The sequence below is a fragment of the Triplophysa rosa genome, linkage group LG2 (genome assembly GCF_024868665.1).
Source record: "Triplophysa rosa linkage group LG2, Trosa_1v2, whole genome shotgun sequence".
Lineage (NCBI taxonomy): Eukaryota > Metazoa > Chordata > Actinopteri > Cypriniformes > Nemacheilidae > Triplophysa > Triplophysa rosa.
This window is the reverse complement of record NC_079891.1, coordinates 6198823-6339660: the sequence shown is the minus strand read 5'-3', so window position 1 is coordinate 6339660 and position 140838 is coordinate 6198823. Positions and strand designations below refer to the sequence as shown.

Genomic DNA, 140838 nt, shown 5'->3' with positions numbered 1-140838 from the left:
TGGCAAGGTACACATTTCCTTTGTGTTGTCCCGTTCACGTGTAGCACCTAAAAAACAAATGTCAATACCACGACTAGAACTGAGTGCAGCACTCACTGGAGCACAGATAGCTAAACTCCTCCAAACAGAGCTCACAATTGCTATCAGGCAAGTCACACTCTGGTGAGATTCCACCACAGTCCTTCACTGGCTTCAGTCTGACTCTTGCAGGTATAAAGTCTTTGTAGGAACTAGAGTTGCTGAAATTCAGTCCCTCACAGATATTCATTCTTGGAGATATGTTGATTCTGGCAACAACCCAGCTGATGACATAACCCGAGGCAAATCCTTGAGGGAGTTAACGTCACCATGCCGTTGGATTCATGGACCAGATTTCCTGCATCAGTCCGAAGCATTCTGGCCAACCATGCCAGTTGCTAAACCTGACCCAGATACGGAATTAAAGAAATCAACACTCTGCTTACACCTGTGCACACGTTCTGATACAAACCTCCCGGACATTAATCAATTTTCTACCTGGAAAGACCTGGTTAAGGCCACAGTGGTGTACCTACACGGGGCGGCTCAGCCTTCTGCACCAGAATCAGACGAAGCTTCAATTCAATTCAATTCAATTTTATTTTATTTATATAGCGCTTTTCACAATGTGCATTGTTCCAAAGCAGCTTTACAGGAGCAAATAAGAAAAACACAGAAACGTAAAACACAGCACAGTGCATGGTGTTTATAGACCAAGCAAGATTATTATAATAAATAATATCTAATAAATAAATGAATAAATAAATAAATAAATGCAGTCTCCCGGTGAGCAAGCCAACACTGCACTGCTCTGCTGTGGCGAGGAACCCAAACTCCAATGATGAATAAATGGAGAAAAAAAAACCTCGGGAGAAACCAGGCTCAGCCGGGAGGGCCAGATCTCCTCTGACGTGTCATAGCTGCACTCAGTGACCCCGACCAAAGCCACCGAGCAACGTCCACGAAGAACAGGGAGACCCCACGAGCCGCGACCCAGGAAGCCCCACCCGCCGAAACCGTGCAGGTCCAACCCGGTCCCATTCCGCGATCAACAACAGACAACAGAGGAACAACCAGGGAACCAGCTGACTAAACTCCTCATTAAGGAATACGATGCCAATTTCCTTCATCCTGGGCCAGAAAGAGTTCTGGCAGAGTTCAGACGTCAGTATTGGATTTTGCGGGGCAGAGCAGCCATAAAAAAGCATCAAATAACCTGCATGGACTGTCAAAAGTGGCGTGCACAACCTACCATCCCGAAGATGGCAGATCTCCCACCAGCTCGTCTAAGGCTTTGTAAACCCCCCTTCTATTCTACAGGAATGGACTGCTTTGGCCCATTTACTGTAAAATTAGGACGACGAACCGAAAAGAGATGGGGTATACTCTTCAAATGTATGACCACCTGATGCCTCCATCTGGAGCTACTTGAGAGTCTTGACACTGATGCTTTCTTGATGTCTCTCCGGAGATTTATAGCCAGACGAGGCAAGCCTTTCGAGTTCTTCTCAAATAATGGCACAAACTTTGTTGGAGGAAGTAGAGAGTTGAAAGAGGCCTATGGAGCTATGGCACCCAAATTGAAGGAACATCTAGCTCAGTGGTCACCAACCTTTTTGAGCCTAAGATCTCCGACGTCAGAATTGTTGAAAGGCAAGAACTACCATTCAAAAAGTTGAAAATAAAAACAGCCCAGATTGAACCTCCTGCTTGAGGCCTTTTATTTAGTCTATAATTGTGGGTCTATTTGAATTACCTGAAATTCTTTGTTCCACTTTTCAGATGCAACTAAGCAAACTCTGTAACATGTAGAGTTGCCACTTTCAGTGTGCCATAATGAGGTGAAAAACACCAATTTAAACACCAGTTCAAGGACTTTAATTCATACATGACAGCTTGACATTAAAACAAGGTTTAGAATAAGTTTAACAAGACCCTAATTATTTAGGTATTTACTGTATAAAGATTTGTTCTTTATGATGCATTTATTTAGTTTACTTTTATTAAGTAAATACATCATATAGATGGAAATGTTATAAATAGGCCCTAATAATAACAACAACATTAATTATTTATTTTAAATCATTTATCTATTTACTTTTACCCGTCTAATAATGTCTTGGTAATAAGTATCTGTTTCATAAAATAGCTAAAGGTAGTAGTATGGAATGGGCTATCATATTAGGCTAATTGAAAACATAAATAGGATATCAGCAGATACGCGGACAGTATGAAACCGCGGCGCTTGCTTGCTCATCCAGTGTAAAAGCACAAAAACGCCAACAAACAGACATTTTTATGTCATATGAATAAACTGTTTTTAAGCGTAATGCACCGCAACAGTATAGTGACCTCCAAATGACAGTTACGCCAGTGCATGCGCGAGTCTCATTTTGCGTTTGATCACTGACCACCGACATTAGAAACACTGAAGAGCGATCACGCGCAGTCGCGCATCACAATGAAATGTGATTAATGATAACAGTCGCATTAAAAACTCACGCAGGCCAGGGAATCATTATTTATACAGCCATGAAAAGATTAATGCAGAACTTAAAAACATACAACCACTGAATGAAGAGAAAGAGAGATGCGCTTGCAAAACTGGACATTGATCAGGCACAATATATTTGTCTCTCCATTTTCGTATTAGCCTACTTTTGGGGGATCGACAAGTAGGCCTAACGTCTCAAAGATCGACCAGTCGATCGCGATCGACGGGTTGGCGACCACTGATCTAGCTGAACAGAAAATATCTTTCAGATTTAACCCTCGTAGTGCTCCGCACTTTGGCGGTATTTGGGAAAGGGAAGTGAAATCGGTGAAACAAGCCCTGAAAGTCATTCTAAAGGAACGCACAGTCCCTGAAACTGTCCTCCGCACGGTCCTCATTGAGGTAGAGGGCATTATGAATGCTAAACCTTTGGGATATGTGTCATCCGATATTGCCGATCCTGACCCAATCACACCCAGCATCTTGTTACTGGGTCGCCATGACTCATCTCTACCACAAGTCATATATGACTCCAGCAATCTCTTAGGAACTAGGAGGTGGAGATATAGCCAAATACTTGCAGATCAATTTTGGACTAGGTTTATCCATTACTATCTTCCAAATCTTCAGGAAAGACAAAAATGGCAAAAGGACAGCAACAACCTAAGTATCGAACAGGCCGTGCTCATCGTGGACCCCCAACTTCCAAGAGCACTTTGGCCAGTTGGCAAGGTGACACGCATATTTCCTGGACCCGACGGACTTATAAGGACAGTTGAAGTTCAGGTCCAGAATCAGACATATAGAAGACCTGTGGCTCGACTAATCCCACTTCCCAAACTCATTGATGAAAGCAGCACAAGTTCAGCCGTTTAGTACGAGCTTTCTTCCAGGATCAAATGTCTGTCGACATTTGGGGCGGCTATGTACGAAAGCCCAATAATGCCCCCTACTGGCACATGTATTTATGTTGCCTTTACGAGGTGAGGAGTCCAGACATGCCCGGGCAGGTAGGCGGGGCTAACTTATTCCAACTGGAACCCACAGAATTCGCTGTGGTAAAACAAGCTGGACCGCTGCGTGTGAGTGATTGATTAAAAAGTAAGTTCTATGTTTACATTTCAACTACCTTTAGTAAATCTTGTGTATTATTGACAGTCGCTTACAGATTGTAGCAATCATATTGTTTAAACTTTAGCATTGTAGCGGGTCCGATGCTAACTCACTGTTGCATTTTCTGTAGTGACATTTAGATGTGCAAGTAATATTTATGTCCTTATATTGTAATGCTACTGTTTAAATACAAACCTGAGTGAGTTTATAATTTAGGCTGATGCTAGCTGTAGCATGCAGCAGTTAAATTGTTCAACATCTAGCAACCCGGTTTGTTGTTATTACTTATTGTAAACGGCATAATTTCCTTGTATCATTGTAATACTTTATAAAGCTGGTTTATATCGTTTATAATAGATAACTTAATGTTGTGTTCTGTTTTTTCTGTTTATTGTAGACCACACATATGCAAGCAAATACTTTACGCCTTCAGTAATAATCCCAATAAAGCCTTCGACTGGGAAATCTCTCGTTCTCGTTTCTCTAATCGGAAACCCCTCTCACCATTTCTACTAGTACACCACTGAACCCCCCTGAGCATCACATACGCTCGTATAATGAACAACAGACCGCTGATACCTGTATCAACCGACCCAGCAAACCCTTTCATTTTAACACCTGCCACGCTACTAACCCAAAAGACTGGAGCTAGCTCCATTCCACCCGGGGACTTTGGGAAGCCTGACCTGTACAAGCAGCAATGGCGTATGGTGCAAAGCCTTGCAAATACTTTCTGGTACATATGTTAACATATGCGCACTGTTGCTAGTACTTTCAGATGTCAATGAGTGAAGAGAGCCGCGACAGACTCGCTGCACAGCGCGCAGACAGATGTAACTCTCCGTGACTGAAAAACAATGTCCTTTTCAAAAGTTAGAAAAGTTGATGCTGAAAACCATGTTTTCCGAGATGAATTTATTCTTCCTGCATCGACATGCACGAGGCCGGTTTGTCTCATTTGCTCGGAGTCTGTTGCGGTTATCAAAAGTGGAAACCTTAAACGGCATTATAAAACTAGACGTAGACACTTTGAAGAAACTTGCCCGCAGCAGTCCGAGGTAAGGACACAGAAAATAGATTAGCTCAAAGCCCAGTAGGAGCGATCTACACGGGTCCTCCCTCACTCACTTACCGCCCAACAACGAGCATATGAATGTTCCCTAAGAATACAGTGGATCTTAGGAAAACATAACAAGCCCTTTACTGATGGGAAAATAGTAAAAGATTGCATGGAGGCTGCGTGTGAAACACTTGTAGAAGGAAAATAAAGACATGAAGTAAAAGAAAATATTAAACAAACCCCCCAGCTGCAACAGCCACAAGAAGAGCTGAAATGTTATCAGAGGATGTTCAGTCACAACTTGATGCTGCTATTTTTTAATCTCAGTTCAGCAGAAAACAACACTTTAGTTTTCTTTTAAAGTTGTTAATGTTGAAATGAATGTATGTTCAGTGCAGGTTTAGAGATTAGGGCATTTTGCATATTTTCCTTCATTATATTGTTGTCAGACATTGTTATGCCGTCGTATAGTATAGATATGAAAAGACGTTTATTTCTTTAGTCTGCCAAAAAACATCAATTCATGTTTTAGGTATTTAATTGTCCGGGCCTCGGCTGGTAAGGAGGGTTCGTTTACTGGACCTCAAGCAATTTTAGTTGAAGACTCCTGATCTAGAACATCTGCAGTGCTCTCTTAAATGAAATACACATTTTTGAACAAAGCTCATGTTTTCTCTTTTTGTGTCACGTGTGTGTTGTGAAATGCTCTTACTTGTAAACAAACAGTAAACAGTGAAACACACGCCCATCAACAAGTTTTCTTCCTTCTGTTCTTCAAATGTACATTTCTGCAAGCCCACGTCTCTGTGTCTGACAGGTAACGCGCATGTTGCTGTGTCTGACTAATAGGTCGCGCGCGTGCGCGCATATGGCGGGCATTTATCATTGCTAGCAAACAATATGACACATTTGCAGTTTTGATTGTATAGATATAGATTAATATCCACTTCATCCAACGCTCTTTGTGTTCTGCGTTTCGCGCTACGAGTGAGTAATCCGCCGCTTCAGATGATTCAGATCGTGCTGCGAACTGAACAAATCATTTGAACTGATTCATTAGCCTATTCAAATGGTTTTGCCCATTGTTCAATTAATGCTTTCAAAAGAATCGACTCAAAAGAATCGATCACTCGGGAATGCCCGTAAAAAGAGACGACAACCTTGAAATAAACAACGCGTTTTAAGAACGTCACGTAATGTAACGAAGTAAAAGTACAGATTTTCTATTAGAAATTTACTCAAGTAAGAGTAAAAGTACACACTTTTAATTTTACTTAAAAAGTACATATTTTACAAAATGTTACTCAAGTAAATGTAAGGACGTAAATGTAGCTCGTTACTACCCACCTCTGCCTAGACAACATTGTGGCCATTAACTGTCACACACATCAAAATACAGCTCTTCTGTCCATTTACGTATTTATTCATTCATTGTTGCATATGTAATATTAACTCTGTGCTTATATTTATTAATTTAGTGACGCATCAATTATTTAATTTTATTAATGCAGTGGAGCATCACTTAACTCCGCCTACTCGCGGTGAGTTGTGGGTAATATTAGCCGTTAGAGTGTGCATCATTCTGCACTTCGAATTTCTACCGGAAGTAGTAGATCATCCGGGAATCTTTGGAATAGTCGTTTCAACATACTACGATTTGGGACATACTAATTCTATTTTCGAATACTATTTAGGACGGATAGTATGCAAATTGGGACACAGTAAGTGTTCCTGTAGCTCAATTGGCGGGACATTAGCCGCACTAAGATTGTGGGAAACACAGATAAAATGTGTGCTTTGAAGACATTGGGAGTCGCTGCAGATTTAAGCATCTGTGAAGTGGATAAAAGGAAATGATCAAAATGAGGGGTATAAGATTTGAAAAAACAAGCCAGGCTGAATAAAGCTATAGCAATTTTAGACATTTGACCTTTTTGTCAGTTGTGTTCTTTGTAGATAAAACATGCTGGGGCCTGTTATCAGTTACTACCGCACACTACAAAAATCTGTAAAAAAATAGGGCACAGCTATACTGTATTAATATGAAGGAATTTTCCGTATTGATTTTTACAGTTGTTTTACCTGTATTTTACATTTTCCACTGCATTAAATTGCATTTTAAGCATTAACGGAAATGTCCGTAAAATAAGGGTAATACTGGTAATTTTTTGCCAGTAATTTATCCGTTTTTTTACGGTGTGTGCTTTCTGAGGAAGAACATAAATATGCAGATTATAGCACTTCAGAAGTACTTGATTGCATGGGGAAAATCTCGGCCCATTAAGCATTACCATTAAAAACACCTGCTGGTTATCTTTGGCACAATTTAAGTGGATTCCTTTCCCCCTAAAAGCAGGAGGCGAACAACTCGTATAGAAGACCATGTCTTTCTGACATCAGACCATGCCTAGGCCCATCTGTTTGATGGTCATGATTATTTATCTCACTCTTTCCTACTTATGATATGACTTGCTACCATCATAAAGGGCATTTACTCTATCATTTGAGCAGATTTCCCTCCGTTGCTGTACATCTTTACAGCTGACATCACTACACAATATTGCATTCTTACAGTAGGTGGATTACTCAAAAGCGTATCTTTATCATCATAATATGTTAACAGACTAAGAAAATAATTCTCCCAGCAACAGGTACAGTATTAGACCCGATAACTCCACCTTGCATGACTCATAGCGTCTAATAAAGCTCATTTTCACTGATTGGTTCTGTAGTGTTTTTTGCTGAAAAGCTTATTACCACAACATGTCTGGCTATGTTTGAGTGCATGATATGTAATTAATAACAGAGTAAAATTAAAATATTATAAAAATAACTGGATATTCTACTAGAATAAAGAAACACTGACAAAATATAATAAAAAGGAATTTGTGGGAAAAAAAAGAAGTGTCCAAGACTGATATTCTCATCCTCCGTGATAATTTAAAAGACTGTTTACATTAAGGTTGATTTTGTTAAAAGTAACACATCTGCCAGTACCTTCCATATGGCAACCTGCTTCTCTAATGTTGCCTAATGTCTAGACTGACATTTTCAAAAGCTACTGGTCAAGTTTTTGGTCAAGTGGAATACATTCTTATCAAAAAGGTGTAGTAAGCATACATGCCATTAAGGACTTTGCAACATGGTTACTATCAAAAAAGGGGACATTTACACTGGTAAAACATCACACAAGAATAATCGTCTGTCAACAAAAGTTTAGAATTGTGTAAAACCAATCATTTTCTGTTGAAGTTTGAAAAATAGCTGTTAGAGACAAAGTAATTACTATTAAAAACAGAAGCAGTTAATCAGTCAAGAGTTTTGAGACAGTGATGACCAAATAAAATTCAAGGGATCTCTAAAGAAAAGGTGGCCTGAACACTTCCTGATGGGCAATGAGAATTCATTAAGCCCCATCATTACGCAACTGTAAATCTCCAAAATCTGTTTAGCCATTCCTTATATGAAACTCTTTGTCTTTCTCAACAATGATACATTTTTTGAGTTCTGTTTAATACATTTCATACATCTGGAACTGAACAGCATTAAACATCTTTGTAAACACAGTTTACACAACAGTTCTGCTATATTATGTGGAGTGAAATGTAAATGTGTGGCATGTTACCATATTACTCTACAACAGCTGATTCACAAGACTGCAAAAAGCAAACAAAAGCTGGGTTTAGGCCCTCAAGTACCTCTGGAGCTGTAGGAGTCCAGTTTGTCGGTGCCTTTTAACCAAGTGTAGCAGGTGGAGAGACGACACATACACAAAGAGTAGGTTTTTTTAGCCCCGGAGGGGTGTTTTTATTCAAACAGTGAGTGCCGGGTGTCTCGTGTAAAGTTCGGAGGTATTGGTGGCTGCCCGGCGGGGGAGTGTCTCTGAACTATTTCCTTCAGTTCACCGTGATCTCNGGCCGCGATCGCCTCTCTCATCTGATCCATAGCTGCATCCGCACGGTTTTGCCTCTGGGTCAGTTGCTCGGTAAGCTGTTGCTGGCGGACTGTAATCTCAGCGAGCCGGCGGACGATCTCCTCCATCTTGCTATGCCGCTGGCAGGGAGAGAGGGAGAGAGAGGATCTGAAAGGGTAGAGAAAAAAAAACTCGTTGGAAAGGCCCTGTGTATGTGCCAAATCTCTCTAGGCTGCCCGCATTCTCCACCAAATGTAGCAGGTGGAGAGACGACACATACACAAAGAGTAGGTTTTTTTAGCCCCGGAGGGGTGTTTTTATTCAAACAGTGAGTGCCGGGTGTCTCGTGTAAAGTTCGGAGGTATTGGTGGCTGCCCGGCGGGGGAGTGTCTCTGAACTATTTCCTTCAGTTCACCGTGATCTCTGTGCCCAAGTGCGTGTCCATCCACCGTGTAAGTATCCCTTCCGTGCGTGCTCCTGAGTGCGCTGTCGATCATCAATCGTCCGAGCCTGCGAGACAGAAGATATAAGAGTTAACCCTGACTTGTATGGGAGTCCTAGCTCCCCGTGTCCTCTGCTCCGCTGGCTTTTATGCCCAGTTGATTGGTGAGTTGACAATCGGCAGCTGTGTCTCATCCGTTTCCCTGGCGATGCTGATTGCACAAGGGGTGACTCGTCACACAAGCTTTCAACTATTGATAAATATTCCAAATCTTACATTCTTATAAAATTTAAGGTGCTTTAGGAACTATTGTAACTGTCAGAACATGGCTTTTTTTGACAAATACAGCCATTAAACCGGTTGAATAGTTCTGTTGTGGAACAAAGTTTAAATGTTGTTCCCCTCCCCTTTCCTGGGTGTTTTTTCTCTCTAACTGACAGCAGTACACCACTCTATTTAAGGCCGTGCCACTGTAAAAAGCCCACATTATAAACTGAATCTACAGTTTAGAAACTTGGAAGACATTTATTGAGCTTGAAAAGATGGCTGGACTCTCAGATCAACGAACTTATCTTGCTTGGTCCATCTTCAACACTTTATTTTGCTGTTTTCCACTTGGACTTGCAGCTATTATATACTCATGCAGAGTAAGTCACCTTCTGTTCCATTTCTTTACAATGTAAATGAACGTCTAAAAGAAAGAGAAGCAATCTGAAATAATAAGGCAAAGTTTTACGTTTTTTAATTCATATTATTGCAATTGTATAGGCAGACAAGGCTAATATATCTGGAGATGCCGCAAAAGCTCATGATTCCTCCAGGACAGCCAGGAACCTGAATATTGCTGGAGTGGTGATCGGGATTATTTGCATCATTATTATTATTGTGGCCTGTGTGCTACAAAAGTGAATATGATCAGAGCAACATTATCGTGTGACTTGAGATTTTGTTTTTTATATATCAAACAAACTTTTTTGTCGAACTCCAAGGATGATGAAGCCCGGTTGTTCTCCGACATCAGGCTGGAAATCATAGCCACATGTTGCTTAGATTTAGGAAGAAACTGTTTAAAATGTGTTCAGCAAATGTGATGAAAATCTAAAAAGTTGCCATCATATTCAAGACTGTAATTTGAAATATATAAACTTCATTCATTAAACTGAATCTATTAAAACGTCACAATTAATTAATTAAACTGAATCTATTAAAAGGTCACTTTGTCTAAAGTGTTTCATCTCTTGCTGTAAAAGCATCATGGGTATTTCGCTAATTTAACATAGGTCATTATTTGATAGAAATGGGGAAGTGTCTCTATGTCACAAATGTCAGCTGGAATGCCAATGATAGCCTCTAGAGGGCACTCCACCTGGCTCCTTGATCGTATCAACAATTCCAACAGCTTTATGTCATTTGTGTTTGCCTATATTTAAGACTGTATATTTTGTTGGCTTTTATGATGACTTAGTGAATGTTAGGATTATTCTGCAGTTATGGGAGTTAATAGTGATTTGTGGCATCTTGAGTATGCTTGTCTCCTTAAAGCCACAATATGGAATAAATTTTATGAAATATCCAAAAATCACTTGCACAGTGTGATATATTTCATGCAGTTGTGTACTTACATTATCCCAAATGTTCCCAAGAATGTGCAAATCCAGAGAAATTCCTATTTAAAATAATGGCCCGTCCCTTGTCTCCCTTGTATTTGTCGCATATCAGTGACTTAATATCCGGTGATCCGCACTACCCTCAGTTTCCGGTTGTAGAAACTATGGCAACACGCAAATGCGGAAGTGGTTATACATCTGTTGTTCTGTTATTATGGATCACGATTATTCATGATTATTCTTTGGCGAGGAAACCCAAAAAAGCGTAAACGTAGGCCAAATGAGGCAAGCAGTCTTATGGACAAACGAAGAAATAAAACAAGGATTAATATCGGCGTGGCATTTTCTAAATGGAGAGAGCTTCGCGACCAACTTGGACTCGACAGAGACTCCGCTCTCGCATGTGTTTTAATAGACAGGTAAGCAATTTTTTTTATTGTACACGAAATACTCATACACAGATTATTTGAATAGTTATGAATGCAGTTACCCTATGTATACCCAATACAGTATACGTCGCACAAAAATATGTAGCCAGTAACGTTACTTGTAAATACTGTGGGTTCGTTCAAATTTACTTTTTAAACGACGACTGTATGACTGTTCAAACACATAAAACTGTGTAGCATTACGCTACCAAATCAATTGACAAAGTACAATATCAGTCGCGGGCTAACGTAGCATTACATTCCACGTTTCTTGCAAGCTAATTCATTACGATGACATAAAATTCATTCATTACCTCGTCCGTGAACATGATGGGCGACCTCCATACGCCTCTGGATGGTGAAAACGATATGTCCCATAATTCCACTCTCCTACACAACGTCATTTAGCTTCGCCTTTTGTTGTTGTTTCGAAAGTGCACCATCTAGTGGTCCAAATATTCCATATTGTGGCTTTAATTGGATTTACCTGCAAAATGTCATTAAGTAGACAGGACTTGGGTGCAGTTGCATAAACTTAGCCACTAAATTAAGACTGTGTCTTAACCGCTATTCTCGCAGACTAGGAATTAGTTAGGATTAGTTAGCCCAATCTACCTTTTTATGTAACTGATTTAAAGTTATGACCAGTTTTGAAGGAAAAAATTAGATGATGACCTAGTCTTAGATCTAAAACTAGCCTAAGCAGTTTATGCAACCAGTTCTTGGTCTTGTAACACTAAATATAGCTGCAAGAAGGCATTTTGTGTCTGGCCATCAAGAGCAAGGATTTGGTAATGCACACAGAATATTTCACGTTGTCTGCACATGTGTTTCTTATAAAACTGTTTGTCAAAGTAGCATTTTTATTTAAGCAGTTTTTTAAGCTTTTTTTAACAGATTAAAAACATAAACCAACCAAAAGTACAGCAGACTAGAGCATGCTTGTTTTAATTACAGCTTTTTGAAGTCAACTTTGGCCATGTCTGAACCTGAGAAAGTTGGAGGAACGTTTTAGTATTATCTCCAGTAATATGGATTTGATAAAAAATACTTTGTACTCTGCAGTGTCATGTAAGAAATGAAAAAACTGATAACTCTGTTTTTTGGGTTTTTTTTTTTAAGTAATATCAATCAAACTACACTTGGGTTGTTTTAAGTAATACTAATCATTAAAATAATACTAAATGTAATAAAATAATAAATATAATAAAACATAACACAATATAAAACATTGAGGCAGGGTTAGGGGTGGTACTTTATTTTCTTTTATAATCATATAATTTTTACAATTCACTCCACACAAATGTATGAAATAGCCACCTCATAAAAATAGTTATGAATTCCTTTTTTAAGAGCAAAAAGAAGTTGACTGCACAGATAGCAAAAAAAGAAATAACCATTTATGTAGCACATTCCAGCACAGATTCTTATATGCACTAAAGAGGCAGTATTTTTACTCTATTGTCTAGACTTGTGTGTTAATTAAAATAAAATATAATTATAAATATAATTATAATGAAATGTACAAGTGGAGCATGAAAAAGGTGTGATAAGCATACAGTGAAATGCCATTAAGAACTTTGCAACATGGTAACTATCAAAAAAGGGGACATTTACATTTACGTCTTAAAGGGCTAGTGGTCCAAAAATAGAGGCATAGGAAGAACCAACCTGATCTCATGGGAATTCGTAACTATTTAACGTGGCATATTTTATGTTGATTAGTTGTTCTTCAGCTGATAACTTTTGGGTCTCAGTCATGGTTATCAATTTACAATCATCTAAAGAATATGACATTTTTATTGATTTTGTTCATTGGTTCTTCTGTGGAAAATGTAAACATTATGTCTATTTGTTATTGTCTAAAAGGTCATTAATGAGATTGGTTGGAAAGAACATTCGGACATCTTTTAAACCAAACAGCATATATCACTTGTCTTTACAATTGTGTGAAAAAGATATTCTACATTTGTGTAAGATGCCAGAGACTATATTTATTATATTGTGATAATCTTTAAAATCCAGTGTTACACTGAGTGGTACAATCTGTGAGAAAGAATTGTTATTTCTAAACATTCATGACCTAGTTGAGTTGAGATCTGCCAGCTTGCACACCAGCATGACTCTATCTCTACATTGAAATAGGTTGTGTCCCAAAGGACATTATATGCACTATTACACACTGCACTAGTACACAATGCACTGTGAATTCTACCATCCAGTGTATGAATTTTAGAAGGGTACTGGATCTGTCTATATTCTATAAATCGGTATATAGATCCTAACACAGCTGGCATGCTGCAACATATGTGTACTATTTAGTTCTGCAAAACCCACTGACAAAAATTCGGCCACAGCATGAATCATCTGACAGCAGTATACTGTGCAGTACATACATGTTATTTTTTGTTAGAAACAAAGTAGTATATATATATATACACATATTATAGTATACATAGTATATGTATTATTATTATTAATTATTATTATTATTTTCTGTGACAATCCTATTCTAAATTAATCTTAAAATTAATATTTTAATCACCTACATTTTTTAATTAAATTGTATTCACCTCAACATTCCAATCCCTTTTGTGAAATGTGTAGTGTACTTTTCTTTTTTAGTGTGCATTTTAATTAAGGTCTTCTTACTGTATGCTAGTAAAGATGTTTTGTGACATTAGGTTTGGTCTTGACAATTTTCCACATTTTCTCTGACCCTTAGAATTAAAAAAGCCATTTAAACTTGTCTAAAATAGTTAGCAAAATAATTTTGACAGACTCGTTAAACAGTCCAACAAACTGTGCTGCACAAACCATCGTCAGACCAAATGGTTCCGATTACGAACATAGACATGTGACCCCGAATGTCTCAAACTCAAAATGAAGCGGCCCTTTTATTTATATTCCACTTTATTTTCTGAGTTGTGTCGGTGATAAATGATTTAATAGGATGTGGGCCCCTGATTAGTTCCAAAAAGTTACTATAAAAACAAGCAACTAATACTGTAAAATATTTGTATTTTATTTTTACATGAAACATTTCAGAATTATGACTGCTACAATATGTTTTTCTGTGCTTTGAATCACTGTGCACTGTAAAAAGTGCTACAGTACGACCTGACCACATTTATGCATTTGGTTCTGTATGCACTTTAATTGAAAGCATCTTAATGCATTCACCATGTAGACTTTCTATCAGCATAAGTGTTTCTTTAAAATCAAAGTGTTTACAGGAAACGTCAAATGAACATTCCATCCTTCCTGTAACTTAATCCTTTCCCAGTCATAAGCTGTCCATCCCAGTCAGAGCTGTTTATGTCTGAAAGGGGTAATTCACTTTCTTTGTGGATATGTTAACACTAATACCCTGATTCAGGCACTGCGAGCAAGAAAGGCAAACCTCCCCCTTTTCATCAATACCACAATATACAGACGAACGACTAAGACCATTCTTATAATTTTCACAATCTTGATGGGAAATTGCAACGCTTCATACCTCAAGGCCCTGCAATGTGGAAAAAAAAGCCAAAAATGTGTGGACTTCGACTCCCTCCCATCACAGACTGGTGATAAACATAGATTGGCGGTAAACTCCTCCCACGCTTCCCACAAACACTTTGTCCATACTCGGAAGGAGGGAGGCGTTTCAAATTCAAAGCTGCATTACGTCATCAAGTTAACTTACGTTTCATGGTAAGAATGACACTACAATGACTACAACTTTCGAGAAATAAATGTTAATTTTATAATGTTTTTAACTTAAATGAGACGACATCGATGAGATATACCGCCAACAAATGCGCTATATCTTCGAATAGATTCAGACGCAGTCACAATCCGCAACATTACGAACACAGTTCTGGAGAGGGGCGGGGCTAGGTTGAGGGCGGTTGGCTTTTGGGGAATGGGAAGTTATTTGGGGAGTTTTTGGTGGGGATCGATGTATGGACAGAACAGTGACCCTGGTTTAATTGTTTAAGTGCTAATAAAAACGCTGAACGGAGGACCGCCTGGTCGTTTTCTACGGATAAGGCTACAGTACAGTTGTCACCAGACTTTGTTGCGCAAAGAATTTCCATCATAGTTTATGCGCATCTTTTCGGACAAAATAAACGCAAGTTTTAGGATTCATGCTTATTTAAAGGAGGGATGAATAAGTTGAACAATAACGAAAATTCCAATGTGCACTTGAAGTTAACAAACAGGCCTAAACTTTAGTTTCAAGTTAAAGAATGTTTCATATTTATTGTTAGCCGTAAACAATGTACTGTATCAGCAACATGCTTGTAGTCGAAAATCTTCGCACACTCTGAATTCAAGGGATAGTTCAACCAAAAAAGAAAATTCGGTCATGATTTTCTCACTCTAGTTGTTCCAAACCAAATTTGGACAGCTTGTAACCAAACAGTTCTTGGACCCTATGGACTACCATATAGGAAAAATAACAATGGTACTCAAGTGCCCCATGACTGTTTGCTGTCAGACATTATTCAAAATTTGCGTTCAACAGAACAAAATTATATTTAAAAATGTATATATAAACTGCTATGGTAGTCAATGGGGTCCAAGAACGGGGTCCAATTTAGGTTAAAATCATTTTCAAATATCTGTGTAGACAAAAGTATACAGATTTGGAACAACTCGAAGGCGAGTAAATGACAGAATTCTTATTTTTGGGTGAACTATTCCTTTAAGATTATGTAAAATTAGAAGTGAAATATGCATGACAAAAAAAAGCCCAACACACAATTGAAGAAACCGCTCACAGACTTCAACATTTAAAGTAATCCTCTAAAATAATTCATTAGAAATAAGCAACTATCCGTGCAAAGAGAATATCCTTGCGAGTACAGTCAAAATCGTGTATTCTGCTGCCATCTAGCGGATAACAAAATGAATGTCCCAACTAGCGGTTTCTATAAAAAAAAACACTTTTATTTAGAATGTTTCTCCCACTCCACAAATAAAGCATTAAAACAAGACGTTAAAATTGCCTTCACGGCATCTCAAATAATTTATTAAAGCATTACTTTTTAAATTAACCTGTATTAAAATGACACCAACATATGCCTGCATAGCTGAACAGCAAAAAGATGACACATTCTAGTTTTAAAAGTCTAAGAGCGGTTCTTGCTGACCCAGTGATATCGGTCCACCCTTGGCCCAGAGAAGGCATAGGAAAGCCGGTAACCCTTGAAGCTCTTATGGGGTGGGTATGGCCCACCTGAAGAATGCTGCTGGTAGCCCTCATTCGGATACGGCTTTCTTTTGGGGTACGGACCCCAATTCTGTGGGGGTTGGGGTGGTCCAAACTCACTGAGCTGAAAACAGAATGACAACAGGTAAGTGAAAGGAAGAGATGCGGTACCTTGAAGACATTAAAGCCAAATAATTCTGCACAATGAAAAGTTAATTTTGGGCCGTACCTGGTAGACACTGTTGGGGTTTGAGACCGTGGGAATGCACTTGGGTTCTGGAACTGAAAGATTGCTGCTGGTAGTGCTGATGCTGCTGCTCATGCTGGTGTTGCTGCTTTCCTCATCAGAGGATGTTCCAGAGTGATAGTCAGATGATGCCCTTTCCACTGCGTTATTGATCCTACGAGAGAACTCTACATCTCTTTTCTGACCCTCCAGCTGGGTCACACAAAACGGGGTTGACTTCTCACCATACCTTTAAGAAACAAAGCACCACATCTAAATTCTTTTTGCAGGGATCATGAAGTGAGCATTAGTAGTGGTGATTATCAACTAGAAGGCATACGGTATATTCGGTGCATGACAAAAGTACATATGCAAGGTCCAGCAACATTTTTACCGGCATGACACCTCTCCAGGATCCACCCAAATGGTAATTTCCTTTGGTAGGCAAAGATCTTCATAAATAATACCACTTCGACAACATGCACGCGCAATAACTGGGTCCTTCAGTTGAGCCTTGTTCATCCTTAGACACCTAATGGGGGAAAAAACAGCCCACACACATGCACTTGAGTTTCTTTGGTAAGACTATTGAAATTTTCTGCATCCAAACCCAAGGCTACTCACCGAAAACCTTGGCCTTTGGGTGGGTTCTCTGGGTACCAATGGCTTTTGTAATTTTCAAAGAGTACTGAAGTTAGTTCCACAGCAAACATCTCTCTGCGAACACGATCCAGTTTGCCATGCTTCTTTGCCAACCTCGCAATGAAAAACACAGTGGCTGCAATCTCTTCTTTCATTTCAAACGCTGAAAAGACTTAAGAGACAAGCTGTACAATTGCTTCTTTTAAAAAAAAAGACTTTAAAAGTATAATAAAACTACAATAACTGCACTAAAGAAGCAAATAAACATGCTCCAGCATCACCTCTCCTTGATCATGAAATATTTTTGTGCTGTTTTTTTTCAAAATCCCACAACTAACAATTTCATTTGCATTGACAGCCAGTCAGCTTTTAAATATCTGTAGACATGCTAATTAGTAATTAGCTTAAGCAGGTGTTTTCAATTGTAGAACATGGTGGGACAACTAACGTGAATACGGAATATTGCACAAAATTAAGTCTTCAATCAATAGTTTATACAAGAAAAGTGAAATGTCCTTCTCTTCATTATCATGTTTGGTGAGGTGAGCACGCAAAGAAAAACAAAATGTTAGAAGTGATATGTTGAGTTAATGATGATTATTATCATCAGTGTGTTACATTTTTACAATAAGCCTATTGCACTGCGCAGGCCCTATATAAATGATGAAGCTCGTTCTTTATTTATTCATTGTTTCGTCAACTTTTTGCTACACTCTTTGGGCAAGCCTAGACATGTCTTTGAATGAATTAAATAGGTTTCTTTGGTAACTCAAGTCCAGAGAACCATTGTCCGCTATAATCACCATTTATATTATTGCCTGCCAACAGTTAACAACATAACCATTTTTTCAGTGTTGACATAATAAGGCGGTTTGCTGTCTCCTAGGTTCGATACGCGTGACTTTTGTTTAGTTACCCAATGATAACAGTTACCAGCAGAGCAGGGTTTATTTCTATTTTTATATATAAATGAAAAATAAATCTGATTCTAAATTCTAAAGTGATGAGGAGCATTCGACGACTTCTGCGCATAAACTGCGCAAGGCACGTTCTAGTGCGTCAAGTTTCTATGTTGCTTGGCAACCATAAATCGCCTAAAGGTAGACGAGATTACTTAGAAGAATATTAGAATAGAACAGAATGTAAAAGATATGTTAATAAATTTAACTATTTATTGAATACTGCTGTCTCTTATTATGTTTTTGCTGCTCCTTTATAAAAGCAATACGTGACTGGATAATTTACAATTATTTCATGGTTACTGGGTTTTGAAAAAACAGACATTTACAATTCATCTATTAAATAATTTTACTGTTGCATGTGAAAACGTTTTTCTTAAGAATTTAGTGTTTTTATTAAGTACATTTCGTTACCTTAACGCCTCTACATATGCATTCTTTAACCGCGCTCATCCCTGATCTTCCAGTTTTGAGAAATAGCGCCAGTATCTGGTGGTTCGCGCTCATGTGCCTCCCGCCTCAGATGGCGCTGAATTTAAACATAGGCTACGACTATAAATACAGATGGCATGTGCTGGAATCCGACGCAGAGGGACCTTGAAAGATGAAGACACGCAGAGCTCCTGTCTTCAGGTGAGACCTTTATTGTTTGGTTGTTTTTCTTGTTGTAAAAATAATATTTGGAAGCCTTATTATAACTTACAAAGTCACCTTAATTTTATGAAAGTGTATTTGCTTAAACCCCACCTGGATATGACGTCAGCATGGTCATAACAACTGGAGATGAATACAAACTTTAGAGACTCGTGTCGTCAGATATCGCCAGTCTCTTAAACACTTTTAAAATGTTTGCCTTTACTATTTGTTATGCAGGTGTAATCAGAGGGACTACAACTTCGGTTTTATTATATTGGTATGTATATTGTATAGCCTATTATATTTAATATTATAAATTATATTTTGCGAGTTGTATTTTTGTGTTACATTTGTTAAGACATCAGCATTAAACAGATGTGTTTGCCTAAAACCTGTTGGGGTTGGTTTGTAGGCAGTGTTGTTAGCTGATTGTTTTACGTGAGTTACAATCACTAACCTACTGCCAACACAACGACCTCCAAGGAAGCACAATAATAAAATAAAATTATATGTTGTTTTCATTATGACACTGACCGCTAAAACTGCCAGGGTGCTGATCTATTTGTGGGATAAACCAGCTTTCTCAAGTCAAGAATTCACGTGCGTGCTTTGGGAGTAAACTCGAAAATGGGATTCTGTCAGAAAATGCTGTGTGGTCGCCAGGCAGTGTAGTTAGTTGATTACGATATTTATAGTAATCACTAACCTCACTACCGGGTGAAGACCAGTTGTAAAACAACAACAATCTTTGCTTCCATTTATTTTTTTGTGCTTTTATTTGTGAACTTTATAATGACATACAGTTCCTTTTGAACAAAAATGTTTTCCATAAAAATATTAATTTGTGAAACGGAAACGGTTTTTGATTAAAAAAAATTATAAAGATGATTTTTATTTGTTGCGACTAAACATATTTACATTTCTTCCAAAAAATGTTAGCGATCCCAATGACATTATACCTTCAGACAATTCTTTAGTAGGCTAAGCAGGCTACTTCCGTTTACTATTTGGTCGCCTTGACAACCGTCACACATCCCACAGGCAGTGGCTGTTTAGCTTTTGGTAGGCTTTTGAAGCGAGCACGCTAACTATGACTGAAGAAGTAGACGAAAACGTTTTAGACTCTCTTTCAGACATCGAAAAGCATTATACGATTTTTGCCGGATCTTCAGAAGACGATGTGGCATATGCAAAGGTATTCTGGAGCTCCCTCTTCTTACAGCCACCGCTAGAGTCCCGCCTCGTTTCTGCTGATATAAGACAGCGCTTGAAAGTCGCGAAGGCGCCTCAATGTAAGTGTGACAGGCTCAGCAATCCTAAAAGTGATCATGAAACACATCACAACGTTTTCTGTTATTTAATTATTTGTGAAACGCACAGTACAACATCTAGTATATCTTAAATATTGTGTTCTTTTGGTAACTTCGAAGGGATATCTATTTTCATTTACAGAAAGTAAGAAATAATAAAATCAAATATTTGAATAAGAAATTATTTTCTTTTAAGCCACAAATGCAGCCTGTAAACTGGCATCTTGGCCAGGTGAGTGAACTTTAGTGTATTGATTTCTTCATATAAGCAGCAGGTTTATGAAATATAATCTGCTTTGGCCTGTATGTTTGCTTGTCAGAGACAGATGATATTCAACACAATGCTTACTTGAAGCAAAAGCAAGAGGAGAAGCACAGATACATGGAGATGGTAAGGCCTGCCCATAAGTTTCATATGGGGGAAAATGAAAGTTTAATGGTATTAAATGTAAGGTTAAAGTGTATGATTAAATATCACATGCATATAAGATGGTAATGTGGTTAAATGCATTATATGTGATCTTCAAATTGGATCTAATTAGATGTGTTGTGCCTTTTGTGCACGGCCTCAAAGTTCCTTTTTACTCAACTTATTTTTTTTCACTTCTATCATAAAGTTACATAAAATACAGCCATTTACCTAAATAATTATTGATGAAAACAAAGAAAATTAAGTTCTTATAAACTCAGATACCAACAGGACACTGTATTCACTTGTGAGTGTTTCACAAAGTTTTACAATAAACCCTTTCAAAAAATCTGCACTGTACAAAGATCATTTTGAATCAATATCTGGCTAGGTTTTTTAAATATTTGTTCAGTTTCGTGGAGAATATCCATACAGAAAATGAAAAAACCCAATAGTCGATTTTTAACAAAAGCTAAGAAATATGCCTTTGGCAACTCTAAAGGAGCCAAAATCTTTAACAGAAAGATAATACTAAACATAAAATAGATACTAAACATAAAATAACAACAGCTTTATAAATATGACATGTGTGGAAGAAAGGTGAGAAGAAAAAGTTCTCAACCAGGGTTTACTCAGGGTATTTATTTTACTTCATTTTTAAATAACAAATCAGTAATGTTCAGTATAATGGTCCCAGCTTCTGTCACTACTTTCCTTTTAATGGGATGCTCATTTGCAACCGTGTTGCTGCATTAAGAGATAAAGAGCCAGCCTATGGTGTGCATTTATAGATCGCTTATGAAAGATGACTTGGAATGGGGGGTTCTGAGTGGATCTGGCCAGTTTTAGTATAGTACTCAGCATGCTGTGCTAGCAAAAGAAGTCTCCAAGGAGCATTACAGATAATTTAAGATCAACATGAAATGAAACTCTGCCATATACTGCCATTAGATGGCTTGGCAGTTTAAAAATCGCTTTCTTTAGGAGGGACTTTTTAGTGGTGTAGAGCATACCTGAGTGTTAAAGCTGGTTAACATTTAACACAATTCAACTAAGTACATGAAAAATCAGTGTACAAAATGTTATCCTAATTCATAATGATAAACCTAAAATTAGGATTTAAAGTTTTACCTGTCCGGTCCAATTTAACGGTTATGTCCGTTTGACCTCATCAACTCATTCAACCTTAGCAGTTGCATAGCAATGCCCTGTCCTCCTGGCAACTAGTGTTGGCAAACACCACTATCTTGTTTAAATGTGAAAATGTAGTTTTAAAGGATGTTATAATTTAAAGTTCAAAAATGAAATCAGTAGATTTCCCTCCACTTATTCCATGACACTATCACTTTAATCAGTTACACTTCTGGCTTCAGATCTCTTTGAGAATACTTCACTGTACTGTAGCTCCACAATGTGTAAAAACATGTGAAATGTTTATGCGTCACATTACCAGGGAATGAAATCATGCTGATTGATTGTCCACTTTAGGTGCACACCTCAATGCTTTCAAACAGATCTCCCTGATGAGCCTGTAGATTTCATTTAAAAGCTTCTGTTGCTGTCTGACTCGTGTAAATTTTCTCACAGAGGAGCCCGTTGTAATGCTATCTAGCTGGCTGGCATACTTAAAAGCCTTTAGCCTTTCTTAAGCGCTACATTTGTGCAGTGATGAATCTTTTCGCAGAGCTACTTTATCTCCCGACGCTGCACTAACTAATCGGATTAGCAGGAAATCACTGGTCTTGCAGATCAATTCATTTGAGTATGAGAATAAGGAACTATTGATTTATCTTTTTTGCAGGGTACATGCTGAGGCAAAAACCAGAAGCAGTAGCTTTTGTCACCAAACCTGAGGACTGAGCATGTTTTATTTTTCTACATTTTTCTATTTTTCTACGTTACATTTTGCAATTTTTTTAATATGACTCCGATTGGGAAAAGGCTTAGGTCATTGTAATGATATAAAGCTTAAAGGGACAGCTCACCCTAAAAAAAATTCTGTTATCATTTACTTGATTGTGTCATCCTAGCTACTCAATAAAAGTGATATCATTTTTACAAATTGCTTCTTTAATACAGTACTACATCTTCATGTGCTCGTGTACTGTACCAACTGGATGCAGGCAAATCCATGCCAATTTCAACCTTAAGATAAAAAAATCTAGTTTTTACCAAACGTTTTCACCTAACTGATCAGTCAGATGTCAGTATTCAGTGATTCATCCTCCATGTGAAATTTTAAAAGCACAGAACTGTTTTTAAAGTATTGTTTTCTTTAGACAGTTAAGTGAATTGTCATCTCCATAATGGTCAATGTTCCACATAAATAGGCCAATGAAAATTAAAATTAAACAACCATTTTTGGGGTCTATGAAGAGACATCCCTTCTCCATTTTTTGGGTATTATTGCTTCTAGTTTGTACATTTTAATTCACAGAAATCCTACATAGAAATTCATGCGTTCTTTTTTGTAACATCCACAAAGTGTGATTTTTGTCCTCTCTTTCAAAATGGATAGACTTTTTTTATGTATGGACTCTATCATCAGGGGTTTAGTAAAATATAAACAATATATTGGTAATAAATACATTCTCTGAAAATGTATATTTCAAGTTTTGACAGAAAAATGTAACATCCACAACTCTGGAATTGCCCATATGTGTTCCACGCAACTTATGTATCTGTTTGCTTCTGAAGAGAGTACAGAGTGGTCTAAGAGGGCAGTGGGCAGTGGCATTTCTGTAACATTTCTGCATTCCCACTTTGAGTAATCAAGATGGAAACCCCTAGATGGACTGCTCTCTGGAGGACAGATCTATTTTATGGGATTACTCTCAGCTAATTAACCTCCTCCTTAAACCTTCTGAATCTGAGTTCACTTTCAGTACATCGACAGCGAAAGGCTGTTTTTTTGAAAACCTACAACAAAGAAGCATTTGAGACTGTCTGTCTGTTTTCTTGGTTGAATACAAAAAACGTTGTTTTGCCTAATTGCGCCGTTCCCCACAGTGTGTCAAAATGTAATCAGATTTAATGCAGTTGTCATGTTCTGTGTTGCGATACCATTTAAGCAGAATGCAGCATGACAGGTGCACATATGGTTATGATAATCAAGAAAGGCATTACATTACATTGTTATAACTGATCAACCTACCATAAAATGACATTGGCTTGAAATATGGTTACAGTGTACAAGCATGTAATGGATTTAATGAAATCCCATTAAGTGCGGCCAGTCCTGTAGCCAGAAACTATGGGTGCTAAATCAAAATTATGAGGTTTGTTTAGTAAATTCAGCTGTCTCGCTGTGTGTACAGCACTGTGTACTGTTGCTGTGTGTAAGTGTAGGGAAGGTTTTACAGATGGGCATTGATAAGCGCCAATAGAGCTGTCCAGCATTCCACTTTAATAACTGTTATGCAATATCCTGATTGCACATTTATTTATATTTGTTTGTGTTTGTGTTTAGGCCAAGAAACGAGACCAGATTATTGACCTTCTGAAAAGGCAAAGAAATCAGCGAATCAAGGTAAGAAAAATCAAGCGTACTGGTTTGGCCCCCGTCACATTAAGTTTAAAGAAACACCGTCCACTCGGTTGTTTGCAGGATTCAGTCTGTATTAGCCTAATTCTCATCTGAGGTCTTTTGCTAGCACAGCCTTTGCCTATTTGGATGCTGCAGGACAGGGTTTCTGAGACAGCCAAGTGTTTTATTTCTCTCCCATTCATTAGAGTGCTCTCTCTCCCTTCCTCAGCACTTTTTCCCCAGAGCCTCAGCGTTTCTTAGGGCATCCTCCCCTGTGGAGGTGGAGAGTAAATGAAGGGGTGGGCTTCCTCCACATGTTAATGGCTCTCTGGGGAGCAGCCTGATGATTGTGTGGTCATGGTGCTTTATCCTGCTCCTGTTGAGAGCCGTTTGCTAATACAGGTTGCACTGAACTCACTTGTTTTTTTAATGGCCACCTTGCGATTGTTGTGGAAACTTAAAGGAATTAAAATTAGTAAAAAGTCTTATAAGTGTATTTTCTGTTCTTGTTGTTTTTGACTCATTTGAGAATTGAAAAGGTTTACTTCTATTTAATATTTTTACAGAAGGAGATGATTTCCCTCCAGCACAAATCACGAAAGGGTTACCCATTAGAAAGGTACAGTATGTGTCTATAAAAGGTTATTTCTTGACCATAAGTATGTATGACCTGTATGACTTTCTTTCGCAAAACACAAAAAGCTATTTTGAAGAAAGTTGGTAACCAAACAGCAGTGTCAGCCATTCACTTCTATTGTATAGACACAAAACCAATGCAAGTGAATAGGGGCCAGTTAATTACATTCTTCAAAATATCTTTTTTTGGTGTTCTGCGGAAGAAAGAAAGTCAGACAAGTTTGAAATGACAAGAGGGTGAGTAAATGATGACAGAATTTTCATTTTTGGGTGAACTATCAGCAATTTGCTGCTACAGGCCAGGGGAGAGATTTTGCTGATATTGCAACTATACAGTAAATCACGTCTGATCATTAAAGGGGAAAACACAACGCCTCAAACAAAGTATTATTTACTCTTTATAGTTAAACGGTTTTGAAGAATTTTTTTCTGCAGGTTGTAACAATTTCCTCATTAGTTGCATGCATAGTCCATAAAAATGGACCTATTGAGCAAATAATGGTGGCTTAGTGGAAAATCAACTAATTTAAGATTATATTGATCTGAAATGTCCGATCTTTTCTGCGCTGTCCGCACGGCTCAAACCTGCATTGATTAGCTGTCCTATTATACAAAACAATTCCTTTGCTGGCAAATGCTTCATTGCAAAATCCTTTAATTAACGTCATAGGAAGACTTTCATTAGCCTGTATGGTACATTGGCTTTACAAGCTAAATCTGCACTTATTACATTTATGCCAAATATTTCTTATATGACACATCTTCTGACACATACATTCATCATTACTGTAATTGAACATGTTTGACTAGATTTTTGTTGCATGTAAACACAATAAAATTATTTTTAGACTATCATGCATTTTAAAGATGATATGCATTCTGAAAAAAGTGAACAAAAAACATATATCATTTATATTATTTTGTGTGTGTTGTGTGTATAGACTTGCTCCAAAGACCCTTTCGTCACCTCTGGATGAAGACCAGAAAGATGTTATGAAGCTCCAGTAACATACTGTGTAAAGACTTACACAGATTGACCTACAATGCATCTGTACAAAACGAAAACGTTTTAAAGTACTTTATTAATAACAAGTTATTTTACTAAGAGCTTAATAATAATAACAACCCATATTTTATTAGACACAAATATTAATAAAATATGAATTGGGAAAAAATAATAGCCTACGTGAAAAACTTACATATTGTAAAATATGCGATTTGTTTTCATATCTACAAATAAAAAGCTTTTGGCCTGTTAGATGCTGGCAGCTGATGACGTGTTATGATCTCCTGTCTGTTCAGTCACCCACCCATGTCTCATTCTAACCTCTCTCTCTCTCTCTCTGGATGCGCACTAAGAGCGCGCAGTGGATAACGGGATAAGTGGGCGCTTTTTCTACTGGACATAGCCTTCCGGGCATCGGATCATCCTTTTGATGTCTTGGTCAGCTTGAAATTGTTATGTTTAGAAGTTTGAATAAGAGCGCTATAATGGATTTGATGAAAATATCAGGCTGCGCTTTGGTGATGTACGGCGTCTCCGTGTTCGCGGCAAGGCTTCTGGATGGTGAGTTAGACATTTGAAAAAGAAAATGATGCATTTAACTGCGACAAATATTAAATTAGATATGTTGTTTCGAATTAACACGTTGAACACGTTAGGCTTGAGAAATATGTTATGATTATTGAAATGTGACTTCTTAATCTTGTTTTCTTTTAGTGGACCATTTAAAATAACATTTATGATATAGAAACTGCTCTTTATGAGTGTTTTTATTATTATTATTATATTTATTTTGAAATGGTAAAGTTTTTGTATGTGCGTGTCTCGTGCGATATTTTCTTTCCTGTCTGTTTCCAGTTTAAATCGTTTTTAATTATCAGATTTTGTCATTTTTGTAATTTAAATAATCCGTTGCTTGAATTTCTTTGGACCATAATATGACACTTTTTTCTCTTCACTGCCTATAAACCCAATGTCTTGTCCCTCCCTGTGGTGCAGACATTTACGAGCCCAGAGGTATGTAATGGTTTTCTCTAAATTAAATAATAGCTCCGCCTCCCAAATATTCAATATCTAAGCAAGACCACAAAATGAAACGTCAGTTTAAAAGCAGTCAAATTCAAGCATTGTTTGCTTTTTAAGTGTCTTTGCCAAATGTTTTCTGGGACAGACCATTTTCACATTTACACTATAACTTCATTTAGATAAAGAAGCATATTATGCTGATTTGTAAAGGATTTGTGCCATGTTGGAACAAAATTACAAAAATTTTGTATTTTTTAATAAGCGCCTTGCAGGGAACACTGGTTCAAAGATCATGTACACATTAAAATGAAGTTAAGCATTATATCTTCAAGCAAACACAACAATTGCAATGCTGACAAAAATTTTAATGATTCCCAAATACACACAAAATAGTACCATTTTGGTTTTGGGTGCTTTAAAAGAAAAGAGGGTGTTGCTGTCTTTGTGTCTGATACATGACTGTGATACATCTTCCGAATTTGTAGGTCCACTGAAATGCTCTTGTGAAATGTTTTCAGGAAATTATGGTGTCATTAATTAAATTCCATTGTTTTTCCAAATATTTAACCAAACCCCTATAATGTTTCTCTGAAGGCCAACAGATATGCAAGCGTGGCACTGAGAAACCCTGCTATAAAATCGCGTACTTTCAGGATAACCGACGTAAACTCAACTTCGAAGATGCTAGTCGTGCATGCAGGAGTGATGGTGGAGATCTTCTCAGTATAGAGTCAAAGGCTGAGCAGGAGCTTATACAAGCTTTAATGGAGGAACTTAAAGCGTCTGATGGTGACTTTTGGATCGGTCTTCGAAGGGATCAAGGCTATGAGGAAATAACTGGATACTGTCCATCTCAGTACTACTGGCTGGATGGATGCCAGGCAACCTTCAGGTGACAACAACTATAGAGGCTTTTCATTTTCATGGTTGTTTTGGGGCTACAAATGTACTTAGTCCTACTGAACACATCTATGGATTCAAACCACACTTTTCTTCAGATACAGACAGTATAGTACTCCTATTTCTGCTCATGAGTACCATAGAATTTTGTGTGTCTTTGAATATATGAATTTGTCATGAACATGTGTTTGTGTGACAGGAACTGGCACTGGGATGAACCTTCTTGCGGGTTCGAGGTGTGTGTAGTGATGTATCATCAGCCGTCAGCTCCTCCAGGCCAGGGTGGTCCTTACATGTTCCAGTGGAACGATGACAATTGTGAAACCAAGAACAACTTTATCTGCAAGTACACCAAAGGTTGGAAAAGCGTGCTTTTCTCAGATCTCTCATTCATGTCAAATGATACCTCAAATAATGCAGCTTGTTGTTTTTTAAGCAATCAAATTCATGAATTTATGTTCACCTAACAAAAAAATAGAGATTCAGAAAGGGACTCAAAACATTTGAACACTAAGAGAACTACAAAAAAACATTTAGCATAGAATAACATCGTCATAATGTGATGTTTCAGATAAACCTCAGGCACGTGTTCCTGCAGAAAATGGAACATTAGAAGGTAGACTGTGCAGATATTCACGGCTTTACAAACTAAATAAAAATTTTGAAATGCTTTATATAATGTTGATCTTATATCCCTTTACAGATGTGCTTCCAACACCCAGAATATCCAGATACCCCTCCGTCACAGTAAAGGATGATGCCGTGAGGGGGGTTGTTACTGAACCGGCAGGTGAATGTTTTTAGCTTTGTACAGACCTCTGAAACTTAATAATATAGTGCAGTATATCTGGCCTTTTTTCCAGAATATTTTCTTTTTTCTAGAATATCTGGAACACGCAGAATATACAATTTGTATTAAAACTCACATGGACTCATTTGACACTCTTGATAATTGAATTTAGATATTGTGTTTAAAAAAACAACGTAAAGGTTGAACACATATTTTTTATGTTTTTCTGATTACTTTTCATTAAGTTCATTATCCTTTTTTATGTCTTTTAGACAATGCACTCAATATTGTCTACATTGTACTACCTACCATACCTCTTCTACTGCTGTTGATTGTGGCTACAGGAGTTTTCTGCTTCAAGCTTTTCACAAAGAGGTGTGATCACTGTTCACGTCCTTCATCAAACACAACATTTTTTAATTTGATAATTCTGATACCACGTGATCATTTTATCTATGCAAGCAGGAAGAAACCACAGACTGAGATCTGCCAAAAGGAACCAGGATACTGGGCAGCCGGAGAAAGATGCAACAGCCCGAGCCCTGACGTCTACAACGTCATTCGAAGGCAGCGCGAGTCGGACCTCGCTGACACTCGGCCTGATATCAAGAACACTTCTTTCCTTGGTTCTTCTCCAGACACGCCACCGGGAGATTATGACAACCTGGCAGGCAGAGACACGGAAAGTGGTTTTGTGACACTAGCCAGCACTGAAAGTGGCTTTGTGACCACTGATATGTATGACACAATGCAAGGCCATGAAAGTGGAAGATACTTGAGAGATCATGGATGGATGGATGAATTATATTACTACTGATATGCAAGAGGAAAGTTAGCTTGAGCATTCTCCCTTTGTATCTTTCTCTGAGTTTTTTTATATTAAAGATTACCAGGTGTAGTGTTACCATTATTAGTGATTCTGTTATGAGGCTGCCATGATACATGCTTTAAATTTGAACAGTCTTTCAAACTTATCTGTAAGCCAACTTCTGGCCACTATGTAAGTGAAAACACTTGCTATAAAATGCTATAAAAATGAAATATGATCATGAAAATGGTTTGCATGACCCTGTTATGCTGCTTTTATTGGATGTGCTGTGTCTGCCTCAGTAATCACACTTTGACAATCTCTTGCAGAATATTTTCCTATGAAACACCAAATAATAAAAAAGTACTGTTTCTCACATGCAAAATATTGGAATGTGTATGCCGTGATGTTAATGAAGCCTTAATAAACAAAATAAAATAAATGTCATTTAAATAGTTTCTTATACATTTCAAAAGGTCTTGGAAACATTTTTATCATTAGTAAAGTGCATGAGAAGTGACGAGAAGGCACCCTTTTGACAGCAGGGGTCGCTGTTTGACATCATGCTCGAGCGTACCCAACCTTTCTTTAATCGTAAAAATAATATTTTTATTTTAAAAAAACACTACACGCTATGTTTTTCAAACTAAATAATTATACAGTTATAGGCCTATGTTTTTTTCTGTATGTGCATGCGTAATGCTACTAAAATGAATATCGATCTGCTTTTCATAACCCGGTTCCTTGTATTAGCCTACCCTGTCGGAGCACTGATGTTCATCGCAATAAATAATCAAATAAATCTAAAAAAAAAAAAAAAGAAGTGTTGTAATGATGTCACTACGACGTGCCTTTCAGAACAGACAGATTTTTTCACAAGAGATTATCTAAGCACAAATGCTTTGCAGCACGTATTGAAATCAGTGCTTCCGTATACATATTTGGTTGTTGTGTTTGCAAAATAATATATCGCATAGATGTCAAATGTAACCTGCGCAGCCATGAGGACAGAGTTGCCCGTGTTTGCAGAGTAACCGTCCAACTGCAGATTGCAATAGCAGCAGCTGATTGACGTACGCAGCGGATAAGGTTGTCTTGGTGACACACTGGTCGCGGACATTCAAGCCGCTTTGTTAGATCCGCCCCCTTTATAAAAATCCCTTCTGCACTGACGTCAATGCATGTCGAGCGCCAGAACATCATTCCTCATGCCGAGCATCAGATTGGAATGCGCTCTCGTTTCACACTCATGTAGAGACCTTATCTGGAAAAGAAGTAATGTGCAGGAACCCATGGCACCCGTGCGCCCCGTTTGCCATCTAGATTTGGCACTAGAAACATAATCATACCCCGCCACTTGAATTGTTTGTAAGGAACAGGTGAGGGTGCCCAAATCATCCACATACCTCTTTATTCCACTAAAAAAAACTATGGTCATGGCCGCCCAAGAGCAAACGCAGTCGCAGCGGGCTCCGGTTCGAGTCGGATTCTATGATATTGAGCGCACGCTGGGAAAAGGCAATTTTGCAGTTGTGAAGCTGGCGAGACATCGTATCACAAAATCAGAGGTGAGTAAACGAGCACTAATTGTAGTGTTTGAAGTGTGCTTGTCTGCAGTCGAAGCAAGTTACATCTTTACTTTTATCTTGCATGAAAGAAAAATCATTTCAAACCTTTGTTAGCTATATCTGATATAATTGTTGCTATGTAGTTGTATTTTTACGCGTAAGTTGCGCGGCGCAAGAGACGGTCACCTTTGATCTCGAGGGCATAGTGGCAACTGTATCACAGCTTGAAACGTTTTCGCATGTCCTTCCAAATTTTGCATTGCGTAATGTGGTGTGTTTCATTTAGATAGCTGGCCGTAGTAGTGTTTGCCATTGTGTGCGTAACAGTTATATTAGTTTTTGCCTGTTATTATTAAAATAGTCAACTTACTCTTTAAACTGTTGAGCGACAGAGACTAATGATCAGGGCAGATAAAAGTTTTACAGCTTCATTTCACATTCAGAAGGAACGTGTAACAGTTTTATATTACGTTTTCAACTGAAGAAGTGCTGTTAAGTATGACATTATGTGGTCTGCAAACAGTTATTTTATGCTCATTTGCATGTCTACCAGAAAAAAACACGTATATACAAAAATCAAGTGTAAGGTCTTTTTCAAACTCAGGAAGGAAGAGACAAACAGGACAGGAACATCTGATGCATCTGACTTATTTTTATATATCCATCAGGGATCCAGATACATTTGCTTTATACATCAGCAGGTCACAGACAGCACAGAAATTAAAAGATGAACTAACATCCGCATCTAAACTGCAGGTGGCCATTAAGATCATAGACAAGACCCAGCTGGATGCTGTGAACCTGGAGAAGATCTACAGAGAGGTAGAAATCATGAAGTTGCTGGACCATCCGCACATCATCAAGCTTTACCAGGTACCGGCTTCATTATTCACATGTGCTTGGAATTTTTCAATTGTCATACCTCTATCATTATGTATCCTACGGGACTGTCGTGTTCCTAGAAAATGAGATCTTTTGAACCAGTCCCCATTCCAGTTGTTGAAGCTTTATATGGTTAGCCTGTTACATTATGTAAGATTTTTAGGTCACTCTGGGCCTGAATTCTGGCAGTATCAACAGCTGCCTGCACTGTTACACAACACCGCGGCAGCAGTCAAATCATGACGTCTACAAACAGCACTAGTCATATTGTCTGGCTGACATCATGCATAGAGCTTGCTTCCTAAAAAATGGCCCACTGTGTTAGAAATATCAGTAACTTATGAAAATCTAAAAGAAATGTCTGCATTGTTATTAGTCTGACACCAAGCCTGCAACGTAACACTGAAATAAAAACATTCTGTTGCTGTACCAGTACAGTACTGCAAGACACACCTGTTCATACTTTGTTATTACGTCTTCTTTTTTGAATAATATTAATTTTATTAAAACTAAAATACATTGCCATTTAATGGGACAGTTCACCCAAAAATTCTGTCATCATTTATTCACCCTCAAGTTGTTCCAAATCTGTATACATTTCTTTGTTTTGATGAACACAGAGAAAGATATTTGGAAGAATGCTTGTAATCAAACAGTTCTTGGCCACCATTGACTACCATAGTAGGAAAAATGACAATGGTAGTCGAAAGTGCCCCAGAACTGTGTGCTTTCCTACATTCTTCAAAATATCTTCTTTTGTGTTCAAAATAATCTATTTATCTAGATAAATGGATGGGTTACTGAAATATTACACCAATGCATATAAAATAATAGTCATATTTGTGACTCAGTGTGAATCTACCTGTCAAAGTCACGATGGTTGTTGTTCTCATTCGTCTCGCACAAAATAAGATGAAGGACTGTTTTCTCACTTGAAGGCGTGTGAACACTTGTGGCAGGTGGAAGTGCCGTCAAGTCTGTTGTGTTCTTGAGCTTTCAGGTTTTGTGCTGGTAATTTGTGATCTTAATTGCATTGTTATCCTCGCATGAATCTCAAGTGATGAAACTTACCTCTTCTTTCTTTTAATAGGTAATGGAGACCAAAAACATGCTCTATCTAGTCACAGAATATGCCAGGAATGGCGAGATATTCGGTGAGTGTCTGTTTTCTTGTATTAGCAGATAGATCAGTGCAAAATTTCTCATTTCATTCGAAATAATATTCACTCACTTTATAGACCTCATTCAGTATTGAGGCCGTTATGTAAAAAAATCACGGTTTTTATCTCAAGCAATTTAAAGTTCTTTTAAGGTATCAGTTTGTGTGTTGCTCTGGTATCAAACCCATGACAAGAACCTATATGTTGGATGCTTTATCAATAAAATACCACATTTTTGTATGTTTTATCTGCACATCAATTTAAATCCTAATGGGTAATCTAAGCAAAAGATTTGTTTTTAATACATGATAATCATCTGTGTCACCTGTATTTTACACGAAAGCTACGTGACCAAGGAAAACAATCATCTCATCCATAATAGGCCCATGCAGTACTTCTTGAAAGAGTCATTCTTGAAAGAGAGTAAATGGGATTTACAGCCTCATTAAGGGGCAAAAGGTTGCATATGACATGACAACTGCTGCCAAAAAACAAGATAATAATTTACAGAGAAATTTGTGTGATTTTTATTGGTGAGTCACTTTTAGTTGTCGTCACTTATTTAAGATGTGCATTTCCTGGACATCAAAGTACAGTTGTTCACATTCTTGGAACACATCACATTGAGTGTCAGGTAGCAGTAAGATGTGTTTGGAAGAGCTTACTACCGTACTACTTGTAATATTTCTGCAGTGTACAGATTGCATACTGTGTATTATGTGAATCTTCTTTATACAGGTAACTGAATGACCTACGATTGACCTTCATTTGCCAAAATGCAATATGCAACAGATGCTGTGTCCCACAGTGGCATGCTTGCATTCCAGTCTGACAAATAAACTGAAAATTAACAAGGTCATGTGACATGTACTGTACCATACTTTTTCACAATTGCATTAGTCAGTTATGTGCAGTATGTAGATAATACATGTAGTATTTCATTTTAGCACAGCCAGTGCTTCGAAACAGGATGTTATGGATGTTTTAGATCAGAGGTGTCATACCCTGATTCTGGAGGATGACCTTTGTGCAGACTTTAGCTTCAACCCTTAAACACACATAATCAAAATTTTGAGGATTGTTTGAAAAATACAGGTATGAGTGTTGAAGTATGGTTTAAATGATCACTGGAGGATGATGGAGATTTACTAGTTTAAAGTGTGAATTCGTGTTGCAATGCTAAGGTTTGCGGGAAGTGTTTGCGATGTGATTTGCTGGTCTGTTTGGCTGTGAATGTTACATATTAACTAAACTTCAGGAAAAAACGGGATTGTTTTGGGCTTTTGGAATTAGATATATAGATTTATGTAGTAATTTAGCATTAATGCTCTGTATTATATTTCATTATCTGAAAGGGGCTGTAAAAATTGCTATTGTAGATCCACAATGTGAAATTATATGGACGTTATCCTTCGGTACAAACATTGCAGGTTTAGTTGCATCTTGGTTTAAATAATTGTTTTGGCCCATTTTGCTGTCCATAATGTTCGATGAAATATTTGTTGACATCAGACACGTTATTTAACGTCGAAGGGCATCATTCATCATTTAGGGCATCATCATATCTTTGAGCAAGACTAATATGTCTTCCTCTCAGAAACTTAAAAATGGTTTGCTCACTAATCACATTTTCTTATATACTGTATTTCCCTCCTATCTAGAGAAATACATTTTTTGTGGTGTTATCATCATAAAGATTAGACCTATTGCGTGCAAATGATGCTTTTGTATACTTCATCTATGGGGAGGTCAAGCCATCTGTCAATTCAATATAATACCATCCCACTTGCGCTTGCATCACACTGCCACGCATAGCGTTTGCATGAACAGCATCTCCTACATGTCACTGACACATGGGCTGCGTGACGCATACATGCATACGCATGCAGGTGCTATCTCCATGCCCTTGTCAGCTGATTAAGTTGGAGGACTGCTGTTTTATCAGCACTCCACTCGCATCTGAACCGGGCGGGACTGACAGTCGGCTCCCTTTTTGAATGTGTGGTCAGCTGAGGATGACAGGTTGGCCTTTTCGTGCCATGTTTTGATGGGGAATGAATATATTACGCTTGCTAAGGTTGTTTTTGTTGGATTTAAATTCATGAAATGCTGGCGGTTGCATATTCACTACAGTCTGCCATAGCAAAGGGTATTAGGCAAACACCATGGAAGGGCACATGAGTGTTCTGGATCGTCTTATCTTTTGAGAAAATATTAAAGTAACAGTAAAAAAATTCCACATTTAGTATAATTTAAGTATTTATAAGTATATATATATATATATATATATATATTAATATCACTATATATTTTTGTTTTTGTTTTTAGGGCTGTCAAACGATTAATCGTGATTAATCGCATCCAGAATAAAAGTTTGTGTTTACATAATATATGCTGGTGTTCTGTGCATATTAATTTTGTATTTATAAACACATACACATAAATGCATATATTTAAGAAAAATATAAAATATAACTATTAATAAACTTTTATTTACAATTTCAATTATTGGTAAATATAAATTAATACATTTAAAATTTATTATAAAATTTAAGTATGTGTATGTTTTGTCTTTATAAATACAAAATTAATATGCACAGTACACAGATATATATTATGTAAACACAAACCTTTATTCTGGATGCGATTAATCGCGATTAATCGTTTGACAGCCCTAAAATATATATATTATATATATATATATACACTGAACAAAATTATAAACGCAACACTTTTGTTTTTGCCCCCATTTTTCATGAGCTGAACTCAAAGATCTAAGACTTTTTCTATGTACACAAAAGGCCTATTTCTCTCAAATATTGTTCACAAATCTGTCTAAATCTGTGTTAGTGAGCACTTCTCCTTTGCCAAAATAATCCATCCACCTCACAGGTGTGGCATATCAAGATGCTGATTAGACAGCATGATTATTGCACAGGTGTGCTTCGGGGGGGTCCGAAAACCAGTCAGTATCTGGTGTGACCACCATTTGCCTCACGCAGTACAACACATCTCCTTCGCATAGAGTTAATCAGGTTGTTGATTGTGGCCTGTGGAATGTTGGTCCATTCCTCTTCAATGGCTGGGTTAGGGTTAGGGTTATGGCTCACCCAAACGACGCCATACACGCTGTCTGCCATCTGCCCTGTACAGTTAAATCCGGGATTCATCCGTGAAGAGAATACCTCTCCAAAGTGCCAGACGCCATAGAATGTGAGCATTTGCCCACTCAAGTTGGTTTACGAAGACGAACTGCAGTCATGTCGAGACCCCGATGAGGACGACGAGCATGCAGATGAGCTTCCCTGAGACGGTTTCTGACAGTTTGTGCAGAAATTCTTTGGTTATGCAAACCGATTGTTGCAGCAGCTGTCCGGGTGGCTGGTCTCAGACGATCTTGGAGGTGAAGATGCTGGATGTTAGGGTCCTGGGCTGGTGTGGTTACACGTGGTCTGTGGTTGTGAGGTCGGTTGGATGTACTGCCAAATTCTCTGAAACGCCTTTGGAGACGGCTTACGGTAGAGAAATTAACATTCAATTCACGGGCAACAGCTGAGGTGGATATTCCTGCAGTCAGCTTCCTCAAAACAACGACATCTGTGGCATTGTGCTGTGTGATAAAACTTCACATTTTAGAGTGGCCTTTTATTGTGGCCAGCCTAAGGCACACCTGTGCAATAATCATGCTGTCTAATCAGCAGGGCTCGACATTAACGCTTGTCCGCTTGTCCGGGACAAGTGAATGTTTTGTATGGGCAAGTGAGAGAGAATTTTACTTGCCTGACCAGACAAGTAACATTAACTTGAAAAAAAAAAAAGAATAACAACAGTGCGACATATATGTCGGATAATAAGAATATGTGCATTAGACAGAGCTGCGTGGTTGTGCTTGTTTGTGTTTGACAATAATCAATGGCGCACCACACAGAGTTCATGTAACTTGTTACGGACACAGAATCCTGTTATTTTAATGTCATCTGGCTGTTCTGCGTGTCTGAGGGAATTATGTGCACAGTTTAACATACAACACGAGGATTTATCTGCGTCTGCACTGTATGAGGATATGAACACATGAACTTTATCTCCAGAGTTGCTCTGAGAGTTTATTTTACGAGCGTTTTACTGTTTGAGTGAAGCTATTGGCAAACACACAAAAGCTTGAGTCTTCCCGAAGACCCGTCAAAATAAAAGTCCCGTTAAATTGAACACTCAGACAAAAAAATACTGTAGTGTACTATAATATTTGCTTTTGAAAATTGTAGTGCCCTTGTAGTAAATTGATAAACACTCTATACTATAGTAAAGTTCAAAAGCACTATAGTATCTAAGAATTTTACTGCAGTTTACTATAGTAAATACTATAGTATACTACAGTAATTTATGTGGACAAATATACCACTATTATATAGTAAAAAAAGAAAAACACAGAAAACACATAGAAAAACACAGAACTTAGAAAAATGAAAACAAATTTAGGTTATCTAAAAATGATATGGCCCTAATTTATCCATCTGTATGTAACATTAATGTCTTTTGTCAGTTACCTGTCTATTCATGATGAACTGCACTTGCATATTTTTTTTTAATGATGACAACAGATGATTTATACTTGTGCTATACTGTTTGGCCTGTGCTACCAAACTTTAAACCTCTCTAGCACCAGTGCTATGTGCAAGAAAAGTTAACTTACAGCCTTAACAGTTAATACTAATAATAATTACTGCTTGCTTTTGGTTTATAGCAGTCACGGAGAGTAGGCCTATAACCACATTCAGGCGGCCAAAGTGGACACTAGTTAAAATGCTTAGAAGCAAACTTGACCAGTTTAAGTTATCCGAAACTAGGGCTTGACCGAAACAATTATATTGATTATATTATATTATTCAAATGAAATATATATTTTTTTATCTTTGGACAAGTAATTTTTGTACTCGGACAAGTGAATGACAAATTTCAATGCTTAATGTCAAGCCCTGAATCAGCATCTTGATATGCCACACCTGTCAGGTGGATGGATTATATCGGCAAAGTGCTCACTAACACAGATTTAGACAGATTTGTGAACAATATTTGAGAGAAATAGGACTTTTGTGTACATAGAAAAAGTCTGAAAAATGGGGGCAAAAACAAAAGTGTTGCGTTTATAATTTTGTTCAGTGTATGTAGTATATGTATATGTATTTATATCATTGCTTTTGTAATTGACTGCTGAAAACGAGAAAGGTTGTGTTGTGTTCAAACTGTGTAAAGCCATCAGTTTATTCACAATTGTCTCAATAGTTTGACTTTGTGAAGCTTAATGACACACCAGATGTTAAAGTGATACAATAACTTGAAATGTTACCATGAAATGTTAAGCTGTAAATCCAGCCACCGCTCAGGAAAGCAGTAATAGAAGGTAGGTTTACATAAGAGATTTACAATAATACCAGAATTGAATGACTTGAAATTGTAAGAAATGAAAAGCATATATTGTTCAGTTGAGGAAAAGTATTCGGTACTAGTAAAAGTATTCAGCTTTAATAGAACTTGAGTGAAGTAAAACTTCTACAAAATAATTTCAAATTCAATTACTCAAGTATTTACACCCACCAAAAACTTTTTGACACTTTACTAGGATGGTGATGAGTCTGCGTACAGACATGAGGTTGAGCAACTGGCTGTCTGGTGCAGTCATAACAACTTGGAGCTGAACACGCTTAAAAGGAGAGAAACCCAACTTAAGTGCAGGGCACTCCCCCCTCTCACCATCATGAACAGCACTGTGGCAGCAGTGGAGTCATTCAGGTTCCTGGGCACCACCATCTCTCAGAACCTGAAGTGGGACAATCACATTGGCTCCATTGCTAAAAAGCCCAGCAGAGGTTGTACTTCTTACATCAGCTGAAGAAGTTCAACCTACCACAAACTCTGTTTAAACAGTTTTACTCAGCAGTCATAGAGTCTGTCCTCTGCACATCCATCACTGTCTGGTTTGGCTCAGCCACAAAGTCAGACATCAGAAGACTACAGAGGACGGTTCGGACTGCTGAGAAGATCATTGGTGCTCCCCTGCCCACCCTCCAAGAACTGTATACATCCAGAGTGAGGAAAAGGGTTCAGAAAATCACCCTGGACCTCTCACATCCAAGCCATCATCTCTTCACGATGCTGCCGTCTGGTCGGCTCTACAGAGCACTGAGCACCAAAACAACCAGACACAAAAACAGCTTCTTCCCTCAGGCCATCTACCTCTTGAACAGTTAAATGTTTTTTTTATTGTGCAATAATAATTAAGTGCAATATTAATTATATCCTCCAGATAATACACTATCTATTTTTATACAACTTTTTCTGTCAATTATATTTCATTCTGCTGTATATAGCACATACCTTGTACATACAATAGTCTATTCTTATTTTTTACTTGTACATATTTACATACACACATAGCTTTACTCTCAATATCTTTATCTTATGTTTATTGTATTGTATTTCTTTTTATACCCATAGGCCCTTATTTAAATCATCTGTGTACTGTATTCTATTGTGTTATGGTCTCTGTGTACTGTTGTTGCTGTTTCTGTGTACTGGATGCTCCTGTCACCAAAACAAATTCCTTATATGTGCAAACATACTTGGCAATAAAGCTCTTTCTGATTCTGATTCTACTAACATATCATCTCTTTTATAATCACTGCGTAAGAAAAATGATTAAATGTGGCATCATTCAATTGAGCTAAAGCACAGATAGTAAACTTCAGATTTATTTTTCTGCTTTTTTTATTATAAAAGTTTTTACATCTGAGGGACAAAGTCTAACAAAGCACTTAATCGGGAGTTACTGTATATGACAGTTACTGTGAAGTGTTTCCTTCCAGCTCCCTGCTGGTTTTCACAACCTTCAAACCACAAAAAATTCATGACTATAACTGTCGCCTGGATGTGCAGATGACGACCCACTAACACCTGATCCCTGTCTGGCAACACAGACTACCTGGCCAGCCGCGGGCGGCTCAGCGAGATGGACGCGAGGAGGAAGTTTTGGCAGATCCTCTCAGCGGTGGAGTTCTGCCACCAGCGCAACATTGTTCACAGGGACCTGAAGGCTGAGAACTTGTTACTGGATGCTCACATGAATATCAAGATAGCAGGTAAGAGAAGGTCCATCTTTAATTTTAGCTCTTGAGGTCGGGGATTCTGAGCCAGACATGGTGCCTTGAAGGACAGATACGTTGTAGATTGAAAGATGAGGTGACACTGGCATGATCTAAAAGGGATGTATTTCGATGTATTTCAGTGTTTATTTGAGTGGCTTATGTCAACTTCGGGCCAACTTTGTCAACCAATGTCATCAGTTTGGAGCAGAACTTCCTTTAAAATGTTGTTTAGTGGGAAATGTTCTAATTTGTTTTGGTCATTATACAGTACGTGACATTATACGTGAGAATCTACAAAATTACAGTGTTGCTATTTTCTTCTAAAGTGACTTTCTACAGTGCATTCTACATTTTATGTATTCTCTGAGGAGAAAGAGCAGTAGGAGTGTTTTGAAAATAAAATTATTCCTTCAACTTTGTTGAATGCCTTTAGTGGCTAATTTTTATCCAAAGCAACTTACAGAGAGTTCAGGGAGCAATAAGCGATATGTCATACAGGAGCAATAATACAATAGGTGCTAATACAAAGTTACTAGTTTCAACAAAAGCCAGACCAATACCTGTTGAGAGAAAGAGAGAGTGTTAGTTCTTTTTTCTTTCCCATTTGTCTGTCAAGTATTCACAGAAGAGATGGGTTTTAAGTAGTTTTTTGAATGTTGCGAGAGATGTGGTTGACCGGACCGAGTTAGGAAGAATGTTCCACCCGGGAAGGAGTTGTGAAGGAGAATGAGCGGGAAAGCGATTTACTGCCCTTATGAGAAGGCAATACAAGACACCGCTGGTTTGCTGAATGCAGGGTTCTTGATGGGGTGTAGGAGTGTGTGAAAGTTTGCCGGTGCAGATCCAGTGATAGTCCTGTAGGCAAGAATTAGTGACTTGAATCTGATACGGGCTTCAACCGGTAGCCAGTGGAGAGAGATGAAAAGGGGTGTCACATGAGCCCTTTTGGGCTGTTGGAAGACGAGGCGTGCTGCTGCGTTCTGAACCAGCTGGAGTAGTTTGATAGCCTTTGCAGGAAGACCAGCAAGAAGAGAATTGCAGTAGTCCAACCTTGAGATTACCAGGGCCTGGACAAGGAGTTGTGCCGAATGCTCAGTGAGTTAGGGTCTAATCTTTCTAATGTTGAATAAGGCATATCGGCATGACCGTGTTGTCTTTGCAATGTGATCATTGAAGGACAGCTGTTCATCAAATATGACTCAGAGGTTCCTGGCTGTTTTGGAAGGAGTGATTGTGGTATTGCCAAGTTGGATGGTGAGATCGTGTTGCACCATAGGTGAATCACCGTAGAAATTTATTTTCTAAAATAACGAAAAGTATCATCCACATTAAAAAATTCCTTAAAGCAGGTAATTTCCAGTAGCGGAGGCGCCCGAAATATATCGTAAAATAACATTTTTCCTGTAAAAAAATTACATGCTTTCCATGTTTTTCTTTTAACTTTGTAGTCTTTATTGTAATTTGATGTTTTTTGTAAAAAAACAGTAAAATTACAGTTTTTGGACATTGTATGTGAAATTCTGTAAAATTACAGTTCCTATTTTCTTCTAAAGTGACTTCTACAGTGCATTTTACATTTGATTTACATTTTTGTTTCTGTTAGATTCTTTTAATCTCACGCAGTCTGTAGTTGGTGCTACGCATAGGCAGGGCCACACCCTTGAATTTGGTGCTGTCGAGGGGTGTCCCGGTGGCCGGGCTGACAATTGAGAATCTAGGGTTTTCTGATCATTTTGCAATTGAGTTTAATGCTACTTTATCAGGGCTTCCTTTGAGACCCATGTCAGTCGGCCATTGCTCTCGGGGAATAAATTCCTTATCGGCCACAAAGTTTTCCAAACAATATAATGCCCTCATGGCAGTTAGGCCCGGTTTCACAGACAAGGCTTAAGACTAGTCCTAGACTAAAATGAATGTATGACCTGTCTTAACTGATACTTAGAGACTGTATGATGTCTTATCAACAGTTTGTTAAAGTGGCTAAGGCACAGTATTTCTCTGATTTGATCTCTAAGAATCGGCATTGTCCTAAAGTGTTATTTCGGGTGATTAATACAGCTACAAATTGTGTTTGTCCTTTTGTTTTTGATCAACCGGTGAGAGCTTGTGAAAATAAAAATAAAAATGTTCATGGATAAGGTCACCACAATTAGAGCTAGTATTTCTAGTTCTGTTTGTGTGCAAAGTAATTTCCAGTTCCCTCCTGATTCGTTTACTTCAGGTCAGCTAAGTACATTTGAGCCAGTTTCATTTTTGGACTTGTCAGCAATTGCTCAACATCTCAAGTTAACTTATTGCTCACTTGATATCATGCCACCTCGTTTGTTAATTCAGGTCTGGGATACGGTGGGCCCTACGATACTCTGTATAGTGAATCGGAGTCTACCAGCGGGGCGGGTGCCATCGTTTTTTTAAGCATGCATTAGTATAGCCTCTTTTAAAAAAATGAGCTCAGACCCGGCTGTACAGACCTATTTCTAAGGTTCCTTTTGTAGCGAAAATGTTGGAGAAGGCGGTTCTCAACCAATTATCTACTCATTTGAACAAGTATGACATCTTTGATGCTTTTCAGTCAGGTTTTAGAGGGCAGCATAGTACAGAAACTGCCCTTCTTAAGGTGACTAATGACTTGCTGCTGTCGGTGGATTCCGGGGATTGTATGGCGTTAGTGCTGCTTGATCTGAGCGCGTCTTTCGACACGGTGGATCGTGGGATTCTTCTCGATAGCTTGAGTAGGTGAGTGGGTATAAGGGTTAATGCACTGAAGTGGTTTGCATCTTATTTACAGGCGAGAACCTTTGCGGTGGAAATAGGGAGCACTGTTCCCCAAGGTTCGTGTCTTGGCCCTGTTTTATTTTCTCTGTATTTGCTCCCTCTGGGTTTAATCTGTCAAAAACATGGTGTGGCTTATCATTGTTATGCTGACGATAGCCAGCTGTATTTTCCTTTGAATTGTAGTGATGCTTCAAAACAATCAGTTCTGCTTGACTGCCTTGACGAAATAAAGATCTGGATGGCTTCAAATTTTTTACAACTGATTGAGTCCAAATTTGAAGTAGTTATCTTTGACCCACCAAGGTTAGCCGAACAGCTTTCACTTGATTTGGGCCCTTTAGCCTCTAAAGCTAATACTCAGGTAAGGAACCTCAGTGTAATCTTTGATTCCGACCTGAAATTTGACAAACAGATCAATGCCGTGGTAAAGTGCAGCTTTTTTCAGTTAAGGGGGATTTCCAGATTGAAGGGTTTACTATCTTTTTCAGATTTGGAAATTGTGATCCATGCATTTATCTCATCTAGGTCGGATTATTGTAATTTATTTGGGTTTATCTAAGAACCTTCTTTCACAGAATGCAGAATGCAGCAGCTAGGCTGCTGACTGGAACTAGGAAATACTCCAGCATCACTTCGGTGCTGGCTGCTCTGCACTGGCTCCCTGTCGAGTACAGGGTCAAATACAAGGTTCTTTTATTGGTGTTTAAAGGTCTTCATGGGCTTGCCCCAGTGTACATCTCCAATCTTTTACAGTATCATAGTGCTGCGAGACCTCTAAGTTCTTCTCAAAGTTTCTTGTTACAAGTCCCAAAGTCTCGGTTAAAATCTAAGGGAGACCTTGCTTTTGCGGTGGCTGCACCGCATCTCTGGAACAGCCTACCTCTACATGTTAAACGCTGCGATTCCATCGAGCACTTTAAATCCCTATTGAAGACTCATCTTTTCACTGCTGCTTTTAACCATTAGTAGTTATGTGGGCGTGTTTGTATCTTGTTTTACGTTGTGTTTTTATGTTTTATTTGTAATTTTGTGTCTGTAAAGAACTTTGGCCAACGTGTGTTGTTTTTAAATGTGCTATACAAATAAAATGATTGATTGATTGATGTATTCTCTGAGGAGAAAGAGCGGTAGGAGTCGTTTTAAAATTTGTATTATTCCTGTAATTCTGTTGAATGCCTTTAGTGGCACACAAATGGGACACTTCATTCAGGAATCACAAGAATTTCAAGGACAGACATTAAGAACATAGTTGAATTTGAATTTCTCCTAACAAAATAGCTTAAACGATTTTGACTGTTATAAAATATGCTTTCCATGTCCAATACATGTCTATTTTACATTTCCAGTTATTTTACTTCCAATTTAGACACATTATCCACCTTATTTTTGGCGTAAATATGTGCGCCGCCATCTTTGAGCTGTTTGTGTTTAGACTTCCGGTGAGCCTCTATAGCTAATGACAGTCGTTTTGCGAGTGAGACAAGTGTGCTGTTTTGACTGGCTAGTTAATATTTATTATGGAACCCAAAGGTACAAGCTTAATGTGTGCAGTTAGAGGTTGCCATAATAGCCGGTACAAACGCAAAAAAATGTCTATAAAACATTTGTTTTGACCTTAATCCACGTTCCAGAGCTGAATATGGATGTCGCGCACCGTATAATCTGCATTCATTATTCATTATTTTAGCCTACTGGATGCCCTTTCTCCTGGACAATTTACCTTTTTGACTACAATAACTAATAAACATCGTTCAAACGCAGGCATTTATGGCGAGAGTGACAATAAATGTAGAAAAATATCATTATTATATATCATAGATTATATATAAACAAAATGCATTTAGCACAACTAAAAAACAATATGCAAATAGTGGTATAATAATATTAGCAGCAGTTAAAATTTAGCTGTTAGCATTTTTATATGTATTTAGCAGTTTAAAACTTAACAGGCTAAATCAAACCTTTCTGCCAGCGGATCGCAGCTGCATGACTAAGTTAACAGTTACAGGCAGACGATAATTTAATAATTTGGCAGACGCTTTTATCCAAATCACATTTATCATTGTCAACACGCTTCCCTGTTGAAAAAAACAGCATATGCTGGTTTGGTATGTTTTGATGCTGGTTTACTGGTTTGTGCTGGTTTAAGCTGGTCATGTGCTGGTCCTAAGATGGTCATGTGCTGGTCCTTAGCTGGTTTAAACTGGTCAAACCAGCATCAAAACATACCTAACCCAGCATATGCTGTTAGGGGTTAACAGTACTGATAACCTAGTTTACCAGGCCACGTAACTATGAGGATTAAAGCTTTAGTCTTTATTTAAGAGACATAAAAATAGACAGTTATTGGTTAGTATGTTTTAAGTTGTTTTTATAAAGTTGTGATGGATGCTGCAGCTCGGTGGAGACCCGCGATACAGTAGAAACCAGCCGTCTCCATTCTTCCGTTATTAGTTGTAAGGATCTAGGAATGTTTGCTCCACTTTGACTGGGATTCACATCTGCTTTTAAAAACACAAATTCATGGTCTCTAGGTCTATGTACTCTATGTACAAATTTCGACCGACTTTCCCACTGTGCATGTATGTTACTGGTAACTTTATAGTTATAGTTATAGTTTATATTCTGTGCTTTTATAGTTGCGTATCGAAGACCCGTCAACTCCGAGAGAAAATACGAAATAATTGAATATATCTTCATATGATATATCAGGCCACTTCATCCTCCCACTGTGCATACATCGCGGGTGTGAAAAATATTCACCAGAGCTGTTTTTAATAGTGTTTTGAGAGTGCTCCCGTGACACCACTTCCATTGTTTTCCACCAGCCGGCAAATAAAACGGAAGTCTCAAGACAAAAAGGAAGTACGTCACATCGTTTATTTACTAATAAGGTGGATATCTACCAATAATAAGGTCTAGCGCTCCGACCTGCATTGTCTCCTGTACATATCACAAGTCAGATCAGATCATTTTCTTTCACACACACGCACACAAAATGCCATTGTGTTGTCACGTAAAATAATGACAGTGGTACAAAGACACTAGTTGTAATGGCGGGTGACAGAGAGACTTCTAACGTGCTGTGTTTCATAAGTACCAGTCACTGAGCGGAGAATAGAGCTCTGTGCCAGACAGTTTGTCTTTATTTATGTCATAGCAAGCTGCGAGAGAGGCACTAAAGCTGCATTGTAGGGCGTCTATTGTGTCACTCATGCACACAGATAACAGATGTGAAGCGCTTGCTATCACCGCACAGCCTTCACAAAGTACATCTCTGTATTTCAGTGAGTTTTTGTAGTTGTGTCAAAAACTATGGGGTATTATTTTGCAAAGGACAGTTTAAAGGCAGATGCAGCTTCTGATGGACTTTTGAGATGTTTCTCTTATAATTTAGAAACAAAACCGAAACAACTGTGACCTCTGTAGACGGTAGGCGTAAAGAGCTCCAAAATAGATATTGAATTCTGCCTTTGCATTGGAGTCTTGGTATCTTGTTGAAGAAAAAGTTTGAGACGTTTTTGAAATCCTTCTGAAACTTTAGAATAATTACACGAGAAGCAGAATGCTTGAGCAAAAGTGCCCATCTGCTCTTTGTTGAACCCCATCATTGTCCAATATTGAAGAAATCTCATTTGCGATCTTTCCTATGGGCTCTCTGCACAGACCATCCATAATGTTACATTAATGTGATTGATAACCGTGCGGGTTAGTCAGGCAAACCTATTCGCATCATGCAGCCTGCGAGTTCACTTCACATTCTAGCCCCCAAACAATCATTCATGTACGTCAATTATCGGAGACGCAGATCAATTAATCCACAAATTATATGGTTCACGTTACACAATTCCATTTACGTCATTGGCGCTGACGGTCTGTGAGTACAGACGCAGTGTACAGTCAGCCAGTGAAAACCACCTGTTTCAGAACTGTCACAACATCCAGCGCCGTCTCACTCACCTCCTGCTGCTGACACGCAGCCAGAATCTATTTAGCCATCTGGACAGTTTATACGTACAATTACTGGTGTTGTATATGAATGTGCACCAGTGACCAGATCTATCAGATTAGCTGTAATTACTTTTCCATATTGAGTACATAACACTGAATTCGATATAAGTGGTGCTTGCTAAGGCAGATATATTACGGACTTAGCCCCGTAACATTGCTTACAAACAGCTAATATGAAGTATTCCAGTGCAGTAACTCATCCCACATCTTTTATGCTTTCGACATGAAAATAAAACATGCATAAAATATCACTTACGTTGAAGGGAGGACCAGGGGTCTTGGGATTTTCGGATCCGTACTTGGCCCAGTAAGCAACATGCTACCAACCCAGAATACATTTAAAGGAACAATATATAAGACTTTTGCATTGAAATATCCAAAAACCACTAGGGTAGTGTTATATATTTTGTTCACTTGTGTACTTACTTTTTCCCAAATGTTTCCAATGATGTTTGAATCCAAAGAAATTTACAGTTTTATCAAGTGTAACATCACTCGTCATTGCGTGAAGAAGGATAATGGTTGTAAAACTATGCTGTAAGTCTCATCTGATGGATTTCCATCAGGCGTGGAGGTAAAGACAACAACTCTCATCATTCCACACTCCACACTCCTTTGTGTCATCAAGCTACGTCTTTGTTATTGTTTTGTGACCTCTAGCTGTGAAAACGAATATATTTAAAATTTTGCAAGAACCGCTCCTTAGTAAATGTAAAAAAGCTTGTTTGAAAATGGTGTTCTTTTAAAATGTTATATATCGCTGCATTCCTTTTGAAACCTCGTATCTCTATATTTTGTAATCATTACTATTAGTCACTCTTTATGTTTGTCACTGGGGTTTTGCAAATATCTAAATAAAAAGTATTAAAAAGTGTTTAATTATTCAATAAGTAAAGTGTTTTTCCATTTCCTGAAAAACACGAATTTGGATATCCGAGGTTTTGGAAGCACGGCGACAATATCAAAAGTTTCAATACATAAAGTAGGTGTTATTTTAGTTTAAATAAGCTTCAAATAGCTTTAGTAGAATTTAATAGAAATCAGTATGCTCTTTATGAAAGCTGGTAATGACATTTTTTAAATCTGGTGCAGATTTTGGCTTTGGTAATTTCTTCCGTCCCGGGGAGCCTCTGACCACCTGGTGTGGCAGCCCCCCGTATGCAGCTCCAGAAGTGTTCGAGGGTCAGCAGTATGAGGGTCCACAACTGGACATCTGGGTAAGAGCTCAGTATAGACTGTGTTTGGTACACATGGATTTTGTGACTCTCATAAAGCATTGTAAAATACTCTTTTGTTTTACCCTTACAAAAGAGTACTATGATGGGACCATTTTGCTAATGGCATCAAATCATTATGAAACGTAGATGACTGACAAAATCCTTGCCATGTTTTGATTTGTCCCCAGTCTAGAGGGGATTGCGTCAACAGCTAATGATTGTTCAATTGATTGAAAACAATTATTATTTCCTGTTTAGTGTGGGGGTGGTCCTGTATGTGAGGTCCTAGGCAGAGTTTTATATGTTATTATTGATTTTTCTATGTGTGTGTGTGATACAGAGCATGGGGGTGGTTTTGTACGTGTTAGTCTGTGGCGCTCTTCCATTTGACGGCCCCAGTCTTCCAGTCCTCAGACAGAGGGTCCTGGAGGGCCGTTTCCGCATCCCCTACTTCATGAGCGAAGGTATGTAAAATGACAGTTTTTTACAGTTTATATATTTTTTCTGGATTATAATATCAGATTTTCAGATCAATCCACCAATACACATCCAAAAGCCCTCTTTCTATCCCTGTATCCCAATTTCAGACTGTGAGCACCTGATCAGGAAGATGTTAGTTCTAGATCCGTCCAGGCGCTTGTCCCTGAGTCAGATCAAAGAGCACCGCTGGATGGTGCAGGAGGTCCCGTCCCAGCGCCCCGTGCTTTACAGACAGGGCCTGCCCAGCGACAGTAAAACAGGATTGGGTGAGCACAGCGAGCAGGTGCTCAGACTCATGCACAGCCTCGGCATTGACCAGCAGAAAACCATAGAGGTCAGTTGATCATTTTTAAAAGGTGGATTGTGCACAAGTCAGAATTGCACTAAAAATTCATTTGAACCGAATTTGAGTTGAGGTTGCAAACAGGAGATAGCATGACATTCAAAGAAATACATATTACTGCTGCAAGTACAGTTTTTGATTTGAAAATATAATTCAGTAAATGTCTTGTCCTCTCATAAACTGAAAAGGCATTTTTATTAGTTATGAATTTTGCACAGACCCGGTGGTGGCTTTGATATTTTGTCTGAAGCCAATATTAATTTCTTTCCTTTGAATTGCAAATGTGATTTTCCCAAAGAACAGCCTGTCTGAACACAACAACATTTCACGTAGTGTTCTTGTTCTCGTTCCGAGTTGCTCATCAAAAACTCTCGCTCTTCCTGTCACAGTCTCTCCAGAACAAAAGCTATAACCACTTTGCTGCTATCTACTACCTGCTTGTGGAGCGCTTGAAAGCGCATCGCAGCAGTTTCCCTGTGGAACAGCGTTTGCACGCCAGCCAGCGCCGCCCTAGCACCGTCGCTGAGCAGACTGTTGTCAAGGTAACCCCGTCTGTGAAGTCTACCCAGACATATTGAAATGGCAATGGCATAAAAATGTAAATATTGGAACAAAAACTGTAATCCAGACATTCTTCCCTTGGTTAAACTGCTGGGATCAGTAGTACTATTATGGCACATACTGTAGTGGGGCTTTATAAGACCTCATTGTAAATCTGGGATCATTTAAGCCTGTGAATAGATTTAATATTTTGAAAATTTGCATTGTTAACATTCCAGTGTTTGAAAAAACAAAATGTTTAAGATTTAGGATCCTACGATATCTATGCTTATGCAACGTGTGCAGTGCGTGCCAGCTTCATGTTGTCATTACAGTAAAAGGGGACATACTACTGTAAATACTTAATCAATTATGAAAAAAATGAACATTCGGTCATCATGTACTCTAAAGATATTCTAAAGAATGCTGGTAACCGAACAACGGCGGGACCCATTGACTTGCATTGGTTTTTTGTCCGTTCAATAGAAGTGAATGGCTACTGCCGTTGTTCGGTCACCAACATTCTTCAAAATATCTTCTTTTGTGTTCTGCAGAAGAAAGAAAGTCATACAGGTTTGAAATGACGAGAGTGAGTAGATGATGACAGAATTTTCAGTTTATGGGTGAACTGTCCCTTTACAATGGTCATTGTATTTTAGTTTTCTGTACAAATGTTGTAATCTTTCCACAGACCAATGCAGTTCCATCCCAAGTAGGCACCCTTCCACAGGCGGCACGTCACCTGCGTTCTCCTGTTCTCCTGCAGTCCACCATAGATACGTTTACCTTCCCACAAACCCCTGCTTCACCAGACCAGACACTCATAGAGGAAGATGTGGCCACTCCCAAGGTCAGATATATTTTACTTGAAGCAATAACCGAAGAGAAATGGTGTTATGCAGATTCTGATTACGCAGACGGAGATATCTCTTTCTCCAAGGCTTGAGGCTGTGTTTTATAAGCTGCATGTTTTAAATAGCAGCGTTACTCATTGGCGCTGCTGTATGACGACAGTGGGAGCTTTTGTTTATAGCGTGTGAAGTTCCTCAGCCTGCGTGTCAGCCTGATCTCCTCCTCATTACTCACCGGCAATATCTCAGCACTGCTTCAGTCTCCTAAAATATCACCTGCGTAGATATTAAATAAAAAACCCTTCTAAATGATTTCAGTGCAGTCCACCGGGGCTTTGCGTCAGTGTGGGTATGTCTCAGTTATTGCTACTCATTCTTAAGTGACTCAGACAGCACTAAGGGAATGTACAGTATATGATGCGTAGGGCTCGGCCATATGACGGTATATACTGTGTGATGTAGATATGTGTCAACTGACAGAGATTTGCTATAGGGAGATGCTTATACCGCAGAAGATTTGTGATTTGTGAGACATCAGTGGGTGGGATTCCTTAAAGGGATAGTTCACCCAAAAATGAAATTTGTTTCAAAGTCTGAACTATCCACCTTCTAATAATAGTTTACAGTTTAATCCGTTGTTTAGAAGTGTTACTTAATCTTTCTGGATTTTGCCAGGTTTATTCTGTTTTTAGTTTTTTGGTTAATAATAAACAAAAAATCTGTTATTGCGCAAGTACAAAAATTGTTCAGAACTGCTTCTTTACCTTACCCTGATTCACAACGATAAGCTTGTAATAATTATTTATAAGTTGAGCTTTCAGGTTCTATTACCTGATTATTTATTGTAAAGATAAATATGTAAAGTAACCTGCATTTTATGTTTTGACCAGAGATGGCGATAAAGAGGCAAATAACATATTTTTAGACCATCAATTTTCAAATAGTGCGAAAAGACAATCATATAAAGTAAAAAGACCTTTACAAAGTAACAAAGTTATTCCAAATGATTTACAAAGTAATTTAATTTTCTGGATTATCCAAGCATCATTAAAGATGGGGTAACACACTCAGTTTCTGTTAATCTCATATTAATCTTGAGTACCTATACAGTAGTATTGCATACGTCGTATCTTTGAAGAGTGTTTAGTTTGATCAGATTTATAAAAGAGAGATACAGCTGTACGATTATTTCCGGAAAAAGATGAGCTGCTGGAGGCGGGCAGTGGGACGGAACTACAGCACGTGCACACAACATCATTGCATTAATCCCTTCGTGTTTTTTACATTATGCACATATGCGCCGATTTCCAACAAAACACAGACATATGACTTAGTTTCACTTGGATTTGCACATCACTCTTTTTGCAGTCTTTTGTTACTGTAACATCAACATGTCAGGTTTGCTGCCTGTGGTTACACAACATCCCCATCTTTGTAATTGCCCTTGACGTGCCAGTGATCTGCCAGCCATGTGATTGATGCCGGGTGTCATCTCACAATTAGTGTGATGCGTGACTACAATATTTGCCACCTTGACTGTGGCAAAGCAATTTCCATAGCTACTGTTCCTTTAATTGACATTCAGCGTTAACACATCCCCTCTGGGTCTCCACATGCATGTTTGCCCTTCAACAGGTCTTTCCTCTGTATGTTCATATTCCTCATCTGCTATAGTGGCACTTGCACCATCAGGATCAAGGGTTTAATTCCAAATGAAAACACATCTCAAATGTATACATTGAATGTAATGTAAGTCACTTTGAAAGGGATCTGCCAGAGGAGTTAATGAATAAAAGTCAGTCGTTTTAGCCTAATAAAGAGAACAGATGGCAAGCTTGGGACCTTTTTAGACAAGCTGAGGTCACACGGTCACAAACGCATTTCAGCTGGCTTATTGTAATTCAGGCGAGTTGCTGGTAGCCGGTGGGCATTTGACAGAGCAGCATTACATAATTCCGAAAAATGATGACACAGTCATGGCTTTGCAGTCTTGCGCAAACAAAAAAAGAGAGTAAATGTTACAAGCAAAAAGCCTAGCGTTCATTATCATGCTGATACCAACCTTGTTTATATTTTCTATGTTTTTATTCAAAATACTGACATTTATGTTTGAGGACTTTTACGTAAATGTTTCAAGCATTTTGTCTCTCTTTGAGAATAACAAACAGTTATATTATGAATCAGATTTGATTCACTTGTCAGTTCTGGAAACAGTGAAGTAAAATTGCTGAGCTTGTTTCAGCCCGAAATAACTCAACAGTGTGTATTTGTATATCAGGTGAATGGCTACTTACTGGACCCGCTCCCTCCAGTCGCCGCCCGCAAAGTCAGCGGCTCTCTGCCTGGCAACGTTATGGAGACGTCCATCGACGAGGGTATTGAGGCTGAGGAGGAGCACGCTGTCCCTCTCGCCGCCTTTCATACTGCTCGCTTTAGTCAGCGACGACATACTCTGTCTGAGGTCACCAATCAACCTCCTGTGCTGCCCATCACAGGTTAGTACTGCACTTCTGACATCTCACACTGCATATTATGTATTTATCAATACAACACAATCTGGTTAAATTGAATTTTTTTTACATTGAAGTGAACCTTATAAATTTATTGAACAGTCACTGAGTCACAATAAATTAAACTATGGTTTCTTGAAAATTAATCAAACAACGTCATTTTAGAATTTTCAATGTAGTTATCTAGATTTTGCAAAAATGTACTCTTGGCATTTTTTCAACCAGCTTCTTGAGGTTTCACCCTGGGATGGTTTTTAAACAGCATTGAAGGGTTGTCCATCTATTCTGGACTCTTATTGGCTGCTTTCTCTTCATTATTCTGTCCAAGTCATCTAAGATTTTAAAACAAAATGTTACATTTGAAATGAAAAGAAAGGAAAGAAAGGAATATTTTGGTGCAATTATATTTTTTGTATATAAAACTAACCCTGTTACACATAGAGAGCAATATAGTGGCCAGCTACAATATCTCTTAAAGGGACACTCCACCCAAAAATGAACTTTCTGTCATCATTTAATCACCCTCGAGTTGTTTCAAAACTGTGTAAATTTCTTTGTTCTGACCAACACAGAGAAAGATATTTGGAAGAATGCTTGTAACCAGACAGTTCTTGGCTACCATTGACTACCATAATAGGAAAAATGACAACGGTAGTCAAAAGTGCCCCAGAACTGTTTGCTTTGCTACATTCTTCAAAATATCTTCTTTTGTGTTCAACAGAATAAAGAAATTTCTTACTATGGTACTCAATACTGGCAATACTGTGTGGTTGCAGGCAGAACAAAGACATTTATACAGATTTGGACTTGAGGGTGAGTATATGATGACAGAATTTTCAGTTTTGGGTGAACTGTCCCTTTAAGAAATACACAGATTCTAGAGTAAACAGATTCTTTTATCTGGACTTTTACAATATGAACATCTAACCAGAAACTCTCTTTAAATTTACTCACCACAGATCTGAACCCATCTCTGGGTAGTATGGACTCAGAATACAGCATGGGTTCTACTCAAAGTGACTTCAGTCTGCCTGAAGAGAATCCAGTTCTGAAAGATATATTAAGCACTACACCTGCCAGCTCCACCGCACCGGTCTTCCTCAACATGAAGCCTCCTGACCCAACGCTACAGACCATCAACCCAGAAGGACGGGATGCTCACAACCATTCCCTTGTCATGTTCAGAGAGGGGAGGCGGGCGTCTGATACGTCTCTCACACAAGGTCAAACAACTGATATACTTAACACCATTCACCTTATTTTCTTAATCGGCATGGTTTCTTTTAAACTTGTATGATATTGATTAGGATTATGCAAAATAGCGAGTATTAGCCAAAAGGTCAATGCCTCTTCCCCTTTAAATGCGCATTTACCCAGGTTTTTATGCATATGAATGAAACATCCCTTTGGTCTATCCTGGTCATTGTAGGCATCTCTTACATCCGTCCGTACCACACAAAATGCTCGCTGTTTCTGATATCTGACCTTCCATGAATAACGTCTACTTGCTACAAGTTGAAAATAATCTGGGTGATTCAGTTCTGAACTAATTATAGCAGTAGTCCAAACTATGAGTCAGACCACCTCTGCAGCAGACACAGAAATAACTACACTAGTTGATCTGTCTCCAAAGGCTTTTGTATTTATTGCACCTGTGGTTGTATAGGTTTAGGTACATTCAGGCAGCATCTACAGAACCTGGCCAGGACCAAAGGCTTCCTGGAGCTGAACAAAGCACAGTTAGTGTTTGGAGATGCTGGAGGAAATGCAAACCTCGCCATCAACACGCAGGAGCTCTCAGACCCTCATCATCCATATGGTCACCAGGTAACCAATTATACTGTAGTCTGGTTATAAAATGTCATATGACTCATTTTTTTCATTGATATGTTGATTTGTATTTCCTTATTAACATCAGGGAGATGGCCGCCAGTATCCAAGTGGAAAAGATACAATGGTTTTTACTGGTAAAATGCACCCCTATCTGCTGTCTAGAAGACAGAGTTTGGAGACACAGTACCTCACTCAGAGACAACAGGTATGACATAACAGAGTATTACAAAATAAAACATTACTAGTGCTGCTTTACACAATAATCTTCATGTGTCAGTGGACATTGGTGCCAACACAAAATTGGGTCACACTTTATATTAAGTGACCTTTACTACATACTGTACTACTAACATTATATACCTGCAAGACTATACATTTACTGTGTAACTATATGTTGTTCTACAAATTTTCTACATTTACTCTTGATACAATTAAGGGTTATATGTTGTAACTACATGTTTACTAAGGGCAGGTTCTTTAAATGTAATTACAACGCACCAACATGTATGCACATAATAACAACATTGTATCAAATGGAAAAGTAGATGGTAGGTAAGGTAACCTAATATAAAGTGTGACCCGACATTGCATAATATTGCTAACCTTGTGTTAGAAAATGAAGATTATTAAAGTCTGTTAATAGAGCAGTCCAAAAAACCTGTACTTCGTTTTATTATCACTAACTTGTATAATCACTTGTTTTTAAGTTGAAGTCAAACAGCTGAAGATATTTTTGAGTCTAATAAAAGAGAAGTGCAAAAAAGTTGTAATCTTATGTTTTTATCAAATATGTTTAAAATTACTTGTGGTTATTGTAACAAAAAGTTGTACTTAATTTTTATAAAATGTGTTTAAAAATTACTTGTAATAATTGTAATTTATTTAGACTTGAGTTTAAGAGGGTCAGTCAGTAAAAGATTTTTGAGTCTGATAATAAAGAAGTGCAAAAAAGTAGTTGTAATTGTAAAAAAAAGTTGTACTTAATTCATTTTTTATAAAATGTTTAAAATTACTTAATTGTAAAAGTTGTACTTAAAAATTACTTGTAGTAATTGTAAAGTATTATGACTTGGTTTTAAGAGGGCAGTCAGTTGAAGAATTTGAGTCTGATAATAGAGAAGTGCAAAAAAGCTGTACTTAATATATCACAATTAATAAAGGTAATTTTTAAACATATATATATATATATATAAATTATGTCTTGTTTTTTAGAGGGCCAGTCAGTTGGCGAGTGGTCTTGGAAGTGGTCAGGTGTTTTGTAAAGAGGCTGCACCACGCACTTTGGAGCAACAGCTACAGGAGCACAGGTCAGGAATGACTGCGTTTACAGGCTTATTGAATGTTCCCTGAACTCTTGATGGTATCCTGAAGAACAAGTCTGAAGTTCTCACACATTCCTGTTCATTTGTGACCCCACGAGCAGACTGCAGCAGAAACGGCTCTATCTCCAGAAGCAGTCTCAGGTACAGGCTTATTTCCATCAGATGCAGCTGGCAGAAGACCCCCAGCAGGGCAGCAGTCCCCTTTCTAGCCCTCCTTTCACAAGAACCCAAACCCTAACCCCTTTTCTGGAGCCCAGGACTTCATCCAACCCGTACAGCCCCAAATCAACCATCTATCCAGAATGGCCTTCGACACCTCCATCTATATCTTCAGACAGCCACACAAACTACACACCATCCCTCCCCACGGAGCCTCTCTACGCGTGGATTCCTGCCCAGTCTGGCTTCCCTTCAGGTAAAGCGGAGTCTCCTTCAGCCCAGCCCGCACCTGAGACGCCCTTCCTGGACTGCGATATGGAGACCGCGGAGGCCCCGCAAGGCTGTGTACTGGTCAACTAAAGGTTTCCGGGTGAAATAAGCCACACTGAGGCTGGATCTCAGGCATGACTCGTTTTAAAGATGTTTCGAGGGAAGAAAACCCTCAGGGTCAAACAGGATGGGTTGGTTTGTGTCCAGCTACATATAAACCCACAGACCTTACCATCTCGTGCACTTGGTCCTGTTGTAGACCATTACAGACCTTTTTCCAGAGTATTTGAGATGTGGTAGTGTCTTGAAAATGTGTTCGGTAAGCACAAATAATAGTGCAGCTACCTTAGAGTTTCGATCAGTATTAAAGCAATATTCCTTTTTCCCACAATACTTTCAAGCTCAACAAGTTTCAGTGTTTTTATAAGTAGTTTTATTCGTATTATCCATAAATTATCAGTAGCTACTCAAGTTTTACTGTTAGTATTGTGTACTTTTAAATAATATTTAATTAATAGGGAAAATACTGTATGTAAATATTAGGATTTAAAAAATTATTAGAAATAATGTTAACCTCAATATTAAAGAACATTAGCTCCCGGTTTAACTTCCGTAATGTGACAAAATTCTAAACCAGGACCATGTATTAAGTAGTTAAACAATTTTGTCAGTGTTGTTTTTTTGTTGATTTTAAAATAACAATACGTTGGACACTTTAATAAATAGGAAAGAACAAGGTTACAGTACATGGTAAACATTCAGACTTGAGTTACATAAATTGAATCGGTTTGAACCAAAAATTATTGGCTATCATGGTCATAACTGAGCAGTATTAACTTCTCAAAGTCTGCACTGATACACAGACTGGTTAAACAAGTTTTTCTTAGAAAAGTTAAGTGTTGTGCCTTTCGATTCTTGTTCCTTTTGAAGGATGATTGATTTTAGATTCATTTATGAAAGGTACCTTACAGTTGGAAATGCAGTATGTAATACCCTCTTTGACAGACATCTTGAACCAAAGTCTCTGTTTAGGTTCTGTTTTGAAGTCCACTGTGTGGATTTTGTTTAGAACCATTCAGCTACATGATACAGTTGTCATGTTCCAATAGTATATGTCATTCACAGTATAGCAATATCTAGAGTAATAGTTCTGATGTTCAACATATGGGTGTTGATAGTAAACGTGTCGTCATCTTATGCCTTTGAAGATAACAGATCCTATTGTAACAAATTAAAACTTGCAGTCAGGTCTTTCTTGACTATTGTTGATATTACTTTGAAAATTGAAAAGTAAACTGTTTTGTTATGGTTGTTTTTCAGTGCTATAATGTTTCCCAATATGTAATCACGAAATACACTTTGTTATATTCAGTTGAAAATGCTGAGTTCCTTGCACAAAGAGGGAAATAAAGGTCACGCTCCTTGAGTGAAATGTTTCGCAGTAATTTCAGTAATCTTTTTCTGTTATACCTATGTCATAGATTACCTCAGGTGTTAAAACTAGCTATGAATTTAAACGTGACATGCTTTATTGCTTAAAAAAACTGACTTTTGCGGATTAGGATAGAATTGTACACAAGTCAGAGGCAACAGTAGAGCCCTTAAAAAAATAAGTGTACTTCAAATTGATTTTATTAAGCATATATACTTCATGTAAAGCGCAGAGTCCAGTATACCATTTATGTTACGTTTAAGGGTTGTAATGGAGATTGTTGAGAAATGTTACTATTTTGTATTAAGGTACTAGTACTAGTAGTATACTTGTAAGTGTACTGTACTATTTCGATACTACTTAGGACTAAATTGGCTCACTTATAAGTATACTTTAGGTGTAACAGTAGTAAACTTTGATTACCACAAATCTACAACTACATTTAATGTTTGAACTGTAACTTTACTACAAGTAAACTAAGGTACTAATAGTTTACTAGTTCAATACTTGTATCACATTTTTTATTTCAAGTACACTTTTAAGTTTATGTGACAGTATGTACAAAAATTTAGAAAAGAATCGAATAAGCAACTCAATCAAGAGAGCAAACACAACTACAAGCCAAGGATACATGCAAGTATATGAAAGAGTGACTACAAGTATAGGCCAAATACAGTATGTATTTGTATACTTAAGTATATTTTCAAGTATTTCTGAGAAAAGTAGATTGAAAGTATACATAACTTTAAGTTTAAAAGAAACAAATGCATAGTATTGCAATGTAAGCAATGAAAATTGTAAAAAGCGCTATATAAATAATGTTGAGTTGAGTTGAGTAAGTCGCTTTGGATAAAAACGTCTGCCAAATGCATAAATGTAAATGTAAAAGTATACTAATAGCGCACTTCTTTTTTGTAAGGGTGCTTTACGGAGACAAGACAAAATATAAATATACAAACATGACTACAGGTACACAACCGTGATTCTACTTACAGAACCAGACACACAGAACAGATTAACAGTGTGCAAACAATACTGTAGACAATAACTACAATGTAAACTAAGTAATTGCTAATGTAACACTAAATGGCCATGTACACCATGCATTGTATTTCATGCATTTTAGCTTCATCTGAATGTACTCCTACAGACTGGCAATAACTTTCAAATTTATAGTCGTTCTGCCCTCAATAAATTTTCACTAAAGTAAGACTGTCTGTCCCTCTACCATCAACCTCTGACTATACGAAATAGCAAATTAAGTTTAAAGTTGTGATGTGAAGTCTTTCCATCCTAACTTTTTGTGTCATAAGAAATGTCCACACAGCAAAGAAAAGTTAATGGTTTAATCAGGACTCTTGTCAGAGGAAGACAGCCGGGAACATTGTTTCAGGCACTGTGATAAGGGGGGGCATGCTAAAGTTCTTATGATAAAGCGACTCACACATGTGTGGAGTCACAAATAAATACTGTCTCAGACACTGCGCTTCAGAGTGGGACACTATATTAGCACACTGTTAATTATAGAAAATTATTTTATTTATGTATTTGAAAGGGGACAATGCACATTAATTTACATGGGACTTAAGTCATTTAAACGTAAATCATGTAAATATGCCAGATTTAGATATTAGATTATCTAATAACCACCATTATCCGTAGAAAAAGATGTCATGTTTCTAACCCCTATAGATATGGTATTCCATATATGCACTGCTCTATAAGAAAAGCTGACTGCCCAAAAGTAGTTTTTATACAATCGCCTCAGAATCTTGCAGATGAATTTTGACTTTGTTTCATAAACTCTAAGTGGCCATGCCATGCAATGCAAAATGTGATAAACAAATAAAATATCTGCATAATCAATCATATTTCCCAGTCACATTTGTTATTTACAAACAGAATTAATTTACTAGTAGTATTTACAGTATGTATAGTATTATTTACAGTATTTACAGTAGTTTATTACATTTGTAATAAACTGTAATGATTTCAATTATTAACGATCATCTATTATTATTATTTGATGAATGTACAAATATATGAAAAATGTAAAAACTACAAACTACACACAAGGATAATATATTAATATGCAGCAAACAGGCAGGCTTAAAATGCAACCTTCAATACTAAATTTAACAGGAGCTTGCAATCTGTTAGTCACTGGTTTGTATACTGTAAGAAAATATTGCAAAAATTGTGTACACCTCAAAACAGACATTATTTAATAGTAAATAAAACGTAGTTCCCAGAGGACCAGATGGTAAGTAGATATATCAGCATGTTTTGTCTCAATAGCATAAAGACATAACAACAGAGCTGTTATAGAGGAGTGTTGCATGCCGTTAAGAGCCAGTTAATTTCCCCTGATGATTAGAACGAGTTAGAAAAGCACAAACACTCAAAAGGTGAGTCGTGATGTTCCAGCTGTTAACTGTTCAACGACAGGCACAACAGCAGCATCTATACAATTCAGACTCCACGAATAACAACCTTGATAGAACAAATGCTCAAAGCCACGACCATGCTCTTGCAACCTGTTAGACCTAGTTGTAGGAAGTTCAAGGGTGTAGAATTTTGATCAAATCACACAAATCTACTTAATTTTAATACACTAAAAAATGGTGTGCAAAAATGTAAGCAAATCCTACTATTTTTTCAAAGTAAATTTTGCTTAAAATGTTTTGGTGGTCAAGTAAATCTAAACCTGTGTGCAAAAACTTGAAACAATTTTATGAACATTTTAATCTAAAAAACGGTGTGCAAAAATTATACAAATGAATATAACAAAATTGTGACCCTGGATCACAAAACCAGTCTTAAGTAGCACGGGAACATTTTTAGTAAAAGACAAAAATACATTGTGTGGGTCAAAATTATTGATTTTTCTTTTATGCCAAAAATCATTAGGATATTAAGTAAAGATCATGTTCCATGAAGATATTTTGTAAATTTCCTACCTTAAATATATCAAAACTTTATTTTTGTGAGTGGATGGTCTGCCACAGTGCCCCTGATTAACAACATCAAAGGCAATTTTCTCAATATTTTGATTTTTTTGCTCTCTCAGATTCCAGAGTTTTAAACGGTAGTATCTCAGCCAGATATTGTCCTATTCTAACAACTCATATATCTATAGAAAGTTTATTTATTCAGCTTTCAGATTATGTAAAAATCTCAATTTCGAAAAATTGACCCATAAAACTGGTTTTGTTGTCCAGGGTCACAATTAAGTAAACCCTGCTAGTTGGTTCTTTTCAATGTAATTGGAATTAAATGCATTTATTTATTAAACAAAACTACCCAACATGGTAATCAAATTATTCTCAATTTGTGCATTAAAACAAAAATATATATACTTCATGACTTCATGTCTAAAATGACTTCAATATTTAACTGGCTAACCATTCCTACACTCTAAAAAAAATCTGTAAAAATAGGGCACAATATACTGTATTAATATGAAGGAATTTTCCATATTCATTTTTACAGTCGTTTTACCTGTATTTTACATTTTAGCATTAACGGAAATGTCCGTAAAATAAAGTAAAATGTACTGGTAATTTTCTCCCAGTACTTTATCCGTTTTTTTACAGTGTATACAAACGGTTTAAGTGCGAGTCAGTAACATTTATATTTGGTGGCAAACAGATTATCTGGGAGACGAGGCACCCTCAGTGTACATTTTCTGTGACTAGTCCAGAAATACATCACCTATACGACCATAAGATCAGCAACCTGCTTTCATTTTGGCTGCTATCTGTGACATTATAGGATAAGCAATTCGACCATGCAAGAGGACCAAAAAAATGTGCCAGATGTGGGTCATAATGGCACTGCACAGGTTAGTACCTAAAATAAGTCCTCACCAACATATATAAGTCAGGAGTGCCACAGATTCAAACTTTAGAAAAGAGCATCAAGCATATTTTTAACAATGTTCCTGATCATTCCAGTCTGATTTTAACAGTTTGTGTCACACATTTCAGCATGGACTGTTCGGTGACAGTCACAGTGCAATATAGCTGTGAAGAGGCTGGTGGGAGTTTAGAGCAGTGTAAACTCTATTCAGCCCTAACCCAAGTCAAGATGCTCTAACCTTACCCATTAGCATTCATATTTTTCAGCAGATACATTGCATTTCCCGTTCTGTATACGACTTGATGGATGACATAAGGTCCACACAGTGAAATGGGGTTATATAATGTTCTTTATTGAGTTTCCTTTTCTATCAAGGGCAATGTGACCATATTCATATAAAACTCAAAGCACATTCTAATGACACTCATAACACAGAATATACTACTTTACTGACTGCACTATGAAGCTGAAGAGGAATTGGACAGTCAACATCACAGACAGAGCAAATGGGTTAATTGGGAACATGGGAGAACGTTCGTAAACGTCCCCTGTGGTCAATGAGACTCAAAATATACTGATGGCATATGTAACCTGTGCGCAAGAGGCCTGCAGATGTGTTCATATAAATGACAAGTTTAAAAAAAAAAAAAAAATTTCACAAAAAAAAGCGTGCAACATGGTCAAATGGCACAGAAAGTTAAAAGGGCCATTTATGAGTGCCTATCCTGTTATTACAGTTACAGGAAGGATGTAAGATTTGTCATGGTCCCTTTAAGAAGATAAGCATTGTTAAGAATTGGAGAAAAGTATCGAAGCATGCCACTAAATAACAGACATGCGTCTAGTGCTTTCAGTGCTCCTAGTTCAACAACAGTCAGTGTAAGATACAGGATACAGAATTAAAAGATAGTTGCCGTAGTGATTTTCACCATGCTTTATGCATGCATGGGTCAAAACTCAAGCCATACTTAAAAGCAGTACTAAAAGCAATATGGTTCAGATGAAATGGACGACTGAATTTACAACATCCAATAAAATATTGTCCCTAAATGAAGCAATAATGGCCAAGTAGTCATTATATTGTTACACGAATAGTAAAACACCATCGAATTGCGTGACCCCATGCTGATGATGAGGAAGTTGAAGACACAGCAAGAGGGGAACAGCAGCATTATTGCGGGGTATGAAGCAAGACTGTATTGTCGTGATATTTCATTCACGGCTGAGGATTAAGTGTTACAGTCGAACAAAACACTGAGAAGCCAAGTTTCCCGAAAACATTTCCACTGAGAAGGAACAAAACACATTGATTCTCCACATATGGTCCAGTAGATGATTCTGGACGTCAATAAATACAATGGAGGTCAGCTTGAGGTGGATCTCACATTCAGCAAGAAGGTACATTAGGCCAGGGCCAGAACTGCATGAAGGAAGCAAAAAGGTTTAAGCAAAGGCAAGTGTATTGTGAGGTTTAATTGAAGGTAGGGAGTTGTTTTTTAGCAGCATGATGTAAAATAGCGTTTTCAAACATACAGAATCCTACAGAGGCCAGGCATCATTTCAGATATCTCTTTAATAACGTTTGGAAAGTTTTTAGAGGTTCTCAAGGTGCTTAATCTCAAAGTTAGGGATACACTATAGAGGTAGATTGCAGTAAGGAATCAGAAAATAATGGAAACGGTGCTTTTATTGCTCTATTTTTATTTAACAACAGATGCCACACTCACCACTGATGGCCTCTTGAGCAAAGTATTTGACATCTATGTCCAGATCTGATGCCAATTTCTCTAGCACCGGTTTCACTTCTGTTTGCAGACAGCTGTAAAAACAAAACCCATTAGCAACGTGAAGCTACATTAGTGAAAAAGATACAACTGATACAGGATTGAATCAAAGTGCTTGCATATTTTAAGCATCACATCACATACTTGCTGTCCAAGACAGGTCCAATCTTCTGTAGAGACTTGGCCACGTTGAAGCGTACATTAGCCACCTGGTCATTGGACATCTTCAAAACTACAGGAAGCATGTGTTTGGTGGTAATCTCCTGGCCACACGCCTCAGACAAAGCCTAAAAATTGAGGAATTTATTAACCAAGGTGTTACTGTGTCCTAAAACAGCACTGCAGTACTAATATCAAACAAACGTTTTATAGCCATAAATGCCATGTCATGGATTTCTTGCAGTCTACAAAAATTATATAATGTAAAACATGTTTCTCAGCAGCTGTTTGAGTAGGTTAAAATCAATGACTCACATTAATGCAGAAAAGGGTAGTCATCCTGTGCAGGTAGTTCGGGTCATTGGCCATGCCCAGTACTTTGGGTACTATGGTATTCTGTGCCCACTCTGCTCCGAATTTCTCCACCAGCTTCATCAGGTTACATGTGGCGGCCTCTCTGATGGCATATACTGAGGATTACAAAATCCAACAAGTAAGTGTACAGACAGATGCCATCATAGACATACAGGAGGTTTAGATTCATTAAATGATGTACATGCTGATTTATACTCAATTGATATTTAAAGGATATGTGGATGCATTTTATAACGCTAATATTATCTTTCATATTACTTTTGATATTTATCTTGTTCTTTGAGTCACCACTTCCGTTAAAGACACCAATCAATCAAATTTGGAGGTTGGCACATTCAAGTCCATGTCTAAAACTTGAGGCAATCTATATACTACTACAAAAAGGTAACTTCAAATTGTGTTTAAAGACCCCATGAAATGGCTTGATGAGCACAATATTAAGTAATAAAGCAGCACAGGAAGCCCAGATCTGCATCAAATTATTGTCATACACATACATTCGAGTTGCTCATATGTAACATACCATGATCAACGAGCCACGCCATACACAGAGAATTTAGCTTCTCATCGAAGAACTCTACACCCTGGAAACAGCAGAAAAGACACAGAAAACCTCATGTTACACCACTCAACACTCGACATGAGTGCAATAAGCTAACAGGATAATCAGTTAAAATGCTTTAAGTGTTAAGAGAGACTGAAGAGTAAGGCTTGACCAATGGAACTTTCCATTCTATGTTTTAGGATCAAGCCTTCTGGGACATTGAGGGTCGGGACTCACCAGCTGTCCGGCCAGAAGGGGCATGTACTCGATGATGGCCAGTCTAACACGCCACTTGGCATCCTCGGCCAGTTCGACGATAGCAGGCAGCAGTGATTGGGAAAGCTGGCGGATTCCAATGACCTCATTCACACAGTCCAAGTTGGAGATGATGTTAAGGCGAACCTCAGGACACTAAAGGAAATGGACATAATTTAACATAACAGTAACCAAATGTTTTTTCTTCTTCCAATATTTCACTTTAAACACAACTTCAAAAAGTTCAAGAAGTTTATTTCCTGAACAATGGTGCAGGAAACAACAAGAAACATGAAACTACTTCTTTACTTCAAACAGAAATGTATTTTTGGAGCTACAGAGCCCCTAGTTACTACGAGCTACAATTGTAAATGCTTCCAAAATATCTACTTTTGTTCTTTTGTGGAACTCAAATTGAGCAAATAATGACAGAATTTTCATTTTTAGGTGAACTTTTCTTTTAAAACAGATCAATGCAAGCAGCAGTCCAAGAGCTTGCTTTGTTCTATTTATTTCGTTTAGTCAACGTAACTGACAGATGTTCAAAGACTTCTCGCTAACAGCTTGAAAAAGAGACGGATCACAATTCAGATGGCAGAGCGCAAAAAAAAGAGCCACTAAATAAAGAGATGAGACGAAAGATAGTGTGCTGCACTCGTCCATTCATCTCTCACTTCAATGCTTCCTGCTTTCCACTAAAAGGCTAGCATTAGCAAAGTCTCACCTTGCTGGGATCAAAGTGGCCAGTCGCACAGACATCTCATCTGTGACTGGAACATGACGCAAATTACTTCAGCCAGACCTGTCTCACACAAACACACACGCAGAAGGCTTACCTCATCTTTTAGCTGGGCCAGGAAAAGAGGAAGCAGATGCTCGATGGTGTTGTCTTTGCCTAAGATGGTTGAAAGGCCCATGATGACTGAAGCCAGAGCAGATTTCACGTGCTGATTTGTGTCGGAGACAAGTTCCTATTTACAAAAATAAACCATGCAATCTTTTAATTTTGATCAAAGCCGTTCTTGATATGAAGCAAACTGATTTATGTATGCCAGTACAAACAAACTTAGCAATTTTGAACAATTTTAATACAAACTAGGGATGCCTGAAAAAATTACACAGAAAGTGACCTGATGGCATTTAAAGTATCTCAGTTAGTAGGTCAGAGTTAAGACTAGTGGTCGACCGATATGGGTTTTTTAATGTCCGATGCCGATATTGAGAAAGCAATGTGGCTGATAGGCCGATATAAGAAATGTAATTATAGTAAATGTGAAACATACAAAAAATTAGTGAAACAAAATGAACATTCATTTTGCATAATATTTATGCAATATTTCTTAATTTCTTTAATGAGGTAACACTTCAATACTGACAATTAGTGCATCTTTTTTGTTGAACTGTTTTACTGCTTCTTTAATCCAATTGAAGATTATAGATAAAGTGCATAATGACAAAAACAGAATGTAATTCCTTAATATTAATATGTAGTTACGGTACAAATAAATCATTTCACAAATAAAAAGTTATTTTACTCAGACCTAATTTAAGAAAGTGAAACGTACTAAGTTAAACAAAAATAATACTTAGGGTTTATGTCTGTTTTTGATTTATGTCTGTTTGGAGCATTTTTAAACGTACACTCCAGTCCACACATGAAGTTATCGTGGACAGTTAAATGCGGTGGATATTAAATAAAAATATATAGGAATGCTAACGTATTATTACTTAACATACAGTGTACGTGTCTCGGTCTCGTTCACCTCACACACGACATAACCACACAGCTCTCATGCTGGGATTAGAGTGACAGGTTCCAGAGTGCTGGGGGAAACAGCGTCTTGTTTGTAAGTGTTTGATTTAGTTCGGTGCCATGTAGGCCGGACAGCGTGGCACCGGCGTGCTGGGGGAGCATTTTTAAAGCATATGAAGCAGTCTGCTCTCAGGTTGTGATTTGGTGTCGTGCGCCAACCGGTCTGTGGGGAGCCGCGTGGGGTCGAGTGTAGCCATCTTCCTAACAAAATGCACTATAAAATAAATAATGCGCTAACGTGACCAAACCGGAGAATCTACCGGCCAAACGGAAAGATTTCGGCCCCTGCAATATATCGGTCGACCACTAGTAAAGACACAATGACACTATGTTAATGTGATCTTGTTTAAGTCTTAGGTGCTTAGAGAACAGCTGCTGAGTTATCAGCCTGTAACTGATCCAGGATTGGCACTGTACAACAATTCATTGTGATGTGTGCTGTGACAATGTGGATCAGGGGTACGTGTTCAACACTCTGTTTGATACGTGACTGCAGAGATGTTGTTGTTTGACACAAACAACAACCCTTAAGAAATGCTTCTTACCTTAACACAGGGGAGAATGTGTGTCATGATGATGGTCTCTCTGCTGTCCTCTGGTAAATTTTCACAGAATTCTGATGACGAGAAAAATAAAATGAGAGATGTCTCAATACCAAAATTTCAGCAGCTGATACCAATAGTTTTAGGATTTCAATACTAATTTTGATACCATTTTAAAGTCTTATATGCTATTGAAGAGCACAACAGCTATCTGCGTTTAACACACAAAAGCCAAGCTCTCATTTATAAATGTCTTTTAATCATTCTCAGGATATGAATTTTTTATATCAACAATTCAATTTTTACTAGTAAAAATTATAATTCTTGATATCAAGAATGGAATTTCTACTAGTAACAATTGCTATTTTTGATATCAGTAATTACATTTTCACTAGTAAAAATGTGAATTCTTGATATCAACAATGACGTCATCACTCGCAGAAATGTGCATTCTTGATATCAAAAATTGAATTTCAACTAGTAAAAAACGTCATTCTTGATATCTGTAATTGCATTTTTACTAGTTAAATATCACAATAGGCTGCCATTCAAATTCAATTTCAGATATCAGTAATTCGTTTCTTACGTGTTAAAAATCTTATTTCAGATATCAGAAATGCAATTCTTACTAGTAAAAAACATAATTTTTGATATCAACAATTGTGTGGTTACTAGTGGCAATGTCTATTCTTGATATGAACAATTGAATTACTACATGTAAAAATGCCAATTTCTGATATCAATAATTACATTTTCACTAGTGACAATGTTAATTCTTGATATCAACAATGTGATTGTTACTAGTAAGAAAGCCATTTTAGATATCTACAATTACTCTCAGATTTATTGATGTCTGAAATATATTTCCTGATATCAGAAATACCAAATTCAACATGTTAAAATTCATTTACAGATATCAAGAATGAACATTTCAACTAGTAAAAATTGAATTCTTGATATCAGAAATTGGCATTTTTACATGTAAGAAAGTAATTATTGATATCAAAAATTATGTTTTTACTATAAGAACTGCATTTCTGATATCTGAAATAAGATTTTTAACATGTAAGAAATGAATTATTGATATCTGAAATTGAATTTGAATGGCAGCCTATTGTGATATTTAACTAGTAAAAATACAATTACAGATATCAAGAATTACGTTTGTTACTAGTTGAAATTCAATTTTTGATATCAAGAATACACATTTCTGCGAGTGATGACGTCATTGTTGATATCAAGAATTCACATTTTTACTAGTGAAAATGCAATTACTGATATCAAAAATAGCAATTGTTACTAGTAGAAATTCAATTCTTGATATCAAGAATGATAACTTTTACTAGTAAAAATTGAATTGTTGATATCAAAAACGCATATCCTGAGAATCATTAAAAGCTAATTCGGCTTGCCATAAAGCTCTCATTTATAAATGTCTTTTAAAATGAACTCCAGATTTGCCTTTGCAATGTGCAAAAAATTGTAATTGTGTTTTGAGCAACCCTGATTAACAGTGGTGATGTTCTTAAATTTAAAACTGCTTTGGGGCCTTAGCTCACCTTTAACCTTGTTCGCAGCAGCTGCTCGAACCTCAGCCTCACAATCCTTCAGAAGGTTCTGGAAGGCTGGCACCAAGTCATTCTTCGTGATTTCTGGACCCACTGCCTTCTGCAGCTACAAATTTAAAGACAAGCGTGACATTTTACATTTCTAATTTCCATTTCAAAGCAACACTGCAGTATTTTCTGCAGACTGCACATTACAAAGAGACAAAGGTACTTCTGACGCATGCTAGAATGCAGTCAGGGCTGTTCTAACACTAAGTGGGATGTACCCTTTACCCAGGCTTTTTCTACGGATTTGCATCAAAGCATTTAACATTAAGGCCGCATCCACACGAAGCCTTTACCCCTTTCAAAGGAAATTTTCTGTAATTCTGCCAGAGATACACTAAAAATGGAGAAGATTTGCAGCATGCGCATAAACTTTGCGCGCTGGGGTGATGACATCATCGTTTTAGAAAATATACGGATCGGCTGTACACACGAAAACGCAAGCGTACCGTTTTCAGATTTATCCACTCTGGGACCTGGTTTCAAGAAATAGCCGTTTCAGGCTCCGAAAACGGCAGATCCGTGTGGACGAAAAAGGCCAATACGATATAAAATCTTTACGTATACAGCTAACCGCGTCTCCGTGTGGATGGCCTTTAAGTTTGCCACAAAATATCCAACATTTCATGCGGCTCAGGATAATCCACAACCACCTGATGACATTACTAACTAACTAATATGAAAGACAGCTGGATTTAGGTCAAATTGCAAATTGAGTAAACTGTTCTCATCCTCCGTAACTGTCCCATGCATGTTAATTAACCCTAAATAACTGAAATTACTGACAAACTGTTGACAAGAATTATTTAACTACTAAGATTCATCGTGTAATTGTCTGATGTGACAAACTGTGCCGTTCCTATTAGGCCAAAACACATTGTATAACAAATATTGTTGGTCGTAAAACAAGTCATTGCTAAAATTGATTAAATCTGCAAATAATTAAACATAACACAAGATTTCTTTTCTTACATCAGAAAATTTGTCTGCAACCATGTAGCGAACCCTCCAGGACTTGTCTTCTGCTGCCTGGCGTAAGGTGGGCATAACCAGAGCTTCCAGATCTTCTTGGGGCAACAGGGTGGCAATGCTGACGCCGGCCTCAACAGCCAGGAGGCGAACAGAGTCCTGCAGCAGGAGAGATGAAACAAAACATTCAGACACATGATATCTTGGCAGAAATCATGATGTAAATGTTTGCATTCAGAGACCAGCAAAAAACATTTTCCATACATTTCTCCTGTAGCACTGGGTTACATAAACACCATGGAAACCTTTTCAAATCAAATCACTTTTATTGTCACATCACAACAGCACAAGTGCCTTAGTGAGTGAAATTCTTGAGAGCGTGCTCCAGAAAAGTGCAGAAACAATTTACATATAGACAGTAACATACTTATACAGATGGCAATGTGCAATATACACATACATGTACTCAGTACACACTAGGGATGCCACAATACTCAATATAATATTGAACCGTTCGGTACGACCTCCAAGGTTCAATACATGTAAGTGAATTGCGGTTTTCCGGTTCTGCGTTTAAAATTTTCTGTGCGCTTAATTACACTGTGAACTGGCTCTGTCCGTGTTTGTCTGTATGCTGAGATAGATACAGTGCTCAGCGTAAATGAGTACACCCCCTTTGAAAAGTAAAATTTTAAACAATATCTCAATGAACACAAATAAAAAATCCAAAATGTTGACAAGACTAAGTTTAATATAACATCTGTTTAGCTTCTAACATGAAAGTAAGGTTAATTATATAACTTAGATTACACATTTTTCAGTTTTACTCAAATTATGGTGATGCAAAAATGAGTACACCCCACAACAAAAAAACTACATCTAGTACTTTGTATGGCCTCCATGATTTTTAATGACAGCACCAAGTCTTCTAGGCATAGAATAAACAAGTTGGCGACATTTTGCAACATCTATATTTTTCCATTCTTCAAGAATGACCTCTTTTAGAGACTGGATGCTGGTTGGAGAGTGATGCTCAACTTGTCTCTTCAGAATTCCCCATAGGTGTTCGATTGGGTTCAGATCAGGAGACATACTTGGCCACTGAATCACTTTCACCCTGTTCTTCTTCAGAAATCCAACAGTGGCCTTAGATGTGTGTTTAGGATCATTGTCATGTTGGAAAAGTGCACGACGACCAAGGGCACGGAGCATCTTCTCTTTCAATATAGAGCAGTACATCTGTGAATTCATGATGCCATCAATGAAATGCAGCTCCCCGACACCAGCAGCACTCATGCAGCCCCACATAAGGACACTGCCACCACCATGTTTCACTGTAGGCACCATGCATTTTTCTTTGTATTCCTCACCTTTGCGACGCCATACAGTTTTGAAGCCATCAGTTCCAAAAACATTTATCTTGGTCTCATCACTCCAGAGTACAGAGTCCCAGGAGTCTTCATCTTTGTCAGCATGGGCCCTGGCAAACTCTAGGCGGGCTTTTTTGTGCCTGGGCTTCAGGAGAGGCTTCTTTCGTGGACGGCACCCATGCATACCATTTCTCTGCAGTGTACGCCGTATTGTGTCGCGGGAAATAGTCGACCCAGTTTGGCTTTCTACTTCTTTAGATAACTGCAGTGAACTTGCATGCCGGTTTTCTTCAACCCTTCTCATCAGAAGACGCTCCTGTCGAGGTGTTAACTTCCGTGGACGACCTGGACGTCTCTGTGAGATGGTTGCAGTTCCATCTTTTTTAAATTTTTGTACTACTTTTGCAACAGTATTCTGACTGATAAGTAAAGCTTTGCTGATTTTCTTGTAGCCTTCACCTTTCTGGTGTAAAGAAATGATTTTCTTTCTCAGGTCTTGTGACATTTCTCTTCCATGTGGTGCCATTGCTGACAGCATGAAATGGGAAGGGGTTTAACACCCTTTTATAGTCAGCTGTCTGCTGGACACTTGTGTAATGAATAATTAGACTCACATGTGGTTGAATTCTTGTTAAATTAGACATATGTAGTCTAAAATTTAGCTTTGCTCCAGAGACTTTCAGTGGGGTGTACTCATTTTTGCATCACCCTAATTTGAGTAAAACTGAAAATTATGTTATATTATATTATATTATAAACCTTACTTATGTTATAAGTTAAACAGATTATATATAAAACTTAGTCTTGTCAACATTTTGGAAATTGATTTTGTGTTCATTGAGATATTGTTTAAAATGTTACTTCTCAAAGGGGGTGTACTCATTTACGCTGAGCACTGTAAATGCATCCCCACGAGTAATATCTAATAGCGAGTAGTGATCGGGCGGTGAAGCGAGACTGCCTGCAACACGAGAAGCAATGTGCTGTTGTCGAGTATAATGCTGACGAACAGACGCGGGCTGGCTTTATTGTATGCCCGTTGTACTAAAGTGATAATGTTATATATGTTATAATAATTAATATTTTTACACTGCATATGAAAGCAGCACGTTTGCGTTGCTCTCAGCACATGCAGAAAGAGCATCTACAGCATCATGCCAAAGTCCGTTTAACGAAAGTCATGCCACTCGGTGGCCTTTCGGACAGCTATTTACGACATAGTAAGAGCGCCTCCAAGCAGCTATTTAGCATTGCATTTCTTCCAATTTATTGCAATGGCAGTGGCGCACCTTGTTAATCTATTATCTTTGGCCTTTCCCATTGAGCGCATGTTTACTTCCATTACAGCAATCGCAAGTTTTGCATTACATCATCTTAAATAATCTGATCCTCAAAACCTCTTCAAGAAGCTTATTTTACTGGCATGTTGATGAACAGTAAACAAAAACCGGTGTCAGCTGTATAAATTGAATAAATGTAAATCTTTACATTTATTCAATACACTAGGAATTTGTAGAAGTTGAGTTTTGCTTAAAAATAAGTCAAGTAAAATAAAGACTATAGTAAAATATCAGTAAAATAGTTATTTTTTTCTTCATACGTTTTTACTGTTCCTGTCACGTAAGCATAAAACAATGAAAAAACACTTTAATGTGCCGAAGCCATCAGAACCAAACCGAACCAAAAACCTTGGGCGAAAAACCGTATTGAACCGTGGGTGAGCTGTATTGTTGCATCCCTAGTACACACAGTGTACTATTAGACATACTTACAGTTATCAATATACATTATACACCGTATGTACACATTCTACATTATGTACACATATATACACACAATAATGTGTGAAGGTGCAGCAGATTATACAGGCCGCGTCCGAAATCGCATACTGTGACACTACGTAGTGAATTTGAGTAAGTACCTACCTATCGGCCGTCAAAACAGTACGTACTATATAGTATGAGTGGGAGTGGTATGAATACATTTCGGACATACTGCGTCCGCCATGTTTTATGGTCATGTGACCCGTATGCTCTTTGACCTATGACGTATTAACAACAACCTACACTTGAGAGTTGATAAAAACATAATTCAGTCACGAGAAATTCATTTATTGCCACTTACATTAAAAACGGACGTGCGCCTTAAAGTTTTCCGCTATATTTATTTGATTTACTTTTGAAATTTGACCGTTGCTCAGCTCCCGTGGCATCATGGGATAGAGAAGTGTCTATCCCATCCACACTCACGAATCTCGGCGGAAGTAGTAGACCATCCGGGTATTTCTCGCCTACTGTTTTTTGCATACTGAGATTTCGGACATACTATTCAAGACTCATACTCATTTTCGCCTACTATATAGTATGGAAGCAGGCGATTTCAGACGCAGCCACAGTCTTTTCAAGACTGCAGTGGTCCCACAACATTCACACTGCGCTTTTAAGATGTGGTTTCAGTAATGATGGCAATAGATTTTGTAAAATTTAGAAAGTATTATTGAAACCAGACCTGTTCATCAGATGCCAATGCAGTGAAGAGAGAAATGATGTCACTCTTAACATATTCCAACTCCAACACTTTGGCAAATTCTCCCAGCTTGGAGGCGGCTGCACGGCGCACCATGGGAGTGTCATCTGAGCACAGGGTGCGGAAGTGCCTGAGGAGAGATGGTACGTGTGTTAACATGTTTCCAATTAAACAGCACATGAGGAAGACAAGGTAAAGTCCTCACTTACTGGCGGATCTCAGCTTTGACAGTGCTGGAAACTCGAGGGTAGCAGACACTGAAGAGCCCACAGGCAGAGGTACGTGATGTGAACCAGTCACCGCTGGCCAAACGCTTCACCAGAGGCTCAAAGTGAACTTCCAGGTCCACTGGAGAATGCTCGTGGGAAATCTTACGGAGGGACTCCACTGCCTTGTCCCGAACAACCGTCTCTTCAACGGTTGCCAAACTCTCCAAAGGGGGCTGAAAACACAGGAGACCAGTCAGTGACCAGATAAATCATTACGTCTTTGTGTATTTCTTAATGAAATTACACTGTGAAGCTTACCAGGAGGCAGTGCACATACTCAGGACCTCCAACCAGCATGGTGAAGTTTCCCAGTTGTTCAGCAAGCGCAAGCAGGACTTCATCCTCATCATAGATTGTATCTGTTCAAGACAGCATGACAAAAATCAAATCAAATAAGTATTATGATGAATAATCCAATGTTGAATGTCAAATATTTTGCATGAAATAGAACTAGAACTCATTCACACAAAAAAGTGTCTCCTATACGAAAAACAAACACCGGTGTTCCTGAAACTTACCTGTGAGGAAAGGCAAAAGTTCTGTACGTGTCCTCTCAACCCCCAAGGCCAGGGCAATGGTGGACAGTTTCTTAATGCTGTTCAACCGTAACTGTGGTGAGAAAAGCAACGAGAAACAAGTGATAAGCGATTGTTTAGTGAGTGACAAATGTTTTGTTGGGGCAAAACAAACTGCTGTGTTGACAGCTTATCAAAAGTACTCGACAAGCAAAGTGATGCTGCGTTGTTGCTCAAATTAAAATACTTTTTTGTGATATTAACTTATGAGTACTCAAATCATTTTTAAAAAGAACAGTTGAAGAAGAAAATCACTGTTCTTTCTCAGGCGCACTTGCTGAACTTGCTATAAATCTAGCTTGACGTCAGAAGTGTATAAAAATGTTGTTTTGGGGTAAATAGAAACTTGACAGTGATGTTGTATGTAACCTTGCCTAGGTTCAATGCATTTTAAAAGTCCTGTAATACTGCCAATTTTCTATTTGAGTAACTTAGTAAATAACAGAACAGCTAAAGGTATTAAGCCAAACAAACTGCGCTGCGCAAAAATGGCGTTACGTCTCATTGTAATTTCCACAGGAGAAATGTTTTTTTACTTATATGATACAATGTAATTAGTTATACGAAACTTCACCTTAAATGCTGTTAGTGAATTTAACACATAGCATGCAGTGTGTCGTAATCGCCGAAACGCCTTCTCACCGGTAACTAACCGGTTGGCTAATCTAGGACAGGCCCACATTACGGGTTGTTCGTGTCAAGACAAATGTAGCTAATAAATCTCGAGTCAATTTCTCCGAAGTTAAATTAACATTAAAATACATATTCCGTTTACCTGAACATCTTCATTCCTTAATTCATCTATTAGCACGGCAATAGGGTAAAGAGAGTCGTCGCTGTCTGCTCCCGCCATCTTGGATGCTAAAGGCTGTTAGCGGCTAGTTCCTGCTACGGGGTTTCTCACAGCTGCTTGGGGAAACTGCGCTCTCGAGCTGAAATACAAAAAAGTGGTTTAATGTGTACATTTTTATGGTCTTTTTGTTGAAAATGTAACATCACACAATGAAGTGTAAATAAAAACCGTGCAATATAAAAAAGGAATATATCATATTTAAAAAACGGACTGTGAATGTCATTCTTAAACGAAACAAATTGCTCTAAATTTAGGAAACACACACAGAATAGCCAAATAAAGTCTGGGGGAAATATAGAACTGGTAAAATCATTATTTAAAATGCACAGGATGTGTTGTGTTATTAAATAGATCTGTCTGTACCATCTGCTTTTCATTCAGTTGCTAATTTGTTTTCAATCAAAACATCCATTATTCATACTAGGCCTGCTTTTGTTGGTTCATGTTTTGAAATAGGATGGACTTCACATAACCAATGACTGCACTGAACTGATGCCCTATTAAAGTGACTTGAAATAAAGCTTGTTTTGTTGTTCAGGTTTGGCAAAAGGTAGGTGACACCAAACAAGATCAGCATAAAAGGACATCTGGATAACAAGACCATCTTCATGCCATGGAGCATTTTCAGCAACATTTTACAGCTTTACAATCTAGCATGTCTGTAGTGAGACTGTATAGACAGCCATATGCAGGGCCCCATTAATACACTGCATAAAAACAGGCTTACTCTTTTAATAGGCTGGATAATTCCAGTGTTGGTTGTTTTGTGTCATCTGCTGACACGAAGTGCCAGGTGGCTGATCCTTCCAGCACAAAGAAGCAAATAGCAGGACAAAACACTTACCTACTTTCATCATCTCTGTGGCTTTGCAGATAGTGGATCATTGACCTACATGTGGACTTGCACATAAAGAGGAAAGTAGACATTGGCTTTTGAATGCCAGTGCCTTGTCTAATAGAGGTTACATGAGTCATATACAGGAATGTAGGAAATGTATATTCAGTTTGATTTAAGTAGAGTGCACTATCCACAAATATGAAATACTGTAGATGTGATGTATTACTTCTATGTCTGCCTTAAGAATAAGCGAAATCAAAAATGAGGGTCCTATAGTTTACAGTCCTATAGGATAAATGCTGGCTTTTTATCGATATCTGATGGCTTGAAAATTAAAAGGCAAACAACAACCGTCCAAGGGTAGGTTTTAAAGGGATAGTTCACCCAAATATATAAAAAAAATTGTGTCATGAATTACTCACTCTCTAGTTGTTCCAAACCTGTATAAATTTGACAAATGAACACAGAAAAAGATATTTGGATGAATGCTTGCAAGTTCTTGGACACCATAGTAGGAAAAGTTATAATGGTAGTCAAAAGTGCCCCAGAACTGTTTGCTGTTCTACATTCTTCAAAACATCTTCTGTTAGGTTTAACAGAACAAAAAAAGATATAAGTAATTTATCCAACTATGGTAGTCAACGGTGTCCAAGTTACAAGCGTTCATCAGAACAAAGACATTTATACCGATTTGGAATCACTCGAAGGTGAATAAATGACAGAATTTGTATTTTTGGGTGAACTATCCCTTTAATGCACTGATTCAAGAAACTGTAAACATTTGTTGTTCTGGATTTTTGCTCCACTTACTGCTTAATTACTTTGCAGTGCATGGAAAAGTATGTCTCATCTATGTTTCAAAGGGTTTTCCGCATCACAGGGTATAGCGTCAATGGCAGGATTTAAAAAGGATCAGTTCCCTGTAGTATTGTGGGGCTTAATATGTCGTCACTGTAGACATTTAATAATCCCACAAGCCACACATTCATTGCCCTGAGCATGTTTACATACACCCACCACCTATCAGGCATAGCATACCTATTTCCTCTCCTACAGAACCAACTATGACACACAGGGTATATGATGCATGTTTCGAAGTGATGCTGTTTGGTGATACATCTGAGTTTCTACAGAGACTAGAGCTTCATCACCTAACTTTATAACACACATCACAAAAATTGGCATCTTTTAACTTTTAGACTAATATTATCTGCCTTGTGGGCTAGTTTTACTCTATAGACATTTATACAAAAAAACAATATATAGCTTGTATAACACATCATAGTAGAGTCACATCAAGTCAAGGAAATTTTTACTACTATTTCCTTCCCAACCCTTTATAAAGACAACTGATACTGTATTATACATCTATTTCTGAAATAAACTCTCTGAAATGGTACACTTAAATCAGCCTTTTATTTAATTCGATCACAGTTAACGCTGATATGATCAATATGACGAACATGATTTGGAATGTAAACACTCAACCGTCCTGCTCTGTGACCTCACAATGTCCACTTTTACAAAACACAGAAAAGTTTTTTTGGTGCATCTTTCTTCCTGAGATGCCGCAGCTGGACCTTCAACAGGACCAATAAAGTTCATGCCTACAGATGAACATCTGACGAATGATGCAACATGAGATCGCGTTTGGGCCTGCATTCATGGAGTACAGTTCAACGTCCCAGATCAGATGAGAGATTTCACATGTGAGGGTTGTTAAAAAGAACTCTTCTTTTAGAAGGATGCAAAGGCGGCATTTGTGTTGAGCTATGCAGAATAAAGGTAAAGAGAAGGCATGGGATGGAATGGAGCGGAGGTGATCAGGTCACTATTGGTAAAATAGGTAAGGCATCCATGCTCTGTGCTGGAACTGTCCAAGGATGGGCAGCAGATGTCTACATACAGGTCGAAACAGCCCACTTGGTCGAAAAATAAACTCTGGCATGGGTACATCCTTACACACACACACACCCACAAGCAGACACATGTATGCACAGAGTTTGTGATGAGGAATATTTTAGGGCTTTATGATGAAGCACTACATGAGATGATGAGGAACAGCACGTCACAGTTGAGTTCTTTTTCGGGTGTGTTTGGGTCGCCGTGGTTTCAAGATGACATATCTGCTGTAGGTGGTGTATTGCTCAGACAGAAACGGGATAAAAAAGGCCCTGAAGAATCTGGAGGACCTGTGTGGGAGAAACACAAAACAGGAACTGTACCAGGATCAAGAACACCATTACACATAAGGTCACAAGCTTGACATTGTTTTAGAAAATTTATAATAAAGCAGTTTAGTTTGTTAAATTAATAAGAATAAGCATTTTCGAATCATCGGTTCCCTCAGTTAACTGTAATGGGTTTTTAGAATAGCGGCTTTTTTATGAGTAAATTATTGTTATATGGCTGTATTATATTAATGTTCATAATTTAAGATGAAAAAACATTACTGATCTTTAATAATTCATTTCAAGGATTATCCATGTTAGGATGAGAAAACATCCTGTAACACAATTTCTGATAAGCTTGTTCACAATGATGTCACAGGTATGAATGCAATGACAAGGGGGCCCTCTACTGGACACCTACACAACCTACAATTTTAAATAAACCTCAGCAAAATGAGTTCACTTTCAAGTATCCACAAGAACAAAGCATGATTATAAATCTGTTTCAAACATATCCACAGCAGATGTATACTTGCCTGGTAGGGTCTAGAAAAGGCTTGTCAGCAATAATGCTCCACTCTTCTTTGCTAGCGGCATATTTTGGTTCGCGAGGGGCCTCTATGTCTGTTGCCAGATCTACCAGATAATGGCACTGTTTTAATTCTACCTGTGAGACACAAAACACAAATTACATTTGAAAATTCTGTCACATAGAGGTGTTATTAACACCGATATATGCAAAGGTCAATCAAAAACTTTAGATAAGAAACACTGTTGTCTAGTCTGACTATCTCTTAGTGCAAATACATAAATACAAATTATATTTAAATGAATTATCTTATTACAATTTTTAATGCAAATTTAAGCCACACTGGTTTTAGCAACAAAAAAAATGTACATAAAATTTTGATTTCACTGATATACTGGATGTTTTTACAACCCCAAAACATTTGCAGGTTATCTGGGATGAATGTGTTTTATTACAATTTATTTTATTACAAATTATTACAATTTGACATTTGCAGCTGCAGGATTTAATTAATATGCCTGGTACAGTAAAACAACTGATTTGCACAATATTAGCTATTTAAAAAATATATAAATAAAACAAATAAAAACTTGCTTGTTTTCACTGCGTCTGGAAATTAAGGCTTATTTCAACATGTATAATTTCAGCTATATAATATAATCAATTCAGGGTTTTTTTTTTTCAATATTTAATTTGATGAATTTCATGTGAAGTACTACACTACTATCCATCCTGAAGAAAGATCCACCAATAAGAGAAGTCGCTGTTACCATGGAAACAATTCAAGTGAATTTCAGGCAAGCAGGGCTACGGAGTGTTATTGCAAGCTAGCAGAGACTGCCTGTATAACAAGTTTTCTAGCTATAAACCCAGTGGTGGAAATGGCCTAGATTCACTGGAGGAAAGTTAAATAACAGATGCGGCAAATCCCATAATATATGAAATTTGCATAGTGTTTGGAGGGTATCACACAGATAAAAGATGGAGATCTTTCACATTTTTAACTGAATTGCAATGCTACCCTTGAAATTTATTCTTTGGAAAATTCAAGTCCCCCCTACCAGTGGTGTGGGATGTTTGTACTTTTGTGTAAGGCATACAATAAACATTATAAAGACACAAAGACTCAATATTTGATGTAGTTGAGGTATAGCCTTCTAACTTTATCTTTTTAAGAGTTTCAAATTATTCTTAAATCTGGGTGTTTTGGTTCACGTCTCAGATCCTTTTGTTGAAAAGTCTCCTGCATTGCCTATAATGAAAATGAATAGGAACAACACCTCTACTACACAAACAATTGAAAAAGCAAGCAGTCACTATTAAACTGAAATAACATGGTGTCCTTCAAGTCATTTCGATTACTTTCCTTGAAAACCTGACACTCACATATCGTGACGGTTCCTCAAGGTTCTCATCGTTCATGTCTGCTGGGAGTATCCAGGTGGCATCAGGCCCGCTGGCATAAGGCTTCGGCAGCTGGCCTCTGAACTCTGACTGGATAAACTGTAAATGCCAGCTGTTCAAAAGAGTGATGCACGCATAAAGGGTAGCAATGTAAATATCACATATTCACATTATATTTATGTGAAGAGCCTTTGAGTTTATAACCAGGGTGCAGCCTCACTTGTTAGGCAGCAGGAAACTGCTGGGGAATCTGTACCACTCTTTGCCCACACAAACGTTGACCAGTCTGCCATCTGGAACCTTGTGGATTGTGGGGTCTTTAGCAATGCGGTGAAACTCTGGATACAAATCCAGAGGTGCATGATAGCCTAAAAACACAGAGAAACCCCGTGTGAGACACTGCAAGTGATTTTTATTTACTTTTGAAAATAAAAAAGTACAGCTAAAGAGAAAATTTGAGAAACTACTCTAACTAAATGGTTCTCTGCATTGGTGATTTTGTGTGTAAGTGAATACGTTTTGTCTGTACCTCTGAAGAGAGCCACAGAACGGGACAGTGAGAGCACTCCAAACAGCATCACAGAGCCGAGAGCCAGCCAGTTAGAGGAGATGGTGTAGTGCTCCAGACGATAGCGTTGGAATATGAAGTGATAGCACTTCTACAAGGAGAAACACAAACAAAGACAAAAAATATATATTTTATTTGACATAAATCATATTCACGTTTAATGTCAACATGAATATTTTTACTTGCATAATGTGAACATTTGTATTTCCGAGTAAAACAGGAATTTAATGAGGAAAAAAATTGTTGGGATTGCCTAATACCAGAACGAATGCTAAATAACAGTTTTGCTAAACCAGTGCCTTCATAGCTATTTGGCAATTGGTTAAAAACATTCAAAAACCAGCACTGAGCAACATTAATTACATTAAAGTTATTACATTTTCAAGAATAAAAAAATATTTATTTCAAGTAATAAGGCAACACAAAGTATTGTATTTAAATGTCATAGGTACATTTAGAAAGGAATTCTAACCTGAAGCGAGGAGAGCGCCACAGCTCCAGACAGACAGATGAGAGGATAGATAGGAAACAGAAAGCGCTCCTCTTTATGTGGCCGAGTAAAAAACACCAGCATCCACAGGTACATTGGTGACAATGTTAACCAGTATGGTCGACCGAGGTTCTGTACTGCAAATTGTGACCAGAAAGAAATGATTAATAGTGATTTCAAAATATATTTGGGGGAGAAAGCGACTTTAGGGCTTGTGTAATGCACAAACAATATAAAACATTTTCTATTCATACCATTGAATCTCTGCAGCAGTGCCTCCATAAGCGCAGTGAGAGGAAGAGAAAACAGGGCCAATGCAAATACAATGTTGAAATTCAGGAAACCGTTTACAAAGTAATAATGCCATGGCTCTGTGCCTGTGAGAAAACAGAGAAATCTACTAATGAAAAGGCATTAAGCATTATTGTTTTTATCTCACAGCATTTAGTGAAATCATACTAAATATTAAAATCGCTAGTTTGCATGACAAATAAGAATATACCCTATTCAAATGAAAGATGCAATTGCTAACATTGCCTCACTGTCCCCATCTCTGTTTTAAACATAAAATTGCATGTTCCTTAAGGTTAAGATTAAGCTTGGGTTAAGGTCTAACAATCTCCTGTGAAATCGTATCTGACAGCTAAACTTGTAAACCATTATTATAAGCTTAACTGTTCTAGATAGTGAAGGAGACAGTTTTGAACACAGTATTTTATCAACTTGCACAAAAATTGATTTTTATTTATTTTTAATATAAAAGTTATGGATTGAGGCTTTAAATCAAAACAAATAATTACTTTTTCGCTTGAAAGTAACACAAGTAACTGTGTTTAAAAACCTACCATAGAGATCCGGCCCATGAGGGGTGAACACATTGTACAGTATTATATTCAGAGGAGCAATCACCAGCTTGCCATAGTAGTAGCTGTCTACCACAACAACAGGAACCTGCATGAAACATGCATAACAATCATGATGAAATGCCATTTTTAATGCCATTTTGCCAAATGGAATCTGTCTTAAAGGGGTCATATGACAAGGCTAAAACGAATATAATTGTTTGTTTTAGATGAAATGCAATGTGTATACATGATTTAAGGTTCAAAAACGTTGTATTTCCACATACCGTGCATGTTTGTATCTCCCCTTTGCCCCGCCTCTCTGAAACGCGCAGATTTTTTACAAAGCTCATCGCTCTGAAAAGTGAGGTGTGCTATGATTGGCCAGCAGTGTTGGGTAAGTTACTCAGAAAAAGTAATTAATTACTAGTTACTAATATCATATTCAATAGTGTAATTAGATTACTGTACAAATTACTCTCTCCAAAAAGTATTTAGTTACTTGCTGCTAATTACTTTCTATATCCTATATCCACCTTGATTAGTTAAGTGACTCAAGGATAGACATGAAACGGCTTATTTAATTCATTCAAATAAATAATATTAAACTACATAAAGTACTCTTATTAACTGACCAAAGTATTACAAATGTGAGAATTATACATTAAAGCATGGATTTTAAAGTTAGACTTTGAATTTTGATGTCAATTCCACTATTGCACACACATATATTACACAAAGTATTTAGTTTAATTACATCAGAAGTAACTAATTAAATTACAAAAAAATAAGAGTAATCCCTTACTTTACTTTTCAAGGGGAAAGTAATTAAATTACAGTAACTAATTACTTAGTAACTAGTTACACCCAACACTGTTGGCCAGTTATCAGTGCGTGTGACGGAAATGTAGCGCCTCTTACCATATTTGGAACATCAGGTTCCAAAGCAATTGTACTGACAGGTACGCCCACCTTACTTACGTATACATTTGGGCGGTCTTAGTCAAATCATACCACAAACTGATGTAGATTTGTGGTGGTGTGGTTACACGAGGCGTTTCAGGCAGGTCTGGGTGAGCATTCGCTTTTAGATAAAATGCATCTTTTGTTCCGACACTTAAATTTTTGCAATTTTACGTGTCCAATGCATGCGTGGGCAACTTATAACACACAAAAGACACAGAAAAACACCTATTCGCGCCATATGACCCCTTTAAGCCAGACCAAAAGATCTCAAAATTAATATATCAAATGACAAATGGAAATTTCCTAACCAGAAAGAGCAGCAATGCCACCAGGGTCCATATGATAAAATGTTTCCACTTTTTCTTCAACAACAGCAGGTCAAAGGCGATAGGTATGCTGGAAGAACACACAAGTCATCAGAGCCCATATTAATGATAACTGATAACTAATGAGAACTATTCTTTTGGCCTTTCCATTTTATTTTTGTACAAATTTATGAAATGTTTCATCTGATATATTAATTATAGCGTGTAAAACGATAAACATTGATATACCCCAGAAGAGCACTGAAAGGCCAGCCCACTATAGCCCCCGCTGCAATACCCAGTACAGCCAGACTGGGGCGCCCCTGGAACCAGCCAGTCATAGCTACCACTGTGCTGTACATACAAAAGGTACTGGGCAGGAAAGCTGCATATGAAAACACACACAGAAGTCAGACTGAAGACCAACAGTAATGTCAAAGAAGAAAAAACAACATGAAATACTTCTATTATCTACCATGCGATAAAATAATAAAAGTTGTACAAGTCAAATTTTGTATAGATACTTTTTATTTACTCTCAAAACCCATGATCACAAAATAATTTATAAAAACACTCCAAGTTGTGACTCACCTGCAGAAGAACAGAACATTCCTGCACTCAATACAAGGAAAGCCAGCAGAAGACGCCCCACATGCAGGCCAAACTTCTTACACACGGCCCTGCATGACATCCACAAGATTAGAGCACGCACACACGCACTGTACACGTAACATGCTGCACTTACTTGTAGAAGTAGAGCTCACACACACAACAGGTGAATGCTAACATGCAGCGCAGGAAGTAAAACACAAGGACCTAAATTAGAAGAGAGAACTTATTTTATATTTGTCATTTAGTAATTTTACATTCCTCACTTAATGAGATCCTCAACAAAATCACAGTTCAGTTTACCTTGTTGGTTTGTAATATTTTGGCATGGAAACAGGCAGGAAGGGCATGGAGCCAGAGATATGCATACGAACGAATCGCATAGGCTGGGGAATATTCCCATGTCTGCATCCCTGTTCCGTACAGCAGGTAGTGAGTCTGGTATACAAAATCACAAAATAATGAGGTTTGTTTTTAAAAACCAAGCAAATCCATGAAATGTATGAATGTGTTTCAGCTTTATGTCCAAGTAATGAAAAACCAATTAAATGGATTGAGAAAGTGTCTTTTTCCTGTACTGACATACGTTCTGTTTTCCTATGTGCCCTTCTCTTTTTTGTGAAATGGCCAGTAGTTTTTTAATCGTATAAAGCTATGAAAACCATGCTTGAAAAGTTTGTATGCTCCAAAAAAAGATCATTATGTTTTTATTCATTTCCTAACCATAAAATGTCTACAAATTGATTTTGTCCAATTTTATGGGTGTAACAGCATATACAGTATCTCACAGAAGTATTTTATATCTTTTTATGTGACAACACTGTTATACAAGCTGTAGACTCACTACTTTACATTGTAGCAAAGTGTCATTTCTTCAGTGTAAATTTGCTGTCCCCTCAAAATAACTCAACACACAGCCATTAATGTCTAATCCGCTGGCTACAAAAGTGAGTACACCCCTAAGGGAAAATGTCCAAATTGGGCCCAAAGTGTCAATATGTTGTGTGGCCACCATTATTTTCCAGCACTGCCTTAACCCTCTTGGGCATGGAGTTCACCAGAGCGTCACAGGTTGCCACTGGAGTCCTCTTCCGGTCCTCCATGATGACATCACGGAGCTGGTGTTAGAGACCTTGCGCTCCTCCACCTTCCGTTTGAGGATTCCCCACAGATGCTCAATAGGGTTTAGTTCTGGAGACATGCTTGGCCAGTCCATCACCATTACCCTCAGCTTCTTTTGGGGTTGTTATCATGTTGGAATACTGCTCTGCGGCCCAGTCTCCGAAGGGAGGGGATCATGCTCTGCTTCAGTATGTCACTGTACATGTTGGCATTCATGGTTCCCTCAATGAACTGTAGGTGCCCAGTGCCGGCAGCACTCATGCAGCCCCAGACCATGACACTGCCACCACCATGCTTGACTGTAGGCAAGACACACTTGTCTTTGTACTCCTCACCTGGTTGCCGCCACACACGCTTGACACCATCTGAATCAAATAAGTTTATCTTGGTCTCATCAGACCACAGGACATGGTTCCAGTAATCCATGTCCTTAGTCTGCTTGTCTTCAGCAAACTGTTTGCTGGCTTTCTTGTGCATCATCTTTAGAAGAGGCTTCCTTCTGGGACGACAGCCATGCAGACCAATTTGATGCAGTGTGCGGTGTATGGTCTGAGCACTGACAGGCTGACCCCCCACCCCTTCAACCTCTGCAGCAATGCTGGCAGCACTCATACGTCTATTTCCCAAAGACAACCTCTGGATATGACGCTGAGCACGTGCACTCAACTTCTTTGGTCGACCATGGCGAGGCCTGTTCTGAGTGGAACCTGTCCTGTTAAACCGCTGTATGGTCTTGGCCACCGTGCTGCAGCTCTGTTTCAGGGTCTTGGCAATCTTCTTATAGCCTAGGCCATCTTTATGTAGAGCTACATTTCTTTTTTTCAGATCTTCAGAGAGTTCTTTGCCATGAGGTGCCATGTTGAACTTCCAGTGACCAGTATGAGAGAGTGAGAACGATAACACCAAATTTTACACACCTGCTCCCCATTCACACCTGAGACCTTGTAACACTAACGAATCACATGACACCGAGGAGGGAAAATGGCTAATTGGGCCCAATTTGGGGTGTACTTAGGGGTGTACTCACTTTTGTTGCCAGCGGTTTAGACATTAATGGCTGTGTGTCGAGTTATTTTGTGGAGAAAGCAAATTTACACTGTTATACAAGCTGTACACTCACTACTTAATATTTTTTTTAAATGTGAGGGGTGTACTCACTTTTGTGAGATACTGTACATGGGAATGACATAGACTGAGGTATGAGGTCTTTAAATTACATTTTAAAGTATATTTAAAATTTGTTGAATCAGGTTACAACAAGACCTATATCTAACTGATATAGAACCAAGCTAAAAAACATGACTTCTTGCATATCAGTACCACCATATATAAAAAATAAAGAGTGAAAAGATGCAACTCACTGGCTCCCAGTAATTGTAGGTTTCATCACAGTCAGAGATATTACTGAGTAACGCAGCACATAAGCGGGCTGAAACCAGACACTTGAAGGCTGTGGAGCCCTCAGGAGCCCACACCTGCCCTGCCTTACTGGATGACCTGGAATGGAGAGATGGGGTATAGGAGGTAATATGCTTATTTGGGAACAAACTAATAAGCAAAGGGGGACAGAGCACAGGGGGGGACAGAGCACAGGGGGGACAGAGCACAGGGTGAAACAAAGCAAATGTGTTTATCTGTTTTCAGTCTCAAATGAATCTAAAAAACTTTAAGTGGATACTCAATAGAAATACAAAGCAGAACTGTGTGACGTTCTATTGAAAATGACAACAATGTCAACAGCGCAATTTTATTTATCTGGGCAGCTTGACAACATAAGATTTTGAAATTGGACATGCGCAATGTCAACGTAGGAATGCTGGTTTAGACACTCCATGAGAAATATTTCACTACCCATGGTCATAAAATAGTATGCATGCACTTTAAAACAGAGACACATACGGCGTGCTGTTTTAAAGGAACAGTAATACTGAAAGAAAGCACTGTAGTTTTGAGCACATATCTCATATTGTTATCAGCGTTTTACTACAGACCGGTAAATCTGCCCCGAACGAATGAATGAACCGACGTGTACAATGTAACGACAGGCACCACTAAAAAAAAACATATACTCTAGAAGACGACTGGCGGTATATAGTAACGTTACATTCGCGTCGTCTTCGTTTGCGCGGTTTCGAAAGCGTTTGAACTATTCATGTTGTTTTACTCATTGATCGTTTATCAAGACACCCTGGCGTTATCGAGCTAGCAGCGAGCTGTCATCGCATTAATATAGCGAGTTAGCTGGACTGGCTACTTACTCATTTCCTTGGTCACCAGACGACTTGTCCTCAGCACATTTGTCGTCTTTTGTTGCTCGGTTGTCAGGGCTAGGTGTGTTGTTTACGTTATTGGCATCTTGTTTGCTTCCCCGTCTGTTGCGCTGACGGAGTCCTTTCGTCGCCATGTTTCTACTGGCGGCGCGTGGCGTCATTACACTGAGCGCAGCCACACTGGACAATAGAGAGCCATAGCGAGCTGTGCAAAATTACCTTTATCTAGTTAACCTATTTAATTAGTGAAAATGACAACATAACCCTTATGGAAAATACTGTTCCTCTGTACATTGATAGGTTCTGTGGTATTATATTTATTTTCTTAATATAAATTCATTTTTCTAAGGACACCTTCCATAATGCCCTCACATTTTTAATTTAAAATATTAACATTATAGATTCTTGCAATCAATAACTCACATTTATTCCACTTTGTTTTACTTTGAGAAAATGTATACATTTTTCACTAAATGCGCTGGGATTGTACACAAAGCATTCCTAAACTAGATGGTTCCTGCTAGTTATTTTAAACCCATCATAGAAAATATTGTACAGTTTCGTTAAGGGAAACAAAGGTTCACAAACGTTTGATGTTTAGTTTCAATTTTCAATAAAAAAAAAGTTTACCCCAAAATAAAAATGTTGCACAAATGAAAGGAGATGGGCTATCAGTCCTAGAAAAAGAGGAATTTTTTTTATGTCCTTTGAATAACATTTTTTATTTGTGACAGCCTCCATATCCACCTTTACTAACATAAAAAAGCAGACTGAACATTCTGCAAGTCCCAAAATGTGTTGCTTTGGGACTATGTAAAGGAGATTAAATGATGGCTAAAACTTCTATTGGGGAAAATTATTCCTTTAAATATACAGATATCATAGTTAGAACAATTTACAGTCACAAATGTTCATAATTGTAAACATTCCAGATGCATCACAGCAGTAAATGCAGCTTCAGAATTTTTGTAAACTTACATTTATGTAAACACGCCTTACAAGAAATTAGGGAAAAAAATGCATCGGATTAAATGATCGCAAATATGTGTCTTAACTCTAATTTCCTAAACATGCAGAATTAAAAATATAAGAGTACACACTTCACTAACATTTCCATTTTTGCTGTATGAAAAAAAATTAATGTGACAATGTACTCTTGTAATCATACATTTGATGCCGTATTAAAACAATATAAATAATTAAAACTTCCATATATTTTAACTAGCAATATGTAAACATATGACTATGCGTAATTCAAACACAACAGCAACAGTTAAAATAATTCGACATTCTGATTTATCAAAGACTGACATAATGCACACATTGTATTCACTAAAAACAAGCATTTCGCTGTCGATTGATCAAAAACACATTCACTCGGTTTTTTATATGCTCTCTTCAGTTCACCTTAGGGTTACATGCAGGCGCAGAGGTAACAGTCTCCGCAACTGACTCTGTAGTCCCAACACCTGACTGTGTGACAGGGCACGATCCGATGACTGATATGTGAGCCTGAAGCAGAGGCTTGCATGACCCATGTGTGGGTGTCTGAATCGATCCACTAACACCACATCCTTTACAGCGCCGCAAGCAGCCTCTCGCACAACTGTGTGGAAATTCATCTCCTCAAAGTTGTCTGGATCCATCCAGAAACTGATGTCATGCATGTAGCTTGGTGGGTAAAGGGAGAATGGACAGAAAGTTCCAAGTGGATTGAGCTCAAAGTGCTGAAGAAAACGAGGATCTGCACTCCAAAGCAAGCGCCAGTCAGAAATGCCGAAGATCAGAGTAGCCAAATGGTCCAAGTTTATTGAGACAACTATTAACTGTAGACCTTCAAGGTCTGAAGCAAAGGAGGGCAGTGATGTGATCCGTCCAAATTTTGGAAGCATCTTTGAATTCATCCAAACTTGCTGCTCTGGGCCTGTTTGCACCAGCTCGAAGGAGACGCCGTAAGAAGCAAGCAGCGATTCTAAAGAATCTTGGAAGCACTTGAGAGGTTGAGATTCTACAGGGAACATTCCCACCAGTAGAAGTTGGTGGAAGGCAGAAGAACGGCTCGGGGAAACAGGTACTCTCTGAAAGACAAGACCACTGACAGCGTAAAGTGTTCCAGGGCTGAATTCCTCATTCTGGGTAATCTCCTGAGCATGAAAAAGCAGAGATGGCCGTAGTGCATAGCTGCCAGTGAAACTTTGTTGATCATCCATAGACTCACCATCCTCTTGTCTATTTGCGCTCTGGTTGAATATATAGGTATCAGTAGGTTTAATCCAGTAAACCTCCGAATGGGTCAGATTGGGGTCATACGTCTGAAGCGTTTCTGGCCGGCATGTTACCAGTTCTGGGAATTCCTCACTTATGGTACATACGGGGCAAACTGATTTTAGCTCTCTGAGTAATTGTTCCTGGACAGTTTTTACTGGATGATGTGACTGCTGACTGAGGAAATTCCTGCCATAAAGTAAAAGAGTGACAAAATACATCAATATACCGCTATTCACTGACATAATACATAACTGACACTTTATAGAGAGATGTTTCTATTCAACAATGTAAAATTTACCTGTTCACATACTCGGACAACTCAGCTGGAATCTCAAAACAAACCGTTTCCTTCCCAATTGTTCTCTCCATTTTTAGTTTTTCTGGCATGGTATATGGGAGACTTCGAGTAAAGACATGGGTCAAACCTCCTTCTACATGAAAACCTTTGTCTTGACTCCTTAGTAAAGGAATAAATGAAAATGAATATTTTCACAAATATTAATAATATCCTCCTTAAGTTGTAAAGCAATTTATTAAAGTTCAACAAATGTTAACTTGACTAAAATGGTGTAGAGGAGTATTTCATTAACTTGTTTACCTGTAACCTGTACATTGGTAACCTTGATGCATATCACATTCAAAAGGCCGGATCTCACTTTGAATTAGTCCAGCTTCTGCTGCCATGGCAACCACTTGCCAACTATTGTGCCATTCTCTCACTGGACTGTCACATGGAGTACCACCTTGACCGTTGCACAGGGTGACATGCACCTCCCCATTGTCCTTCAGGACTGCAATAGCACTAGAAAAAAAAACATGAACCACCCATCAGTTATAAATTAAAGATGTACCGAAGATCACAAAACTCAAATGAAAACCCCTCTGTATTATCTTTATATAACACTGGAAGTCGAGCTTATATAACATGCACATAAAGATCTTGATGCCACAGGGGTATCAAACTTACCTTTGGAAAAATTTCACCAACAGAAGGCGATTCGTCTTTACGCCACTTTTACGCCCACTGTGAGGGAAATTGAAGATAATGCAGTCATAAAGATGATGCTTGATGGCTTCATGGTCCTTCAGGCACGTGCAATCCACCTCAAACAAAACAGTTGATCCTGAGAGCAAAGCGCAGTACAATTTTTTTAATTCTTGAATTCATTCTAGTTTTTCTTAAATCAATTCTTTAAATATATATTTAAATCCAGGAATCTAGATCATACAGATCTCAATGGGCTTTAAACCCCATGGCCGTTTCATAGCAACCGACTCGGCTGCGGCATGTAAATTAAGTGCAATGATAACTTAACTTGTTGTGTGGGAATAATCGGTATCCTTGAAAATGCTTATATTAAACACAAACATGAACACTTGTGGGTAAGAACAAAAAAGCGCCTTTCAATTGCATAAAACACGAAACAAGTGGCTTTCATCACAATGAGAGCACATGCATTAAACAAGCGGACATTAGTCTGTGTAATAGAATAATGACTGACCTCTCTCTCGTAGTCGCTGTATGTTCAGTGCTGCGCTTTCCTGTCTGTTCGCGTTCTCCTCGTTTTGATAACAAGTCGCGGTCACACCGACATCGTCGCCTGCGTTCTCGTTCAAGGCTGCGGAGAAAGAGAAGTTGCCTTCCCCTACAAGTAGAACTTCGCGTGCTTTGAGCATTTCCAGAAATGTTCACGTCAACAACACAGCAAACAGTCACATCAGACGGGAAACAAAACTTTTCAACATCTTTTAAGCAAGCAATTCGACCTTTAATCCACTGGCGAGCTAGAAATGGTCGTAGAGAGCCAGGAGTGACACGATGCAGCATTACTGGATGTCACCATGACGCCTGAATGACGCTCCGACATCTGTCGCTATAGAGGCTTAAATCTAATTAAAATAGTAAAGTCTTTAAAGGAAGTGAGTTAATGCAGACGCGACGACTAGAGGATGCAAAAGAGCAGGGGAAACGTATTGTCTCTCAATGCAGTTAAGACTTTTCGATCCATTTTCGTGGGATTGAGAAAGAGAGGGTCGGTCAATTGGTGCCGTGCGGCATTCAAGTTTCGTTCCCGGGGGAACAGCATGCGCAAAAGGAACACATCGACACGAACAACGCCTCCGCCACAATAAAAAAATAGCATAAATTAAGACGTGATACCACGTTTTATAGCCACTTCGTAATGTTGTTGCATGTTGGGTTTTAGAGGGATAATAAATAAAAGTACACTGGAAAAAATAAGCACGCTGTTCGCGTGATTAGAGGTTTCTCCAAACACAAAAGGACAATTTGGCAAATAAGTAAATATTAAATATCCACGCGCTTTCCACCTTCGTGTGTCACAGTTGCCTGTTGTGGCTGAAAGGGATACAGCTACGGCCGGAAGTGATGCGAAATCTCGCCATAAAATTACAATAAATTGCATTAGCTAACGCCTACACCTACCCAACCCTAAACCTAACCTTGCAGTAATAAAATCATTGTAATTAACTGTTGTCAGCGTTAAAAATTATGCGGCATTGAAGTGCGCATGCCCAGTGGATGTAGCGTTATCCCTTTTAGCCATAACCCGGTGGCTACGTCGGGGAAATAAAACTGGCACCACGTTTATTCGTAGGAGAGCTTCTGGCCAATGAAATGAGCGCTAGGAAAAGAAGGCGGGCCTACGAGGCCTGATTGACACGCAACAAACACTTTTCCCATAATGGAGCAGTGACAAAATAAATCAACTGGATACATCAGTGTTTATGGTGTAATTTATTCGTGTGAAGAAATGTTACAAGACTTATCCAGTGTAAGTTAAGTTTGTGACAGAAAATAACACCTTTTTACGTCTTTAAGCACAACAGGAAGACTGATAATAAAGAAATGAAAGTGAAAGGTTGGTTTTCAGACTGTCACTGAACACATACTAGCCAGAGAGAGTTTCGGACGGAAGAGTTTCTTGTCATTTGTTTTTATTTGCAAGAATTGTGAGGTATGTCTTGTCATTATCTTTTGAGGCATTTAGAATAATACTATACATCCAATGGATCGATTAATATATCGAGAAAACATTTAATTAACATATTTTCGTTTTTGTTACCAGTGTTTGCGCGATTTTATTCCAAAAACCTCAACTGAAACCATTCAACTTTATTGAAAGTACATGGACATAACGTTACTGAATGAGCTCAGTCCTCATTATCTTTTTATCCAAAAGCTGCTCTGACTTGCAAGCAGATTGAAATGAAGCATTTGAAATTAATTGACTATGAATTTCGTTACAAAATAGTTTAATAAAAAATAAAAACTTAATTTTAACGGACAAGTAGGGAAGGATCAGCAATTAGGGAAACCCCTTAAAAGGGATAGTTCTACTACAGTAAATATATGTCATTTTAAATATCACTTTCATTTTGTTTATCCAAGCTGGTTTTGGTGTTTTTTGTTATTATAAACTATGAAAAATAGTTAGCTTGTGATAAATAATAAGAGAGTCGGAACATTTTAATGGTAATGTAACATATAAACAATGTTTATTTGATTGTTTATGTGCTTTATCCACAGCATATACCACTTAAAAACAGAATGTCATCCATTAAATTTTTTGGCTGGGAGGTGCACTATGATGAGGACCGTCACCTTCAGGCAGAACAAGAAGCCAAATCAGGCAGCCGTTATACCATGTACCACGGCACCAAAGTCCAAACGGCGCAAATGATCATACAAAACGGCTTCAGCCAATCTCCAGATGGAATGCTTGGACCTGGTGTTTATGTGAGCCGTGATCAGAGGAAAGCAGAACGATATCCCCTGAACAGCCCATTAACTGACAAAGTAGTGCTTAAATTAAGTGTGGACTGTGGAAAAGTAAAAAGAATCGATAAGGACAACCATCCACTACAGAAGACCTGGCATAATGCTGGTTTCGACACTGCTTGGGTCCCCCCCAAATGTGGCATGACAGCTGTGCCAAGTGGTCTAGAAGAAGACTGTGTCTGGGATCCAAAGCGAATTGATGTTGTAGGTATTGCTGTAGCACCCAACCCAACCATCTTGAATAGCCTCAAGCAGCTCATTGCTACAAAACAAAAAAGCCTCTCGAATTCTGGCAACTCAGGCACTTGTCAATATTGCAAGTGGAAACCGGGACCCGGACATACGGTACAGTCCTGCTGGGGGTGTGGAGAGACTATCTGTACTCTGATGACCAAACACAAGTGTAATCAATAGGGCTGAGAAACTAATAAGGAAACAATCATGATTTGAAAGACACATTATCCAGGAAGCTGTGTTGGATTGTGACTGGTTTAATGATGTGTGTCAGTTTATAACTTTCCTTTTGAAATGCATTGAAATTGAAAAAGACAAATCTCTCAGAAATGTGAAAACTTGCACAGAACAATATCTCTAGCTTTTTTCAATACGTTTTCTTACTGTGAATTTCTTGCACCCATGTTAGATTGTGAAGTCATCAAAAAATGTAAATCAAATGTAAACAATAAATCAGGCAAATAAATCATAATCATGTTTTTGAATTGAGTGTTATTCACACTTTTTCTTTCCCCATCATTTGACTAATTTAAAATGTACTGCTGTAAATTTTAGTTGGTTACATTGTCAGTATATGACATACACCAAAGGGCTCTCAAATGATGCTCAAATGTATAAATCCATTAATGTTATATTTTGTGATAATAAACTGTCCTAGGATACCAGCATTTATGACCATCACCTTATGTCCAATGTCAGTATCATTTTGTGAATGAAACCACAATTTGAGGGCAGACTCTAGAGGGCATTAATCCTCAGGGACTATCTCAACCCAGGGCCAAGTAACAAGGACAAAGTCTGTGGGTATGTGTTGAAAAATTGTATAGAAATAAGCTTAACAAAAAAAAAACACACAATTTAGCACAAAACAGTACAGACACAGGCTAGGGAAAAACAATACAGCAAGATGAGGACCAAACATGAAAATGTAAAAAAATGATTAAAAAACTATAGTAACCATCGTTTTTGGTTTTATTTTGTAGTAAAACCATAGTTTATAAACAACAATAAACCAATTCAACCTCGCAGCAATTTGTAACTATTTAACGAGGTAGCTACGTTGTATGAATTCGTACGATCTCATTTAACATGGTTACTTTACTTTTACTGTAATAAAACAAAGGTTAATTTTTCAAAGGGCTGATGTACACATGATAGGATGACTGAAAGGGTTTTTTAAATAATTTCCCCTCATAGGAGCCAATGGCTCTTATTTATTTGCTTACTTTTTTGTCTGGAGCCTAGATGCAAGGTGCAGGCATGATCAATGCAGATTCTCCTCACCTTCTGGCTGACAAAATGTAAAATGACGTATTTTTAGTACTGTACTTGAACAGCTACATTCACAGTCGTTTGAAAATGTGTCTTGCTCATGTGCAATGTTTCCTACCATGAAAGGGCATAAAGCTGTTTCTAGCTGGTAGGATAGTAGTATTTCTGAGGCTATGCTGCACTCACTGTGCAGGAATGTATGGTGCTGAGGCGTAGTTTCCTCAAACATCTGGGGAGGGTCTGTCAGTCTCTGGGGTCCCTGGGACACAACTGAAGTTGAAAGACAGATGTTTCAGCGAAGTGTCACCCTGGCCGGATGGGGTTGGTAGATTTCCCCATTCGCCTGGGACAGGAGGTCCATGCGTAGTGGGAGAGGCCATGGCTGAGCATACAGCAGAAGAAAAATCTCCGCCATCTATGGTGCTTTGGGCCACCTGGGTGCTATTAGATAAGTTCTGATCTCTCACCCTGGGTAGGTAGTATCAGGCAGAGAGGAGTAAATACATAGAGCAGCACTAGTGTGACCAGATTTTTTTTTTAAACTTAACACAATGTCCAGGCCTGGTCCTCTCTCGTCCTTCACTCCTGTTGCTCGTCCTTTTATGCTTCCGCTCCTCCGTGAGAGATGCGAGACCAGTGCAATGTGCAGCTGACACTCATTATCACTCGCGTCACCGGCCTCGCACCGTTCCCTCATGGCTCTCGTCCTGCCTTCCTCCTTACATTCCCCCATCGCCCCTCACAGGCCGGGGGGTACCCACAAGACTGTGCTCTACTCCCCCCCGGGGGCCAGTCTCGGCGGCCACAGCACCTGGGGCTGGGGGTATGGACAGACGAGAAGAGACAAGAGAAAAGGAGACGGAAGCACACGGAGCGACAGGGACGAGAGAGGGGAGAGAGGAAAAAGAAAAAAATCTGGTCCAGTTCCCCGACACACTGTCGCTAGGTCCTCAGCCAGCCGAGAGGCTCTTCCTCGCGGTGCCATGAGGTGGTACTGGACGCTCGGTGGACGGCTCTATCCTCCTCCGCCCCCTGGCGGTCTGCGATGGCTCCCTCGGCTGAGGGCAGCCGGCAGCGAGTCCCCCATTTCCTGCTCCTCCCCTTCACGGCGAACGGCAGCAGGCTCCGGCCCACGGCAAACGGCGATGACTCCTCCGCTCCCTCCCAGACGACAACCACCCCACCTCGGCCCAGGAGCACGGGAGTGAGGTCTTCGTCCCATCCGAATACTTGCTCCAGCACCACCGCCTTGGGCAGCCACTTGCGGACTTCCCTCGTCCGCGCTGCCCGAACTCCTCAGCACCGCGATCCCCCTCAGCAGTGAGGGCGCTCCGACAGCATGTCTCTCCTTCCTCCCGGGTTTCGGCACCAATGTAATACTGTTCAAAGTAAGGAAGGAAGGAGGCAGGAACGGGCGAATGATAACCAACTTTTAATAATAAAATAAACAAACAACAAAACGAAAGTAAAGGGCCGACAGCTACCTCACGGTCAACTGCCGGCCACACAAACATAAATAAAACTTAACACAATGTACAGGCCTGGTCCTCTCTCGTCGTACACTCCTGTCGCTCGTTCTTTTATGCTTCCGTAGCATATATAATTTATTAATGCAGTGGAGCATCATTAAATTCCGCCTACATGCGGTGAGTTGTGGGTAATATCAGCCGTTAGAGTGAGCATCATTCTGCACTTTGAATTTCTACCGGAATTAGTAGACCATCCGGGAATCTTTGTAATACTATTTTCAACATACTACGATTTGGGACATACTAATTCTACTTTCGAATATTATTAGGACGGATAGTATGCAGCTTGGAACGCAGGGAAAGTATGCAAAAAACAGTTGGCGAGAAATACCCGGATGGTCTACTACTTCCGCTGAGATTCGTGATTGTGGATTAGATGGACACTTATCTATCCTATGATGCCACAGGAGCTGAGCAAATAAATATAGCGGAAAACTTTAAGGCGGACGTCCGTTTTTAATGTAAGTGCCAATAAATGAATTTCTCGTGACTAAATTATGATTTTATCAACGCTCACGTGTAGGTTGTTGTTAATAAGTCATAGGTCAAAGAGTATACGGGTCACATGACCACAAAACATGGCGGACGCAGTATGTCCGAAATGTATTCATACCAGTGATGATCCGTGACTCCTCTAAAGGGGAAGCAGCAATGCGAAGCTCGGCAAAACATGTATTTAGCCCGTCATGTGTGTGGCGCGTCATGTCAAAATACGTGCCTGCTGCAGACGCGTTGAAAAGGTTTTTAATAAAAGAGACGCTCTCGTTTTGCTAGATACTCGCTTAGTCTCATGTCTAATCAGAGTTAAGTGTTAATGCAGTGTCTTCTGAACGCGAGCGTCTCTTTTATCATAAACCCTTTCGATGCGCCTGCAGCAGGCACGTATTTTGACATGATGTACATAGGTTCACGTGAAGCGCTGAACACGTATTTTGAATTCCTGCGATCGCCACTAATTCATACTACTCCCACTCATAAATAGAACGTACTGTTTTAACGGCCGATAGTTAGGTAGGCTACTTATTCAAATTCAGTACATACTGTCACAGTATGCGATTTCGGACGCAGCCATTGATTTTGAAATTAAACTGGCAGCAGACTGACAGTTGAAGGGGAGGAGTTAACGGATGCTCCGGCCAAGCCGTCTAATTTACGTTATTTGAGATGGATAGTCATTTCAGGGCGGAAGTGCATTTTCAGATTTTAAGATTATGAGGATACATCAATTTTAAAAAGAAAATGACCCACATTGATAAGCTATTTACTATAAACGCTGCAATATTTCATGAAAAAATAAGAATTGTCATTTTTTATTTCACTGGGACTTTAACATAAGTTACCTTAGGCCTGAATCCGAAAAGAAAAGTTGTATAGGAAATTTTGGTTTACTGGAAGATGAAGTCATGAAATGTTATTTATAATCTTTTGTATTACAGCAGTGGGCTGAAGATACCAAGATCACGGCACTAACAAACTCATGCGCCATGACATCAGACCATACATTTAGACGCATGAGAACTCTTTAGGTTGACAAGAATTTACAAATATTTATTTGAAATCTCATAATTAATTATAATTAAGTTGAACTTTCTGTTAGAACACTCTTCTTGCATGTGGGGATTATTAATATTATTGACTTTGTGTGTACAGAAAAACTTAAATCACAATTACAAGACTATACATTTACATATACTTTTTAAAAACAATATCTTAAAATACACATTAGTCAAATATTTTTACACTTACAAAAAAGGCGAATTCCAAGCACGAATAAGTAAACTTAAAATATCCAGGGCTATCACTGGAAAGTGTACGGCTACCAATAAAGGCTACACTTTTCAAATATCAAATAAAACCTGTATAACAAAATATAATTTGTACATTGACACATAGCCAGAATATAGAACAAACGACAAAAATAAGACTAATCATTTATTTGTTTTGCAGTAGGATTGAAAACATAACATTGAATTAAAATGAATTTTCATATCGGATGAAATCGCACGCACACACACACACACACACACACACACACACACACAATCGCTTCTTCTGACATTTATTCGTGACATCATTCCAGGTGTTTACGTAATCTCTCAATTTTTCACAAAATTATTCAAATGTCACGACTATGATCCACAAACAAATGATCACCGAGTTTAATAAAAACATTATAACAACACTTGTTTGTAAGGGCTTTATGCTGCGTACATACATACACGTGCGCAAGTAGTTCAGCAAGCAAGCATTGTTACGTCATATGTTCCAACAGCCTGCGCGGAGAGCGAAGCAGATTATAATCAAATCTTGAGCTGTGCTAGCGGTTGGTTGTGTTATTTGTTGCTAGTCTGATAAAGTACGAGTGTTCGAGTGATAATCGGAGCGAAAGCAAGGACAGTCACCGAAAAGTGGAAAGGCGGAGTGTGAAAATGCCGAAAGCGAAACACACAAAGGTGTTTGCATTTCAGCACCGAACATCAAACAACAACATGTCCACAGAGGAGGTCACCGTGGAGACAGCGGCAGCAGACATGTTGACACCACACGGTAAAATCAACTACATTTTTGTTTAATTTAAAAGAAAGTAGGATGAACTCAATCTGTAAAATATAAAATATACAATGTTTACTAGTTAACGTTAGATTAGCATTAGCCACGACTAGCGCTCCAACGTGTCTTGCAACATTTTGGCTTGTGTTCAGATTAAGTAATTTTGTGTAATTCACATAAGAGATGTTTATGTGACTGTTGTCACACACAGTGGTGTTGTAGTCTAGTTTTTTTTGTAGTGAGTATACTTTAATCCCCCAAGCCTACTCACCCGTCCCAGATCGACACCCATGAGCACCACCACACTCACGAATGAATAGAGTATGCCTCTATATGTAATCAAGAGCATTCGGAAAGATTTACATTTGTCTCTCAGCCAGTTAAGAGTTTCATTTAGCCTTAGATGTTATATGTATACAATCCCTAAAGCACAGGTTTTATCAGCTGGCAATTTTCAATGCACATGTGTGATCCATGTGAAAACCCAGTTATTAAGTTATTTATTTGTGATATACTATTTCTACATAAAAACCACCCTGCTAAAAATAGTATTACATAAATTCTAGTGGTTTTTAAAATACCATTATGAACCACAAATCTTAAAAAAAATGTCTTTGGCATTAATGGGTGTTCTATTGATTCCCATCTGCATCTATTGTGTTTTGGGCAGGGTTTCTATTATTCTTTCAGCAACAAAATGTAAAGAATATCCTGTGAAAGTATAATATTTAGATTTAGTTAGATTTTTTTTGTCTGACTAAGGCCATGTCAAAGACTTACACAGTAAATCATATTGAAATAAATGGTTAAAATCAGACTCTAAAGCTCATCAATAACTAGATTTTTAGCCTTGTTATCACACACTGGGTCACACTTATGAGTGCAAGTTGCATATATTATTGACATTGATAGTTAACTATAATAATTAACAAAGACATGATACGTTTCTTATTTATTTGATTCACTAACTAGCAATTGCTCATGTTTGACCTGTGCTCACGGATGGTTTTAATAGTTTATTGTTTGTTCTTCTGTGTTTCAGAACATGTCAAACAGAAGAAGCATACAGAAATCCGTGGTTTCTTTAAGAGGACCTGGAAGGCTGTAAAGCGTCCGTTCCCCCACATCCACACGACCCAAGTGGAGCCCATAGTGCCTCCACTGCTGCTGGATGCATATCCATCAGAATCAGACATGATGTCAGCGGCATCTACGTCCGGCCTTCAGCGAAAAGTTGAAGATGACATTGAAGTGGTCAGCGTTAGCGGCGAGTCTTTGCAGTCAGCTGACCTCTCAGCAGAAGCCACAGAGAGTGTGAGCGTGAATCGCACTGTGGAAAACAATACAGAAGGTGTGGAAAACAACACAGAAGGTAAGATACACATGAACATGAACACTAAGGTGGTGTTTACATTAACCAGTTGTCGTACAAAAATGGCGTTTTAAAACGAAAACGATCCTCGTTTATACTGCCGTTTCCACATGCGTTTTAGAACAAATCTGCGTTAACACTACACTACCGAAAATGCATGTCACATGACCATTCAGACATGCTGGGCACGTGCACATAAATGTAAACAGTTGTATGGGCATACATAAGTTGGTTGTTGATGACAGTTGGTTACTACGACCAGTACAAAATGAACATGATGGCGAGGAAAAGCAAGGACGTCTTCGTGTGGATAACGTTAGATGAGTTAATCCATGTTATTAGCCTTTTTTGATTTCATTCGGCGCCAAGCAGACCGATCGACAGATGACATCGCAGTACTCAGAGCACGATTTAAAAGTATACGGCTCTCGATTCTCTCTCGCGTTGCTGTAATGTCACCTTGTCGATCCGTGTATGCAGCGCAGCTCGAAGTTAAACAAGCCTGTTGTTTACACGGTCCTTGCGAGGCTGGTCATTGTCGCCTTCAGGCAGTGTTGCCAACTCTTTTCAATGGAATGTAGCTTTTTTTTATTGCATCAGTGACAACAAACACAATGCCAGGGGTAAACGGGGACAAAAATATAAATATGTAAAGTTACAAAATTAGAAAAACATCATGTGAATGGCACAACGTTACAGTTTTAAGGGCTTTTGGGTTGCTGGATTCAATGAGAGTATCTAGGTAGGACTTGAGATCTTTACAAAAAACAAAAAAGTATGGCTTAACACCTTGAAATTTACACGTATGTAATAAGAATTTACCAAGTAGAATAAAGAGGTTGATCAAAAAATATTGATCTTTTACATTCTTATCAAAATTATGACAACCAAATAAAATATCTTTGTATAACAAAGAAAAATTTTGTAAGAAAGAAGAGCAAATAAAAATACTAAAATCATTCCAAAACAAAGATGCATATGTACGTTCCCAGAACTAAAGCCTGCCCGAAAAGTCGCTAAATGTCGCCAGATGACGTCACGTGTTAAATTTGTATTTGCCTTCTTGCTGTTTTAATGGGCAAGAGCAGATGTCTGATGTTATGCCATTTTCAGATAAGAATATAACTTTTATGTTCTGTGATTTACAAGCCAAATGCTCAATAATGACATGCTTTCTTGATTGTTTCTTGGTGTATTTTTTAGCTTAAAACCGCTCATGTTTGATCTGTGCTTACAGATGTTTTTTAACAGCTTGCTGTTTGTTCTTCTGTGTTTCAGAACAACATGTTAAAAAGAAGAAGCGCACAGCAATCAGTTGTTTCTTCAGAAGAACATGGAAGGCTGTAAAGCGTCCGTTCCGCCAAAGCCGTGAGACTCGAGTGGAGCCGATCGTGCGTCCACTGCTGCCGGACGCATGTCCATCAGATTCGGCTGAAAACAACACACAGGGTAAGAGTGCACATCAACTAGGAAACTAGGGCATAACGGCCAAATACACAAAAATGACGTGTTTGCCAACTGATGTGTGTTTTGACTGTGATAATCACTAATGTGTGCTGAGCTCACATATGTTTTTAATAGTTTTCTGTTTTCTCCTCTGTGCTTCAGAAAAACATGGCAAAGGGACCAAGAAGAAAAGAATCTTTGATTGCTTTAAGAAAAGGCGGAAGGCTGGAAAGCGTCCAGACATCCAGGAACACGACAACCGAGTGGAGCCGATCGTGCCTCTACCTGTGCTGGAAATACGGCCAGAATTCGAGCCGAGTCATGGTGAGTCTGTCTGTCTATTATTGCATGTAGTAGTAATTTTAATTTCACCTCTCTTACAGTAACCACAAACAATAAGCATGGCTTGTCTGATATTTACACTAGAATTAAATGTTTTTAAACGACTACTTTAAGTTTTATTTTATTTTTGTCACAAGCACTGCGGTTGTCATACAAAACGATGAAAGGGCCTGGCATATACAATAATATCACATTTCTTTGTGTTTTTCAGGTTTAGAGTCATACTGCAAAGAGGGACGTTATTTGGGATACATAGGCTTTGGAAGGTTTTATGAGGAAATTCGTAAATCCGATGGCAAAAAGGTAGCACGTTCTTAGTGAATTAAAAAAACGTTTTACGCTTTATGTACATGAGAGATTCATCTTCATCTCTTGATCATGATTAAAACATGTTGCATAATCCTTTTTTAATCATTGTGTTTTTCTTTACTTTTTTAGGTCTATGTCAAGATGATAACCAAGCATGAATACCAGCTTCAGCTTTATCTTGTAAGTTAGCAACATGAACTTATGTTTAGTTGTTTAATTGCATACAATACGATACAACCCTTTTAGTTAACAAGAAAGAGACATGAAGTAGACAATATAACCTCAGAAAGGTTTGGGCTGAAATGGCTCTTTTGATCGCTGATGAAAGCCACATAACATTTTTTCCAACTCTTTCCTCTAGCCCGGCCATTCCAGACCTTTACTTAGAGAAGTGGCACTGTTGCTTCAGATGCAACAACAACCCGTAAGTTCCTACGTGTTACCGATGCTGGAGTGGTTTGATGAACCGACCTACACAGCCATCGTTTTGGAGCACCCGGATCCCTGCGAGACACTGGCAACATTCATAGAGGATCATGGAACGTTGAAGGAGAAAACAGCACGCACCTTAATGCGTCAAGCCGTATTAGCAGTGCAACACTGCATTGACCACGGCGTCTATCACACCAGCGTTTGTTCGAGAAGAATGCTGGTTAACAGGAACACCCTAGAGCTGAAGCTGTTTGACTTCGGCTGGGGTCAGAGGTTAAGTGGTGAGTTGGCGTTGTGTGTTCCTGTATGTTCAGGAACTTTTAGTGTTCTTCGTATGAGACCTACTGATGTGCTCAACTCTGAATATGTCTTGCTTACAGATGCACCAGACATTCGTCCACCCGTGGTGATAAAGGAGCGCATGTTTATCACCGTTGGCAACCTGGGTGTGATCCTGCATGAAATGATTTTGGGGTGTTTGCCTGGTGGGAACCCAAAAGAACAATGCCCCCTATCCGGAGGTAATTGAGAAATACGTTGCATATAAAGATTCTCACATGCAGTAATAGACAGAAGGAGCTGAACATTTTTAGAGCGAGTACTCTAAATGTTTACCAATGACACCTTGGAGTTATGTCATCAGAAATTTGATATTGTTCAATTTAGGTTGCATAATATGTTGTGAGAACACATATTTACCTTGTGGTCATGACTAACCAGCTCTATTCTTTTAACTTCTACAGCATGTGTTCATCTCCTAACAAAGGTTCAAGAGATAGATGACCGCCTCACACTCGAGCAGATGATAAACCACAGCTGGTTTACTATGGATTGAAGGTACAGTATCAGGGCTGTCAGTTTAGCATCGCTATCAGCGGTGAGGCCCATGTCCACCAAAGCATTTTTCCTGCCACCTGCGTATTTTTTTAGTTGCTTTAATGGTAGCAATACTTGTTTTTCCACGCTCGGCGCCCCCGTTCTGTTTTTTCCCACGCTGTAGTAATTAGAAATTATAATTAGTACTGTATGTCCCAAATCATAGTATAAATTGAGTATTGTCAAAGTACTCAGATTATCTACTGTTTCCGGTGAAAATTCAATGTGTAGATCCGTAAACACTTAATTGGCTGACATTACTAGGGTTGCCACCCATCATCTAAAATACGCAATCGTCCCGTATTTGAGAATGAAGTGACATGAAGGGGTTTTTAATCAATACGGGACGGAGTTTGTCCCGTATTTCCGAGTTGTCATCAACGTCCCATGCAAATCATCCTACCTGCATTTTGTGAACAAAACTTGTCCTGTTCTACCCCTGATTGGGTAATACGCGCCTCCATCATGGGTTTGCTTAATACTGTCAGGTTCCGGTCCAATCAGAGATAGAGGTAGGTGGGTCTCTTGGCAGAGACTCGATTTAAGTGGAGGCAGCTCCAGAATCAGATACCCCCACGTTTGTGGTGTTTAGTCAGTCCCTAAACTCACAGAACAGTTCCATGAGCAGAAACATATGGCAAGCCGAATTAGCTTTTAATCATTCTCAGGATATGCATTTTTGATATCAACAATTCAATTTTTACTAGTAAAAATTATAATTCTTGATATCAAAAATTTAATTTCAACTAGTAAAAAACGTAAATTTTGATATCTGTAATTGCATTTTTACTAGTTAGATGGTACAATAGGAAATGGCAAGCCGAATTAGCTTTTAATCATTCTCAGGATATGAATTTTTGATATCAACAATTCAATTTTTACTAGTAAAAATTATAATTCTTGATATCAAGAATAGAATTTCTACTAGTAACAATTGCTATTTTTGATATCAGTAATTACATTTTCATTAGTAAAAATGTGAATTACAATGACGTCATCACTCATTGTATGTGTACACTCAGAAATGTGTATTCTTGATATCAAAAATTGAATTTCAACTAGTAACAAACGTAATTCTTGATATCTGTAATTGCATTTTTACTAGTTAAATATCACAATAGGCTGCCATTCAAATTCAATTTCAGATATCAATAATTCATTTCTTACACGTTAAAAATCTTATTTCAGATATCAGAAATGCAATTCTTACTAGTAAAAAACATAATTTTTGATATCAAAATGTAACTTGTTACTAGTAAAAATGCCAATTTTGATATCAAGAATTCAATTTTTACTAGTTGAAATGCTTATTCTTGATATCTGTAAATGAATTTTAACATGTTGCATTTGGTATTTCTGATATCAGGAAATATATTTCAGATATCAATAAATCTGAGAGTAATTGTAGATATCTAAAATGGCTTTCTTACTAGTAACAATCACATTGTTGATATCAAGAATTAACATTGTCACTAGTCAAAATGTAATTATTGATATCAGAAATTGGCATTTTTACATGTAGTAATTCAATTGTTGATATCAAGAATAGACATTGCCACTAGTAACCACACAATTGTTGATATCAAAAATTATGTTTTTTACTAGTAAGAATTGCATTTCTGATATCTGAAATAAGATTTTTAACATGTAAGAAATGAATTATTGATATCTGAAATTGAATTTGAATGGCAGCCTATTGTGATATTTAACTAGTAAAAATGCAATTACAGATATCAAGAATGACGTTTTTTACTAGTTGAAATTCAATTTTTGATATCATGAATGTACATTTCTGCGAGTGATGACGTCATTGTTGATATCAAGAATTCACATTTTTACTAGTGAAAATGTAATTACTGATATCAAAAACAGCAATTGTTACTAGTAAAAATTGAATTGTTGATATCAAGAATTATAATTTTTACTAGTAAAAATTGAATTGTTGATATCAAAAATTCATATCCTGAGAATGATTAAAAGCTAATTCGGCTTGCCATAATTACTGATATCAAAAATAGCAATTGTTACTAGTAGAAATTCTATTCTTGATATCAAGAATTATAATTTTTACTAGTAAAAATTTAATTGTTGATATCAAAAATGCATATCCTGAGAATGATTAAAAGCTAATTCGGCTTGCCATATAGATTGCGTGATTGTTGATATCAAGAATTCACATTTTTACTAGTGAAAATGTAATTACTGATATCAAAAATAGCAATTGTTACTAGTAGAAAATCTATTCTTGATATCAAGAATTATAATTTTTACTAGTAAAAACTGAATTGTTGATATCAAAAATGAGTATCCTGAGAATGATTAAAAGCTATCAATAGATTTCTCATTTGATTGGTCACTTTTAACATGCAGTCACCTACAGTCTATGACCTGTCTTACCTAATGAATAGTGTATTACCTTGCCTTAGCTCTGTGTTAGTATTTTAACAAGTGACATTTTGATTTCTTACATACAGTATGTCAACAAAATTCATGCTATATAATATAGTTAAACTTACATTTTATGTATGACCTATTTAAATTAGAATTTACTATAATAATACAATGAAATGTCTCCTGGAATCATTTAATTTGAGTTATCTAATAAAATTGGTGATACCTATTTGTATAACCAGTTTTATTATTTTCAAAACGAATAAAGCAAAACAAATAAATTATTTAAATTACATTTTAGAGAGTACATACTAGTTATAATGTTGTAGCCATTTAATGCTTTCATTTGATAACAATTTCATGAAAATTATTAACAATACAAAAGCAATTGTGAATGCACATTACCAAACTATTAATTTTTTTACTTCCTGTTAAGATGCCAAATATGTAGATCCATAAAGCCAAGGGCATACGTAACACTATAACCCAAGTTTAAAAACGGACAAAAATTTATCGCGTTATGCCAAATGATGACGTTTCTGTATGGTAGCATATTTTTAGCAGTTTTTGAATTTAAATGCAATTTGCAACATGGCAATGCTGTATGTAAAATGACAATTCATTTATGTCTTTAAATATACATTTAAAATAACCATATGTGCAACATTAGGTGCAAAATGGAAATTCATTTTACATTTGTCAATTCCTACACTACTTTTAAGTTGCAAAATTAATACTGGATTGCCATTTTGTAAATTGCATTTCAAATGTTTCCATAGTTTCTGTACAATGGGTAAGAGACAGGTCGGAGACTGTAGGTGACTGCATGTTAAAAGTGACCAATCAAAGGAGTGGAGAAATATGCCATTGTCCCGCCCCCAAAGTCTCAAAATTCAACTCGACGAGCGAGCAAGTGTTGAACAGTTGCGAGAACACGCGGATACTATTCTGCACACTCGCGGAGCATAAATTGTTCTGCACGCTTGCATCACGCGAGTGGTTTTCATGTGCGCAAATTTGGCTCTCACTAAATACTTGGTGTTTCGAGTCCGACTTCATCACGTGGCTGTGTTTTTATTAATTAAGACATAAATAGATTTACTTTACAAAAAATTGTGTTTTACTTAAGATTCTATTAACATATTTACTCATAGGTGTAATTTGCGGGTGGGATGGCTGGAACATGTCCCCACCACTTTTTGGAAGAAATTAAGAAATGCTAGCGGAAGGTGTGTATTGTTTAGGGGACATTAATATCTGAAACGTGTGGAAAACGCAGGATGGGCCACTTTCTTATGGCGTTATTTTAATGACAAATGTCGCGAGCACATTATTACAAGGCAAGAGCGCATTAATGTAATACGAGCGCGCGAATCTCTCCGCTCTCATGCCGATTTCCTTTGCTCATGCACAAAACTTGACACGCGCTCCCAATTATACGCTGCTCTCTTATGAATGTTCTCTGCTGTCGCTCAGTGAGTGTGTGCGCACTCAAAATGCATGCCGTGGTACTCTTGCTCTCGAGATTTCCTCCTGTGTTTTCTGGGATTCTGTCAAAAGTAGTCAACCAATCAGGTATAGGCTTCCACGGCGGGCCAATGAAAATGCGACCTCTTACATGGCATCTTATTGGTTGAAAGTGACTCGATGTACTCAACGACGCAAGATGGATTCACCACGTTCTCAGGTAACAATATTAATATATTTGATACAACATTATTAATCAAATGTATATTAGAAATGAACGGGGCGTTAGTGGTCCTCATGCATGTCATACACTAAACATAGTATTGTCAAAATAGTACTAAATTGATTACAGAACTATTTAGATTGGTGTCTTAAGTTAGCTTTATTCTAAAATAATATTTACTACAAGTAACGGTACATATCAAAACAATAATAGCAGTGGAGTATGATCTTCCCAAGATGGCAGCGTAACATAGGGCATGACGTAGGCTTCACACTCTTTAATTATCATGGTGACAATTTTAGATTATTTTAGCATTTTATTTTATAGTAACAGATTTGGAATGCATTTGGAAATATCATATAATATTCTATACCTATTTGGTTATGCATTTAATGCATTTGCAGACAGACACTGTAAGTGTTCCAGAAGTTCAAGGCATAAAACTGAACTTCTATGCAATATACCAAACGCTCCCTTACCGTTCATTTCTAATATACATTTGATTAATAATGTTGCATCAAATATATTAAAATTGTTACCTGAGAACGTGGTGGATCCAGAGGCGTATTAAGACCTCATGGTGCCCCTGGGGGCCTATAGTTTGCATGTATGTATTCACATTAGGGGGACAATGGAACAATGTACAGATTTTCAGGACATTGGGACTTTAATTCACCAAAGTGGCATTCACCAGATTACAATGTATAGCAAGGTTATTTATAGACATAACATGAAACGTTATTATTACTATTTTAACTGCTAGAGAGACGCACTAAACAGACGGGTTTCAATTGCACATACAGCAATTCAAACGCTCTTTTTAAGAACAGTATGTGTATATTATTTTTACAGACTCCTAAAGGATCACATAAGTACTGCGATAAAAGTGTACTCCACTAAAAAGTACACATGAATTGATTGCTATAGTGATGACACCGTTCTTCACTTGCACTTTAAAACGCAGGTTTGGACCTTAAATAGTGCCCTTACCTCCACGTACTATTAGCATACATTATCGGCACTATAACGTTACCAGTTTATTTCTGACGCATGCCATGTATATATACCTTTATTAATCAGTGCTGCATTTTTCGTCGCCGCTACAACAATGCGCTCTGCACCGTTCCCACTTCTGTCTGTTTGAATCTTAAAACGACTCGCCTCATAACACTCACTTGTGATTGACTGAACGTTAGTTCACTCAAATCTATGTAACAAACCAGATAACACGGGCGAGAATGTTGGCGGAGGTGTGTCGAAATAGTGCGGGGGACAGAACCATTTTTATCTGAAGTGGGGGTATTCCCGCACATTGTGCCACGCCTATTTAGCGCAGATGCGTGACCTTACGTCTTAAAAAACAAGTGCTTATGTACATTTATAAAAATGTTATTTTGTATTGCTGGTTTATTTGGTGCCCCTAAAGTCTTGGTGCCTCTGGGCACTCGCCCAATTGCCCATATGGTTAATCCGCCGCTGGGTGGATCCATTTTGCGTTGAGTACGTCGAGTCACTTTCAACCAAAAAAATGCCATGTAAGAGGTCGCATTTTCATTGGCCCGCCGTGGAAGCCTATACCGGATTGGTTGACTACTTTTGATAGCCTATAATCCCAGAAAACACAGGAGGAACTCTCGAGAGCAAGAGTACCAAAGGATGCGCGAACGCACGGCAGGCATTTTGAGTGCGCACACACTCACTGAGCGACAGCAGAGAACATTCATAAGAGAGCAGCGTATAATTGGGAGCACGCGTCCAGTTTTGTGTATGAGCAAAGGAAATCAGCGTGAGAGCAGAGAGATTTGCACACTCGTATTACATGAATGCGCTCTCGCCTTGTAATAATGCGCTCGCGACATTTGTCATTAAAATAACGCCATACTTTCTCACCATCTCCCATTGCTCACACTCGTAATTTATATTTGCTGAAGACAGAGAGCCGCGACTTCAGAAACGCGGCCAGTATAAAAATGTGTGCATCGTCCGCACTCACGGTGCTTGCTTGTGCATCCAGTGTCCAAGCACAAAAACGCGTAAACCAATCAACAAGTGACTTTTTAGTCGTAGGAATAAACTGTTTTTAAGTGTAATGCACCGCAACAGCCAAGTGACCTTCCCCAAGTGACAGTTTGGGAAACACATACTGTGAGAGCTGGGGCACGTTCAAGCTCAAACCGGTGCGCAATGTTTTGCTACGGTTTTCAAGTTGAACGACACGTTTCCTGGAAACGGTGTGCAACTATGTGAAATGGGTTTTGAGATACAATAGCTGTGTCTCTTTCGTAAGGCTGCGTCCTTGTGTCTACCATTTCATAAGGCTGTGTCCTCCAGAGGTCTCATTCGAAGGCTGCCATGTCATCGAGGCTGTCTCGTTTCATAAAATCAGGTAGGACTCTCCGGAGGCACCCTTCAAATGCGACTTTCTTTCACAGGAATTTGGAGGATACATGAGCTGTATCCTCCGTTGCTGGAGATAACCCACAATTCTTTGAATAAACGGCAACAGCTGCACATTCAATCAAATATGTGGTGTTTAAATGTGAACAGTTTACAATTTGTGTCACGTTTTTTGAATCTCAGCAGGCATATGTAGTAAATAGGTTTACAAGTGTTTAGTGATTTTTAAACGTTTTGAAACAGTAAGGCAATACATTTGTTTAACTCTTTTGGCATTGTTTAGGGTAGAACGTAACCAACTTTTTAGCTCTTAAAATCATGTAGAAATCATTTTAATTAATTTGACAGGTGTGCGAGTGCAACGTGTTGTCATAGCAACATGGTACTTCCTGTTTCCTTTTCTGCCAGTATGTCCTACGAAGGACGTCTCGTTTCATTCTAAGTTGAGAATCCTCTGTGTACCGCACCCTTTAGAGGATGAGACCTATGGAGGACACAAGGACGCAGCCTTACGAAACGAGACACAGCTACAGTGTTGCCAACTTTTCAATGGAAAATAGCTAAAGCCTGCCCGAAAAGTCGCTAAATGTCGCCAGACGAATATACCATAGACTACAGTTGAGCGATCTGCTGTGATGTCACATCAAGTTGAATTGTGGGATATAGAGCAGCTTGAAGTGTACACATGAAGTAGTCTCGCACCCTCTGTGAAAATCGAAGGAACGAGGGTCTGTCCATATAAACTTCCCTCATTCACTTCACGAAGTGGAACACACTTCAAAATGGTGGCGGGGATTCCCCCGAGGGGTAGTGCTTAGGGAAGTTCGCGAGGGTCTGTCCAAAAGTGAAGTTCAGCCCCGACAAAACGTATCTCATCCACGCGTCAGTGCGGTCTGAACTGAATGTGCTGCTTCTCACTGAACAGAGTAGACACAGAGAGAGGCGGTGCTGCACTGGGAAAGCATAAACTCGGGCTGCGTCCGAAATTGCCTACTTCCATACTATATAGTAGGTGAAAATGAGTATGAGTCATGAATAGTATGTCCGAAACCTCAGTATGCAAAAAACAGTAGGCGAGAAATACCCGGATGGTCTACTACTTCCGCCGAGATTCGTGAGTGTGGATCGGATGGACACTTATCTATCCCATGATGCCACGGGAGCTGAGCAACGGTCAAATTTCAAAAGTAAATCAAATAAATATAGCGGAAAACTTTAAGGCGCACGTCCGTTTTTAATGTAAGTGCCAATAAATTAATTTCTTGTGACTAAATTGTTTTTATCAACTCTCACGTGTAGGTTGTTGTCAATACGTCATAGGTCAAAGAGCATACGGATCACATGACCATAAAACATGGCAGACGCAGTATGTCCGAAATGTATTCATACTACTCCCACTCATACTATATAGAACGTACTGTTTTGACGGCCGATAGGTAGGTACTTATTCAAATTCACTACGTACTGTCACAGTATGCGATTTCGGACGCAGCCTAACTCTCGAGGGGCAGTAGAAGTGAAGCAGAATGTTCCGCTAAGTCTCCAAGGCTTATTCAGAGAGTAGCTAGATTTGTCGCTAGTCGCTTTTTGAAATACAAGTCGCTAAAGGGGTTTGAAAAGTCGCTAAATCTAGCGGCAAAGTTGCCAAGTTAGCAACACTGTGTATATAAACCACGCGATATTAAAGAGACAGCTCGCACAATGGGTCGAAGTAAAGTCGTTTACAAATGTGCCTGCTGCAGCTCACAACAATTTGAAGAAATGTATTTTGCAGCATTAAACACGTATTTATACCTTTTTCATCAGGCTCTGAAAATTCTTTAAAAAGAACACAAAGAATAGCCTCTTGCGTCATCAGAACAGGGTGTTCAACGTGCCACCGTTTCAGTTTAAAAAACGTTTTGCAATCTTTTATCGGGGCTGAACGCAGTTGCGTCGAAAAGCTGAGTAGCCAATGAACGGACCGGCCACTATATATGATAAATATTCCCTACCAGTTATTACAGAAACAGTTTAACACAGTATTGTTTTTGTCATCTCTGTCCCCACCACTTTTCAAAACAAAGTTACGCCACTGTATTTACTGACATAGCTATAATTTAGTAAGTCTTAAGCAAAGTAATCTTTATTTGGAGTACTAATTATAAATAAATAAATAAATACATAAATGAAAAAAAAGAGTTGTATATTGTTGTGTGTGAGTGTTAATGATGATGCTTGGTTGTAAGTATGTCCCAGTGCATGCATACTGTTTTGCTACACACTAAAATGTATATACTTTTCCACAACAAAACCGTATACATTTAGGGCATAGTATAAGTAGGTGCAGGGCCATTTTCTATGAACATCTAAATTTTGTCAGGACTTTTAGGGAAAACACTCGAAACAATTCTTACAGTATATCTGTGCATGAATGCCAGTATACCTATTTTATTAGATGCATAATGTATATTTAGAAAAAAAATACTACATCACTTCCATCAACTGTTAGTTTTCTAATATATTCCACAACAATTCTTTTCGTAAGAGTGAAAATTAAACTGATAGCTACGATTTAGATACCTAAATATATATATATATATATATTATTATTTTGCACTGTTTTAATATACAGGATTTGTGTACGTCTATTTAGTCATGTTAAATTATTATTGAATGTGTTTTTTTTCAAAGGTTATGGTGTTATTTATATGTATTTTTGGGGGTCCTGCTAGGATTCTCATCTAGGGTCCAGAAACGGCACTGAGTAGGTGAATTGGAATGAAGCAACAGTGTTAGAGTTGTGACTGTAAGCCTCTTTCACCCTAGAGTAAAGTCAGTATGTACATTAATGACAATCTGGGACAAATAGCATGTAATTTAATCTTAAACCATGCGAGTTTTGCTCTGTGCCACAGCAGGATTTTGAGTCTGCAGTTGCGTATGAGCACGGCTGACACACGCCACCTGTGTCTTTTCAATAAACAATGCGTTTGTTTTTTAAAGACTTGACACAGTGCTTCTAGTCCACTTCATGTGATCCCCTTTAGCTGTTCTCTAGTTTTGTTGTTATGTGAGCTTGTGCTTCCCTGTGTCCTCTGCTGGAAAGGGGACGGAAACCAGTAGCTCATAGACACACCAAAACAACCTATTTTTTTTCCCACCCACAAATGGACATTTAGAATATAGTATAATAAATGATCTGTGGTGTATTTTGAGCTGTGCCCCATGGGTGCCTTCGCCCATGTCATCAGCACCCCATCTTTTCGAAATTCAGCCTCTTTACTAGAGGTTATCCTCTACAGGGAAATTCCAAGATTAGCCAAACAAAGTATAGTGTAGACACTGGTAAGATCTTTCATCTTCAAAGCTAACAATAACGTTTGAATTTATGCTATGATAAACCTTGCATAATTTACAGAATTCAGCTTTTAGCTGATCGTGATGAATTCTCATTGTAACCTTTGTAAACACAGCTAACTTTTTCGATCAGATAGCCTTGTGTTGTTTCTAGGCAGACAATTAAAGAACGCGACACGCAGATCTCTCAGAAATCCTAGAGGACGACCTCTGACCGCTAACGTGTTTTCAGTTAAGTGTGCTTTATGCATTAGACGTTCAGCCGGCAGTCTGTGGGCATGACGTCTAAGGCTGAGACTGTACGCTTCCTGTTCGGCCTCTTGCAGACGTGGATGCCTCCATAGGTGAGTGAACTCCACGTAAGAAAGTTATTACACATCGCTCAGCACTTAAGTTCAACCTCACTTTGTTAGATATCATAGTACCTCAATGCATCTTGTAAGTTTTTATGGCCTCTTAAAAAGTTGAAGTTCCAGTTGCAGCAAATGATCTGGTTTGTTTGCAGTGTCACTTCCACATCTGGGAGGTTTTACTCCATTCAGCCTCGCACACCAAAGGCTGCACATAAAATCAATCAAAATGAGTGGAGTTAAAAGAACAAGGTCTATTGTTTGGGATCACTTTGATATTCTGAAAAACAACATTGTGATGTGCATGGATTGTGACCAGCAACTGACACACCACAAAACACTGTTTCAATGTTGCGACACTTGCGCTCCAAACACCCTCAGGAAGCTGATGCACATACATGTGGTGGAGGTGAAACATCTGGTGTAGACGGACAAGGTATGTATAAAGTATTTTACATTAAGTATTTTGTGCCTTTAGAGCTAGTTAATTTAGCATTCTTCCAGATAATTCATCTGCATTGACAAAAATGCAAAAGCACAAACAGAATCAATTAAATTTTAGCTTGAGAACTATTTTAAGCATTATCTCTACAGTGCAATTGTCAAATATGTCGGCCTAAAAAGCACACCATTACAGATGATATCTTGACTCACTGATTACAAATTTCAATCATTTTATTTTCAGCAAGACAAAAAGGTTGTCTGGTGTTGTACTGGGAGTTTTGAAGTTCCCTGAAACCCACACAGCAGAGCATATGAAAGAATCTTGCTCTCTGAAGAGAATGTTGTCACAGCATCAAAGCTAATACCTACTGTATTGTCAGAATGTTGTTTCAGAAAATCAATGAGAAAGCACACAAATTTGCACCACAAACAGCAATTGACCTCACAAATAACCTGATCACAAACCTAAAACATTGCTTCGGAGGAATAGAATCCATAAGGATGTTGGCCGAGACCACACTTATGGATCCCCGATTTAAGACTGTTGCTTTTGGCAGTGCTGTCAACGCTGATGCTGCAGTCAAGGACTGCATAGCTGAATGCAGTGCAGTGATACATATAACAACACTGCATCCACCAGACTCACCCCAGCCATCAACTTTCAGCAGGAGGACAGGGAGACGGAGATGACATCCTATGGGAGCTCTTGGACAGCAAGGTAAGTAAAACTCAAAAAAACGTTCACTGCAGATGCAACAGTTGAAGTACAGAGATACTTGAAGACCCCTTGTGTTAACAGGACAAGTGATCCACTCGAGTTTTGGGCAAAACACCAAACTTCAATCTTCTATCTTGCCCAAAAATATTTGTCAATACCTGCAACATCTGTGCATGAACAAGTTTTTTCTAAAGCAGGAGAAGTGTTGTGCAAAATGAGAAATTGTTTAGGACTAAAACACTGGAAAAAATTCTGTTTTTGAATAAAAACTCATAATGCTATTGCTGGTTTGTTTTGTTCTTGTCACTTTCACTTGTCGCTAGCATGTGCTGTTTCGAACGCTCCAAAACTATAGCTGTGTCTCGTTTCGGAAGGCTGCCTGCCTCGTGTCCTCTGGAGGTTGCATGCGGTATATAGAGGATCCTCAAACTAGAATGAAAGGAGACATCTTTTTAGGACATACTGGCAGAAAAGAAACAGGAAGTATCATGTTGCTGTGACAACACGTTGGCTCTCACCTTTCAAAGGATTTCTACCTGATTTGAAGACATGAAAAGTCGGTCAGTTTCTACCATAAACAATGCCAGACGAGTTCAAGAAATTTGCCGTTTTCTCTTACTATTATAAAGGTTTAAAAATCACTTAACACTTTTAGGCCCGGTTTCACAGACAAGGTTTAAGGCTAGTCCCAGACTAAAATGAATGTGTGACCTGTCTTAACTGAAGAAAACTTGCTCAGAAATCTCTTAAAATATATCCGTGCCATTGTTTTGTCTTGACATGCACACCAGTAATGTATTCTTTTAAGGTATTTTTATAAAAGCAACATAAATATCTTAATTTAACTAAGGCATAGTCCTGGCTTAAGCTAAACCGTGTCTGTGAAACCGGGCCTTAATGTCTAGTACTGAGGTAGTTAAATGTAAAAAATTGTCAACTGTTTGCATTTAATTGAATGTGCAGCTGCTGCTGTTTATTTTATAAAGAAGACGCTGGTTCGTGGCGACGCAAAGAATTGTGGGTTATCTCTAGCGACAAAGGATACACCTCATGCGTCGGAGTGTCCCACCTGCTTTTCTGAAACGTGACAGTAATGACCTGCGGATGACGCAGCCTTCCAAAACGAGAGACAGCTAGTGAACCATTTTGCGAAGCAATTGGTTCATTTGATTTGAAGCTTTGAAAAACTTTGTTTCTCACATCACTACTGCACCCAGGAGGAATTTCAAGAATGAAGCATGTAACTCTAATTCTCTAATTGCACATCTTAACATCAACAGCTGTGTTTTGTTTCGGAAATGTGGGGTATATGGAGGGTCCTCAACCTAGAATAAAACGAGACGTCCTTTATATAACAGGTTACTATGGCAACACTTGCACTCTCACAAAGTTGTTTTAAAGGTGCTGTGTAAATTGTATATAGTGGTGTGGTTGCGAATTGCAANGTGACTTGTAACTTGTAATGGAGTAATTTTCACTGCAAGGTATCTGTACTTTTACTTAAGTATGGTTTTCAGGTACTCTTTACACCTCTGGCTAATACCTACTGTATTGTCAGAATGTTGTTTCAGAAAATCAATGAGAAAGCACACAAATTTGCACCACAAACAGCAATTGACCTCACAAATAACCTGATCACAAACCTAAAACATCGCTTCGGAGGAATAGAATCCATAAGGATGTTGGCCAAGACCACACTTATGGATCCCCGATTTAAGACTGTTGCTTTTGGCAGTGCTGTCAACGCTGATGCTGCAGTCAAGGACTGCATAGCTGAATGCAGTGCAGTGATACATATAACAACACTGCATCCACCAGACTCACCCCAGCCATCAACTTTCAGCAGGAGGACAGGGAGACGGAGATGACATCCTATGGGAGCTCTTGGACAGCAAGGTAAGTAAAACTCAAAAAACGTTCACTGCAGATGCAACAGTTGAAGTACAGAGATACTTGAAGACCCCTTGTGTTAACAGGACAAGTGATCCACTCGAGTTTTGGGCAAAACACCAAACTTCAATCTTCTATCTTGCCCAAAAATATTTGTCAATACCTGCAACATCTGTGCATGAACAAGTTTTTTCTAAAGCAGGAGAAGTGTTGTGCAAAATGAGAAATTGTTTAGGACTAAAACACTGGAAAAAATTCTGTTTTTGAATAAAAACTCATAATGCTATTGCTGGTTTGTTTTGTTCTTGTCACTTTCACTTGTCGCTAGCATGTGCTGTTTCGAACGCTCCAAAACTATAGCTGTGTCTCGTTTCGGAAGGCTGCCTGCCTCGTGTCCTCTGGAGGTTGCATGCGGTATATAGAGGATCCTCAAACTAGAATGAAAGGAGACATCTTTTTAGGACATACTGGCAGAAAAGAAACAGGAAGTATCATGTTGCTTTGACAACACGTTGGCTCTCACCTTTCAAAGGATTTCTACCTGATTTGAAGACATGAAAAGTCGGTCAGTTTCTACCATAAACAATGCCAGACGAGTTCAAGAAATTTGCCGTTTTCTCTTACTATTATAAAGGTTTAAAAATCACTTAACACTTTTAGGCCCGGTTTCACAGACAAGGTTTAAGGCTAGTCCCAGACTAAAATGAATGTGTGACCTGTCTTAACTGAAGAAAACTTGCTCAGAAATCTCTTAAAATATATCCGTGCCATTGTTTTGTCTTGACATGCACACCAGTAATGTATTCTTTTAAGGTATTTTTATAAAAGCAACATAAATATCTTAATTTAACTAAGGCATAGTCCTGGCTTAAGCTAAACCGTGTCTGTGAAACCGGGCCTTAATGTCTAGTACTGAGGTAGTTAAATGTAAAAAATTGTCAACTGTTTGCATTTAATTGAATGTGCAGCTGCTGCTGTTTATTTGATAAAAAAGACGCTGGTTCGTGGCGACGCAAAGAATTGTGGGTTATCTCTAGCGATAAAGGATACACCGCATGCGTCGGAGTGTCCCACCTGCTTTTCTGAAACGTGACAGTAATGACCTGCGACCTGCGGAGGACGCAGCCTTCCAAAACGAGAGACAGCTAGTGAACCATTTTGCGAAGCAATTGGTTCATTTGATTTGAAGCTTTGAAAAACTTTGTTTCTCACATCACTACTGCACCCAGGAGGATTTTCAAGAATGAAGCATGTAACTCTAATTCTCTAATTGCACATCTTAACATCAACAGCTGTGTTTTGTTTCGGAAATGTGGGGTATATGGAGGGTCCTCAACCTAGAATAAAACGAGACGTCCTTTATATAACAGGTTACTATGGCAACACTTGCACTCTCACAAAGTTGTTTTAAAGGTGCTGTGTAAATTGTATATAGTGGTGTGGTTGCGAATTGCAATCAGTGGCTGAGTACACCGCTCACCCAAACCTGATGATCACCAACAGTCCTGTTTTCCCTGGACATAAAGCCATTTGAGAGATAAGCTAACCTAAAAAACGTATGTGCAACAAAAAGAAAACCAACGTGCAATAGAAAATAATAATTATGTGCAACATAAAAACAAACAAAAAAGAACTATGCACAAAAGAAAGAAAATGTGTGTAAATGTTATTTCTTAAAGTGGCCCTAACACACGCGGTTTCTGCCAATCTGATAATAATCTTGAGTATCTTTAGAGAAGTATTGCATACATCGTATCTTGGAAGAGTATTTTGTTTGATCACATTTATAAAAGGTAGATACAGCTGTACGATTATTTCCGAAAGCATATGGCGCATGTGGGGGGAGGGGTAGGCTGAACTAAAGCACGTGCGCACCCATTGCCAAACAAACAGACATTAGTTTCACTCACCGCATGTGGTTCATGTCCGGCATCTTTTAGTGCTGGGACGACTCCATATATCAGTTTCAAACGATCTCCAAATCCAGCGTTACATCCACGGTTTATATAACATTCATCATCCAAATGCAGTGAACTAAACAAACACCTGAACTTCGCGAACACCTTGTTACGAATCTTTTTTTTTTTTTTTTAAAAAAAATCTGAAACCTGTACGATCGCTGGGGAAGTGTATCTAGCACAGAAATACTACGTAATACGCCCAACTCGTTTTTTGACAAGTTGACCACGTTAAGCATGAGAAGTCCGCACGTTTAACATTGTAAAGAAGTCAGAATGCATGACACACCGTTGCACCACCCCTTTAAGAAATACTATTTATTCTATAACAGTAAAGCAATTTTTTTGTAATTCCTGAAACATTCATGATATTGTCTTAAAATAGCAACAACAGGTCTGTTTTGATTTTTTTCTTTTTAAAAGTTTTTTTAGTGGTATTGATTTACAGTTCTTTCACCAAGGGTCTGGTGGTAATTAGTCCAACCGCAAGACATAAGAAACTGTGAATTTCAGTGAAGTTAATGAAATTTTCCCAGGGGCATCCTGTTTACTGGATTAAACAAAATAAATGTAAATGTAATCGAATGCATAAACAGTACCAATCTACTCCTGACTCTGATGTCACATCAGACTTAAGTTAACTCTACAGATTGCTTGTCACCTCAAAGATGTTTTCCATAAAATAAACATGGTCCCATGTCAGTATGCAAGGTTTTACTGATGAAAAGCATACACATTTCATTTAATACTGAAAACACTATAATAGATATCTGTACAAATGTCAAAGGTAAATCTGATGTCCATGGTTTTTGTGAGACTGCAAAACAAAAAGTTGAAGTCAGCTGTCATTTACGTTCACATTTACACTGTTAAGACATAGGTAAATGCTAAATCCACTTCTGTTTTAACTGTTTTGTTGATCTTTATGTTGAATGATGCCTTTAGCAATGAGGTCCGGAATCTCAACTGCAAGCCATGGTCCAAGCTTAAAAAAGACAGAGATTGGTTATTACAATGAGGCACAGTAACTTGCATAATTACAGAGAAATACACAATATTTTAGGCAACTTACTCCCAAAGCCATAAGATGGGCCAATCCAAACTTTGGTACATTTCTTGCCCACAGTGGTTTGAAGTGATCTGTCAAGCAGATTTTGCCACCTCTATGACAAAAATGGTTTTGAAAGATCAGAAAGGTACATAAAAAATTGACAAATAACTTTAATTCTGTCATTTTTTACTCATCCTCTTGTCATTTCAAACCTGTATGACTTTCTTTCTTCTGCAGAACACAAAAGAAGATATTTTAAAGAAAGTTGGTAGCTGAACAGCACTGGACTCCATCACTTCTACTGTATGGACACAAAACCAATGCAGGTGAATGGTCCAGTTAACAACATTTTTCAAAATATCTTCTTTTGTATTCTGCAGAAGAAAAAAAGTCATACAGGTTTGAATTGACAAACCTTAGTAAATGCTGACAATTTTTTTTGGGGGGGTGAACTATCACTTTATGATATAGAAGTATAGATGTCTAAATGTATGAATCACAGCAAACCTGTACATCTTTGCCGTCTTTCCGTCTAGCTCTGGAATGGCCACTTCGGGTGCTGTGGCTGGATATGTAACTGGAATCTGGACATTATGATAAATTAAGTTGCTCAAGACAAAAAACTATGCCATCTGTATTTGTATAATATATAACATGAAGATAAATGGGTAGTTAGCATGTCTATGAACTATTTATATGGTCTTTACCATCTCAAATCATCCATTTGCCTTTCAATTGTAAAGGTGTCCGTCAATTAATGTAAAGCCATGAAAACTACATGCATTACTATAAATATGTGATATAAAAATTGTGTATTAAATTATCAGAATCAGAATCAGAAGAGCTTTATGAAGTAACACCAGAATCAGAAGAGCTTTATGAAGTAACACCACAGGGCATTGCTGTCATAGCTTGAAATTTCATGAAAACTACCCAAATATCACTGAATTCTATTTGTACTTTTTAAAAATCTTACATCGAATTCCATGTCAAACTCATATTTCAGAAGCTCGTGGATATACCAGCATTTTCCAAACCACCTGACGTTACACAAACAAGACGCATTAAGCTTACTGATATGAACACTCGTCAAAAACTATATCTATGCATTCAAGTGATAATCCGCTAAAACAGCAAAAATACTGACCTTGTACCCTCTTTGTTGGACTCTAGGCGGAACCAGTCATTATCAGCTGCTTTGTTATTTTCAACATACTTAAAAAAAAAAACACGTCACATTACTTGAATAAGTGTGAAATAGATGGATAAATGATAACTATATAGCGTGTATATTTTAAGCCAGTACTAAAAAACATTTTTTACTTAGTTAAGACATTGCCAGCTCTCTTAAGTAATGACACGTATCTTAATTCATTCTTATGGCTAACACTCTTGCTAGCTTTATGCTTGTTTTTGTAATTTGTAAAATAATACTTACGTTTATTAAGGCTAGATATTCTTCTCGAAGCCTCTGAACCCATAATTCTTTGTCTCTTGGTCCTGAATTTGTTTTTAAAAGCGGTATGTCCGAGACTACTTTTCTAGTGGCTTCATCTGCCATGTTGACTGTCAGGAGAAACCGGAGCGTGCGTGCCACATGACGTCACGGTCTGTTATTTAACATTAGATTTAACATCTTTCGTGTTTTTAATCACACAAATGTCACATTTTAATATTTATAAAATGATATTTTTATTAATCAGCTTAACGTATGATTTCATATGTTTTAGCGATGTGCGGAACTATGCACGACAGTTTGTATCTGCACGGAGGTATTTTGTAGCTGCTCTTTAAGAAATGACCGCATTGATCAGCTGCTTCCGCCGCTGGAGTCTCCACTAGAACTGTCATCACATCCCTCAGCATCCTTTCACCTTATTCTCCTCCAGCGGTTATTTGGTTGCTTTTAGGATACAGTCTTTGCATATGAAGTTATCATTTATTATTTGCACAACCCACATTTATTCAGCGTAAGTAGAAACGATACACACGTTACAAAGTAACGTTATGTGGGAACAAAATGATCCCAATTGCATGAATATATATGGACTATTGTTCAAGACTCTTTAACACATTTAAAGCGTACAAATTATGAATATGCAAATGATGTCGATTCGTGAATTCTTAACTTGTGGAATTAAGTGTTATTTACCATTTTTCTATATTTAGCCATATATAGGATTAGTTATTTTTCTTTATTTTAATATTTATATTACATTTTTATTAATTTATTACTTTTTATGCAGATTTTTCTTCATGTGGAATGAGCATCATAATATTGAAATAACCAACATAGCAAGCATCATCTCATATTATGCATGTATGTATTTGTATTGATATTAGTTTTTATGCATATGCATTGTTGTTTTTTAAATATAGTTTAGGAGATCAGGTTGGGAGAGTGTGGCCCTCTCTTTTGGCTTGTTGGTTCCCATGGGCAGTGTGCTGGCCTTGTCATCCCGTCCAGGGCGTCAGAACTCACCCTTTCCTGAAGACAGACCACTATCACGGTGGGACAGGAGAGATGGACGGCTGCCTAACCCGGGAAGCTTTGATGGCCTGCACCGCAACTGTAAAGGTATGAGTTATTTTTAATACCTTATGAGTTATTCTTAAATTAGTGTTTATGGTTTATCAGATTGTAATTGTAATAGCTTGTGTCTATCTAGATGTTTTTCCACAGCAGATTGAAGGTGTAAAACTGGCGATTAACAAGACTCTCAGCAGTTTTTTCAAGGTTTGATTATACATTTTGTTAAGTTTAATTTCAGTGATGAATTTGATTTTTTTAAATATTTTTGCTATTTAATATATATAGAATATAGAAACATATATATACAGTAGAATATATATAGAAAACAACTGACTCATCTGTGGATTTTGTGGATTTTTCTGATCTCAGGTCAGCCACACATTTCACCTCAGTGCTGTTGCACCATCCAGTTATCGCTTTCACGCTGAACACCTGCAGTCAGACACTGACTGCAAAGAAACAGTAAGAGAAATAATAGATATGGATACCTTACACTATCTCTGTTCATATTAAATATATATTATACATACACATTTCCCTTTTACTTTTATATAACTGATTGAGGTACTAATGATTGAAGTATTGATTATCATGCGAAATGTAGGTAGAAAGTACTCGGTACATATGAAAACGTATCTTTTAAATGTATGTGTTTTCCTACATGCAATGAAATGGTCTCTGATCTCTTTGTTAAGGGCTCACCTATGCTTATTGGGGAAATTGACTCGTCTGGCAGCTTAAACGCACACTCTTTGTTTCACTTAAGCGAGAAGATAAGAGCTAAAGCTGTATTTCAGGTTAGTATTTTATTCTGGGATTTTAGATTCAGCTAAAAATAATGTGCGGTCATTGCAATACTTAGTATTTAATGCTAAGCTTACATCACATGACCGCAGTTTGAAGTTATAGCTGCACTCGGCTACATTATACTATTACTATCTAACCTGCTTATAACATTCCTCTGTTGTCTGATATCGGTCACAAAATGAGACCTAAACAGTTTCAACAAGTGAAATTTTCTAAATCACAATTAATAAGCTCTCCTTGTTATTTGTTATTAAACATTTACTTAGTAACTTTGAATCAAAGTCACTGAGTGCAGCTGTGACACGTCAGAGGGGACCTGGCCCTCCCGGCTGAGACTGGTTTCTCCTGAGGTTTTTTCTCCATTTATTTATCATTGGAGTTTGGGTTCCTCGCCACAGGGCCGTGTTGGCTTGCTCACCGGGTGACTGCTATATTAGATTAGCTTAAAAGTTCTGTAAATTCCGTTAACATTGCTTTATTAGAATGATCTTGCTCTACAAACACCATGCACTGCACTGTGTTTCACCCTTTCTGTGTTTTCTGTTTTTCTTATTTTCTCCTGTAAAGCTGCTTTGGAACAATGCACATTGTGAAAAGCGCTATATAAAAAATAAAATTGAATGTCTTTGCAGACTCAGCAGGCTCAGTTTGTCACGTGGCAGTTTGAGACTGAATACAGGGGCAGTGACTTCACAGCAGCAGTTACTATGGCCAACCCTGACATTCTGAGAGAATCAGGTATGATCATGTGAGTCCTCATTGGACAGCACAGGAATGTGCTATAGTATGATCAAAGCATTCACTTCAATTTCTATAGCTGCCCTATAGTTGAGGGTCTGTCATTGTTTAACTCTTTGCCTTTTCGTTTATATTTTGCAACAGTCATCATGGTCGCACACTTTCTTCAAAGCGTGTCCCCACAGCTGGTACTGGGGGGAGAGCTGGTGTACCACCGTGGTCGGGCAGAGGAAGGGGGCATACTTACCCTGGGTGGCCAGTACTCAGGTTTGAATGAATGTCTGCTCTAGATCAGTGATCAGCAGTGACTTTGTGACCAACTGGTTTACATAAAATTTCCTGATTCTTTAAGTAACCTGTGACATCCAATCTTTCTGTCTAAGGGCCAAATTGGGTGGCAACATTAAATGCCGGTAAAGGAGGTGCACATGCTAGCTACTACCACAGGGCAAACAAACAGGTATGCGGTTGAAAGATATGTTCATGCATGTGATATTTACAATGTCAACAGTAATAGTAATGCTGCAGTTGTTTATGTAATCTCGACAGATTCAAGTGGGAGTGGAATTTGAAGCGAGCACTAGGACCCAGGAGACAACATTCTCTTTTGGTTACCAAATGGAGCTTCCAGAAGCTAAAATGGTTTTTAGAGGTAATCTGATGAGATCATTTGGAGTGCATCATGGGAACAGTACATTCATTGACCCTAAAAGAATAAATTCACACTTTAATGTAAAGTCTTATAAATGTCTATTATAAAAATGATTCAAAGTGTACATATAATAACGCCCGTTTATTGTATATGTTTTTAGGAATGTTGGACAGCCGCTGTATCATCGGTGGGGTTCTGGAGAAGCGGCTCTGTCCCCTACCTGCAACCTTAATAATGGGCGCCTTTGTAAACCACAGAGCAGACAAGCTGCAGGTCGGCCTTGGAGTCAATGTAGGTTAAATATGAACCCTAAGTCAATAGAAGAACTTCCAAAACCACCTTCACGTCTGCCCAGTCGGTCCACTACAGACTCCAGAGGAAATAGGCAAGCTAACCAAAGCCTTGTTTGCTCTACTGGACAGTCATGGTGTTCATGGCAAGCACAGATGATGGGTTTGGATTCCAGCTGATAGGTTACACAAAGGCCTCTGTCATTTTTTGGATGTTACACTTTCGTCCTGTCTCATTGGGTTTGATGTTTGGAACATAGAAGATGAGCCGCAGATAACTTGAGGATTACTCTGAGATTCTTTCATTTAATGAGAGGGAAATACACGTTGGATAAAATGTAACAGTCATCCTGCTATAAACAAATTCTTCTTGTCACAAAATTTCGAATTTGACTGAATTTTTTGTAATAAGCTTCAAAAATATTGCTCACTCGAACATGTATGCCATTGAAACATTTTAAAGTTATAATTGATCACAGGCAAGTTTCCACTTAAAAGTAGTAGATTATTAGGCTGGGGCTAATCATATAATCAACGAAAATGTTCATTAATGGAGATTTGTTCTTATTAATATTGTACTGTTAATCCCAGGCTTTCATTGTGAATGTACACCAGAACGTTTTCCATTTTTGAACTTGAAAAACACCAGACTGACATCAGAGCTGTGACACGGTGGCTCACAGGAGAGGAGGGTTTGAATCTGGGCTGCATCATATTATGACCCCATTCCTCCTCATTACACTCTATAGGTGGTTAATTAGATCTAAACAAGAAAAATAAGTATATTTTATTTGAATAAGTATGCAAATAAATGTAAGACCAGTACAGCAGTACAGTATGCAAATGTTCTGTTGACTATGTTTAGAATGTGGAGTGTTCATAAATGTCAATGGGAGATTTTTCAACATTGATGTTTGACGTTGATTTAAATTCAAGTTTACATAAACCAAATATAGGTTTAGACTAAAGTTAAATACAGTGAAAACTGTAAAAATGTGTATGCATCTTGTACACAAAACTCTATGCGTTAAAGAGATTCCTCCTTCTGTTTTTAAAACACATAAATGGAAGGAAATCATTTTCATAGCTAGTCATGAGGAGAACCTGGCTACAAGCAAATAGATGACGAATATTTTATAGTTCAAATAAAGATCAAGTACCTTCATTTTCAAAGTGTTACGCAGCTGTTACTTTTTATAAGGAGATCCATGATTCTATCATTTATTCTTAGTCTTTTTCTTTGGATGGTAAATAAAGTGAATGAGGAAATGATAGTGGTGTCAAATCTGTCAATATAAGGCATACTCCTTTTTTTAAATGAACAAATTATTTATATGGATAAGACCCAAAATGCATTGATCATTAATTATGTTGTATTTATTTATTTGTTTTGTTTGTTTGTTCGAATGTGCTGCTCTATTTTAAATAAGCTTGTTCAACCAATATTTGTTATTTTAATGGAATAAAACTGTTCCTACTTATATCATGAAGTTTCCTGTCACATTTTCTTAAGGTAGATCAGGTCAAAAATAAATATAGCTATACATGTAGTCAATGATTTTGAGATGAGAATGCTTATCTTATTTTTGGCTTGAGTTCCTGGGTGGAGGTTCAGGAGGTATACAGGTGAGATTCCATCCTACAGACTGGAGCAACCCGTTTTCCTTCTCTAGGTAACAGTGGGCGGGGCTTCAATACAAAGTATATCAAAACTCTTTACAGAGGGTTGGATTTGTTAGATTTGTTGGTTCCTGCGTAGACTGAAAGAGTTTGTTTTTCAGATATCTAATATTTTCTTGGTAAACTCACACATCTGTAGTCACAGAGTGAAAGTGTGTTGTTTATTTTGCCATTTGTCAGTTGTTTACATTGGTATGCTGCTGGTAATTACGATGCATCAGCTGTCTTCAAGAATATTTTATATACACGACGAGATGACTGCAATCATGGGTGAGTTTGGCTGGAATTGTTATAATATAATAATAACTGAATAGTTATTATCATTCTCTTGATATTGTAAGAGTTCTGTGTGATAAAGTAAAAGTGAAATTGTTCTCTGGCCCTTTGAGTTTTAAAAGCAGCAATTGTGCAAATTATTTATAATATTGTTTCTATGTATTATTTTTGAATATATATATACTGTATATATATATATATATGTGTGTATATATATATATATATATATGTGTATATATATATATACATTTTTATCAAATTGTAATAAGTGTCCGGTTATCCCCTTTAGGTGTTTGACGTGGAGCGATGACGCGATGACCTGGTTTATAACCTGCAGCTTCACATTCCTCCACATATGCCTGATGTCATCTAAAGGTTGTGTAAATAAATTTGTTTTTGACATGAAAATGCCACATACCAGATGTTTTGCACATTCTGTACACACACCATCATTATTGTGCTGTTTTGTTTATTGTTAGCATAAACGTCATTCTTTACAAAATTTAAATATAAAAATAAATATTTGTTTATTTACAGCAATCCTCTTTCCTCCAATGAACCTCACTGTGAACCTGTTGGATTTTATGGTTACCGCTGAATGGATACCGGGGCCAGGGAACCCTCCTGGCACCAGATATACCGTGGAGTTTATACCTCTACAAAGCATGTACGTACACTAAAAAAATAGTGCTATATAACACTAAAAATGATTCTTGGCTCGTAATCATAGGGGAACCACGTTTAGTGCTATATAGAACCATATTTTGATGTTTCAGTGGTTCTTCAGTGGTTCTTTGGGATGACTGAGGTGCTATATAGAACCGCTAGAGAACCGTACAGGGGCTTAACAGGTTCATTATACGGAAACGGTGCTATATAGCACCTCGGTCACCTCAAAGAACCTCTGAAGAACCACTGAAGCACCAAGATATGGTGCCACTTTTAGTGCTATATAGCACCAATTCTTTTTTTAGAGTGTATACAGTACGTACGGACTATCATAGTAGTGGCATTTGTGACTTGTTGTCAAACTTCAAACAGATTTTTGATATTTGCTTGTTATTCATGATGGTGATTTGGAATTGCTTGTGTAGATCTGGAGGAAAGTGGAACCTCCAAACCTGTTCAGACATAGCCACGCTGAAATGTGACCTGACCTTTGACCATCAATCCGAAGAGCTTTTTTGGAATTACTTTGTAAGGGTCAAAACCACGTTTAAAGGGACGAGCTCCAACTGGACGACTATATCAAAGTCTTTTCAGCCGTATGGAGACAGTAAGTTTTTTAATACTCAAATTATTCAGAATCCTGTCACAAAAGTTTAAAGGGGAATGTTCAAGAACTGTATATGACTCATTCATCTACGGAAAACAAAAGAGGATATTTTAAGAAATGTTTCTGTGGTCCATACAATGGAAGTCAATGGGGCTCGATGTTGTTCGGTTACCAACCAAACATTCTTTAGAATATCTTTTGTTTTCTGTAGAAGAAAGTAAGCCATAGATATTTGGAATGACATGGCGGCGAGTAAATGATGAATGTTTGGGTAATTTACTCAACATAGAATAATGCTTTTATGAGGGATGTTTGACCCTGTGTTTTCTTTGTTACTCTGCAGCTCGCCTGAGCTCCCCGGATGTAAAAATTTCAACTGAGCGACACAAGATTTCCATAAGTTTCAGCCACAGGCTGGAATTACAAGGGACCAAACCCCTGGAATTCCTCGTATGTCTTTTTGAGAGCGATTCTGTGGGGTCGAATTCTGAGGTAAGTGTATTTTGCCGTTACAACTTAGTCAAAAAAATGTACATGTATGTTTTGCTATTATATGTGACCCAGTCTGTGAAAACCCAGCTGGTCATTTTTTGTGATTTAAAGGTCCAATATGTAATTTTATGGAGGATCTATTGAGAGAAATGCAATATAATATTTACATTTACGCATTTGGCAGACACTTTTATCCAAAGCGTCTACTTAGAAACATTTGTTTCTAAGTATGTGCAATCCCCTGGGATCGAACCCATGGCGTTGATAACGTGCTCTCACCACTGAGCTACAGGAAAGCAATATACATAACTATGTCTTCAGAGGTGTGTAAAGACCTTACATAATGAAGCGTTATGTTTTTATTACCTTAGAATGAGCTATTTCTGTCTACATACACTGCGGGTTCCCTTGCAAGGAATTCGCCATGTTGTTTCTACAGTAGCCCTAAACGGACAAACTCCTCTACATAGCACTAATCGTAAATACGTTGTCTCCTTCTGCAAAGAAGCGAAGACGTGACATTTAGTTCTGTGTCACCCACAGTAGTGCTTTGGAAATGAGGGGTGGAGTGAGCCGCTAGATGCCGCTAAATTTCATACACTGACTGGACCTTAAATGTTTTCTATATAAAATCATCTTTTATAATGTAAAGAACATTCTGTGGAAAAAACAATCTTGATATCTTTAATATTGACTGAGTAAGGCCGTGTCAAAGATTGAAATCATCAAATTAATGGCTAAAATCCAACTTTGATTTTTGTTATCTCAAAATTAGATTGAGACTTTAGACTGGTTTTTATAGACTGGGTCACATGCTTATGTTTTATGATGGAATTTAAAAGGGTAGTTTGCTCTTATTTTATCATTCCACTGTGGTGTTAAAATAAATGTACGATTAAGTGTATATTTTGGTATTGTTATCAACTAATGCCTTTCTTTATTTTTCTGAAGTTCGTAGCACTGGCATCAACCTCAAAATCTCCTCACATTTTTCTTGATGTGCCACCCGGCAAGAACTACTGTGTTAATGTTTCTGCTAGTCATCAACAAGCCTTGCGTAAAAACAACTTCAACGCGACCGAATGTTTCTTTCTGTCAGGTAACTGAGAAATTCAGTTCTGTTTTTACAATAATTTGACACCATCTTTGACACCACACCGATCCCTGTATAATTTGAGAATTTTCCAAAGAGAGTCTCACTTGTATTGAAGCCATTATTTCTTAGATTTGATTTGAAATAAAAATATTTCTTATTGATACAGTAAAACTTGTTCATTTTTCCTTGTTTTCAAATCCTACTCTCCCTTTACTTACAGATTCTCCTATAAGACATTCCGGTGTAATTGTGTTTATTGTGGCCATGGTGGCTATTGCAGTCGGGGTTACTTTGGCGTCCATGTATTTTTACCAAAAGAGGTTTAAAATTGAGGATATTAGCATTCCAGGGGTTCTGGTATGTACTTAAGTGCAATTGTTCATCAAAGGGACAGTTCACCCAAAAAGTAAAATTCTGTCATGAATTACTCACTCTCTAGTTGTTTCAAACCTGTATACAATTCTTTGTTCGGCTGAACACGAAAGATAGTTAGAAGAATGTTTGCAATCGACAATTCTGAGGTATCATTGACTACCATAGTAGGAAAAATGACAACGGTAGTCAAAATGTGCCCCTGAACTGTTTGCTTTCTTACATTCTTCAAAATATCTTATTTTGTGTTCAACAGAACAAAAACAATACAAAATTATGTTTCCTACTATGGTAGTCCATGGTGCCCCAGGAATGTCAGTTGCTAGCATTCTTCCAAATATCTTTCTTTGTGTTCAACCGAACAAAGAAATGGATACAGGTTTGGAACAACTTGAGGGCGAGTAAATGAAAACTGAATTTCATTTTTGGGTGAACTATCCCTTTAAGTAAAGTCAATTTTTCTTATTTATAATAAGTCAGTACTTATGCTAAACACAAATCAAATTTGCTGTATACATTGTAACAATCAATTCATATCAATAATAGGTTTTTAATTATTTACAAATTAGGTTTATTCTTACTTACCATGACTATTTTTATTTCCAGTTTGTTTTTGCAGGAACTAAAATGGTCCTCAATTTTCATCCTGAGAATATTAATGCGATATCATCGATGTGGTCGAATGCAGTTACGAACACAGAGTATGCTCCTGCATCTGAGGAGAATGATTCTCTACTCTACTATCCCAGAGAGTGTACAAATATTATCATCAACCCATCATCCGTTGTCAAGCAAGAACCTGCCGTCCATCTACCAGACCCTGTTGAGGAGGCAGAATCCCTGAATCAAAATTTCTCTGATTACAGTTTAGCTACTGATATGGAAGAAAATGTAATATCTGAAGATGATGACACAGTCGCATTCATTTCTACCTCAAACCTTTCATTGTTTACCGAGTCTGAAACACCACAATTAAATAGTGTGAGCATAAAGCTGGATAGAGATGCAGAGGAAATAGAGAGTTGGTGTGACGAGGAGGATGATGTCTCATTCTGCGACGATTCTTTCTCAAATGGCGACTACGAGCCAAGGGTTGATCCAAGAGTTTTTTAAAGTGGATGTTTCATGACATTTAAAATGTGGAGTTTAAAGGAATAGTTCACCTAAAATTCTGTCATCTTTTATTCACCCTCATATGGTTCAAACCATGTATATGACTCACTCTTCACAAAAGAAGATATTTGAGAAATGTCTAACATTTCTTTTACACATATGCAGTGGAAGTCAATGGGTGCCAACGTACTTCAAACTATCTTTTGTGTTCTGCAGAAGAAATAAAATCATACAGGTTTAAAATGAAATAAGGGTCAATTAACACTGAAATATTTTTTTTAAATAATTTTTGGGTGAACTATCCCTTTAAGACATGGCTACAGCCATCCACACGAGTTCAGAGCTGCTGGACATGCAAGAACTCTCTTATCAAGAATTTATGACCTACCAGATCAGACTCTTGAGCCAGCGAGCAGTGAAGTGGAACTCTTTCTGACAGAGTTGGACGTAACATCCAGTATTATGGAAGAATATAATAAATGAATGTACAATCAACACTTTGATAACAGACTCTCGGTGCTACATGAAGCAGTTTAACATCTGATCAACCTGGAAGCTGGTCTTTGACTTTTTATTTGAAATGCTACTCATGTTTTAACCTGTATTTTGACATTTTTAAATATCAATAATGACCGTGTTTGCCTACACTGTGTATTAGTGTATGGCATGTTTGTGCATGTGACAAAAAAAGACAAAAAAAATAAATGCAAATACATTTATGTGTATGATATGAACAGTTTTGTTGAAAATAAATAGTGGTAAACATAAATGTGCAATAACACCAAAGTGAAGTACAATAAATTCTATTTACACACTTTGTGATTTCGGAAATTATTTACAATGCTGAAACAAAAAATACAAAAGTGGAAACACCATTTTTCTATATTGTACCATCTCCTACAACTCCTGAACTGTCCTCCAATTAATCTACCCCAAATAGTGAAGAGAAAAAGCTTTTCCTTCCATCTTCACCACGTACACGCAGAGACCTCGAAGTGCGAGAGCCTCTCTGGAGGCCTGTCCGTTCTTCCTCCTTATGCTTTTCCCTCTCTTCCTGTTGAAGTTGAACCTGATGGCAGATCACCAGACGCATGTCCTCCTGGCACACAAATTTGCAAGTCAATTTAAGGAAAAGAACAAGCATTTTTCCAAGACGAGTGAGTGGTGTTTCCACATGCAAAACTAAATAACTATGCTGAATGCTAGTGTGTTCTGGGTGGTTTCTAACTGGTCAGTGTAGAAAGAGCCCATGCCACTGTGATATTCTTTTATCTAGATATTTTAGCCGTTTTAAAGTGATAGTGCACCCACATATGAAAATTCTGTCATCATTTACTCACTCTTGTCACTTCACCTGTATGACTTTCTTCTGCACAATAGAAGACATTTTGAAGAAAGTTTGTAACTGAACAGCGCCGGCACCCATTCACTATTGTATGCAAGGGAATGGGTGCCGGATAACAACATTTAACTTCCTTTGTGAAAAATGTCATACAGGTTTAAAATGACAAGAGGGTGAGCAAATGATGCTAGATAAAATGGTAAATTAAAGATGCTTTAACAACAAACAAAATCTAATTTACATACACTACTGTTCAACCGTTTAAGGTCACTTATTTATTTTTTCCACAACTCAACTCAAAACTATACAAGAACAAATGTAAAGCTTTCCTGTGGCTCAGTGGTTAGAGCAGTGGTTCTCAAACTTTTTCGTTGTAAGGCCCCCTTTGTGTAGAGTGCATCGCTTTGCGGCCCCCCAAATAAAGACTTATAATCTTAAACTTAACATTTTTATTTAAACAAAAACATATTCGGTTATACAATGCTGAAACATCAATTCTTTTGTCTGGTGGTCTTATTTTTCTGATGTTTGATTGCATAAAATCTATGATCAATTTCTATATTTCATAAAATGCCACAAAATCTGTGGCCCCCTGGATCCATCTCGGGGCCCCCAGTTTGAGAACTACTGGGTTAGAGCATGGCGTTAGCAACTCCAAGGTCATGGGTTCGAACCCAGGGATTGCACATACTTAGAAACAATTTTATGGTATAATGCAATGTAAGTCGCTTTGGATAAAAGCGTCTGCCAAATGCGTAAATGTAAATGTAAAATCCAAAAATAAAACTACAATTTGTAAAAATTGCTTTGGGTAAAAGGCAAGCATCTGCTAAATGAATTAATGTAAACACAATATTTAACCTTAGCCTTCAATTGAAAAGATTTATAAGAGCATTTCAGTCAAGTGGACCTAAACATTTTTGTCTCACTGTATATCAAAACTACACCAACCTGCCAAGACTCGACTTCCTGTGACAGCGCCACCTTGTGCTTTATGGTGTTCAGAAGCTGCTGGTTAAGCGCATCTCGTTCTTGCCGGGCCAAAATAATCTCCTCCTCCAAGGCACTATATCAGTGACAAAGCGAGAAGAAAAAGCAAAACCTGTTGTTTGAAACAATAGATGTCAAATTCCAGTCTTTTATACCCATATGTGCACCATCCCTCAGTCACAAATAGACAGCTTATCACTGTCACAACACGAAACTTGAACAAAACCACACCTTTCACTGTTCAGATTCAGTTCTCACCTGTATGTAGGTTTACCAGGACTGTTACAAAATGGCTTGATCTCCTCCCTCAGCTTTTCTAATTCAGTTTCTCTGGAATGTAACTGGTGATGGAACAATATGTTAGATACACCGTCTATTTACAGTACATGTTGTTGTGATGATGTCATCACATTAAGCGATGGGGGCTAACCTCTTCCTGCAACCTCTGAATCTCCTCCTCTTTTACTTGTAGAATGGCCGAATGGGCAAGGATGGTTTCTTTGGCCTGTTGAAGATTAAAAGAAAAATGAAACTCAAGTAAACCCAAAGACTAAAAGGAACAGTTCACACAAAAATGATTTTTTTTCATCATTACTACACTAACCCTCAAGTTGTTTCAAATCTGTATAAATTTCTTTGTTATGATGAACACAGAGAAAGATATTTGGAAGAAAGGTTGTAACCAAAATGTTCTTGGCCACCACTGACTACCATAGTAGGAAAATTGCTTTATATTTTTCTTTGTTCTGTTGTACACAAAAGAAGATATTTTGAAGAATGTAGAAAAGCAAACAGTTCTAGGGCACTTTTGACTACCATTGTCATTTTACAGATACAGATTTGGAACAATTTAAGGGTGAGTAAATGATGACAAAATGTATATAACTGTCCCTTTAAAATAGAAGACTTTTATCACTTATGGCCGGGTTGTGCACACACTGCTGTTTTCCAGCTGCATTTAAATTTCAGTTGGGTTAGACAGTTGGGATTTGCAAAGTTACACAGGAAAATGAAAGAGTTTGCAAAAAGTGACCATATACATCCATTTTTAACTTTTGTTGTATTGCACTCGCATCAATTGACAAATAACCAGTCAACTTCAGTTTGCTGGATTTCAAACTGTTTATTCCACACCTTGATCTACTATAATCCTATTTAACATGAGCTTTAGTGGAACTTTTTTTAGTGTGTAGGTGGCCATGGGATTCCTGTAAGAGTGTTCACTAGGACCAAAGACAAGAAACTTGCTTGGTGGGAGTATTCAAGTTAAAGAGAGACTAATTTTGTGTCGGAATGAGTTTTCTGCGTTTACATTCTTAATAACTACAGAAGTTATTTGGATCTGTACTCTGTAGTACACACTGTGCAGATTGACTATAAATACGGTCATCACGACTTGGGCCCGTATTCATGAAAAATCTTAGCGCAAAGAGTTGCTCCTAGTGACAAAATTCTAAGAAAATTCTTAGAAATGTGGGCGTTTCCCCTTAGAATTACAGAAAAGATCCTAGTAAAGAAAAAAGTAATTCATAAAGCATCTTAACCCTTAAAAGAGCTCTTAAGGTCCAAAATTTTAGGAGTAGCAAGGAGGTCTTTTAAGAGACTTAAGAGTTTCTTTAGCAGCAGAGAAAATGGACGAAACACGAAAAGTAAGAAGAAATGTGTTGCAATGCATGACAATTTCCATATTACTTTTAAGGTTTATCAGATTTTTCATTTTTATTGTTTTTTGTGTGTGTGTGTGTGTGCGTGCGTGCGTGCGTGCGTGCGTGTGTGTGTGTGTGTGTTTTGGTTTTCTTGTATAGCTGCTTTCATGCAATGCAAATTGTAAAATTACATTGAATTGAATAACAGTGAGACACTACACATTAGATGTTTGTGACCGATCCTATTAGAGACACGCTAACATCTCCAAAACAGCGCAGAAATGCCATAGCGCCAGAAATAGAAGAAATCACTACATCAACATATTTAGCAACTGGAGAAATGCAGCTATGCAGCAGAGATAATTTGGTTCTGTCACAACCTTCTATAGTGATCACACAAACAATTACAGCACTTACAGAAACTTATTGTGTCACTGTTCATTTTCTATCAAATACGTTGAATTAACAGCATGGCAAATAAAAAAATAAAGAAATAATATTTATAAATATATATATAGTGCATGTGTGTGTGCGCGTGTGCACAGGAAAAAAGACCTGTGCAATTTCAAACTAATGACCCTATACTTAAAAGTGCTATTTTTTCCTTCTTGGTCAACCAACCAATCACAGTCTTTAAATGACTGTGTCATACATGCCAACGGGGTCAGCCCCGCCTCCTCACTAAGATCAAAGTTTTTGTCTTTTCCTTGCTCAGAGTTTCTCTCAGATTGGTCCTGAATCGTTTTTAAGCTAAGACTCCTACGTAGAAGTTTTTAAGATAAATTAAGAGCTTTCATAGAGGATTCTTAGAAGTTTTAAGAGATTTTTAAGAAGCATATTTGGATGCTTTTGTCACCTGTGTAAATAAAACTAAGTGTGAACACAACTGAAAGTGGAGTGACAACAGTATTTAACTGCTGTGTGTACAAGGCTCTAGTAATGAAAAGATGAACGTGATGTCATTTTTATCTAACTCGAAGCATGCACACCTAGGCAAATTTTCTATACAGCCCTTTTCCTAAGAAGCAGTGACTACTAACATACGCTACTAGTAAGGGTGAGAGCTACCTGAGACTGCTGGATCTCACTCTGAAGTGACAAAGGGAAGCAGGTAGCCTCCCCCAGACTGGCCTCTTCTCCCAAGGCTTCAACTTTTTGCTGTAGGGTGCGGTTGAGTGTGCGCAGCTGAAACACTATGCTGTGTTCCTGTTCCAGCTGTGAAAGAGCCAGAGACAGCCAGACTGAAACTCTACAAGTGTGGACGCTCGCAGTCTGAGGTCTGTGAAGTCTGACCAGCGCTCAAAGCTTGAAACGTGGACTGCATCCCAATTGGCATACTATCTATATGTAGGGCTTTGCAACAATTAGTCACGACTAATCGTTTGCAGAATAAAAGTTTTGTTTACATAATATATGTGGGTGTACTGTGTATAATAATTAACACACATGCATGTATAGATTTAAGAAATATTTACATGTGAATACATTTTTATTTTTTATTTAATATATAAATATATTTTTTGCATAAAATTATACATGCGTGTGTGTTCTTATATATACATCATTATTATACACGGTACACCCATATATATTAAGTAAACACAAACTTTTATTCTGCAAATGATTAGTCGCGACTAATCGTTATGCAGCCCTATCTATGGCATATTACTAAAAAGTGTATCTATAATACACTTTTATCTATCTAATATTATGTAAACACAGACTTTTATTCTGGATGCGATTAATCGTGATTAATCGTTTGACAGCCCTAGTGTAAATGCATATGTGTGTTAATTCACAATGTACTGTATATTGCATTTGTATGACACCAAATATCATCTTATCCTACCTATGAATCCCATCCCCTAGTCACATTAGGAGAGCATAATCACCTCAGTGTCTTTATCTTTCAGGGTGGTCTGTAGTTCCATCACTCTCTCTCTCAATTCATCCCTCTCAGACCTCAGACGGTCATTGTCTTCTTGAGCTGATTTCAGCCGGTCGTCCATATGAGCACAGCGCTCTTTCAGAACCCGGTTCTGTGATTAGAAATGAGAGCAAATGATAAAATCAGTTATTCAATACGCTACATTCCACATTACACAAATGTCTGATGAACCAAACAACGGCCGTACCCATTGACTTGCATTGGTTTTGTGTTTATACAAGTGGATGGGTACTGTCGTTGTTCGGTTACCAACTTTCTTAAAAATATCTTCTTTTGTGTTCTGCATACCAAAGAAAGTCATACAGGTTTGAAATGAGGGTGAGTAAACGATGACAGAATTTTCATTTTTAGGTGAACTATCACTTTAACCACTTCTGTTAATCGATCAACCAAAACCACAAATCTTAAAACGATCAAATATAATTGGTCTGCTCTGCTTATACAATATATACTGTATTGGTCTACTTGACAACTTGGACCATTATGTCTCGAGTCATTGGCTTATTTATACCTCTGCTTGCAGACTGTCCAGTCTAGCAGAGCTTATGGATTTGCTGAAACTAGTATCCTCCATTTCTTCTCTCAAAGTACGAAGTTCAGTCCGTAACGTGTGTTCTAACGCCACTGCCTGCAAGAGAGAAATTTCAGACAAAATCAAGCATCTTTTCTGGGCCTTCTTACAACAATGATGTCACTCTTAAAACAGATACCTAACCTCGCTCTTCTGCATTCCAACCCTGTATTCTAACAGTATCATAAGGTCACTAGACATGTACCCATAACAGCTGGATGCCTTTGAAAGGATTTTGCAAAATTGTATGGTTGCATGTTTTTGAGAAATAAACAAAGGCTTCTGATTGGTCACCTCCGCTAGCTGTTCCACAAGTTTTTGGTTGTGATTGGACAGCTGAGTCAGCTGCTCGCTCTCCTCGCGACGCCGGTCGCGACTCTGAAGGTGTTTTTGGTCCAGCTGCTCGCTCAGCACTGTGATGTCAGCCTGTAGTTCTGCTTCCCGCTGACTTGCCTCGAGGTCCCGTACCTCCAGGCGTCGCTGCAGAATGTGTTTCTCTTGCTGAGTGGCCTGTTATATGAAAACGCACACGCAGTTTGTTTATTGAACATTTCCTTACCACTACATTTCTTTGGAAAATTAATGAATATTTCCGGTCCATCAAATGATGGGAAGAAAAGAACAGGTGTCTCTATGATAAATCTGTGATTCACACTTACTTCAAAAGGACAGTTTCTTAATGAAAAAAATGAACTAAATTAAATATGAATTTTACTCCGAGCATTATTTATTTATAATATCAATAAATATAGCGATATAGCATTATTCTGAATTTTTGGCCATGACAACAATGTATTGAAAATCAGATACTTGCTTTTGATGATGATGTATGTATGCGGTAATTATTATTATTTTGCTGTTTTTTAGAGAATTGTACAATGTGCTTTTATTGGGTTATGATTTCACGTTCCTTCCCATATTAAAATTACTATTGAGCTTATTAACCAGCCAAAAACGGTCTTTTTATAACATAAAGAACACTTACAGATCCACATCAGGTCACCCCATTTCCAAATTCATACCTCCATCTCCCTCTCCATCTGCTCCAGCTGGGCAGCCAGCTCCTCGTTTTTCTCCAGCAAAGCTTGTCCCACCTCTGCAGCCAAAATCAAGTCCTTCTCTAACAGCGTCGGGCTACGGTCATCCTGAGGTGAGGCCAGCAGATCATCCGTCGGAGCCATGATCCGGTGACTGGAAGACAAGTTTGATGAAGAGAACGGAAAGAAAGACTCCTCCAGGATGGGAGAGGGAAGATTGTCCTTTTTGGATGAATACATCAGCACTTCCGATGACCTTCCCGATCTTACAGCTTTTGTCAGAAGTTGCTTGCTTGCATCTTAGGTTACTTTAAATAGGAAAAGCAAATGTGAACGATATCCAATCCTCTGGCCTGTATTCTCCCTATATTAGGATTCTCGTTGGCACAGAAACTGACACTTAATAATGTTCCTTTTCTTATGCACCTGGCTGGGCTTGTCCGTCCTTTGAAACTGATCAACCAGTTTGTGTCATCGAGGGAGTAACTTGAGGTGTATCGAGGTTGAAACTTCCTCCAAGGGTGAAATCCTCAATCCTTATTTATCTTTGACCTTGGTTGCATAATTTTTTCTACGGACAAAGACACGTTGAAACATGTATTAATTGTAATGCCACTTGGTCTCATAACTTACAACACAACTTACAACTTGAGTGTATTCTTTCACAATATCTATCTCCCCTGAGCTTACATTTTACTCTATAATGTTTCCCTACAAACAATGGCAGAGACATTGGTGCGACACTGTATCCAGCAATACCTTGAAGCCCTGTTATTGTTGTCTATGAGCTTCTTTTGTCTACATGACCAACATAACAAAGTTTCAGTGTCTCTCTCACATTCCTGTAGGCAGTCATTCAAGAAGACTGCTCCGTGGCCGGGTGACTACACCCCTACGATGGCTAAACAGGTTTTAAAGAGCATAGATAGGTAAGTAAGTCAGAGGTGGCTCTGACCAACACGAAAACGCGGCAGATTTGGTTATATTCAGCATATATAAAAACTTGTTTTGTTTTCCTGAAACGAGACAGCCCGCTTCCCTGTCTGTGGCTCAGGATAGAGGAAACAGGCATAGGATGACATAAACTGACGTCATGTAAACCAGCACCTGTTTCAGGCGTTTCAAAGCTATTCACTAGTTATTTACTGTTTATTCTAAAATCATCACTAAGCATTTAAACTGTTGAAACGTTTTAATGGTTCAGTGTTTACACGTCAACCCCAAACTAATCGAACAGTTCGTGTCAACTAACTACAAGTTACGTCTTAATTAAAAGAACTTTTATTTGTTATATTTAAAATGGTTATTTCGAAAGTCGGCAAGAAAGCGTTCTCTAGGAGCGTTCATAAATGTAGCTACTGTTTATTTAGTACAAATAACGCTTTGTATTTCTCACCTGGGAAGTTCCTGATCCAAACTTGGCAGGCAGGGTGACAGGGAGGTACTACTGGTCGCCTTGGAAGCGCTGCTGTGCGGCTTATTATGCCACACCCTCCTAAAACGTCAGCAGCTCAGTGGGAGGAGCTGAACACCCGTTTAAAAGGCAGGTGACGCTGATATCACGCATGACGTCCAGGTGACAGATTTGGAACCACGATATTTTTATTCTTTGCTGTGTGTTTTCAGATTTCATTTTCACAAAATTCAAATAACCGAAAATGTGTATAACACAAAATTAAGTAATCAAAAGCCTGTATTTATAACCAGTGTTTAAAAACGAAATAAAAACCAAGCAGCATGTCTAAATAAATAATAAAAAAACGTCTTAACATAGGCCTACTAAATCTTATATTATGTTTTTTTTATTACTACACCTGCTGTTTTATATCCTAATGTACTATACTTGTATCTCTTTGCTCTTTTTGTGTTAAAGGGATATACTTCACCCAAAAATGAAAATTCTGTCATCATTTACTCACCTTCGAGCTGTTCCAAATCTGTATACATTTCTTTGTTCTGATGACCACAGTGAAAGATATTTGGAAGAATGCTTATAACCAGACAGACTTTACCCCCCATTGACTCCCATAGTAGGAAAAAATACTTTATCATTTTTTTT

At 38.0% G+C, this 140838-nt stretch overlaps 12 protein-coding genes across 22 annotated transcripts; 6 read left to right on the top strand and 6 right to left on the bottom strand.

The window, feature by feature from the left end:
* Window positions 1-16033: 16033 nt before the first annotated feature.
* btg4 (B-cell translocation gene 4) lies at window positions 16034-17466 on the bottom strand. The gene is made up of 4 exons (XM_057324409.1): window positions 17126-17466; window positions 16896-17033; window positions 16505-16751; window positions 16034-16399 (listed from the first exon to the last, which is right to left on the bottom strand). Exons 1-4 carry the CDS (start codon window positions 17296-17298, stop codon window positions 16196-16198), a joined length of 762 nt encoding a protein of 253 aa, XP_057180392.1. The 5' UTR covers window positions 17299-17466; the 3' UTR covers window positions 16034-16195.
* A 2027-nt stretch (window positions 17467-19493) lies between these two features.
* layna (layilin a) lies at window positions 19494-29583 on the top strand. Of its 5 annotated transcripts, XR_008965086.1 has the most exons (9): window positions 19494-20030; window positions 20245-20280; window positions 20369-20439; window positions 23927-23986; window positions 24550-24602; window positions 25561-25635; window positions 25979-26186; window positions 26622-26639; window positions 27243-27339. XR_008965086.1 is itself a non-coding variant. In XM_057362348.1 (8 exons), exons 1-8 carry the CDS (start codon window positions 26081-26083, stop codon window positions 29153-29155), a joined length of 1170 nt encoding a protein of 389 aa, XP_057218331.1. In that variant the 5' UTR covers window positions 25687-26080; the 3' UTR covers window positions 29156-29583. The 5 variants fall into 5 exon arrangements, 2 of the variants coding, with proteins under 2 accessions (XP_057218331.1, XP_057218338.1); XR_008965087.1 differs by having other exon boundaries at window positions 20375-20439; window positions 25561-26186; XR_008965085.1 differs by having other exon boundaries at window positions 25561-26186.
* Window positions 29584-30335: 752 nt separating this feature from the next.
* On the top strand, window positions 30336-57640 carry sik2a (salt-inducible kinase 2a). Its single transcript, XM_057321156.1, has 15 exons — window positions 30336-30714; window positions 31471-31587; window positions 32687-32750; window positions 39728-39889; window positions 47774-47898; window positions 48239-48362; window positions 48486-48712; window positions 49111-49263; window positions 49953-50111; window positions 52391-52607; window positions 53582-53845; window positions 54289-54449; window positions 54541-54660; window positions 55668-55762; window positions 55879-57640. Exons 1-15 carry the CDS (start codon window positions 30577-30579, stop codon window positions 56294-56296), a joined length of 2544 nt encoding a protein of 847 aa, XP_057177139.1. The 5' UTR covers window positions 30336-30576; the 3' UTR covers window positions 56297-57640.
* A 4190-nt stretch (window positions 57641-61830) lies between these two features.
* Window positions 61831-75200, bottom strand: ppp2r1ba (protein phosphatase 2, regulatory subunit A, beta a). The gene is made up of 15 exons (XM_057326155.1): window positions 75069-75200; window positions 74237-74327; window positions 73977-74077; window positions 73659-73891; window positions 73432-73579; window positions 69557-69712; window positions 68531-68645; window positions 66975-67045; window positions 65453-65587; window positions 64599-64772; window positions 64341-64401; window positions 63758-63912; window positions 63428-63570; window positions 63227-63318; window positions 61831-62919 (listed from the first exon to the last, which is right to left on the bottom strand). The coding sequence occupies exons 1-15, from the start codon at window positions 75144-75146 to the stop codon at window positions 62903-62905; spliced, it is 1770 nt and encodes a 589-aa protein (XP_057182138.1). The 5' UTR covers window positions 75147-75200; the 3' UTR covers window positions 61831-62902.
* A 1589-nt stretch (window positions 75201-76789) lies between these two features.
* Window positions 76790-87421, bottom strand: alg9 (ALG9 alpha-1,2-mannosyltransferase). Of its 2 annotated transcripts, XM_057328480.1 has the most exons (15): window positions 87249-87421; window positions 86352-86487; window positions 84172-84306; window positions 84005-84075; window positions 83851-83939; window positions 83509-83644; window positions 83263-83350; window positions 81992-82097; window positions 81401-81523; window positions 81129-81283; window positions 80618-80747; window positions 80309-80456; window positions 80071-80200; window positions 78692-78822; window positions 76792-78176 (listed from the first exon to the last, which is right to left on the bottom strand). In XM_057328480.1, exons 1-15 carry the CDS (start codon window positions 87419-87421, stop codon window positions 78053-78055), a joined length of 1875 nt encoding a protein of 624 aa, XP_057184463.1. In that variant the 3' UTR covers window positions 76792-78052. The 2 variants fall into 2 exon arrangements, with proteins under 2 accessions (XP_057184473.1, XP_057184463.1); XM_057328490.1 differs by lacking the exon at window positions 87249-87421 and having other exon boundaries at window positions 76790-78176; window positions 84005-84041; window positions 86352-86467.
* A 234-nt stretch (window positions 87422-87655) lies between these two features.
* fdxacb1 (ferredoxin-fold anticodon binding domain containing 1) lies at window positions 87656-91873 on the bottom strand. The gene is made up of 5 exons (XM_057356497.1): window positions 91031-91873; window positions 90496-90652; window positions 90127-90330; window positions 89827-89985; window positions 87656-89714 (listed from the first exon to the last, which is right to left on the bottom strand). Exons 1-5 carry the CDS (start codon window positions 91203-91205, stop codon window positions 88664-88666), a joined length of 1746 nt encoding a protein of 581 aa, XP_057212480.1. The 5' UTR covers window positions 91206-91873; the 3' UTR covers window positions 87656-88663.
* A 327-nt stretch (window positions 91874-92200) lies between these two features.
* Window positions 92201-94204, top strand: gig2p (grass carp reovirus (GCRV)-induced gene 2p). 2 transcript variants are annotated; one of them, XM_057356557.1, is made up of 2 exons: window positions 92201-92323; window positions 93079-94204. In XM_057356557.1, exons 1-2 carry the CDS (start codon window positions 92303-92305, stop codon window positions 93742-93744), a joined length of 687 nt encoding a protein of 228 aa, XP_057212540.1. In that variant the 5' UTR covers window positions 92201-92302; the 3' UTR covers window positions 93745-94204. The 2 variants fall into 2 exon arrangements, with proteins under 2 accessions (XP_057212540.1, XP_057212548.1); XM_057356565.1 differs by lacking the exon at window positions 92201-92323 and adding an exon at window positions 92405-92506 and having other exon boundaries at window positions 93079-94202.
* Window positions 94205-98640: 4436 nt separating this feature from the next.
* Window positions 98641-120421, top strand: LOC130567949 (serine/threonine-protein kinase pim-2-like). Of its 3 annotated transcripts, XR_008964664.1 has the most exons (12): window positions 98641-98912; window positions 99958-100287; window positions 101566-101736; window positions 101896-102057; window positions 102287-102378; window positions 102514-102564; window positions 102746-103097; window positions 103197-103337; window positions 103560-103653; window positions 113764-113853; window positions 114015-114295; window positions 114545-115373. XR_008964664.1 is itself a non-coding variant. In XM_057356523.1 (10 exons), the coding sequence occupies exons 1-9, from the start codon at window positions 98795-98797 to the stop codon at window positions 103649-103651; spliced, it is 1509 nt and encodes a 502-aa protein (XP_057212506.1). In that variant the 5' UTR covers window positions 98641-98794; the 3' UTR covers window positions 103652-103653; window positions 120158-120421. The 3 variants fall into 3 exon arrangements, 2 of the variants coding, with proteins under 2 accessions (XP_057212506.1, XP_057212497.1); XM_057356523.1 differs by lacking the exons at window positions 113764-113853; window positions 114015-114295; window positions 114545-115373 and adding an exon at window positions 120158-120421; XM_057356514.1 differs by lacking the exons at window positions 113764-113853; window positions 114015-114295; window positions 114545-115373 and having other exon boundaries at window positions 103560-106189.
* ufc1 (ubiquitin-fold modifier conjugating enzyme 1) lies at window positions 119157-121521 on the bottom strand. Its single transcript, XM_057356579.1, has 6 exons — window positions 121359-121521; window positions 121068-121135; window positions 120897-120960; window positions 120428-120504; window positions 119942-120032; window positions 119157-119854 (listed from the first exon to the last, which is right to left on the bottom strand). Exons 1-6 carry the CDS (start codon window positions 121479-121481, stop codon window positions 119774-119776), a joined length of 504 nt encoding a protein of 167 aa, XP_057212562.1. The 5' UTR covers window positions 121482-121521; the 3' UTR covers window positions 119157-119773.
* On the top strand, window positions 121413-126412 carry si:dkey-71l1.1 (uncharacterized protein LOC569883 homolog). Of its 2 annotated transcripts, XM_057356536.1 has the most exons (11): window positions 121413-121528; window positions 121651-121890; window positions 122300-122498; window positions 122590-122657; window positions 122823-122915; window positions 123149-123250; window positions 123893-123998; window positions 124143-124265; window positions 124382-124458; window positions 124548-124650; window positions 124811-126412. In XM_057356536.1, the coding sequence occupies exons 3-11, from the start codon at window positions 122354-122356 to the stop codon at window positions 124948-124950; spliced, it is 957 nt and encodes a 318-aa protein (XP_057212519.1). In that variant the 5' UTR covers window positions 121413-121528; window positions 121651-121890; window positions 122300-122353; the 3' UTR covers window positions 124951-126412. The 2 variants fall into 2 exon arrangements, with proteins under 2 accessions (XP_057212519.1, XP_057212527.1); XM_057356544.1 differs by lacking the exon at window positions 121413-121528 and having other exon boundaries at window positions 121554-121890.
* Window positions 126413-126655: 243 nt separating this feature from the next.
* Window positions 126656-131254, top strand: crfb12 (cytokine receptor family member B12). Its single transcript, XM_057360998.1, has 8 exons — window positions 126656-126890; window positions 127186-127271; window positions 127434-127563; window positions 127991-128172; window positions 128516-128664; window positions 129616-129763; window positions 129981-130117; window positions 130739-131254. Exons 2-8 carry the CDS (start codon window positions 127211-127213, stop codon window positions 131243-131245), a joined length of 1314 nt encoding a protein of 437 aa, XP_057216981.1. The 5' UTR covers window positions 126656-126890; window positions 127186-127210; the 3' UTR covers window positions 131246-131254.
* Window positions 131255-131270: 16 nt separating this feature from the next.
* bicdl2 (BICD family like cargo adaptor 2) lies at window positions 131271-140245 on the bottom strand. 2 transcript variants are annotated; one of them, XM_057360981.1, is made up of 10 exons: window positions 140176-140245; window positions 138765-139350; window positions 138037-138252; window positions 137683-137799; window positions 137116-137262; window positions 136292-136438; window positions 134008-134082; window positions 133836-133918; window positions 133539-133653; window positions 131272-132344 (listed from the first exon to the last, which is right to left on the bottom strand). In XM_057360981.1, the coding sequence occupies exons 2-10, from the start codon at window positions 139017-139019 to the stop codon at window positions 132168-132170; spliced, it is 1332 nt and encodes a 443-aa protein (XP_057216964.1). In that variant the 5' UTR covers window positions 139020-139350; window positions 140176-140245; the 3' UTR covers window positions 131272-132167. The 2 variants fall into 2 exon arrangements, with proteins under 2 accessions (XP_057216971.1, XP_057216964.1); XM_057360988.1 differs by lacking the exon at window positions 136292-136438 and having other exon boundaries at window positions 131271-132344.
* Between the last annotated feature and the right edge of the window lie 593 nt (window positions 140246-140838).

What these genes read in the sequence shown, in the direction of transcription:
- gig2p (XM_057356557.1), top strand. Translation starts at nt 92,303, where the DNA reads ATGTTACAAGACTTATCCAGT. An exon ending in TGTTACAAGACTTATCCAGT is followed by an intron (nt 92,324 to 93,078) that starts GTAAGTTAAGTT and finishes CTTTATCCACAG; the next exon opens with CATATACCACTTAAAAACAG.
- alg9 (XM_057328480.1), bottom strand. Translation starts at nt 87,421, where the DNA reads ATGACGCCACGCGCCGCCAGTAGAAACATGGCGACGAAAGGACTCCGT. An exon ending in TCTGGTGACCAAGGAAATGA is followed by an intron (nt 86,488 to 87,248) that starts GTAAGTAGCCAG and finishes TCTCCATTCCAG; the next exon opens with GTCATCCAGTAAGGCAGGGC. An exon ending in TGTGAGCTCTACTTCTACAA is followed by an intron (nt 83,940 to 84,004) that starts GTAAGTGCAGCA and finishes GATGTCATGCAG; the next exon opens with GGCCGTGTGTAAGAAGTTTG.
- fdxacb1 (XM_057356497.1), bottom strand. Translation starts at nt 91,205, where the DNA reads ATGCTCAAAGCACGCGAAGTTCTACTTGTAGGGGAAGGCAACTTCTCT. An exon ending in TACCAATGTACAGGTTACAG is followed by an intron (nt 89,986 to 90,126) that starts GTAAACAAGTTA and finishes TCCTTTACTAAG; the next exon opens with GAGTCAAGACAAAGGTTTTC. An exon ending in TTGTCCGAGTATGTGAACAG is followed by an intron (nt 89,715 to 89,826) that starts GTAAATTTTACA and finishes ACTTTATGGCAG; the next exon opens with GAATTTCCTCAGTCAGCAGT.
- bicdl2 (XM_057360981.1), bottom strand. Translation starts at nt 139,019, where the DNA reads ATGTATTCATCCAAAAAGGACAATCTTCCCTCTCCCATCCTGGAGGAG. An exon ending in TGAAAGATAAAGACACTGAG is followed by an intron (nt 136,439 to 137,115) that starts GTGATTATGCTC and finishes GCTCTTTCACAG; the next exon opens with CTGGAACAGGAACACAGCAT. An exon ending in CCTGGTAAACCTACATACAG is followed by an intron (nt 133,654 to 133,835) that starts GTGAGAACTGAA and finishes TCACTGATATAG; the next exon opens with TGCCTTGGAGGAGGAGATTA.
- si:dkey-71l1.1 (XM_057356536.1), top strand. Translation starts at nt 122,354, where the DNA reads ATGGGCAGTGTGCTGGCCTTGTCATCCCGTCCAGGGCGTCAGAACTCA. An exon ending in TGACATTCTGAGAGAATCAG is followed by an intron (nt 123,999 to 124,142) that starts GTATGATCATGT and finishes ATTTTGCAACAG; the next exon opens with TCATCATGGTCGCACACTTT. An exon ending in AGCTAAAATGGTTTTTAGAG is followed by an intron (nt 124,651 to 124,810) that starts GTAATCTGATGA and finishes ATATGTTTTTAG; the next exon opens with GAATGTTGGACAGCCGCTGT.
- crfb12 (XM_057360998.1), top strand. Translation starts at nt 127,211, where the DNA reads ATGACCTGGTTTATAACCTGCAGCTTCACATTCCTCCACATATGCCTG. An exon ending in TTTTCAGCCGTATGGAGACA is followed by an intron (nt 128,173 to 128,515) that starts GTAAGTTTTTTA and finishes GTTACTCTGCAG; the next exon opens with CTCGCCTGAGCTCCCCGGAT. An exon ending in CTGTGGGGTCGAATTCTGAG is followed by an intron (nt 128,665 to 129,615) that starts GTAAGTGTATTT and finishes ATTTTTCTGAAG; the next exon opens with TTCGTAGCACTGGCATCAAC.
- LOC130567949 (XM_057356523.1), top strand. Translation starts at nt 98,795, where the DNA reads ATGCCGAAAGCGAAACACACAAAGGTGTTTGCATTTCAGCACCGAACA. An exon ending in TGTGGAAAACAACACAGAAG is followed by an intron (nt 100,288 to 101,565) that starts GTAAGATACACA and finishes TCTGTGTTTCAG; the next exon opens with AACAACATGTTAAAAAGAAG. An exon ending in AGAATTCGAGCCGAGTCATG is followed by an intron (nt 102,058 to 102,286) that starts GTGAGTCTGTCT and finishes TGTGTTTTTCAG; the next exon opens with GTTTAGAGTCATACTGCAAA.
- btg4 (XM_057324409.1), bottom strand. Translation starts at nt 17,298, where the DNA reads ATGAAAGAAGAGATTGCAGCCACTGTGTTTTTCATTGCGAGGTTGGCA. An exon ending in CCCAAAGGCCAAGGTTTTCG is followed by an intron (nt 17,034 to 17,125) that starts GTGAGTAGCCTT and finishes TTCCCCCATTAG; the next exon opens with GTGTCTAAGGATGAACAAGG. An exon ending in ACCCCAACAGTGTCTACCAG is followed by an intron (nt 16,400 to 16,504) that starts GTACGGCCCAAA and finishes TTCTGTTTTCAG; the next exon opens with CTCAGTGAGTTTGGACCACC.
- sik2a (XM_057321156.1), top strand. Translation starts at nt 30,577, where the DNA reads ATGGTCATGGCCGCCCAAGAGCAAACGCAGTCGCAGCGGGCTCCGGTT. An exon ending in AAGATGTGGCCACTCCCAAG is followed by an intron (nt 50,112 to 52,390) that starts GTCAGATATATT and finishes TTTGTATATCAG; the next exon opens with GTGAATGGCTACTTACTGGA. An exon ending in TCCTGTGCTGCCCATCACAG is followed by an intron (nt 52,608 to 53,581) that starts GTTAGTACTGCA and finishes TACTCACCACAG; the next exon opens with ATCTGAACCCATCTCTGGGT.
- ufc1 (XM_057356579.1), bottom strand. Translation starts at nt 121,481, where the DNA reads ATGGCAGATGAAGCCACTAGAAAAGTAGTCTCGGACATACCGCTTTTA. An exon ending in AATATCTAGCCTTAATAAAC is followed by an intron (nt 121,136 to 121,358) that starts GTAAGTATTATT and finishes TTTTTTTTTAAG; the next exon opens with TATGTTGAAAATAACAAAGC. An exon ending in AAGACGGCAAAGATGTACAG is followed by an intron (nt 120,033 to 120,427) that starts GTTTGCTGTGAT and finishes TTTTTGTCATAG; the next exon opens with AGGTGGCAAAATCTGCTTGA.
- ppp2r1ba (XM_057326155.1), bottom strand. Translation starts at nt 75,146, where the DNA reads ATGGCGGGAGCAGACAGCGACGACTCTCTTTACCCTATTGCCGTGCTA. An exon ending in AGTATGTGCACTGCCTCCTG is followed by an intron (nt 73,892 to 73,976) that starts GTAAGCTTCACA and finishes CTGTGTTTTCAG; the next exon opens with CCCCCTTTGGAGAGTTTGGC. An exon ending in ACATTCTCCCCTGTGTTAAG is followed by an intron (nt 65,588 to 66,974) that starts GTAAGAAGCATT and finishes TTTTGTAAATAG; the next exon opens with GAACTTGTCTCCGACACAAA.
- layna (XM_057362348.1), top strand. Translation starts at nt 26,081, where the DNA reads ATGTTTAGAAGTTTGAATAAGAGCGCTATAATGGATTTGATGAAAATA. An exon ending in GGATGCCAGGCAACCTTCAG is followed by an intron (nt 27,541 to 27,747) that starts GTGACAACAACT and finishes TTTGTGTGACAG; the next exon opens with GAACTGGCACTGGGATGAAC. An exon ending in GGTTGTTACTGAACCGGCAG is followed by an intron (nt 28,339 to 28,610) that starts GTGAATGTTTTT and finishes TATGTCTTTTAG; the next exon opens with ACAATGCACTCAATATTGTC.